This window comes from Paramisgurnus dabryanus, chromosome 7 (genome assembly GCF_030506205.2).
Source record: "Paramisgurnus dabryanus chromosome 7, PD_genome_1.1, whole genome shotgun sequence".
In the NCBI taxonomy this organism is placed as follows: domain Eukaryota; kingdom Metazoa; phylum Chordata; class Actinopteri; order Cypriniformes; family Cobitidae; genus Paramisgurnus; species Paramisgurnus dabryanus.
In genome coordinates this window covers 20,996,474-21,140,652 of record NC_133343.1, presented here as the reverse complement: position 1 = coordinate 21,140,652, position 144,179 = coordinate 20,996,474, and the positions used below count along the sequence as shown (strand labels likewise).

The window sequence follows — 144,179 nt, the reverse complement described above, 5'->3', positions numbered from 1 at the left end:
AGTCAGTACATTTACAAATTTTATTTTACCCTCAACAGTTATATGACAAGGTGGATGTTATTATATTTTATTTTAATAAAAATGTAAAAAGATACTTTAATACTTTGAAAAATATGCTTTTCCAAATTATTATGCAGAATGCACACAATTTCTAATGATATAATGGGTTAAAATGATCCAAAAACAGATATATTTTAAATGTGCTGAATGGACAGATCTTTTTTTTTTCAAAAATGAATAAATAAATAATGTATTTACACAAGTTGCATAATAATAAATGAGCATATCTTTGACATGACTTTGCCCATATGAATTGAAAAAGTCAGTGGTGCTTTTTGCAGCATGGGATGGTGTATAATCCTGCATGATAGTAAATTTATTTCAGAAGACATGATTCCTGCATATCCTATAGTGAAAAACCAACCGGTTTTAGGAACTCTACATATCTTCTAGATCTCCTTTTGACAGCCTCATAGACCTCAAAGGGACCTACCATCTTACTTCCCAATATTACAGTCCAAATCATTGCTCTGCCACCTCTCCCTAATGTTACAGTCTTGTTTAAACATACAGTAGTGGTTATTCACCAACAATCCAGAATGACATTCAGTCCAACACTATTCAGTGTCTTCATGTATTCTGAGCTCACAGCAAATGTTTCTTTTTGTAGCTTTGGTTTGTGGGGTAGAAATACAGCTTCATGCACTGAAGGATCCCGTATTGAGGGGTTCTTGCGAAACCAGCGACACCAGCAGGTTTATCTACATGTTTGCTTCTTAACAGTAGCTTTTTTTATTGCTTTCTTTTCCTTAAAAAACCTTAGTCAAATCCTTTTGTACTGGGAATCACTCATAAATCTTATAATAGTTCAATGATTTCTGTTTATGTCCACCAAATATAAATTGTTAAAGGAAATACATTGCTTTTTTTAAGATAATGCACACTTTTTTGTCTTCAGAAACATATTTTATTCATGCCCATATTGCATGAGAACTACTACTTGCATAATAATGTGGAACAACTTTGTCTTTTAAAAAGACATGGGAAAAAAACAAAATGCAAGTTGAATGTCTTTTTTACTGAAATCTTATTGATATATGCATAATAACTTGGAACGCAGTGTAATATGCACGTACATGCATAACTAACATAACTAAACTGCCTGACGTACACCACACACACAAACTCCGATGCCACACACAGATTAAGTTGCCGCTCGGCAGAGCTGGAGAAAGGGCAGGAGAAGCAGAATGAAGATGGTTGCATTACAGCTGATACGAGTGGAACAGCTGAGGAAGCTCCTCTGAGCTCATATATGGCTGAGAGAGACAGGCATCTGCCAGCACGGCCTCTTTTATGACCACCAGCGCGAGTATGTGTGTGTTAGAGAAAGGGTGAAAGTAGCTGACAGGTCAAATCTTCAGCTGTGCTTTCGTATGTGCGTATGTGTGTTTGGAGGTTGTAAGACGACGAGAGGGGAGGTCTCTCCAACCCTGACCCTGGATTTAGCACAATAGGAAAAGCGGTAAGCCCACTCACCTGCTTTCTCGAGTCTTTGGTAGGCTAAGGTGTGAGGTGTGGTATACTCTACACCAGCACTTGCAAAAACACACAAGTCCCGGCATAGCACGCTCTTTAGCTCATAAGCCTTCACTATGCAAACAGCTCACATTGGCGAGATTAGGTGGACGTAAGTTCTGACACTATAACTGTACACAGATATATATTACCTGCAACCTAACAGCTGACTTCAAGCCTTCCAAGCAGTAAACATTTGCTTTATACAATGTGTTAAAAAATATAGTACAGGAATCAATAAATGTTCGATATGACAATATATTTTGGCCGTAAGCCCTAGCTTGCAAAGACCTAGGGAGAAGTGTGTCATCCCGCAACTATGCGCACTATGCGGATATGGAATATCTGACTAAACATGTGTGGATATCGATACTTTGGTATCTTTAGTAACGTCTCGTACTCACATAACACTTAACCAATCATTAAGATGACCCCAGTCGTGTTTCACTTTGTACGGATCCGTCAATGCCCCCAGTTGATGCAGTGCAATATATACATATTCAACATAAAGATATTCACAATAACTTACTGTATAGTAGTGTCATGGACCTAAATCAGTCTCCATTCTAGATGCATTTCTGAAACACACACGAATACCCGTCAGTGTTGAGTAGATTTACATCACTTGAACCCTGGCAAAAGGTGTAGGCCAAAAACAGGTTTAGTGCGAGAATCCAAGACACAGCAATCTGCTGTATTTAAGCGCTTTGATGCATCTGGGGTTACAGGGCAGCTGAATAGTGCTTGGAAGGTCAGATGGTACAGGCTGTTCTAGGGGCACACTCACACTCAAAACCAAACTGTGTTTGACCCCCAAAGCCTGGGACGTTTGAGCAGTGTAATCGCTCAGCTCCGTACCGTGCCTTGGTTAAAGCGATAGTTAGGCCAAAAATGATACTAAACCCATGATTTACTCACCCCCAAGCTGTCCGAGTTGCATATGTCCATTGTTTTTCAGACAAACACATTTTCGGGTATTTTATAAAATGTTTAAGATCTTTCAGTTGATTAAATGTAATGTTACGGGGTCCACCCATAGTCCACGACCTTCAAGCCCAAAAAAAGTGCGTCCATCCTTCACAAATTAAATCCAAACGGCTCCAGGATGATAAACAAAGGTCTTCTGAGGGTAATCCGCACGGTGTTGTTGTAGAAATATCCATATTTAAAACTTAATTAACGAAAATAAATACATTCCGGTAGCACCGCCATCTTAGTCGCGTCCGCATTCAGGATGAGAGCTTACGCAGCCTACGGAGGCTACTCTGGTGCAGCTCTGTGCCCCCGCCCTCCGAATTTGTCATAGGTCACTAAGAAAAGTGCGTACACTACGCTAATACTCTCTCCTGAATGCGGACGCGACTAAGATGGCGGCGCTACCGGAAGGTATTTATTTTCGTTAATAAAGTTTTAAATATGGATATTTTTTACAACAACACCGCGCGGATTACCCTCAGAAGACTTTTGTTTATCATCCTGGAACCGTTTGGATTTAATTTGTGAAGGATGGACGCACTTTTTTTGGACTTGAAGGTCGTGGACTATGGGTGGACCCCGTAACATTACATTTAATCAACTGAAAGATCTAAAACATTTTATAAAATATCCGAAAATGTGTTTGTCTGAAAAACGATGGACATATGCAACTCGGACAGCTTGGGGGTGAGTAAATCATGGGTTTAATATCATTTTTGGCCGAACTATCCCTTTAATTGTGCTCTGGCCCGGTTGCAGAGATGGGCTTGGGCTCAGTTCACTTGGGTGCGGAAATCAAAAGATGAGAACTTAAAGGGATATTATTTGAAAATATACACATTTTTCAGCTCCCCTAGAAATAAACATTTGATTTTTACCATTTTAAAGTGCATTCATCCGATCTCCAGGTCTGACGCTACCACTTTTAGCATAGCTTAGCATAATCCATTGAATCTGATTAGACCATTAGCATCGCGCTCAAAAATAACCAAAGAGTTTCGATATTTTTGACTCTTCTGTAGTTACATCTTGTATTAAGACCGACAGAAAATAAAAAGATTTTCTAGGCAGAAAGGGTTAGGAACTATACTCTCATTCTGCAAAATCCTTGATTATTATGCCAGTATGAGAGTATAGTTCCTAGCCATATCTGCTTAGAAAATCGCAACCTTTAATTTTCTGTTGGTCTTAGTACACAATGTAACTAGAGACGAGTCAAGTTTAAAATAGGACAAATTTTGAAACTCTTTTGTTATTTTTGAGTGTGATGCTAATGGTCTAATCAGATTCAATGGATTGTGCTAAGCTATGCTTAAAGTGGTACAGATCCGGAGATCGACTGAATGGGTTCCAAAACGAGGGAGCTGGAAAATTTGAATATTTTCAAAAAAAGTAGAATGTCCCTTTAACTAAACTTCCTGTTTTCTTTAAAACAATCTCACCCTAATGACGGTTCAAGGCAAACGTGCCTAATGTGAGTGCACCCTAATAGGATAAGTGGTCTAATACAACATCGAGAACTTTGCAAAGTGTCTTAATCTGTTGTGTTTAACACTCTAACAGGAATAGCTCAGCATCGGCATCCATGCCAAACTCCGAACATCAGTTGACGTTAGAAAAATACAGCAACTAATAAATCTAGTGGCAACTCAACTCGGGTTTCAGCCCAACCCCAACTGTGATATATTGGAGTTATTCATTTTGGAATTGCCATTTGGGAACTCAACTCCAGGGGGTCATTTGTACAACTTGTGCTTCTACAAGAAGCACAAATAGCAGGAGAAAGAAGCTTTGGCCTTTGCCGAAATGAAACCAACACACAGCTCATTTATCTTTTCAGCAGGATCTTATTTCTTCTTTCCAAAGATTGTCTCTAATAATCAATGCCACAAACTTGCTGTTTATATTTAACTGCCAACACACCCACCAGTTGCCGGGAAAATGTCAAGTGTCTATCAGAGGACTCGACTGAACTTGGATAAGTAATTTGCTGTTTGTTTTGAAGGCTGAAATTTGCGGGGATCCTTTAGATTTTAGGGAGAATTAATGCACTGTTAAAAGAACAGACACTGAATAGCAGTTTAGATACATGAATAATTTTTTATATTAAAGTTGTTGATTTAGCCTAAAGGACCTCAAAGTCACCTGCACCTCCAGCTAATTCCATTGACAATTCAGTCATTTTTACAGCTTTGGTAATGATGCTATTATGAAGACTGGCAGCTTTATTTGAGCAACTGAAATATAAATATGATTCATTATAGGCAGTTTACACTTTAAAGACCATGTCTGCTATTCTCATCTACATTAGCAAAACTTGATGCCTAATCAGCAGGAGTAAAACAGACAGACTGACACTCAGACAGACAGATGGAGGCAACAGACATGAGCTCCTGTCTCGAACCGAAGCAGCACTGAAACCAGAGCCCCGCAACTCATAAACCACAGCCTTTCACATTTCTTAATGGTGGCACTCATCTTCACCGCTCTCTCTTTGCTCCTAAGCAAGTGGAATCTAATCTTCTAAAAATTCAGTAGCTAGAATAATCAGGAAGACATATGCTTAAAAATAAAGTGTGTATTTTGGGGCGTGGGAGGGGTGGGCATGTTTTCGAAGTCGGCAGATGCCTGGGGTCTTTACGGCCAGCTTGACTTGTTAGGAAAACTGGGTATATGCTTACACTTCCGTTGACATGACTGCGGTATCAGCGTGTTGGACACCCTCCGAATGACCCTGTCAGGGCGAGCGTGTTTACAGAGAGAATCCGACAAACATTTTCCCAGCGCAACACGACGGGTGGATGGTAGTACAGTGTGTTTACAGCCACCAACATGCCGATGCCCTGACAAACTAAATTTTAAAATCAAGATGGCTATTAGATAGATGTAGACAGGTTTGAAATGTAATACTAAAATTAGCCATGTGCTCAGGCTTACATCATACTGCTAATACCTAAGGCCTACATTGAAGAAGGGTAAGAGCGAAATCTATGAACCATGATATAAAAGATTTTAGCTTTTGATAACAAATCAATCACTAAGCAATCAGCAAAAACACTCAGAACACCTAGCAACTGCATAGCAATGGCCTGCAAACCAAACACCTTAGCATTCGGTTTACAGAATCGGCACCTATTACCTCATTCATTAACCTTTTCTTTAAAAAGTGTAAAAATCCCATTTCACCTGCTTATACTGTGCCTTAAAACTATGTGTTATAAGAAAGTATCACATTTTAATAAACATTGTATGATAATAAGAGAACAAAAACATCAGGTTGTTTTTTACTATTATGCTTATATTTTTAAATTTTATAAATAAATGTATTATAATTAGATAATATGGTTATATATAGAAAATAAATAAATATAAATAAAAAAATTGGATCTATAATATTTATTTTTATATAGATAATAAACTGATAATAAAACTGCCATATATATGTATATATGTATGTATATATATGTATGTATATATATATATATATATATATATATATATATATATATATATATATATATATATATATATATATATATATATATATATATATATATATATATATATACATACACTCAACTAAAGGATTAGGAACACCTGTTCAGTTTCTCATTAATGCAATTATCTAATCAACCAATCACATGGCACTTGCTTCAATGCATTTACGGGTGTGGTCCTGGTCAAGACAATCTCCTAAACTCCAAACTGAATGTAAGAATGGGAAAGAAAGGTGATTTAAGCAATTTTGAGCGTGGCATGGTTGTTGGTGCCAGACGGGCCGGTCTGAGTATTTCACAATCTGCTCAGCTACTGGGATTTTCATGCACAACCATTTCTAGGGTTTACAAAGAATGCTGGGAAAAGGGAAAAACATCCAGTATGCATCAGTCCTGTGGGCGAAAAAAGCCTTGTTGATGCTAGAGGTCAGAGGAGAAGGGGCGACTCATTTAAGCTGATAGAAGAGCAACTTTGACTGAAATAACCACTCGTTACAACCGAAGTATGCAGCAAAACTTTTGTGAAGCCACAACACGCACAACCTTGAGGCGGATGAGCTACAACAGCAGAAGATCCCACCGGGTACCACTCATCTCCACTACAAATAGGAAAATTTGTTGAGCCGGTATAGTCAGAATTTGGCGTAAACAGAATAAGAACATGGATCCATCATACCTTGTTACCACTGTGCATGCTGGTGGTGGTGGTGTAATGGTGTGAGGGATGTTTTCTATTTACACTTTAGGCCCCTTAGTGCCAATTGGGCATCGTTTAAATGCCACAGCCTACCTGAGCATTGTTTCTGACCATATCAATCTCTTTATGGCCACCATGTACCCATCTTCTGATAGCTTCTTTCAGCAGGATAATGCGCCATGTCACAAAGCTTGAATCATTTCAAATTGGTTTCTTGAACATGACAATGAGTTCACTGTACTAAAATGGCCCCCACAATCACCAGATCTCAACCCAATAGAGCATCTTTGGGATGTGGTGGAACGGGAGCTTCGTGCCCTGGATGTGCATCCCACAAATCTACATCAACTGCAAGATGCTATCCTATCAATATAGGCCAACATTTCTAAAGAATGCTTTCAGCACCTTGTTGAATCAATGCCACATAGAATTAAGGCAGTTCTGAAGGTGAAAGGGGGTCAAACACAGTATTAGTATGGTGTTCCTAATAATCCTTTAGGTGAGTGTATTTACTTAGACTGTCATAAGAGCAGTTTCTGTGTATGCAAAAAATGCTATTCAAATCTTGCTGTAGTAGGTTACTTATAAACTAAATCAATTGTCATTGTAGTCTATGCATAGCAGTTCCATATCCTGTTCCATATTCCGACGGTACGTAAGGAATAATTGACAACGGGCCATTGAAATATAAGAGAAAAGCACACCCAAGATGGTAATGCAGCACGATGCGAAGTGGAGTGTGCATTATTTTCAAATAATTTAAAGGATCGGAGTCAATTATTCCCCTTATACCAAGGTTACTACAAACATTGCTCTGGGCCTATTTTTAAGAAATTTGGCAAGTTAGGTGTGCTGTTATCGAAAAATAATGCATACCCGTGGAACATTTCTCAACCAATCCGAATACAGCTTTCAACAGACCTGTGGTATAAATTGATATTAAACTATGACATTTTAACACAAACCATGGTAATGTCATATTGTAAGATACTTTCGTGTTTTTTAATGTTTTGACTGTAAAACGGCTTTACCAGCAATAAAGAATTGTTTACAAGCAGGACATGTAGGTGTTGACAGTTTGATCTGCATTGCTACCAATAGACGGTTTCAGCAGTAACAACATAAACTGGCCTAAAAAAAAAATGGGCCTCTACGATGCTCATGGAATGAACTGCGCATTTGTTTATAATTTAAAAAAAGCATTACATTTAAGTTTTTTATAATAAGTATTTAAGTATTTAAATTTAAGTATTTATAATAAGTGTTATTGCATCTTAATTTTTACAATTCTACATTATTTTACATTATTTACTGTTAAGTTTTTTTTTATTTGCAACTTGCTAAACAGCGTTGCGTCCTGCTATGGGTACTACTATCTAATCAACATACCACAGGTACTGTGCACACACACACACACATATTTCTTAATGTCAAAAACAGAAAGTGTGAAGGACAAGATGAAGAAGATGAGTGTCTTTAAGGGCCTGAGGTTATCCTAATGATGCCATACATCAACCTTTGGAAAGGCACATAGAGTCAAAGTTGTCAATGCATGAATGCCACACCATTATCATCTCCCAGTTTTAATCATTGTTCCTGTCATGTAAGTAATCAGCTCTGTAACTTGTGTCCAGAGAGATCATTCACAGTTACCTGAAAGTAATGTGTACACTTGCGCCAAGACACTCATCCGGCTTTGTAGTGCGTGCGTGTCTTTTCAGTAGCTCCGCTTTAAATGTTGTTGAGACAATGCTAAATGACGCTTTTTATGAATGTGCTAAAACAACTTCCCCCAGTGTGGGCTGTGGCACCAAAGGCAATGATGGGTGAGAACTAACACTCCAGGACCACAAACAGTGTCAGGGGTCCTGTGATTTCCTGTGATCACCTCCCATCTGCCCCCGCCTGTTCCTTAGAGATGGTCTCTCTGCATGGAGCTGCGATTTTTGCCAGCTCCCCTAATCTTCTTCAGTCCAGGGCAACAACCCCCTCTTCCATGTCTCACCGAGTTAATAAGTTAAGGGTGCATCCAGAACATCAGGGATGAGCAAAGAAGGGCAGTTGTCACCTCTGGAGTCCTCACCTCTACTCTTGTTATGCCTATTAGCAGCCATGGATCTCCACCTTAAGCGCAGTGATGCAGAATATGTTTGGAAGGTGGCAAGGGTGGGATGTATTCATGGTTAGTAAGAGCACAGTTTCCTACTGGATCTACAAGATTGGGAATGCTACAACACAATCATTCATCCCAAGAAGCCAGTAAAGTTGACTTTTTAAGGATAGGGTTTCAACTTAATACATCCTTATACTCTAATATATTGCTATATACAGTACTGTGCAAATGTCTTAGGCCAACACCACCAGACTTGTTGTTTTAGAAGTTTTAATGTCGATCCGTATTTATTTTTCAATCTTTTTTATTAAGATACAAATAGAAAATACAGGAAATATGTACTGTACCAAAAAATAAAAAATAAAATTTTCAGGACTAAATGTCTTCTTTAGGCATTGTCGGTGTTTAGTGTGACCTCTCTTGGCATTGAACACATATTGTTGTTTTTAGGCAGAATGAAGTAAAAAGACTAAATTCTTTAAAATTAGAAATTAGGATTTAATTTTATTTAGGTTTAAAAGATCCTGCAGTTGCCTGCTATTGCTCAAGTGGAAGGGGAGTTTACCCTAAAAACTTGACACATCAGTTTACATTTTTATACAGTTTTTAATACTATATACACATTTTCTGTATTTTCTGGATGTACTCTATTAAAGAGACTGAGAAACAATTATATATGATCACTATAACATTGCAAAAACAACTAATCGAATTGTGGCATGGTGGCCTAAGACTTTTGCTATGTTAACCAATAAAGATCATTAGTAAGTTCACATACACGTAAAAAAAAAAAGGTTTTAGCCTACATTGTTCTTAAAGTTGTTAACATAGACCCCTTTTACACCTAGCATAGTTTACAAGAGGTGAGTCAAGACACATTACTGTTTACATCTTGTATTTACATGCGATACAGTTGTTTGGTGAAGTCTGTATATGTGTGAGCTTTTCCAAATTTTTAGTCATGTGGTTATTTTTATTTTAAGCCAACGTGATTTTAGCCCAGTGGTGGGTTGAAATTACATGAGGCATTAGGGCAGATTAGCATTTACACTACAAATGCGATGTCGACACATTCTTTACTTACACCCTCTAAATATGATTTGAGTGATGGGATAAAATTGGACAAAGTGGTCTGGACCCCATTCACCCCTGTATTTTGCGCTCCCCACTTGTCATCAGATTGCTCCAAATGGATTTTAATATGCATAAATGGGATCATATTCAACTCAAAGTGTTTAGGATGGCATATGACCTCTTCTCAAGGAACACGCCGATCTCTTACCCAACAAATAACTTATAACACCTCCCATCCTAATGATCAAGGTCCTATCACCTTTCAGATCAAAAATCTAGGATGTTTTATGTCACCTAAAATAAAACAGGATTTGGAGAATGAGTTATAGGTGGAAGGGGGAACATGGAGTATTTCAACACCACTGATATCTTAATACAAGTTAAGAGTCCGTTCACACCTAATGGATGTAGTTTCAGGTGCATGCGGTAAGGAGTCGGATGGATGAGTTATAAAGTGTCAAGTTGTACACTGTGAGCATTCCAACCAGACTGTGGTAACTGTCCACCGTTGCTTACTGTGACTTATTCCTAGAAGCCGGTATCAGCTCTTGGAAATTTGTCACCAAACAGGGCTGTCATTAAGGGAAGACAGTAAAGAACATTATGATGGGGCCGTGATGAGAGAGACCCAAATGCAATAGGTCAGGGGTGACTGGAAACCACCTAATTTTGTTCCGAGACCATTACATTTAAGCATTTGCCTTACACCAAACAGACATTTTCAGCATGCTGAAGGCTCTTAAAGAGCACCTATTGTCCAATTCACGATTTTACATTTCCTTTGGTGTGTAAGTGTGTATTAGTACATGTTAATGATATGCAAAAGGTACAATCCCCAAAGTAAACGACGACGCGAGTCTCCAACGTAAATCTCTTTTCTTGGACTACAACAAACTCATGGATTTTGTAGGCAACAGTTTTCTTCCTGGGATTGGTGATGTAGACAAGACCAACATTATCATAATTCCTCCCGCTTCGGACTAACAGTCTGTAAGTTGACTCCTGTTAGCATTGCATTGTGAGTTAATCTTTCAAACATGGTAAGGAGCGTTACATTTCCGGCTGACGTCAGAGGTATTCAGGCCAATCACAACGTACAGATAAGCTGGCCAATCAGGGACACAGAGCTTTTTAAATCAATGTGTTTCACGAAATCTGGAGCTACAAAAATGTACTGTATGTGAAAAATAATGTGCTTTTTTTAACCATAAACCACGCAAACACATTGTATTGTACCAAATACGCAAAATAACGTTGTTTATTAGCAATGAAATAGGTTCACTTTAACCTTTGAGAAAATGATTTTCAGATGTATCACACAAAAGTGAGTTTTCTCTTCAACATGAAAAGAACATTGCCTAACTACCACTCATTATTAATGAATATAGGATGAATATAGGTTACAGTAATTTAGAAGTCCTGAAAAATATATCTGATCTGACTAATGGCTCTTTGGTCTCCATTGCCCTATTAGAAACCATCTGAATGATGAGGTGGCCGCTAAACTTGCCTGCCTGTTAATAGTCATTGTGTAAAAGTGTGGCGTCAGCTCTTTTTGTCTGTCTTTGCCTACTAGCAGTGCTGTTCTATGGACCGCTTCAGGGATGTTCAGGACTGTTTATAATAATATGACAATGGTAAGGATTGAATTTGAAAAGATGGTTTGGAGTATCCTTAAAAATATGTGACCATGCCTGTGAAAACCCAGCTAAAGTAATTTTTTGGTAACTCATCTGTTTAAATTATATTAAGCCTTAAAGTTCTGCATAATCTGCTGTAGCCAATTGAGTTACAGGTGAACAGTCACTGCTAAGCAGGCATGGTTTCAGCCACCTCAGCTCCACCCACATCCAGCCTCTTTGCCCATTTTCGGCGAGTGATGCCTGGTAACACGCAGCCAAGATGGCGACAACAGGCTCCACCAACTAATGCTCTTCACAAACCTACGGGTGACGTCAACACTATATTTTTCTATTTTCTATAATTTTCACATGCAAAAATGGTCCCTAGCTGTCACTGCAGCAGTTCTCGTTTAAAAAAGTCCTAATATAAATCATTTAAATAAAGATCAGTGGCGGCTCATGACTGCTCTTCCGAGACGCGCAAATTCAAAATATTGTTTGTGTTTTCAAAATATGTTTTGTTGCGTCATGTGAATCATGTGAATCATGTGTTTTGTCAAAATAAGGGCCTGCTGCACATGCATCAAAACCGTTTATGATAAAAGAGACGCTCATGTTCACCAAATATACGCCCTTAACAGTAAACTCTGATTACGCATGAGATTATGCGAGTATCTGCAAAACGCGAGCGTCTCTTTTATCATAAACCCTTTAGATGCGTCTGCAGCAGACACTTATTTTGACAAGACGCATGATGCACATAGGTTTGCTCGACGCGCCGAACACACATTTTGAAATTACGAAGCACACACATGACGGGCTACATACATGTTGTGACGAACTTCGCATCATGCACCCTCGAAAAAAGAAGTTACTGGCTGCCATCTGTAAAGATATACATTTGGTACCAATATGTACTAATTTGCAGCCTTTGGTGCCAATACTTACCTTTGAGGTACTAATATGAACTCTTTAGGAATGAAAAGGTACTTTTTTAAAGGGTACTGCCCCAGTGACCACTATAGGGATCATTTTTTGACCATTTTTTTCTGACAGTGCAAATATCTTTACCTCATTTACTAAGCGTTGACTTCATGAGGGACAGGCCCATCAGATGGACAAATTTGGATGAAACATTGCAGGGTGGATTCAGCATTGGGGATTGTGTTTAATTAGTGCAGTGTTCTTTGCATACTAAAGACCTGAGTGAGAACACACACTGGCTTCCACTAACACTGTTTCACACACATTATAACACATATTTAAGCAGATTATTAATCTAAAAGAAATGCTTACATAGCCACACAACTGAATTACAATTCATCTGAGTAAAAAATGTACAAGTTTCATTTGTGGAGCGATGGAAAGTTTTGTCTTCTTACATTACTCTAAAAACTATCACAAAGTTCAATGTGCTGAATTGCAAATGAACAGTAAAACTCTGGGAAATATTTTTCGTTTTTCAAACTTTTCATCCAGATCATGAGCTGTCTTTATCTATAATATTTGTTGGAGGAAAGCAGACAGAAATGAATTTTAAAAAGTAATTTTGGTCATAATAATGGCACGGATGAAAAGTAACATTTAGTCATTACTGTCAGGGGAAATATATATAAGAGATATATGTATTAGCATTAAGGAAGCTATTAGTAATGAATCTCATCCTTCGGGGTCAGTGCTGATGAGTAATAATCTTATGCTAATATATTCTAAGACAGAATCGTCTGATTTTGTGGAGAAGCAGCAAGACTTTTTAATCTGAAGTCTGTTAACAACCGACATTATCAACCCATTTGTTTACATTCTGGTGAAAACACAAGTAAAAAAATGGTTCTTTAAATAGTAATTTTGCACTTCATTACCGCAAAACGAAAAGGCAAAGAGATGCTGTTTCTTTTTCTCATAGACATGTAGTTCATCAATATACTACAGAGTAATTTGGGGTTGTTAAAGGGGACATTTCACAAGACTTTTTTTAAGATGTCAAATAAATCTTTGGTGGCCCTAGAGTATGTATGTGAAGGTTTAGCTCAGAATTTCATGTAGATAATTTATTATAATAACATGTTCAATTTGCTGTAGGTGTGAGCACAAATGTGCAGTTTTTGGGTGTGTCCTTTAAAATGTAAACGAGCTAGTCTCTGCACTAAATGGCAGTGCCGTGGTTGGATAGTGCAGATTAAGGGGCAGTATTATCCCCTTCTGACATCACAAGGGGAGCCAAATTTCAAAGACCTATTTTTTCACATGCTTCACCAAAACTAAGTTACTGGGTTGATCTTTTTCATATTTTCTAGGTTGATAGAATCACTATAGCACTTAAACATGGAAAAAGTCACATTTTCATAATATGTCCCCTTTAAATATTTAAACTCTTCATATTTTCACCATTATTTTTAACAGTGTAATAGCTTATAAAATGTAATAGTTTAGTTTAGTTTTCTCTAAATATCAATTTAAAGATGTTTCTATCAAATTTTATAAAGAGAAACACAGATACACACAAATGAGAATCAAGTAATATTTTACCGCTGTAATATGTGGCATTGCTAAAATCATGTGTCTTTATTATTTCTCATTGCAGACTTTGGCATCTTAGCAAACCTGGGAACAGTTTGAGACACATGTTCAGAAGAAACATCTGATATGGTACTCATCCTACCTCCAAAAGTCTGCTTGGTTTCCATTTAATCCTATTGTTGTCTTGCAGTTAAGGTATTCAAGAGATACTAGGGATGCACCGATACCACTTTTTTGGAATACGAGTACGAGTATGAGTACTTGCATTTCAGTACTTGCCGATACGATACAGAGTACTTAATAAAAAACATGATTTAAATTTACAGGTAACAGCTTTAGTCATATAATTTAACAAAAAAACAAGGACTAGTTTTTCAGTTTGTTGTAAACTCTGCCTCTTTGGACAACACAAGAGGCATTAACCCCTTACACGCCGCTCAAACATATACATTTCTCAGACCGTGGTATCGATCCCTTATATCGGGGGACTTTTAACAAGTACGAGTACTTCAGAAAATGTGGTATCGAGGCCGATCGGTGCATCCCTAAGAGATACGATTTGTTTTTGGATATCCATATCATGTTTGGACTAATTTTGTAGTAAAAGTTACAGTGGTTTTAGTATAAAAAAAATGGTGCAAAATAGCACTAAAAGTGGTTCACTGGCTCGTTATTATAGGGGAACTATTTTTGTGCTAAAACGCACCTTTGTAGAACCATATTGTGCTATGTTGAACCATAAGTAGTGCTATACTGTAGTTATGCTTTAGCAACACTTATATTTCTACAGAGGTGCTATATAGCTCCAAAATGGTTCAGCTTTTAGTACTATTTAACAATTTCTTTTAGAGTGTTAGTATTACTTAACACAGTGATGGGCCATCTAGCTACCGAGCAACAAGGTCATTTTTAAACAAATGATGTACGGATAAAAAATCTTTGTGGAGTGCTGAATCAAATGGCGACAATAAACTGCAATAAACATTTACTCAATGTCTCCTCTCAAACTTTCTTCGAGCATAAAGAGGGGCTTTCTGGAAGCAATGAGGACATGCACAAAGACATCACAAGGAGCAAAGGGAGGGTGTCTTGGGTTAAAACAATGGTGACACCCACCTTAACAAACATGTGCCGTACCACAAACCGGCCTCCTCCGCTCGAACAGTGTGCTTGCGAGCCCACTCGACAAATGACTGCCTCACAGGGCCCTTTGTTTTGCTAACTGGTAACTGTGGATGTGGAAAATAAGGAAAACTTGAGTAAATAAGCAGTGCTTACCATCTCAATGGAGCTGCATGGGTGTTCTTCAGCACAACAGTCTGGGCCACAAGGCAAACGATGAGAATAACATGCCCTGAACTTAACAGCAAACAGGCCTCAATTGTATGTCTAAAGTTGCCCACTGCATTTTGATTTCTGCCCATTGTTTACGCACAGCAATGAAAAGGAATTGTCTTGGACAAACGGTACTATTTGTGGGTTTTGTTTCAGTTTTTGATCTCTACTTTGTTATTTTTCTGTTAGCTATTGTGTTTCTGAAGGCCTTTTGTGTGGAATGGAATGATTGCTTTCATTCGCATTCGCTGGACACGCATGTTTAAAGAATAGTTAACAAAAAAATTAAATGATGTCATTCATATCATTTACCCACCCTCATGTCATTCCAAACCAGCATGACTTTTTCTTTTTTTTGTGGTATAAAAACAAAGTTTATCTAGAAAGTCCCAGTTGCTGTTTTCCATAAGGAAAGTCAATCTCTTCAAGGTGTGGTTACACTAGACGTTGTGGTTCACTTATTACTACGTGAACACGGCAGAATAGAAATGCAAGAACACGCAAAAAAATACAGCATTTTTGTCAAATCAACATGCGTTTTTATGCTACTTTAACTTAAAAAATTAAGTTAAACCGCTTTATCTAGTTTTTAAAAGTCATGTCACATATTCACATGTCAAAACATAAAATAGTGTGTTGAATTGACTTGCAAAACTTCATGTAACTTCGTGCTGCATTTTTACAGTGCAGGAGGTTTCACAAAAATAGATGCAAATATCACAACCTGACCCTTGCAATCTTCTTTTTTCGAGGGTGCACAATGGGGTGTAAGCTCATCTCAACATGTATTTAGCCCGTTATGTGTGTGGCTTGTAGTGTCAAAATAAGCGTCATGTGAACCATGTGCATCAAAATAAGTGCCTGCTGCACACGTGTCTAAAGGGTTACTTGCTTAAGATACTTGCTTAATCTCATGTGTAATCAGAATCAGTGAGTGTCTTGCGAGTATTTTGTGAACGTGAGCATCTCTTTTATCAAAAACCCTTTCGACGTGTGTGCAGCAGGCTTGTATTTTGACAAGACGCATGATGCGCATGGTTCACATGATGCAACAAACACATTTTGAAATGATGAGCAACACTCGACACCCCGAATACATATTTTGAATTTGCGCCCCTGGAAAGAGAAGTCACCAGCCAATCTCAAACCTGCGTGGTTTGCACTGCAGTGAGGAGTGGTGATACTAATTTAACATGTTTCAATGTTAACTGACATGACTGCACCTTTAAACAAACTTATAGTTGGCTAGCTGCATCTCTAAAAGGTTGAATAAATATATTCATACCCTCCCCATTCAGTATCCACAATATATGATGGGACACTTGCCATTGTCTTGTCTTTCATTAGGCTGAGAACATTCTGTCTTTTATTAGTGTCGAGTTTTGTAACGCTGCCAAATAACACTTGATTGCTCTTTAATTAAATATTAATGGCCGTCATTACATCTTCATTTATAATTAATGGCCGCTAACGACTGATATTGCACATTAATGTAATTAAACATTAGTAAAGAAGTAATGTAATTTCGCTTTCCCTAACAACTGGAGACTGGATGACTTTATACAGCAGAAGTGGCGGCCGTAGAAGAGCTATACAGTGGTTACAGTGAGAACATTGGGGTTGCTATTAAAGCTGCAGTGAGGCTTTAAAAGGTCTGCTTGGTAGTGTAATAAAATTATTCAATTTTAATTTTGAATCATAATGTAAATTAATTGACTTTCAGTTTTCAAATCATAGCATATTTTAGGCCTATCACATTGCAGGAAAAGACAGTGGATGTAATTTAAAGCATTTCCCCCTCAGTGGCTTTTCAAATATCATTTAGTACAATTGAGTTAAATCAGTTTGATTTAAGCATGCAGTATAGACCATTTCAGCAGTAAAAACATAAACAAGCGGCTGTCGCGGTCCGCACGTAACTTCCGGTAAAGTCCGCTAAGAATAAATAAAAACAAAGTTATTTAAACGTAGTTTATTTATATAACAAGCAAAAAACAACACATAGATTACCTAGGAAACCAAAACATTTGTTATTTTCGACGAGGCATTTGTTCAAGAGACCAGTTTAGTAACTAGTCAGACCATTAAAAAAACGAAACCGGAAGTAAGGTTCGGATCCAGAAGTGTATCACGTGCGTCCGATGAAACCGTCTATAGGCCAGAATTTCTGTACCTCTTTACAAAACTCCACCTCTAAAGACATTCACACACACAGAGAAAATGAGCATATATTAAAAAAAGTGGAGTGTCCCTTTAAATGCCGCATTTATGCATTTGGCAGACACTTACTGTATATCCAAAGCATCCTACAGTACATTTAAGCTCTGCAGTTACATTTATGCTATACTCTAAAACCTGCTGGGTTATTTTCAATGTTGGGTCAAAAAGAAGCCAGCCGTTGAGTTAAATTAAAGGGGACATATGATAAAAACAGACTTTTTCGATAATAAAATATAATTGTTTCAAATATAATTGGGTCTCCAGTGCTTTTATCAACCTAGAAAATGTTAAACAGATCAACCCAGTAACTTAGTTTTAGTAAACCATTCTCTGCAAGCATGTGAAAAAATACGTCATTGAAATTAGGCTCCCTTTGTGATGTCAGATGGGGATAATACCACCCCTTAATCTGCACTATCCAACCACAGCACTGCAATTTAGTGCAGAGATCAGCTCATTTGCATTTAATAGGACACACCTAAAAACAGCACATTTTTGCTCACACCTACAAAGTGGCAATTTTACCATGTTATAATACATTATCTATATGGTATTTTCAGCTAGAACTTCACATACGTACTCTGCTGACACCAAATATGTATTTGACATCTTTAAAAAGTCTTGTGAAATGTCCCCTTTAATACAAATGTTTATATATGACCCAACACTGGGCTAAAACAACCCAACAATTTGGGTTAAAACAACCCAGCATAGGTTAAATCATTATTAAATTGTCCCTTTTTGATTGAAAGTAACCCAGCATTTTTAGAGTGTATATATACTATATGTCTTATTTTGGAATTAAACCTACATCATTTGTGCAGCTAATGCAATACAAGCTAAGCTACAGAGCCAATATAGTGTCAATGTCACTTTCACATAGAAAAAAATCATCATTACACTAACATTGTTCTGTGATGTTAGATGTCAAAAATGGTAGAATAAAGTATCTTGCACAACAACCTGATTTTTTGGCAAGAAAGCTGTACATGAAAAAGTCATGAATGAGTCAGTGCTCTTGTTAATACAAAACTTTTATCGATATGTAGCTAGAGAATAAACGTGCATTCTATTAGTGTTTCTGGAAACTCAGCTTGGTTCAGACAGCATTCCGTTGTAAACTTTGTAAGCATGCCTTCAGTCGTACTTAATAAAAATTCCATGTTTTCGTGTAACCAGAAAACGCAATTAAACACACAAAGACCAACCAGCCCCTTCACCCCAAGAAGTGTATCAGAGAGCGTTTTGGACAGAGAAGCTCTTGTATATTGGTGTGGGACAAGAAGACTGTAGCCTGGGGCATCAGAGGGGAAGTGGCATCAATAACTCTCTTTTTCTCACCATGATATGGCATCAACTTTAACCCTAGATCAAAGGCTGTCAGACTAGAATCCTTCAAAGTGATTACATTTTCATACTAGTCAGCTTTTTGCAGCCAATTTCCTATTGTTTCTCTGTTATGCTGGTTCTTTAAACAGTTATTTAAAAAGTCTTTCTTCGTGTGAACACATATCAGTAGTTGTATTTTACAGCACTATCAAAAATGCACCTAAATACTATATGAAAATTCTCTCATAATTGACTCACCCCATATATGCCATCCCAAATGTATATGACTTTCTTTTCATAAATAATATGAAATCTATCAATCAAAATAAATAAATAAACTCAAAATAGTAATTGATTTTTCTCACAAACATATTGTTTTGTTTCAGAAGACTGGATTCATTTGTATCACTTTAAGGCAGTGACTACTACACTAAGTGCAAATAGAGTTAAATATTATTTAAACTAAGTGCACCTAGCAATAGCTATACACTAAGTGCAAATAGCTGTAGATGCTATAAAATATAGATATATTTTCTATTTACAATACGTGACAATATCAGCATTTTCGTGAAAATAAGTTTTATTTAATAAATAAAATGACAAATTTGCAATCATTGTAAATTGTAATAGATGCAATCTATATTGGCAAATATTAAAAAGACCTGTCTTAAATCGATTCTGAATCGCAAGGCTGCGATTTTGTGTTTCATGCGCAGCTTGTGCGTGTACTATGGCGTTTTGGTCTTATCAATCTAAAATCATTATGAGTTGGTGCATTTAAAAAAGCAACACTCGTCAAACAAAATCATTCAAAATATTCTTTATTATCACGAAAATACCTGAAACAATCTGAAGAACGGCGATATAGAAGAACTGAAATAGCGTTTGTAATGCTACTTCTTCTGTGGCACAATTGGAGTTTCTGCACGAGAGCGCCCTCTGGCTTTTGGATGTGCCCGGATTTCACTGTAATTTATTCAAATTAATTCATTGAGAAAACGCACATTTGCACTGTTAATCGTTACAGCCCTAGATTAGATTTATTAAAATTATTAAATCGATGCTGCATTATTGGGAGAATAAAAACCTTCCATACACCAACCCCTTTATCTACCCAATAAATACTTACATTTTTAATAAACACTCCAAGGGCACTTCATTTCCACTTTTTCGTCATTTTTTTAAAGATAAATGCCTGTTCAATGGAATTTGTTGTAGGAAAAGGAAAAAGAGCGAAGTCGGCAAAAAGCAGATTCAAACCAGGGACATCGCGTCAAAAGCTTGTTCCACGCTCCACGATCCATCAGCTGTACTGCCTGCACCACTAAAGTGCATCTCTAGACATTGGAGGGCAGAGCTAACGTTTGGTAACAAAAGTCGCTATTTTATACTAAGGTCTTGTCCACACGGGTATTTATAACCATGACTTTTTTATGCAGTTGGGCCATTCGTCCACACGAAAACGCAATATCATGGCACTGAAACCGAACATTTTTGAAAACCCTTGCCAGGGTGAGTATTTTAAGAAACACCGGTTGCAATGTTCAACCGGTGTTTTTGCCTTGTGACGTCACTTTTTTAGGCTTCTGATTGGCCAAGATGGCTTTACGATTTGAGTTATATTGTCGCCTGCTGGTGTGGCATGCTCTTTTTCATGTGGATGGAGATTTCTTTTAAACCGAGCATGTGTGGACGAGACTTTTTTGGAAAATAAACTCCGGATATAAAAATACCCCTGTCCCTGTGGGCTAGGCCTAAGTGTGAATAGACACGCCGTAACTTTAATAATGGATGTATGTGCTTTTAAAGAAGATAATAACTGTTTATATCAAATTATTAGTTTGTTTTCAACTTTTAAAAAGTCATATACATCTAGGATTGGCATTTATATTGTGAACTCTTCCTTTAAAGACACACGTCAGCGCAGAATTAATTTGAAACCCATCAAGATGCAACACGTGCGTTTTACCCAAACAGATCAAAGCTGAGAAAAAGTAAACCAGGAAAGCAATGAGCAAATATTTTCCGCAAGGTAATAAAAATAAAGTTTGCGCTAGAGCATTGGTAAGCACAGCACAGGCCCCAACCATTAAAAGACAATCACTTCTCTCTCTAGCGCTGTGAAAACAAATATACATGATGTGTCTACAGGGCTGGTATCCTCTGAAGGCACTAAAACTTCCACTAATTAAAGGTTCCTAAAGCTCACCAAGATGCAAACAAAGACTGCATTTAAAAAAAAACATATCACATCACGTTGTATCAACTGTTTGCAGGAGGAGAGGGGCAGAATGATGGGGTGGCAGGGTTAAGGACAATTTCAGCTATGGTTTTGTTTGGATCTAAGAAACTGCTTACATCTGTCTTGAGATTTGATCACAAGCGGTCAGGCAAGAGTCACAGACTTGTTTACACCTGGCAGTTCATACATCACAAATGTGTGCTCTATGACCACATGTGAATGGATTATATACGTCATTCACTTCATTGCAAAGATAAAGTGCACAAATAGTTTTCAAGGTCAATATCATTTTGATTCCAAATATGCTTCCAAATAGCAGAAATGACTCGTTCTTCTACTTGTGCTTGTCTGAAAGAAGTTAAAACTCTTGATGGAGTCAAATGGTTCATTTACAGGTGGATATTCAGCATGCATTTGCATTTACACTAGAAATGCGACGTGGTAACATGCATTTCTGATAACATCAGAAGGTGCCTTATGTTAATTCACTTTAACTGCAAGTGAAATGTTAATAACAGGTGTAAAAAGAGTCAATTAGAAGCCATAAATACATTAAAGAGCACCTATTACGTTGTGTATTTGGTTTAATGCAATGTGTTCACGTGGTTTATGGTTCAAAAAACACATTATTTTCCACATTCTGTACATTATTGTTGCTCCTCTAAGCCCCGTCTTTCTGAAACGCATGGATTTCTACAAAGCTCATCGTTCTAAAAAGTGCAAGTGCTCTGATTGGCCAGCTATCCAGTGCATTGTGATTCGCTGAATACATCAAGCGTGTTTCGAAAAATGTGACACTCCTTGCCATATTTGGAAGATCAGCTCCCAACAGGAGATAAAATCGGCTTATAAAATCGGCTTATAAAATCTTATCAATACGAGCCTGAATCTAATCCAAAAAATGCAGATGACCAAGCAATCGATTAACTTTGCCAGCACGGCTTGAGTAGGACTTTACAAATTAGTAAGGTTACTGTGCATTCACACCAGATGAGGAAGAGGCGGCAAAAATGCGATATTTGCGTGTAGTTGGACACTTGAACATATTGAGTTGATTCGCTTCATTCGCACGTATAATTCTAGTCATTCGAGACATTTGTCCATAAATGTGTCATAGGAGGGGCTTATATACTGCAGCTCAAACTGAGTAAACTTACCAGATTGTTCGACCTCCTCACTCCTTTTAATTCTTGTAAATGTATGAAGATGTCTCGTGTAGCGATGATGATTGTCCTCCGTTGTTGTTTTGTTTTTCTGTCTCCGCTCGCTTCCTGTAATCACGTCACTGCTAGAGCAAGCTCCTGATTGGTAAATGCAGCTTGAAAATCCACCAAAGTTCAGATTTTTCATCTCTTGCGGATTACGCAGCAACGTTCAATTTGCGCGAAACGTGCCTTCCGCGCCATTCACGCTTACGTGCCGCAGGATGCCTATTCATGTTTTTGCATTGACTTAACATGTAAATCACTCGCACTTGCTGCCTCTTCTGCGTCTGGTGTGAATGATTCATAAGGATACTAAAACATAAAACCATATCTTCAATTGTGATTGTAGAAACGACAAACAACAAGCGCTACTCAACACTGCTTAAAACTCTTGTTTGAACCATGGTTTGAATAGTCAGTAGTAAATTCTTTAAATATGAAAACATAAGCTTACAGGCTGTGAGTCAGAAGCAGGTGGAATTATAATAATGTGCATTGAGTCTATGTCAACTTGCTGTAGAAGTAAAGAAGTTCAAGAAAAAAGCTGTCAGTTGGAGACAATAACTCGCGTCATCATAGACTTTGGGATTTGTATCTTTGCAGATCGTTAACATTTACTAACACACACTTACAGACCAAAAGAAATGTAATATCACAAAAAGGAAAATATGGGCTCTTTAAAATATCAGAACATAGCATACAGCCAAATGTAAAAGGTGATTTTATAAGCATTTGATAAGTCAATTGTAAAAAATAAAGTGAAAGAAGAATTCCTGCCTGTGCTTGACCCAAGAATACTTTTATACAGACTCCAGACTGCATTAGACCGTGGACCGTGTTGTTGTGTAAATCTATTGCCGAAATTCCTCAGATGTCCATATTAGCTTTGGAATTAGTTTGTCTTGCTTTAGATGAAAGATGCCTGCCATCAGTAAATAGAAAACTTTTTAATTGAACAAATGCATGCCTCGGTGGGATTTAATCATTTAAATAAAAAATGAATTACTCATTGAGATAAAAAGGAAACGTTTTGCTTACTGGTTGAATAGATGTTCATCCCTCATTTATATGAGTTTGGTCTCATTATATGCAGAAGAGATGACAGATACTAGATTAGAACAGAAAAGATAAATAATACATTAACCTTTATTTAGATTAAATATAACTTTCCTTTTATAAGTCCAACAAATGAGTAAATCAGGGCAACGGACTTGCAGCTGAAACACAATAATTAGGCCTACTTTAGGTCTAATGCTGAATCTATTTTGAAAATCACTTTACTTTCGGATCACATTAACATAACACAGTAATGATTCTGTAAAGCATATCTTCTGTGTACCCATGTGGCTGCATAACTATGACATAGCAAAATACCGAGCTGTTTAATCTCTCTTTGAAGATAACATCGTTTTTCTTGGATACGCATGCTGAAATAATTGGATTTAAAGATTTATAAATTGAAGTCACACCTTTAGTATGACCAGTCATAAGAGCAACCTATGTTTTCTGTGTTACCTCATATTCAAACTTTCAGTTTGTTCTAAGATTTGGTGTCTACAAAATCATTGTAGAGATAACATTTAGTCATGTTAATATAAAATTTGTCAACTGAAGTCATATACATCTGGGATAGCATGACGGTAAGTAAATTATGATAGAATTTTCATATTTGGTTGAACTATTCCTTTAAATCTCCAACTAGGTTTGGGATACATGTTTTGTTTGCATACATTAAGAATATTTTTACATTTTTAGCATAGCCAACCTGAAGTAAAGATTTGATCATTCATCGTCCTTCTTTCTGAAATGGATATATATATAATCCTTCATAATCACAAGTCCCTCAACATCTAATTTTACACCTTCTTATTTACTTTAGATATTTATCTTGAGCAGCTCTGACCATATTACAACAAAGTTTACAGTTTTTTAGCACAATAGGTTTGACTTCTAAATTGAGAAAAAAAAGATTTACAGTATTAGAAGTTAACACCAACATTTTTGAGTGTGGTATTAAATGAAAAAAAAAAAACTGTTATTGTTGTTAGTTGCCTCTCCAGTTACAGGTAGTGAAAGTATTATTTTTTAAAGGACAGTAAACATATAAAACATAATTTATTAGTGGAAGGAAGACAAACATTTTTGATTAGAAGGTTCTGGCACTTTTATTTTATTATGGAAATCAAACATTAAATTCTCTTTTAATGTACAAAACTGCATTTAATAATTAAACATTTCCATTACATTCAATGTACTGGCTTTCAGAGATTCTGAGTTTTCTTTAGGACACCACAGATCTCTTGTAATAGGAATTAAACTATTTATCAGTTCTATCTCTCTTCAGGGCAGACTGTACTTTGGAATTAAAGACTAAGTCCTTATATAAATTCATATGTGACCCTGGACCACAAAACCAGTCATAAGTTGTACGGGTTTATTTTTAGCAATAGCCAACAATACATTGTATGGGTCAAAATGTAAAATTTGTATGCAAAAAATCATTAGGATATTAAATAAAGATCATGTTTTATGAAGATATTTTGTAAATATATCAAAAATTAATTTATCATTAGTAATAAGGGTTTAATGTGAACAACTTTAAAGGCGATTTTGTCATATTGTCATGTTGAAACCTTATGACTTATAACTGGTTTTGTGGTTACATTTAAAATTGCTAATAATTTTTCTTAATCAGTAAAACAAGATATCTATGTAAATCTTCATTTCAAAGATAGAAATTGTAAACAAATACACACAAATAAAAGTGCATTACTTAGTCTAAGCAATTACATTTGTCTCATCTTGATAGAGATCTTGATTGAGACTCCACACATCTACTTTTGTTCATTCGACTGTGCGCATATTGCATATTCATTAAAAAACAAACAAAACAACAAATAATGTAAAATGTAAGCAATATATTTAAACTTAACCTAATGCTGCATAAGCATCTTGAGCATAATACTGCTACCTAGAAACCACATACTATTGTTTATTATGTTAAAGAAGAGAAGATCGTGAGTAAAGAGCTTCTCATTAAGCGTTCACCTTTCTGGTTTTTCAGAGCAAAGTCTATTTGCAGTCCACTGATTAAACTATTAGTGGGCTGCAGATTTGCAATAACTCTGCTAATCTTTTCAAACTTTCTTTAGCCTGTTCCAACTCCAAATGTCTGGTGGCCTGTGCAAAAGCTTATGGTAAAACATAATTCATGAAACTTAACAAAGAATAAATTCTCCTTAGTGGCCTACAAAGCATTCCAAGTTTGTCCGTTGAAGCCCAGCTGCTGAGAATAGAAAACACTGGATCTTTTGTGAGATGAATCAGAGTACATTAGCTCTCAAATACAGAATTATCCCTCTCTTTTCCCTTTAAAAGGTAAAATCTGATAGGTTTTTGCCATCTTATTTGTTAGGGCATCTTTTTAGAGTTGCCATAACGAGAGCATAATGGGGATCATTGTGACATGAATTATGCTTGGACCTGTGAGTGGGTGGGTTGAACTCATGGATCACAACACCATGATGGTGTTTTTCTGCCGGCGACAAAGAGCTTCTTAATCGTGACCGGGTCTGTTTCAGAACTGAGTCATGCCATTGGGTCTGCTCTGTGCACCGCAGACCTTTGGCCATTGTGTTTGTCCATTTTAATCAAATTCTAGACGAGCTTATGGTTAGAGCCAATGTGAATGATAAAAGAGAGCCGGTCTAAGATGAGGACGTGTCGTGAAGTCATGTTTTCCAGCGCATAGAGGTCTGCTGTCCCATTTAGACTAACACACACACCATCCTTTTGTGCAACATTATTCAAATAGGGTCCGGTTTTAAAGCATCTGGCATAAAAGGCCTATAGAAATCTAAAGGACAGAATATGGGACCAGTATGAAGGCAATAATAAATGTCTTGTCCCAAAACCCTGGCAAAAGAATGTGGAAATGGCCCAAGAGGCAAAAAGCTGCCAGACATGCAGAAACGGTTCACATGTCTGAGGAAACAGAGATTGCGTTACAGTCAATACATTTTTGTCTAATAGCACAATGGCAAATTATTTGTAATGAATGTTTTTCTCATCTAATCTGTATGAGAATTAACCTGACAAACATCCTAATTTAGCTCAAAATGCTAACAAATAAATACTTGCCATTATTTTCTTATACTACAAGCTAAAAAAATGTAAGCTTCTTTGCACAGTACACATCGCTGTAAAACAATCTAATCAATATTGCTGCAAACACAAGATTCCATAGTAGTCAAAATATTTATACCTTTGCACAGGCACATGCACATGTGTGGTCACATCTTTACAGACACACACAAACACACACCCACGGCTCCACTACCTTATTAACACTGACATCTGATGCCACGACTGGGCAAACGAAGCTCAACAATTGATGTCAGAGCCTTACAAATTAAATAAATGGGGAAACGCTATGGTGTATTACACAGACTAAGTCTCCTTAATGAACAGTCACACGTTGGTGCACAAAGCATCCTGTGCCAGACAAATCAAATGTGTGCTGGTTGGAAAACTGGAAAACAGACCTGCACATGTTGAGAGGGGAAATCAATGAATAGATTACCTTTATAGATTAAGCACAAATTGAAAAAAGTGACAATTACATAAACTGTGTCTATAGCTCAAGAACAAACCTGAAACCATTCAAAGTTCTATGTTTAAATAAAAGATTAACACGTCTGCTTTTTTTAAATAAGAGCTCATGAAAATACCACCATCTATTAATTTACCTTTGTGCATTTGGCAGACACTTTTATCAAAAGCGACCCACAGTGCATTTGAGGCATACATTTTATTTAGCATGGTGTGTCTTGGGATCGAACACAACTTCTGCATTAATAACAAAATCCATGGTTATCCAAAAAGGAAATGCAATGGCATCCAAATAAATAACTTAATTGTCTGTTACACTGCACCTTGTATGTTATCCAGAATGCAGGGACACTATTTTCTGATATATGCATACACTTGCTGTGGCATAGGTGTGGATACTATTGGTGGGTTGGATGCAAAACTGTATCTCCTATTCTCCAAGGTGGGCCGAGCAAGGCTTTAAAAGACAGGAGAGGAGAGAGATGGAATATCTAAAAGGGGTTAAGTGCCTGGGTTACCCATCCACGGAGCATAAAATGAAGGCTTTCACTTTGATGGACACCAGAACGTGGAGCCCTGATGTCCCAAAATATTAGGTTTCTCTTCTAATAATGTTGGAAATGTTGCCTACTGTCATGATTAATCTGGCCGGCCGGTGCCGCTGATTGCAGGTGACACGGTCACAGCGCAGTGCCCGTGTTAGTTTCCACACACCGTCAGCTTCACTCCCAGTTCCGGGCGAGCCAGGCTGCACGGTGATAGCGGCTCTCCTTTGCCTCTAATGGATTATGACAGCCAAGAAGGAAACCTTTATTTTAATTCAAACAACAAAAGCCAAATAGCAAAACTTATGTACGTGCCCAACTTTTCCTCGTGTGGTTTTTCTTATCGTTTCTGTTTCTCAAATGCTTTTTTCAAAGGCTGCCTTTCTTTTTATCCACTATTGCTTGTACCGCACATAGATGCGAGCACTCCACAGGGCGGGAAAATCTTGGAGCTGCAAAACACGAAGGTATTTGCAGATGTGGAGGACGGCACGAAAAACATTTGTTGAATCAAAGGCTTGAATTATTACACAAAGTTCAGCGTGTTTCACATGGTACTTAGAAACACCATTGTCCTAGTCAGGAACAAGGAAGCCCTTTCTTCAGAGGGGGTGAAAGACAACCTTGGCCATGCTCATAATCGAATCTGTTTATCCCAAATGGCCCATCAGGAAGGCCTCGGGAATTCTTCACATTGGTTGTGGTCAAAATGCACTGTTTGGCCAAACAATGGCAACATTGATTTTAATGCTCAGAGAATTTTGGTTGAGCTGAGCAAACTGAGCGGGATGGAGGGGGAATACCGCTCTCTGTAATTCCCATGAGGGGGGATGAGGGTCATATCTATATCCACCACCTCCCGCTTCCACCCACTCCATCCCGCACCGTCCATCCGGCTATGATCTCATTCTGAAAGCTGTCCTCTCGAACAAACATATGCAGATTTCCAGGCCAGAAAATAGCACCACTTCCGCTTTTTCGCCCGTTGCCCCTCTCGCTATGCCACTATTAGGACCGATATTATTTTCCCTGTTGTTCCTGCACAATCGTTCCTTGTTGACAGTATATCAAGACCGAAATGGGAGTGGGGGGACCAGTGTTTTGAGAACTGATGTTACATTGATGTCCGGTTGCCATGGGGCCGCAGTCGCGGCATGAAGTCATGACCTTCCTGTTTGGCCACATAGTAACTTATTGAGTCGATACAAATTACCCTGATTCTTTATCTACCAATTTAGCTGCTGGTAGTGGGCAGGGGTCATGCAGTCCCATTCAGAGGATGGCTTTTGAAGTTACTGCTACCACTGTGAGACTTTAACGCTCACCCCCATGCGGTGGGATGGGAGGTGGGTGGTGGGGAGCGAGATGTTCCCAGACAATGAACACCATTGCTTCCCGCCTTCAAAACACTTACTTCAAAAGGACCTCCCTCTGCCAATCCTGAGTTTGCTCTGGTCGCCAACACTGGACATGCTTTTCCCAGTGGATATAAATGTTTTATTAGAGGTGACACCTCAGGCTTCTCTTCTGCATTTCAGTGCTAACGCTCAGACAGGGGGGCACGAAAGCACTGAAGGGAAAACGATCATGCAAAACGTTCTGAAAGAGCCAAATTAGAGAACGATGAACACCAATATCAGGGGTGGCATTTAATAGCATCTGTGCACTTGATTAAATCAGACCTCGCAACAAATTGACTCCTGAGCAATGTCAAAAATTTTAGCGGAACATCCAAGCCAAATGTCATCATAAGACACCAGCTTTGTCAAATTATAATCTGATTCATGCGGTATGCAATATTCAAGCTCTCTGTCAGCTTAGAAAATATAATGATTTACAATAGGTATACATAATTGATTGCCAATCACTCCTCTAATCACTCTTCAATGAGGCTACTGTGTTTCCCCAAGAAGATGGATGCTCAAAGAAGCCTTTGAAAAACAGATGGTGGATCCCTAACAATAAGGTTTTTGCTTCCTTCTGAAAATGATCATCTTCCTGTGCAACACTGACAGATCATTATCTAATACTAAATGCTCTCTAATGAAATAAGATGTGCATTTTTTAATATAACAAGACATTTGTTTCCATATTAGTGATGTTATGTAATCATAACAGCACATTCATTTCATCCAAAATGTTACATATTTACATGTTTATGCATTTGGGAGACGCTTTTATACAATGTTACTTATATTACATAGGAGGTATAGGTTCAACTCTACCCACGATCTTGGCATTGCTATTACTTTGATATTGTTTAAGCTACAAATTATTTAAAAAATATATATATAAACCCATCCTCCCACTGTTTAACAGATTTGTAAGGTTTTCTCTTAAATCAAAGGTAGAATCATATGTGACCTTGTCTATTAAATTCTCATAATTTAAAGTTTGACTTAATGCAATCAAGGTTATATTTTTACTGAACATTCTTTACATTATGTAGGATGATTTTATGTAGAAAACAATTAATGAAAAGTCAATACTTACAATGCAAAATAAATGACTTAATTCACATGATCGTTGATGGTGTAGAAAACCAGCACTGAAGCGCTAATGAAAGTGTATATTGAAATGAAAGAATGCTAATGACACATGGGTCCTTTTTCAAAAGATGAATGCGTTTCGTTACATTTGCCCACCTTAACGGCGAGAATTTAATTTGTTGACAATTGATACTCATCACCTTCAAATGGCTTTTAATTGATATCGGTGCGGAAGCAGTGAACTTTAAATAGACATTTCTAATTATTGGATTTAAAAAGTGGGGGCTTTACGGGAAATGTTATGGCATTTGGAAAAGGATTCATGAGGCAATAAGTAAATGGCCACCCTGCAGCTAAATGACATTAAAGCCGGTTACCGCTTATACCTGAAGGGAGCAATACCACCAGTCTCGAGAGGCGAGAGTGGGGTCCCACCTCAGGGCTGGTACTTATCTGGAGAATACATTACTTTATCCTGATAGCTGGATATTTCTGTGTCACTCATCTTGCAATTGAAATGTAGCTCATGTCTTTGGAGGAGTCAAAAGGAGGTTGAGCTGCTGGGGAAGATGAATGGTGTCTGAATTTTCTGATTACTAATGTTTGCCCTATACCGTTGTTAACTGAGATATTCCATTAGATGGGATAAAACATCCATTTGTGTTCCTGTATCAGTCAGCAGAGCATTTTGTTAGCACCGCAAAAGGTTATGAGATCGATTCTCAGGGAACAAACATAAAACATATGGTTTTAATACACTGTAAGTCACTTTGGTTCAAATGCATAAATTTAAATGTAAAGAACAGTTGAGCAATATTAAGGGGATCGCACACCGGCCGCGCGGCTCAGCGCCGCGCCATTCTAAAAAAATCGAACACATTGTTTTCTATGAGTATACGCACACCGGCGCCGCCAGGTGGCACCTGTCCGCGATGCCCAGCTGTGACTCAGGAAGTTGCTCAAATCACTGTTGCGCCACACAGCGCCATTCACATAGTTTAACATTAAATAACATCATATTTGTCCCAAATCATTAACAATTAACATTGGCTGCTAACGTATATTTTGCATTTTGAAGTAGACGCTATCTGACGAAGCTCGCGCTATTTAATGTGCACTTCCGGTTTACAATACCTCCGAGTTGTCCTACAGACGCGGCGCGGCGCTGAGCTGCGCGGCTGGTGTGCGATCCCCTTTATACAGTACAAACAAGATTGCATTTGTACCAAATATCAGCAGTTAATGTTTATAAAACAGTCTATTAACCAATAGAGAAAACCAAGACAGACAGTGGACCTAATCCACCAAAAAGCCAGCCGAAAAAAGTATGATGACTTTTTGACAAAATGTGTTTAATGATGTTATGTTTTAAAATATGGTGTGAATAAATACATTTAAACAGTTAAACTTAAAGCCTAGTTGATTACCATTTTGTTGGAGCGATTAAGGGACAGGTGGGGCTCGGAACCCCTCCCTACCTCTAAAGTGGGGAATGGCAAAAAAAAGTTTGAGAAAGACTGCTTTATGGGTATATATTGCATTGAAATGTTGTATCTTTTAGTACCTATTATGTAACAGTTAAAGGTACAGTAAGGAACATCTAGTGGTGAGATTGCGAATTGCAACCAACCTCAATTTTAAACGCCATGAGAGCTACGGTAGCTGCCACGGAACAAACATGTTTATGCAATTTAGGGACGAAACACGCTCTGTAGAACAGTTTGTCCATTTAGGGCTACTATAGAAACATGATGGCGACTTCAGTGTAAGGAGACCCGTGGTGTATGTTGATAATAATGACTCATTTTAAGGTAATTAAAACAATACAGTTCATTTTGTAAGGTCTTTATACACCACTGATAATAAAGTTATGTATATTTTATTGCATTTCTGTCAAGAGATCCTTCTAAAAGTTACACGTTGCACCTTTAAATTTAGGGGTACAAAACATTTAACTGTACCTTTAAAGTACACAATAGGTCCTTAAGGAACAGTAATGTAAGCTGTAAATAATTTGCAGCATTTCTGTCAAATCAACACATATTTTTATGTTATTTTAACTTAAAAAATTAAGTTAAACAATTTTGACAACTTGAAATAAATAAGTTATGTCAACTTTTTCTTAGGCTAAAACAAAATAGCAGGTTGAATTTACTTGCAAAACCAAGTTGTTATAACTACATGCTGCATTTTTTTTACAGTGTACCCAAAAAGGTATAACATTGTATTATGTTTTGTATACCTATTTAAAGGTTCAAAACAGAACCTTACACTCTAAAAAACAAACGGTGCTATATAGCACCAAAACAGTTGCTTTGGATCGTAACGATAGAAGAACCATTTTTAGTGCCATATAGCACCGGTGAAGAACCAGTGAAGCACCAGTGAAGCACCAGTGAAGCACCTGTGTAGAACCATATAGTGCTATGTAGAACCATATGTGGTGCTATATGGCCCCTATATGGTTCTACACTGGTGCTTCACTGGTGCTTCACTGGTGCTTCACTGGTTCTTCACCGGTGCTATATGGCACTAAAATGGTTCTTCTATCGTTACGATCCAAAGCCATTGTTTTGGTGCTATATAGCACCGTTTGTTTTTTTAGAGTGGGTACCATCCCAGCAACAAAAAAGGAACTGTACAATTTTGTACTTTTTCTCTGACAGTGTGCAAACACAGTCCAGTGTGCAAAATTTTTGTGGGTGGTGTTACAAGAAATAACAGCATACCTGGAACGTTGCTTGTCAAATAAAATCAAAGGACCGTAATTAACTTTTGTATAATAGATGCAATCAACTTAAGGCCTTAAAACCATCAGCTAAGTTGTAAAGCATTTGATTGATTTTATCATTTGCTTTTTTTAAAGGCATAACCCTTATCAGCATTGTTCAGGCCCAAGTGACTTTACCTTTAAATAAGACAGATGACAAACTAGTTAAAATGGTTAGTTGCTGTCATCATTAACTTCTGCTTAGTGTAACCCCGACATTGCTTTCCAAGCCCTCCCACGCCAATGATCTCCCATTAGAGAGCTTAAATCTCATTACCCCATTCATCCAAGCACCAACATGCCTGCAGGGAGCTAGCAAACAGCCGTAACACTGCTCAGACAGATCCAGACGATGTCCCGCAAAGCTCTATCCCAGGTCCTGTGGCATTTTCAGCATGGAGCCCTGTTGGAGGAAAACCAGGCTGAATGGATGGGACAGGGGTGGTTATGTATGGTTAAATGTGTAATGGAAGAAGTCGGCGGCACTCCTGGGGTCAGGCAGACATGGTGTGAGAAGGGTCAGGCTAGGCGATAATCTCAGAGGTTCAAACACTAAAGCTACTGTGTCTTTTGTCTTCTTCCCTCAGGTGAGGTTAGGGGCTCTATATTTCGCCGCACCAGCACAGGACTAAGGCTCCATGGAGAATGAGCGAAGGAACGAACCTGGAGAGTTCTGAAGAGTGATAGGGACCCATGGGGATAGAAGTTCTCTAATCTTGTCAACGGTGATGAGACTTAATACATCACCCACGGTTAGCATGAGAGATGGATTAAGCTGTCCGAATTCACTTTAAAGGTTTATTTACAGTTCGGTAATGACAATATGTATTCTTCAAACCCTATCATAACCTAAAGTTAATTCAGATTCACATCCTAAAAATGTGATTTTCTCTCTGAAAAGCATCTGTCAGCCCACCCCTCATTTTTACACAAGACTGGCGACAGAACAGTACCATGTAATGTCTGTCCAGCATGCTTCATTGGCTTATAATGGATGATCAGTGTCAATGCAGCCAACAAGATGATTACATGCCATTGAGCCACAGCCATTCTTTAGTATCGATCCACTTCAGCTGGAAAGACAGAGGGTGTAAAAACTGAGCCAGGTGGAAGCCACTGAGACAGAGAGCCAATATGTGTTCATTTCTACATAAAGGCTGCACTGCAATACATTTTGGGGATGAAAGCTAAAAAAAATTCAAAGTTAATATGGATATTTATATTGAAATAGGATGTCAAGAAACATATGCAACATATGTCAAGATTTCAAAATGGCCACACACCGAATAATAATGAATAAAAAAACATGTTTGGATCTTATATCTCTCTGTACAAGATTATTTTAACATCAGCAATAATACAATCCAATGAACTATAAGGTCTTGAACCGATTTGATGTTTGCTAATGATTTCCTTTAGCACCCATTCACCAATATTAGTCAAGGGCGACTGTCGGACACCACGGAAATGAGAAACAGTCTGATTGACTTGTATTGTCATTTCAACACTGTCTGTGTACCGGTGATCAAGTGCGTTTACAGTTCTAGCCCATTGTGCATAAACAAACTGAAGCAGCGCTAGATCACAAGAGTGTTTTAACCAGAACCAGCCTCGCGAAGAGCAAACGCAAGTATATTGCATGTTTTCGGCGATAATTGCAATCCCAGCAACATAAACATTATTCCCCTCTGTACACTGCGGCATCGTAGAATGTTTCATAACAAAACCCTCAGATCGTCCATGTGCACTGACTGAATAGCTTTTGTTGTTTAACATTAATCAATTATTTATGCCTATAGAGCTTCAAAATATTTATGTTTAAATAGAAGAAAGCTAGTGGAAAACAAATGGTGTTTTAGCAAGAGACACAACGTTGAAAGATGGTGCTTCAGGTTCATGGGCGGTGCTGATATAAGGAGATTTTGGGAAGGAGTTGTCACTGATTACTGCACGAAACATCAACAGAGGCCGACACTTTAATGTCTTACAGATATAGATGATATAGGAACACAGGCAAACCACCTTTGGAACAAATGTGTGTAACAAATGTGAACCTTTGTGTTTGGTTTGTTAAAAATGTAAAAATAACACATTGTTTTTCTATGGATAAATGTATTGTCAGGAACAAAGGCACAAACGTTGTCACTGGGACAATACCTTTTGAAAAGGTCGTAATATGTACTATTTAGGTACATATAGGTGCATTTGAGGTTCCAATATGTTCCCTTTAGGTACAAAGGTGTACTTTTTGAAAGGTTACCGCCCCAGTGACAGCTTTTGTAACTTTTAAATGAGCATAGTGGTCAAAAGTGTGGAGAAGATATTTGCACAATATTTTATTTAAAGTTTTACAAAAACACTATATAGGAATAAGTATGTATAGAGAAACAATACTACTAACAACATACACATACATATAAAATAATCGGTAACACTTTATTTGAAGGGGTGTTCATAAGAATGACATGACACCTTTCTAATCATGAAATGACATGTGTCATGAACATGGAGGAGATTTTATGCACATTTATGAAAACTGTCATTAAGTGTCATTTGTTAAAATATTACATTTTAATGCAAAGATGACATTGTTTAATATGTCTTTGTTATGAGAACTTAAATCTATCATAAACATGACATAGCAGAATAATTATCAAACTTAAGATTTATGGGTTAACATTACATTAAACTGTCATTTAAGTGTTAATACTATGTCAAATAATGTTAAATACCATAACAAAATGCAACAGACACGTCAAAAGATTATACTTAACTTTATGTATGTGCAATTTTCCAGCAATATGGACCCAACTCTGCATGGCTTAACCCATTGTTTTCATTTAATTTTAGGTTAATCTGTCTCCAAATGCAATTAAATATAATGTTATTAATTTTTATTTTTATTATTATTGGATGATTGAGTTTATTTCTCTAACACCTGGAGGAAACTTATATTATAAAAAAATATTCACAATGTTTTTATAAAACTATTTGACAGAGTATTAACACTTAATGACATTTTAATGACAAAATATATTTGTACCACTGTAGTTGAGGTCAAGAAAAATATTCATGACGTTGTTATAAAACTATATAACAGAGTATTAACACTTCATGACATTTTAATGACAAAATATATTTGTACCAATATAGTTGAGGTCAAGAAAAATATTCATGACGTTGTTATAAAACTATTTAACAGAGTATTAACACTTCATGACATTTTAATGACAAAATATATTTGTACCACTGTAGCTGAGGTCAAGAAAAATATTCATGACGTTGTTATAAAACTATATAACAGAGTATTAACACTTCATGACATTTTAATGACAAATATATTTGTACCACTATAGTTGAGGTCAAGAAAAATATTCATGATGTTGTTATAAAACTATATAACAGAGTATTAACACTTCATGACATTTTAATGACAAATATATTTGTACCACTATAGTTGAGGTCAAGAAAAATATTCATGACGTTGTTATAAAACTATTTAACAGAGTATTAACACTTCATGACATTTTAATGACAAAATATATTTGTACCACTGTAGCTGAGGTCAAGAAAAATATCTATGACGTTGTTATAAAACTATATAACAGAGTATTAACACTTCATGACATTTTAATGACAAATATATTTGTACCACTATAGTTGAGGTCAAGAAAAATATTCATGACGTTGTTATAAAACTATATAACAGAGTATTAACACTTCATGACATTTTAATGACAAATATATTTGTACCACTATAGTTGAGGTCAAGAAAAATATTCATGATGTTGTTATAAAACTATATAACAGAGTATTAACACTTCATGACATTTTAATGACAAATTCAATTTGTATCACTGGTTAAAAGTGGTCAGTTATGTTGTCTTGGTAATGTCAGGTTGTCATGACAATTTATGATGTAGGGGAGAACTGGGGCAAAAGTAACACGGGACAAAAGTAACAAAGCAATTTTCTCCGAGCCCCAATATCATTTGCATCCCGAACTATGACAGCATCTGAAGCACACAAACCCTTGACAGCCCTGACAAATATTGCATTATTTCCTCACCGTTTTCCGCATGTAGATCCAGAAAGGTGTTTTCAACCATGATAAGTAAATTCTTAAAGCAGTCATTTGTTTCTTATAACGTGTTGTGTTTTTTGTTTCATGTGTTAAATACTGATCAATCTACAGGTTATTTAGTGCTGTAACACATCCTAAAGTTTTACTTCTCAGAGTTTTTCAAAATAAAAGTAAATCATGTTTAAATGTGAGGAGATACTGTCGGGACGAAAATAACAATTGTTACTTTTGTCTTGCTGCTTACAGTGTTGTATATGTTAAAAATATATATATTATTCTAATTTGATTTAATTTCATTTTCATAGTGTTCAAACTGTTGAAATTTTTTTTTATTCTCAACAATTTAAGTTTGTACTGTTGGTTGCTTTTGAAACATTTGATAAAACTGAAATTTAAAATGAAAATGTAATTTCATTATTTTTTACAAAGATAAATTACAAAATATGTTTGCAGTTACATATTAACGCGGTCATAGTTATGTATATTTAATAAAAACATGTGTAACACAAAAATCTGTCTTGTTTTGTTGTGTTACTTTTGACCCACCTGTGGGTTACTTTCGTCCATGCAGGTGGGGTCGAAAGTAACAATTCACTACTTTCACTACTTTAAGTTAAAGTAAAATTATACTGAAGTCGTTTTACAGTTTTACAAAATTCCACCTGTTATTGATAGACAACACTTGTGAGTTACTGACCACAGCAAAAATATATCATCTTTGAAAATTACGTTTTTCTAAAAACTGGTACTTTTCTCCTTGCACTCCCCTATTGGTTAATGTCAAGTACAAAGACATCTCAAACAATGTCACATTTGCATTAAAAATGACATAACTGAACGTATGACACTTAATGACAGTTGTCATAAACGTGCATAAAATCACATATGTCATGTCATGATTATGAAGGTGTCATGCCAGTCTTATGAACTTCGAGTAAAGTATTACCAAAAAAAATCGAAATTTTGTTTTGTTGTAAGTAAAACATCCAAAATATTAAGAGAATGGCACACCTACCTGGGCTGGGTAACTATAGGACAGAACACATTTCTGGTTTAAAGTGACCAAAATAATGGGTTGTATTACATTATTTGGGTCATTTTAACACAGAAATGTGTTCTGTCCTTTGGTTACCCAGCCCTGGGTTAAATATTTTTTAGAGTGTAACAACTGTGTACATAAAATCTGCAGAACCACAATAAACTAATTGTTAATGGCGTAACTGAAAGTACTTCCAAGTGGTGCAAGGAAATAACAAAAAACAATTCTGTGTCTTGGGTTATTCGTAAATTTTAGCACCAGTCTGTCTCTTTCTATTGTAGAGGCTCTCACCAGCCCTGCAGTTTCGGGATAACCCATATATTGTAGTCCAGAGAGAGCAAGCTGTTTACAAGCAGTCGCATAGTGCGCATAAACATAACACTGTATGCCTCTGTTGTTGGCGGCTTACTCAAATTTGCCAGATGATTAAATGTCTCAGGTCACTACTATTTCTTTAGGAAAAAATAGCTAATAGCAAATAATATATTATATTAGAGTCAATCAATCATTGTAATATCAGGAGTGCCTCCTGTTTTTTGTGCACTCGCAATACGATACTTTAGGTTTTGACTCGTGAACATTAATGGGAGTTTCACTCTCAAAACTTCGCAGTGTGTACGCGGCCAATGTGGACTCACAAAATAAAGCACATCAGCACTTAAACTACTAATCATTTTCATGATCTTCTAAGCCTTTATGGTCCTCAAGGGCTGTTGTGTTATCGTCATCTGTTGGCTGTGCGCAAAGAAAGTGGACTCAGAAGGCCTCTCCAAAGCAGTTGTCATGATAATGAAGTGCTTGAGATGTTACCATTAATCGAAACCTAACACCAGAGATCACACACGGCATATTAATATACACATATGCAATATGCAAATGTGTTTGTCCACATACATGTAAACGCACACAAAAGAAAATGATGACATGGTATCACATGCAAAAAAAGATAAAAATCGAAAGAAATAGCTTTGTGCTTTCAGGTAGAAGAAATAAATAAATAACAAACAAAAAATAATAATAAACAGGAAAAGTTTTTTTACCTAAATATAGAGTACACCCTAAACATTTTCTGGCTTAATCTAACTCAACACCTGTGTTTGTCCTTTTTTGACTCAATGCTGGGTTAAAAACATTTTCTACATAAGCATGTCTCTTTTCTTTTCCCGAACATTTAAAAATTATCTTGCCTGACCTATGTCTCGCCAGCTGACTGTTGCTCTATGTGACACACGTCCTTATGCTGGTTCACATGTCATCCATTAATAAACAAATGAGGAGTCGCCCGGGAGGTCGAGATGCTCAGCTGGCCCATTTGTGACAGGACCAGGGGACTCGAGGACGAACCGTGCAGAGTAAAGGGGGGCTAGTCGGGGGACGACTGCATGTCTGTTATACTCTCCTAACCTTGTCTTTGTCAGAAGCGGGACATGTGCACATACGGACGCACACACAAATGCACACAAATACACACAGATCCCTCATTCCAAACCCTCAGCGGCTGATTAGTGTGAGTGACAAACTGGGGCAGCGAGTCCACTCAGCTCTTCATAATAAATCTATCAGCAGGGTAATAGAATTCCATCAATCCCCCCTACCACTCCTCCGCCCCGCGGGGTCAGTCCCTCGGGCACGGCAGAGGTCTCTCCCTTGGGACTGTACAACTGTTATTATTCAATTACACTCTTTTCTTCCCAGTTAAAAGACCATGATATCATTATCACTTAATGAATATATATAATTGGATCTAGGGACGCTTGCCTTTGGAACTGATGAATAATGTTCACTATTCATTTTGGCCCGCTATGAGCCTCCACTGAGCATCTATTACTCGACTAGTCGCTTAAAAATGATGATGACAAAGGGAATTTGGAATTAGCTTCAGTGTTCATTCAATGCTTAGTTAAACACAAAGGATAATAAAAAGAATGGAATCTGGGGGTGAAGGATCTGGGCTCAGTGCCATCTCACCGGTTCAGTCAAATGGTACCTTGGTGTGACAGTGATGTCATTTGAAATTGAAGCGAAAGGGATGCTGCATGTATAATTTTAAGGTAAGGCCAAACCTGATTATATGTCTATTTAATTTTGAAATCAAAATTAAGAGTTTGGTTCCATTTCATCTTTCAAAAATTGCATTTTTGTGAATTCCAATTAATATCATTAATATCAAACTGCTGTTGGTTTGATTTGATTTAAGCCTTCATAACTAAAGAATACAGCTAAAAACATGGCAATGTTTTACATAATAATAAACATGTTTTGACAAAAATTGTAACCAAACTCTTCAAATATTTCTTTCCTTGATCTTTTATATAAATTTACATTTCTGCATTGGGCAGACGCATTTATCCAAATGGACTTACAGTGCATTCAGTCTATACATTGAATGTGTGTTCCCTGGGATCAAACCCAGTACCTTTACATTGCCGAGGCAATGCTTTACCAATTGAGCTTCAAATATAAAAACAATTATATTGTTCATAATTTATATTTGGAAATGCTGCCAAAAATTTGTCTAGATCCTCGTAGCTCAGCATGGTAAAAAAAAAATGGTCCATATAGCTCTCACTGGGTCGGTAGCTTTTCAAAAAGGAAGTTCATACCTGTATTAGCATCTCAGAGGTACATATTGTTACCAAATAAAAAGGCATGTCTGTACTTAAAGGTGCAGTGTGTAAATTTAAGCGGCATCTAGTGGTAAGGTTGCGAATTGCAACCAACGGCTCATTCCTCTGCTCACTCCTCACTTTTGAAACGCACAGAGAAGCTACGGTAGCCGCCGCTGGAAAAAAATGTCTTAGTAAATTAGTTTGTCCGTTAAGGGCTTCTGTAGAAACATGGCGGCACAAAATGGTGCCTTCCATGTAAGGTGACCCTCATGTATGTAGATAAATACGTCTGAAGGTAATAAAAACATAACGGTTATTAAAAAAAGGTCTTTATACATCCCTGATAATATAGTAATGTATATTATTCGCATATCTGGCAAAGAGGTCTTTCAAAAAATTACAAACTGCACCTTTACATTGTATGTACTAGAACCTTTTTAAACGCTACTGCCATAGTGACAGCTTGGGATCATTTTTTTATCTTTTTTTTTTCGCTTAGATAAAAATGTCTGGCAAAATCAACAATGTAGAAAACCGTTAAATAAATAAATCTTTCAGGGCAGTGCACTGAACAGAGCCCAGTAACAAGCATAATAATGATGGTAATAAGCGGTACTAAAACATTGACTTAGCATTCATTGAGTTCATTTGTGATGAAAAGGAGGAGAACAGAGACAGAAGACCTGGGAACGAAATGAAAGGCCGTCATTTGCTTCGTAGCAGTAAAATGTTGCCCTCCCATTGGTAACCAAATGCAACAGTCCCACCCCTCCGCATTGTGTGGGGTAAACGTTGCGTGGTGGGGTTCGTGAGGATTAGCAAGCCGGTCTGCGCTATCAATCCTGGTTAAGGAGGTTCTGTTGACAGGCCGGGGATACGGGGATCCAGCTGCTCCCAAAAGAGTCCATCGGGCTTCACTGAACCTTTTCTTTGCACATACACACGCACGCCCATCCATACTGCCACGACAAGGCCATCTCGTGCTCCCCCTCCCCCCATACATCACTCCAAATTAAATTTACATTAGGCCGTCTTCAATCAGGGGCCTGGCGGAAAAACCTGACATCATTAGACAGAGCGCGTGGCCGCCATCCATTACGCTCTTATTATACACATGTCTGTGGATTTTAGCAAAGTTCATGCATACCTAAGTGCAAGTTTGTGTTAAAAATTAAAGACTCTTTTAGGAGGACAAAGGAGTTTCTGAACTGTTGACTTTGAGAGAGTCTTCATTACCCCACAGCCGACGGATCCCAAAGACCCGATCTTACCCTGCCTCGCTTTCCTTTCGTACGCTTTAGATAAATGCTGGATTTGGTAGAATATGAACAAACCCAAATGTTGGGTTTAAATGAACCAATTCTGGGTTGTTTTAGGCCATGGTGTAGGCTAATTTAACCCAAACGTCTAGTTTGGCCAAATTTTACTCAAACAACCCAACATTTTTTAAACCAGTTATTTTTAGCTACTGTATCACTGCTTTTGTCAGCCCCTGTCCCAACCAAAAGAGAGAGAAAGTAAAAAAAGTGTCTCCTAACTGATGCACACATACATATGCAAACACATTTGTTTCCCCTAATTTCTCCATTAAAGCCATATCAATGAAGCATGATGGAAGATGGTGAGAAGATAGTGGGACCAGGCACGTGAGTGAAGCGCTTTACTCTTTAATTGCTTCATTAGCATCAACACTAATCCCCCTCTAATTTCCACTCTCATTTCTCACACTCATTTATCCCTGGTCCCTCCTCACCTCTGTCAAACCCCCAACACCCCCCCACCCTACAAAATCACACAGCACCTATTTGCTTTCCAAGAAAATAATAACACTCAGTAATGCTTATTTCATAAACCTTATTCCCCAGACAAACACCCAGCTGCCGATAAACAGACAAGTGTACTGAGGTTTATTGCATCAGACCCCAATTTTTCTCTCTAATTATAATTCGATTACAGTTGTGTATGCTATTACGCCAAACATTTGCACAAAACGTGTCCACCTTTTCTTTACAAGGTGCGGTGTGCAACAAGGTTTTACACGTAGAGCCTGGAAGTAGCATATAGTTAATTTTTTTAAGGGTACCTAAATGTACGCACATGGTCGAACGCACAGCCTTGCAAGCATATTTTATTTGACTTGTATGTCTACAAAACATTTAAAACATGCACATTGCAACAAAATTGCAATGCATCTTCTGGGATGCATACTACATTCTCCTGTACGAACTGCGCGACCTACGGAAAATACCGTAAAATACCAGAAAAATACAGTAAAACCGTCACAATAAATTTCAGAAATTTTCCGTGATACAAAATAAATTTTTTTCTGTAATTTTATATTTAGTACATTTAGTTACAAAAATCTGGCAGTGTGCGTACTATGTGCGCATAAACTATTCTATTTTTGACACTCGCGCATGCATAAAAATGAAACTATAGCCTACTCATAGCAAAATCTGGGTTTGCAAACCCCTTGTGGTTCTTGGGGGAACTGCAGGGAGTTGATAAAAAAATACTTAAATCATAAAATGTATAAAATTTAAATAAATAACTTTAAAATTTGAATTCGAAATAAAACAATAAAACATATATATTTTATTTGTTTAATCAGCATACTATGTGACCAGTACACAACACCACAATATATCAGAAAACTGTGAACAGATACGTTTTATGTACCATTAAAAGAAAATGACCTGACGAAGGTTCAATTACATGTTATAATTTCAATAAATATGTCAATCCTTTAAAATGAATAAAAAATAAATGTCTTTGAAGTAAAACATGCAAATGCGCTTTAAAATTATTTAAATATTTACTTAAAATCTCATGGGTTATTTCAAGTAAATAATTTAGGTCAAGGGGGTTCTGCTGACAAAAATATTAAAAAAATTAAGGAATACTTAAGGAATACCTTACCTAAAATATTTTCCTAGAAAAAAAAGACTGGGTTGTTTAATGTTTTAGTTTCTCCACATTACACACTAAAAAATGCTGGGTCAAAAAGGGACTAGCCCAACCCACTGGGTTGTAACCTATGCTGGGTTGTTTTCACCCATTGTTGGGTCAAATATATTCATTTTCTGGGTTAATTTAACTCAATGGATGGGCTTGTCCCTTTTTGACCCAACCAATTTATGTCAAATTTAACATAGCAACCCAGACAACAATTTTGGCTAAAACAAGGCAAAATTTGAGCAGTCAGTGAAAGTCAAATAGACGTCTAACCATAGCTGTATACCGTTATATACGATGCGTATACATTTAAAACAAATGAAAGGAAACACTTTGAACACAAGTTGATTTATAGTACATCTCCAAGTTATTTTGGCAAAAACGGCATGTAACCAGATTCAAGGTATATTTATGGTAAAAGTGGGTTACTTAGCCGAAGTTTAAGGCCGTCACTGCAGTCTTGGTATTTGCTTGTTGGGAACTTTTAAAACTTTTTCCTTCTACAAACATATGACAAAGAACAAACCATAAATTTCAATTTTTGGGGTGAACTATCGCTTTAACATAACGCAACACATAATCAAACGGAGAGTAGTTTTAAGTACTCTCTTTCTAGTTTTAAGACAGTACTGAACATTGCAGGTTCGTGCTTGAAGTCAGGACCGATGGAAAAACATTGTGCTCGGTACATCACACATTTAATAAATAGGCTGAGAGTATGTTTGAAAACATGAGCCACAAAAGCAATCTTGTCAAATGTGTTTTAGACAACCTATGAGTGGGGTTGAAAGTGGACAAGCTCAAAACTTTTTGCACCCTGTTTACACCTGCATTTAGCGTTGTCCACTTGTGGTTTGATCAACCAAAACACGTCTAAATACCAGGTGTAAACAGACCCTAATAAGAGTTATCAGCTCTCTGAAGAGGTGACAAATAGGTCTTTGTGAGATCACACACCTCATTCCCACGCTGCACATACTCTCCTGCGGTCAATGATCCGGTGTGACAATTCGAAGCAAGACGTTCAGCCACACACCTTCGTGAACTACATGTCATTGAAACATTAACATACAAATGGCCCCAACTTAACACGTGATTTAGATTCCAAATGCCATCAAATGTTAAAGAAGTACCAACTACAGAATAAATAACCTTAATGGAAAGCCATAACATGCAGTAATTTCTTTCCTACACCGCCTTGGTTAAAATGTCCAGAATTTAATTTCTTATAATGTGACATATCTTCTAAAGAGAGTTGGGCAGGATTTGTAGATATGAGCTCTTACAGATCCTTCAATTAATATACAAAGTAAGTCATGTAATTAAATCGCCCAAACAGCATTATTCAAACCTAATTGTCTATGACGGACAAGATATGCATTCTTCAGATCATGAGAGATAAATATTAAATACAAATAATTTATAATTTTCGAATTATATTTGATCAAAACATTACAGCATATGATTTGTCATATAGGTTGGAACTGCTTTCTTGTTTTTAGACTTAATACACACCAGCTCACAGTCACAAGAACGGCCTGTTTATGTGAATAAGTGATGACTGTTCAGTGTGGTGAATGGCTAATGACCACAACAACAATACTGACAGATACATGTACTGATTCATCCACTGTTACGTATAGGTCATGCCAGTAAGTCAGTCAGGGTAAAAGAAGCTTTATTGTTATTTTATTCATAAACAGCTTGTGAATCAAAACAACGTTAGCTGTAGTTATGCAGCTGTTTGCCAGTAACTTACTGTAGATTTAAATGTGTGTTATTTACTGGCAAAAATTTGTTCAAAATCTTTGTCTTTACAGAATAAAACTATAAAATAGCACCGGCACTATTGACTTTGCCCAAATGATGGAATATCACACATCTCGCAACTTATTTTGCCAAATTGAAAAAGTGGGTTACTTAATGCGAGGTTTTAAGGTTAACCTAGATGTGAAATTACTTGCTGTCATTTAAAGGACTAAATAAGAACATGTTCCCAAATAAATATTCACCCACATATATACCTTGACAGATTAACTGTCACAATTTTTACATTCATTGATTTGGCAGATATTTTGGCATATTTTTGCTCAAACCAAAGCTGCTAGCAGAACTGATACTCAAAATGTATTCTTTACATTAAAAATGACAATTATCTCGTATGTACATTTATAAGCTTTGATTTATATAAATGATTTATAAAAAATGCTGTTTCTTTGATTACACACTGTATTTCCTTCTCTTTCTAATTTATAGTTCCCTCTTTTCCTTTCAGGCCCTAAGGCGGGCTACAAGGGTCAAGTCAAGACAGGGTGAAAGAAAAGATCACCCTTCCCATCATTTATTTTTATCTTTCTTAGATGTCGCACACAACAGCTTCTTGGGACGTAGCAACACGGATCAATATCTATTTAGTGACCTAACCCCTGTGTATGTGTACGTCAAAGCAGGCAATCTAAAGCTGTTTGAAGTATTTCATCAGGCACAGTCCTGCCCCCTGACCTGTCCAAAACGCGAACCTCTCCGTCCTAAAGGCATCCTGCTCTCGCCAGCAATAAACAAGGCTGGGAAGTTGTTGCACACTTGTCACAATGTTGGTGGCAACCGACCCCCTCTGAATCGTCTGTCTCTTTTCGAACGCAATCTTTCTCTATCTCTCTCTTTTTTTTTGAGTGCCCCACATATCCACATCCACAGGCTGGGGTAAGATTTTCCAGTTATGGAGTAAGATGTGCTACAGAAAACTGTTGGTGAAAGAAGATGATCAAACAAATATATAATGATGTCTATGAAGTTATATGAAGAAGTATAACAGAGCAACTAAGGGGTATACAAATATGTGACCCTGGGCCCTTTTTTAACGATCTGAAACGCAAGTGCGAAGCGCAAAGCGCAAGTGAGTTTGTGGGCGGATCTTGGGCGCTGTTGCTATTTTCCCGGCGTGAGAAATAACTCTTGCGCCGGGCGCAAATCAATAAGGGGTTGGTCTAAAGTAGGTTATTTATTCATAGGTGTGGTTTGGGCGTAACGTCAAATAAACCAATCAGAACGCTATCCAACATTCCCTTTAAACGCAAGGGCGCAATGTTCCATGGCGGGTTGCTATTATTATGACGGACCCAAAAACGCAAGCAAGGTCCAACACCAAAGTACACTTACAATTCAAGTTCATATACATTAAGGTTTCTTATGAAAACATTTTAATTATTATTTACATTAAATAAACGTAATACAGCCACACAACAAACTTATGAAAATATTTTAATCGTTATTTGCATGAGAATTTTTTAACACAGCCACACAATAAATAAAAACTATCACCATTATGCTCACCACTATGATTCCCCTTATCTCATGTGTTAATATTTTTTATTGTAACAATTTATGATTTGCAAAAATAACTGTTGCATCTGTGTAGATTAGATAAGCAAAGTGTGTGCGCGTTGTGCACGCTATACATTATGGTCAAGCATGCGCCCTTAAAATAGCATAATGAACAACGCGCAACGCGCCACTGACTTTAAACTATTTTTTTCTGGTCAGTGGCACAATTGTTTTTTGAAACTGCAAAATAGCATCAGGGATGGTTTGCGCCAGAACACGCCTCTTTTTTTGCACTGAACCGCCCAGGGAGCGCAAGTTCATTCCCTACTTTGCTGACGTGCGTCTGTGGAGGGAAAAACCAGCTGTGCGCCGGTGCAAAATACGAATGATACATGCATCACTAACAAAGTCATTGCGCTGGGTGCAAGATAGGGCCCCCTGTCTGTGAAGTCCAGGATTTTATAATGTAATTATGAGCATCAAAGTTTGATTAAACTAATTGCTTTACATTGATTTCAATCTTTGAACATTTTGTGAAATTATAACCTTCATAATATCTTTAATATTGATTAAGTAAGGCCTTTACATTTGTATTGTACATACATGTACATGGGTTAGTTTCACAAACTGGGTAACATATGACTACATATTTGAGTCCAATTTGGAGAATGACTCAAATATGTCTTCAACATGAGCACCACTGCTACATAGCCAAAGCAGACACTTTGATCACTGCACCACAGCTCCTAAAATATTATGTACGTGTATTAAGTTCTAAAGATGTTCACTTATATGACCATTTATATGAAATTTAATTAAATTATTTTAACATAAAATCAAGTGAGAATGAGTTTAGTAAGGAAACACTGAAATCAAATTATTGAGAATAACGCTAAACACATAATATCTCTGCTGGGTTTATTGCTATGACAGGCAAAGGTCTGAAAGAGTAAATAAGCAGTCGTCTTTGCCAATCTTTCATTCAGCAGGCAGTCATCCATCCAGTGTGCACCTCTTAATCTGGTCCTGCTAGCACTTGGGAAACAAAGACCTTCACCAGTTAAAACAAATGATCCTAGTAGGAATGGGAAACAACTCACAGTCAACAGTTCCACTCTCAACACAAGTCAGAGCTTTACCATCATTAGGTGATTGAGACGTGTACATCCACACACAAAACACACTCACACACCACCAAAACAGAATTAAACGAACGTTTCGATGGTACAAGTGACAAGTAAAAATTTTTTGTAACAAAGTGTGAAAACAAACACACGTGGTAAATTATTAAATCTGATGTAATGTAATAATTCTGGTAAAGTATCATAAATATTTATATATTTTACTAACCAAAATATACTGATTTTTGTGTATTTTTAGCATGCGAATACACTGTATTAAAGAGCACCTATTGTCCGATTCACGTTTTTACATTTCTTTTGGAGTGTAAGTGTGTATTAGTACATGTTAATCATATGCAAAAGGTACAAACCCCAAAGGAAACGATGCGATTTATCGTCTCCAACGTGAATCTCTTTTCTACAACAAACACGCGGATTGTAGGCAACAGTTTACTTCCTGGGATTGATGATGTAGAGAAGACCGACATTATCATAATTCCTCCCGCTTGTACCCACAGCCTGTAAATGAACTCCTGTTAGCATTGCATTGTGACCGAATCTTTCAAACATGATAAGGAGCATCACATTTCCGGCTGACGTCAGAGGTATTCAGGCCAATCACAACGTACAGATTAGCTGGCCAATCAGAGACATGGAGCCTTATAAATCCATGCGTTTCAGGAAGTGAGTGAAATCTGGAGCTATAAAAATGTACTGTGTGTGGTTAATAATATGTTTTTTAACCATAAACCAAGCAAACACATTGTATTATACCAAATACACAAAATAACATTGTTTTATAGCAATGAAATAGGTGCACTTTAAAGGCTGTGGTATGCTGAATAATCCTGTTTACAGTTAGAAATTTTTTAGAGAGAGAGCACTGCAACTTTTTTACTTTCATACCAAACAGTATTATTAGTTCACATAACCATTCAGCATCTTCATAATATCCTCTAAAAGACATAAACACATGATGCATGATTTAATCTGCTATAATGACTCATTTCCAATAATGCAAATATGAAAATCTATATAATAATAACCTCTTTTATGTTTATTCATATTTTATACTTTAGGTGATGGGTTCATTGTTGTTCAAAGCACTATATTTACAAAACTTTCAAAAGACAATATTATACAAAAATATATGGGACGCCTTGGCTCCCAAAGTTGCCTATAGTGTGCCAGACTGATCTCACGAAAACTCGTACATATTTTTTGAGATGGTCAATGTGTATGAATTTGTACGAATTTAAAGGAATATTCCATTTTTTTAAAAGAAAAATCCAGATAATTTACTCACCACCATGTCATCCAAAATGTTGATGTCTTTCTTTGTTCAGTCGAGAAGAAATTATGTTTTTTGAGGAAAACATTGCAGGATTTTTCTCATTTTAATGGACTTTAATAAATCCCAACATTTAATACTTAACACATAACAGTTTTTTTCAACGTAGTTTCAAAGGACTATAAACGATCCCAAACGAGGCATAAGGGTCTTATCTAGCGAAAAGATTGTCATTTTTGACAAGAAAATAAATATGCTCTTTTAAACCACAACTTTTCGTCTAGGTCCGGTCCAGCGCGACCTAACGTAAATGCGTAGTGACGTAGGGAGGTCACGTGTTACATATATAAAACGCACATTTGTGGACCATTGTAAACAATAAACTGACACGAAGACATTATTTCCACATACAACAACGTAGGAACGGTCCTCGTTCTCAACACTTTTAAACACTGGGGCGGAGTTTCGCGTTCGTCCTCTGTGACCTCTTGACGTCATGACGTATTGCGTGGGGTCACGCTGACGTATCACGACCGGATCTAGACGAAAAGTTGTGGTTTAAAAGAGCATATTTTTTATTTTTCTTGTCAAAAATGACAATCGTTTCGCTAGATAAGACCCTTATGCCTCGTTTGGGATCGTTTATAGTCCGTTGAAACTCCGTTGAAAAAAAATGTTAAATGTTAAATTAAGTATTAAATGTTGGGCTCTATTAAAGTCCATTAAAATGAGAAAAATCTGGCAATGTTTTCCTCAAAAAACATAATTTCTTCTCGACTGAACAAAGAAAGACATCAACATTTTGGATGACATGGTGGTGAGTAAATTTTCTGGATTTTTCTTTTAAGAAAATGGACTATTTCTTTAATAGTGCAAAAACGTACTAAAAGAATGTGGTCGTACAAATAACTGCAAATTAGCCACCTCGTAAAATATGTACGAATTGCCATGAAATAGCATTGAGTGTGCCTATAGTGGGTTTTTGTTTCCCTAGAAGCTTGCCTTGCCATTTACAGTGATGACCTCTGTGACTTGTTCCTGTGATCTTAACCTAATTTTACAGTGAGGGTGAGTAAGGGGTATGAAAATATCAAGCAAAAGGGGTGTGCACAATAATATATATATTCATAATAATAAATATATTCAAAACGTAACACAAAGTGTATTTCAAAGGCAGCCTTGGGTCAGAAAACTGGCCATGCATATACAACATTAGCAGGTGTGGGATGTTTCTAAGCTTTTAAATAAACAAATGTTTGTTTTTAACAGATTTACCCGCCTTCCATGAAACACATTGAATGTTAAGTTTCTTCACTTCACGGTGAAGGGACGAAGAAGGTATCTAAATGATAAGCATGCTTATCTAAATGAAATGCAGTAGATGCAAAATCCAGGCATAACGGAAATATTGTTATGAGTAAATTGTGATCTTTTACAGTGTCAAACCCAACAGGTGATATGATTCAGTGAGACAATGACAGCTCTGTTATTGTTTATCACTCTGTTCACACTCCACTACTGATCTTGTGACTTTGTGATGCGTTTAATAAACAAGTGTATGATGTTATCTCCAACATAAACAGTGTAAAATAACATTATAATAAACTATAAGCATGAACAATTTCTATTTGCCACTATAGATTAGATAAAGTATATTATATCAAATTAAAGTTTATCATCAAAAAGTGATTGTGTTTTTTTTAAATATGCATACTACGCAACAATAAAATAGGAAGCAAATGTTTTTGTATGTTGATCAAACTCTAACAAGCACAGGGGATTATGAGGTCATATTGAATGAAGCACAGATTTACCCCCCTGTTTTATCCCTAAAAGTCCCTAAATGGTGGACAAAACAGCATGACACATTCAACAAAGCTCCAAATGTATGTAACTTCCTCAATATTATGCTTCACTAGCTTTCTTTGTGCGCGATGTGTATCCATACTATCCACATGCATGAATGACCTAGTGTGGAATTTAGCGGCGTGCTAAATGAAGTGACTTATAACAGCCAAATTTAATATGTGGTTTCCAGACTAAAGTGGTGGTGGTGGGGGGCACAACATTGTTGCCCTTAGGCAGGGCGATAAAGAAGAGCAACACCGGGGAAATAATGAGACCTTTGTGTAGCAAAAAAGACCAAGAAGTTTGGACGTACACAAAAATCACAAAAACTCTAAGCATGTTCTAACCGGTACATTGATTAATGTCTTATACGCCATCATGACACATTTGCTACAAGAGATTGAGTCAAGAAACTACACTTGAATGCATTTGGCAGATGCTTTTATCCAAAGCGTGCATTACAAGGTATACAATTTTTATCAGCCTGTGTGTTCCCTGGGTTCGAACCTACGCTTTTCTGTGCTGTTAATGCAAGATAAGCAAATAGATACAAACTACAACACATAAAACTGGTGCTTTGGTTGTCCAAGGCCTTGGTTTATTTAGCCATGTATATTTTGATTCTGCTTATAGTCCTTTTATAAAGATCAAGGCATTTAAGGGTGCTGACGTGTGCACACAATCGCTGCAGGTCTCGCTGATTACATTAACCAGATTAAGCACTTTGTAAACATTTGATAACATTCAAAGAAGGGGATCAGTTGTCCCAAATAGAATTACTCGCAAATGCAAGTCATCTGACAGGAATAGTTGTAATTTCTAGTATAGATTGTTTTCATGCAGAATTCTAACATGATAATTAGATCTGCTGTTCTGAGCTCCATGTCAAGTGAAGTCACATGGTCCCATTAGTCATTTAGCAAGTCCTTTGGTGGGCTGTTGAGAGCTGCGGGATTCCAGGTCAAGGATCCTGACTGCCAAGTGACAATTTGCCAACGCACTTTGATGACTTTATGATGTGTTTAAATAATACAAATAGCAAGTTCCTGCACCTAATAGAAGACCACTCAGCTGGGAACAACATAAGCAACACCCAACACATGGTCATTAGCAGCCATTCACAAACTTACACTGCGATGTATTTTTCAGTCTGAAGCTCTATGATGTGCAAGGTTTAGAGAGGAACGAAACGGAGAGAGATGTTTTCAAGGAATCTGCACAGCAATGCAACATTTCAAACATTTTTGGTCAGGATTTTGTGCAAAACCCCTCACTTTTTCTCCAAAATAGAAGGACGTTCAACAGCAGAGCTGCTTACACCCTACTTCTTTCTAGGTTTGATTTGTATATTTTTTGACTCATTTCCCATTTTGACCAACAGATGGCACATAATGGTGAATCAGTCTAGTGTTGTTTAACTGCCATGAACTGTCACACAGGTATTTGCATATAACATTAGCAGGCTGTTTCATGCAATTTATTCCCAGAAAACTAATTCCACACCCAACTAACAAGAAATAAAATAGGCGGTCATTGGGATGCAAAATGAATGAAAGATGGAATTATTGGGACATTTTGAAACGCAATGCATCTGTTGGCTATCTAGCGATGAATGTCTCAAAAACTTGTTTGATAATCACATATGCACTTTATTAAAACAGTCTATATGTCAATATTACAAACAACATATATGTATAGTTAATACGAAAATAATGCCAGCAGCATATAATACAAGCATCAACAAAATAATTGTTTTGCACTCACTGTGCACATAAATATGAATATTTTTTTATCTTCATATTTTACATTTCTGAACAGTTGGTTTTTATGTATGCAGAATGTGGATGCTTATAATACCTGTATAACACATGTGTTTGATTAGTAAACATGCTATTAACCTCAAGGAACAGCAAGAGTTAGGCTACCGTAGTGAATTGCGCAGCACACTGGAACGTGACGTCTTTAGACACGTACAATGTATTGTTTATTACATCATATGTGATGCAAGCCCTTTCAAATAAATATCATATACATATCACAATAGTTTAAACGCATATTTTTTGCAAGCATTCGTTATTACATTCGCAGGTTCTTTAGATCTTTTTAATTGTTCTGTTCTTCATGTCCATTGCAAACGTGAAAATTGATTCTCTCCACAACCCATCTTTATAACCTCCGAAAGCTATAAATTCTCCGACTCTGATATGCGACGAGCAGACCTCTTTCATTTGCTGGCATGAGATATAACTGAATGGACCGTTCTCTGGCAAGACAAAAAGAAAGTACACTTGTTATCTTGTGAACTCTCAACATATAAGATAGGAATCCAGTGAATGTCAGCATGAAAGATGGAATTAACAAGAGTTCTTTTTATTGTTCTGCAAGGTCATCAGGCCTGCCAATTGGGTAATTATGGAAATGCTCTAAATGTTTCCCCCCTTCCGTTATAGGATCTGAGACCTCTTTCGTGGGAAAGTTCAGTCATAACTGCAAGTGTACCAGCAAAATCAAATTAGTCAAAGATATTTCATTAGTATTTATAGCCAGGGGCATTTGTTAAAATACAGAGAGAAGTTTTGAGACTCAAAAGGAAAGAATTATTGGCTAATGACAAGGGCCATAGCCCACCTAAGACATACACTTGAGTGGACCTAATGAATTGAAGCCATTGATTGCATCGACTTTGGACACTTATTCTCGTTGGAAATAAAACGTTCAGTCAGTGAACAACTTAATAATAAGCTACGCTTACTTGCTACATGAGCAGTTTTATTAAACTGGATAATACAATGCAATCCAGCAATTGTCATACAGATGGTATCACTTTTTTGTAAAAAACTACACTAGTTTGATTTTAAATAATGTATTATAGCTAATCATTTATTAGGCTGGCAAGTATCTCCATATAAAGGCTATGAAATTCAATACGATTTATTATTTAAATATAAACTAAACGAACAAGTGTCTTAATTTACATAGACTACCTACCTCATTTTGATTTGATAGTACTATTAATTAATTATCAATTAACAATTATTCATACATTTTTAAAGGACATAATATGACATAATTACAGTACGTTGACATGTTTCAATTTACACACAGTACACAGATGTGTTTTGGGAGGATCCCGGGTGACACCATTTAATAACTTGTCTGTCGTTTCTTGTGGTGGCGGTGATTCTGTTAACCAGAGATTGAATAACAAACATTAAGGTAATTAGCTTAAAAACTAATATAGATAAAGAGAGTAATGCAAAATCTGTTTTAGTTGGAAAGATACACTGAACATAGCAAAAATATTTGACACGTTTAACAATAATTAAATTCGCATCTTAAAAAAATTTTTGTGTTGTTTGCGGTGCACATACAATTCTCTTTTCAAAGATAACACAGCCCGTATACAATGGCAATATTATTATCCGTATAAATGAGGAAGATCTATTATGGCTAAATATGGGAATAAATATTCTACTTTTTAACTTTCTCCAGCATAAAATCACAGTTATTCGTGTGCACTGTAAGGAAATAAAGCTTGAAAGGATATTGACAAACTGTTAACGTAACATTTTTGCATTCTTCATGTTGAAAAGACAACACGTTTTTCGTACATAGCAACTGATCAAATGAAGAATAAAATAAATCTGTCATAACTGAGAGATGTAAGATGGACTTGAGAGCAGGAAGTTCGCATTGGTATTCGGATAAAACCCAAATAACACCCCTGGTCGTGCTAATGTGCTACTTCAGTCATCATCTAAATAACAATGACTCCTACAAACCGAGTAACAGCACACATTCTTAACTGGGGCATTGGCATGTTAATCTGACTGAAGGTGTCATTTTTGCACCCATCCTCTATATCATGAACCAACAACCACACTGGTCCACTTATGTGGAACCAACATTAACTAATAATTTTGTTAAATTAATTCAGTAAATATCGTTTAGTTGAAAGTAATTTAGTTAACGCTTAGTAAAATTTAGAATATAACGCAGGTTTATTAAAAGCCCTAAAACCACCCAAGTGAATCCACGCAAAAAAAAACACAAAATAAAAACATATATGTAAGGCATTTCTGATAAAAGTATAACCCTACGTTTTAAAACAATTAATGACTTTTTTTTAATAAATAGTGATTTTCAGAATTCAGAAAGTGTCAGGAAATCTAACAAAAATTCCGTTGTCAAGATAGAAAGAATACGTTAAAAAAATTAATAAGCATGATTTAAATAATTAAAGTAGGCTATGAATAATACATATTTACATTTGAAGTTATTGAAACATGTAATGGGACTCCACTATAAAACGAGTGTCTGTAAACACCATAACGTTTATGAAAACGTTAAATTGTGATTTTGCATTTAAATGCGCACATCATACAGAGTAACATTTTAAAGTAAAATACAAATATTTCAATATTAATATTTTACAAATGCACTCTTCTTTTTTATTTCGTCAAAAAAAAATATTTCGTCGCATATCCAATGCTGTTTCAATAAATTCGTTGATTGTTTTCTTCTCAGATTGACTGTTTTCCAAGGCTTTTTAATATAGACTTTCCGTTGTCATAGACTGTTTTGTATACCCAAGGAATTATGTTATGTTCAACTGCATTTGCTTTGAACAAAACACTGATTTTCTGCTTTGGCTGTATGGTGGGAGCCTGCAGGATGATACTACAAAGGGGACTGTTAAAAATGAGCTGGATCATATTGTTTGACAGAAAGTTGCAGGTTGATAGAGTGGATTCTTGAAGAGGGCGAAAATGGTGAATTCAGAGAGAAAAAACGGAGACCCTGCCTTCTGGTGGGTATAGCCTTGGGGAATCACGGTGTCGACCGTAGAAAATCCAATTAAGGATTGCATTTAAATGAAAAGTCATTTTTTAACCTGAGGATGACGTGGACACTTCCCTGTGTAGATTAGAGGAACAGTTTTCCAGCAAATGGCTTCTTTTTATTAAATATGACATGCTGATAATACGGAGTTGATGTAAAATAATTGTCACAATAACCGTAATTAAAAGCGCGCTAACAAAGCCATTAATTTATTATTACAGATGTAGAATCGTGCCCCCGACTGTGTACATAATCAAGTTGTTATTTTTAGATTACTTGCTTTGCAAAAGAATAAACAATTACAATACATTTACAACATATTTGTATTATTTTATTCTTGCAATGCCCCACATGTTTCTAGCTGCAGCGTTAAATAAGTTATTGTGCATTGGAAATCATATAGGCGGTATGTGTCAAATTATACACCCAGTCTGACAATTTATATAAATAATGCACGAGTACTGATTAAATGCTTTTACTCACACAGACTTCGGCTGCAACGTTTAACGAAAGTTTAACGAAATATTTGGCTGGTATTGACTGACATAATGTAACTACCCCAGATTTGATACATTATCTAATATTGCAACACCAGACATTCGTGTTTGATAATTAAGTATATTGTTTATTTATACATTAGTCAGCGCTGCAATAAAGTACCTTTAAAATACAGCTTTACTAATGTAAGGCATTCTAATAGTTCAAGTTCAGTTTTCATATACGACTACATCCTTTCCTCTATTCTACAGACGCCCTCTTCCCTGACTGGTCACGTTCCCCATTACGCCCTTCAATTTTCTCTTCTATCTCTTTTATTTCAGAGATTTAATTAGGCATAAATTCGATCCTGCTTTGCTATTTGTGAGCTATTTGTTTCTGACCTTGCTGGGTAATCACATTCAGCCACTGTATCCGCACAGTCACCTGCTATGCCAGCGTCCCCTAATAGGTTCATGCTGGAAAGAGTTAGCTTATTATTCTAAAAGGTTTTGTCGGGTTAAGCCGTGCATGTGTGCTTAAATGTACATTTCATTAACAAACTGCGAAGGTATAAAGCCGGATTTATGGAGCTTCAAAAGATCACAGAGAGGACGAATTTGATCTTCTTTTGGGCGATATCATCCAGGGTGTCTATCAGTGCGCACTGACTCGAGATATATGGTCTTTTACATTTTAAGCCGCTGACAAAATCCTTCATCATTCTGCAAAATACAACATGCGATCATAGCCTAAGTATGCATGTATATTTAAAATTAGGCTGCAATGACAATTAGCCCACCCCTTTTATATTACATTTTTTATAATACAGTTTATATTTAATATATTACAGCGGGGTAAAACATGTATTTCAAAAAAATATATATATTTACTAAACCATTAAATTATTTTGTATTCTCTGTTAATCACTGAAATGAGTAGAGCACACTTTTCCAAAGCAAATATTGGCTTTTGACAGAGGATGAAGTCAACACACCCTTTAACGCTAAGTAGCCTGTATTGATAAACGGGACATCACACGGGTCACTGTCTGCTCGTCCGAGCTCCTCAATACCAATAATAACAACATCATTTAATTAATCTCATTTATTTTGGCATGCAAAAACAACTTCAAAGATGCCGTACAAAAAAAATTATTCCTTTGACAATTTAAAGCATGGCGCTGGGGCAAGACGGCTAAATAAAGCCAAAGGTCTGAGTGAAAGCTGGTGGCTGGCATTAAATGTCATTCTATATAAAAGTCTATCGGAAAAAAAACAATCACTGTATATCACGCGGTATATCAAATTAATTAATATCGACATTCGTATTTATTGTTAATATTAGGCTAGTATTGTTTAGGATTTATAATAATGTGTTTTTATTTTTATATAATCTTTATTGTTATTACAAAACATCAGGTAGATCCTGCATGAGATACCAAACCACTGGGTAGCGGATTCACTGAAGGAATAAAGAGCTGTTGAATAAAAAAAACTGCTCTTGCTTTCTAGCTCTTAGCAGTTCACAAAGTCAAGAAGTTTATATAGCCTATTTCGTTATCTCTAATAAAAGTGTGGTACGAATAATTCATTATAGTGTAAATTAAATAGCTTTTATTTTTATCACAGCTGACAGAATCAATAAGACCTTATATTACTTGTGGCTAAATAAGTGATGAATCCATTAAACACATTCTGTGCATCGGCAATAGTTAGAAAATCGCATCAATGTTTAATCTCTCAAAGATTACAAATAAAAAAGAGCATCCACGTACAAAGCACGAAACAGAATAATTATACCTTGCACAATGGAGAACAATGGCACTGAGAAACATTTTCTCACACGATTCAGGAAACGTTAGAAGTTTACATATTCCCTCTCCGCTTCTTATTCTTGGGAATATCCCACATGCGTCGCTCACCTGTGCGCGTGTGAATGGCTCTTATGCATTACCAGTGCGCTCATTTCCTACTTTATTCATATGTTAACAAGAGCAATGATGAGGGTCGTTAACACCTCTTCAGAAAGATCTTTATTTAGTGATTTCTATTGTTTTTCCACTTATTTCACACGTAACAAAATCGGCTCTGCGGAGTCCACAGAAGTACTAAAATGCAGGTACAGAAAAATAAACGTTTTAAAAACACCATTCTACAAATGGATGTGCGCTATTATTGAAATGGTAAATAATTTTTATTACAAAGCACAGTCACCGGAAATAAGTTTAATCATGCACTATAACATAATGTAATGACAAGAGATTCAGTTAACTTAGCTGTAGACGTTGTCGTTCAGCAGCTTTCAATATAATTAGCCTAAGAAAAGTTAAATTTGGGTTAAGCGCGGGCGAGTGAATGCACAACAGCTCTGGAGATGATTTCAATCATGCAGGCCGATTTTCTTTTCTCTCTCCCCCTCTCTTCCGCCACCGCTAAATGGTCTATGACGGACGAACAGAGACGACGTTACTGTCGTTCCCTTTGTTGACAAATCCATGAAACAACTTCAGCTCCGCGGTATAACAGCGCGACCTCTGACGTCACGCGGTCACGTGACGCGGCTGATAGTATATCTTTAAGTGAAAAGTAATCTATCAGACAGTCCTTAAAGCCTGCTTTTAAAAGCATGTGTCATCGTGACTCCTCGGTCCAAAATAACTCTTAGGTTTCGAGGAAATACATCCGAAAGAAGACGAGCTCAAACCAGAAGCCACTGGACTGGAGAAATATTTTCCAAATTTGAAGTTTTGCCGGCCGGCCAGGACTGACCTGCATTTATAACCACTGCTTGTCATCCGATCTGACCACTGCTCTTACCTTCGGTTGCTCCAGCAGTAAAGTGAGCGGTGATGACCCTGTCTGGAGGCACCAGTGCCAGCAACATGTCCGGTCAGACCGTGCTCACAGCTGACGATGTGGATATCGACGTGGTCGGGGAAGGCGACGAGGGGATGGAGCGGGACAGTGACTGCGAGAGCCAATGCATGCAGGACCGTGGAGATGATGTGGAGGAGATCGAGGTGAAGGAGCGCAGCGACAGCCCTTGCGAGAGTTCCGGAGAGGGAGAGTCCAAGGGGGATATCCAGGAGAGCCCCTCCGGTCCCATGCAAAACAAACCCAAGAACAGTCTGGTGAAGCCGCCCTACTCTTACATCGCACTCATCACCATGGCCATCCTCCAGAGCCCGCAAAAAAAGTTGACGCTCAGTGGCATCTGCGAGTTCATAAGCAACCGCTTTCCTTACTACCGGGAGAAGTTTCCTGCTTGGCAGAACTCCATTCGCCATAACTTGTCCCTCAACGATTGCTTCGTTAAGATCCCACGGGAACCGGGCAACCCGGGCAAGGGCAACTACTGGACCCTCGACCCCCAGTCGGAAGATATGTTTGACAACGGCAGCTTTCTAAGACGGAGAAAACGCTTCAAGAGACATCAGCCGGACATTCTCAGGGAACAGACCGCTCTCATGATGCAGAGTTTCGGGGCGTATAGCATTGGGAATCCCTACGGCCGCCACTATGGAATTCACCCGGCCGCTTACTCTCACCATGCTCTGCAGTATCCATACATTCCCCCGGTGGGTCCGATGCTCCCTCCGGCGGTGCCTCTTTTACCCTCCGCAGAACTGAACAGAAAAGCGTTTAACACTCAACTTAGTCCAAGTCTCCAGCTGCAACTCAACAGCCTGAGCACTGCGTCGATTATCAAATCCGAGCCTTCCAGTCGACCGTCGTTCAGCATAGAAAATATTATTGGCGTCTCCAGCAGCTCGAACGCGCAGACTTTCTTGCGGCCGCCCGTGACGGTGCAGTCCGCTTTACTGAGCGCACAATCCCTGTCTTTAACCCGGACTTCAGCTGCCATCGCGCCTATTCTCAGCGTCCCGTCAAATATCATCTCCGGACAATTTTTGCCAACAGCTTCCACAGCAGCGGTATCCAAATGGCATTCTCAATGATAATCAAAATATTTTTTACACATATATATATATTTTAAGACAATACAGCACGAACTATAGGCAGCACTGGACAAATCGTCCGCCCCAATGTAGCCATGTAAAGACTTTTGTGAAAAAGAGAATTTCATTATCAAAAAAGGATGCTTTCGGTACAGGTAATGTTTGTAAATATTTGTACAAAGAAATTAATTTACATGTTTTACTTTTGTATTTCATTTCGATGTTTAAACTGTATGACAGTTTAGTTGAGTCAGCCTTGTTTTTCATCGTTTCTTTTTCATTGGTATCTCGAGACAAGTTTCACAGACAATGTTTTGCTTTGTTTTCAATATGAAATATTAAATTGTTCTAATTCAAAGACTGGAAAAGAAGTATGTTTATAAAATTTAAATATATGTATTCTATGTATATTGTGTTGTAAATCAACTCCATTTGTTAATAAATATGAAAACAATCAATTTCAGACAAAAATCGATTTTATGACATTACGATTTTATTAGATATAACCGCACGATAATATATGAAATTATGTATACAATTTAGAAATTATAGTTTTCAGACATGGAGTATTTAAAACAAGTGTAAGGCAAAAAAAAAACATTTAAAGCATTTACACAATTTTATACTTACAAATTAGACTTCTTAACATAAATCTATCCTGACTATAGTTTAAAAACATTTTTTTCTATTTATTATTAATTATTAGAGTAGAGAAAACGTCAATCTATTTTCCTCAATTAAAACATAAAAATCCTGTATGATCATACGCAAATATTTCATTAAAAACAGGAACGTTGCAAATAGCGTAGGCTATTGTAATTTTGTGAATTCATAATAAAGCTATTTTTAATTTCATTTTTAATAAGACATTTAATAATACAGATCTCAGCCTGCCAAAATGCATTGCCTGCACATCATCTTACATACATATTAACACCCTACATAACATAATATTTTGCTTACTAAAATTGCGCTAATTATATACGAAACTAAGCATTTACGCTTACGGTTTTCCACTATGCAGGCTACAAAAATAACAACATTCTTTTCAATTAAAAGGTCACTAGCCGCCGAGGAACTACCGTTTCCATTTACAAGTGAAAATGGATGCGACCTAAAAATGTTTTGCACGTTGTTCCCATTAAAGTAACACTCTCTTTCACAGTTGTGACTAGCTAATCACTTCTACTCAAACAGCAAATGGTGGATGGTGTGTGGCGCACAAGAGTCAGGGCTATATTTAAGTGATACCCATGGGAAAAGAGCTCTCTTCTTAAATTCGCTTTCAGGGCAAAGACGCTGCTGAGATTGACCTTCTAACGGCACTAGATTACAAGAGGGCCTATTCTGCAACTGTTTCCCTATTTCTTAAAATGGGACAAAAATGTACAAGCGAAATTTTCTGATGTCTTCTTGTCACAGGGGAGTTTGACAACACATTCCTATAATATTAATAGCTGGATGTTAAAATGAATAAGAATTAGTACAGATCTTTGCTTATGTTTTTATTGCATTTTATTCAAACGTTTTATGACAAGCATTAAACAAAGACATTTTTGGTTAAAATTTGTTTTAAAAAATTAATAGCAAAACAAAAATGAATTGATAAATATATCAATAATAAATTATCATACAATAAACAATTCCTTATAAATAATTATGCTTATCAAATAACAATGTTGATGTCTTCTGTGCATCACTAGATGGTGTTTTACATAAATAAATTCCTTAAAATAAACTGTTTTTTTTTTTTTTTTTTGGAAAATGGGAGCAGCTTCGGTATCATACCTCTAAAACAAACATAATACTTCTTCGCATCTGGATAATGATCGCGCTCGTGAAGCAGTAAGATGTTATTTGTTTTGGACAGGAGACACTGTGAAATTGTTCAGATTCAATAGGTTTAATTAGGGATCTATTTTTAAGATGGCTGGTGGGAAAGAGTTGACTCTTTAACGAGTGCAAGGTTATTGCACACCCCACTTTATAAACACCTTAAACTAAAAAAGCAACAATTGTGTAAAATTCAGGCACGACATACCGAATTATAAACAATGATTGACTAATCATAATTTTAGTGATACTTGTGGAGTAGTTTATAAATACAGTAAAACAATTAGGTTGTCAGCGGTATCATGATTATTTTGCCTGACGACCATATAACACTGACATCTCACAGGCCCAAGACGTTTAAGAGCAACTGCTGTGTAAGACCCAAAGATTTTTCTTGGCGTGTGAAACACTGAAAAAAACGCTTGGCTGAGCATTTCGAAAATGACAAGTGTTCGGACGTAATTTTGGGTAAAATAAACAACGCTTTGACCTTTGTGGGTGCACCTGCTCTGGCGCACTACACAGGTGTACTGCGTTTCTACCGCCCTGCGCTTTTCCTGCAGGATCAGCAGCATGCATTGGCTTATTCGCATGTCTGTCATGTCCACGCGTTTTTAGAAAATATAAAAATGTGATTAATATATATATATATTTGACATTTCTATTAATCTCTTTCTATGAATAATTACAGTATTTTTTGTGATTTACTGCTATTTACTGCACATTGTTTTCTGAACAACAATTAACGAATTTGATGGAATGATTAATTTGATGGAATAATTAAAGGCTACATGTGATAAACTTATATTATATTATTAAGACTGTTAAAAAAATTGGTAGATTTTTAATAATTATATTTTTATATAATTCTATTCTTTCATACTTTCTACCTTTAATAAAGGAAGAAGCATAGCCTACTTTTGATTGCCTTTGATACTGCTGTTTTCACAAATACAATGCAGGCATATATACACGGCAATATAAAGACCATTGACAAACCTTTAGGCATTTCATTCAGCTGATCATCAGCGGTAAATGTGAATACAGTGCTTACTGAATATTTAAAGGGTGCAGACGAAGCAGTAAATGACAATGATGGCAAACAGGGACATTAATATGTCACGAACAGAATATGACTAATAGGACCATCATTGTAATGAAAGTGTCACTGCAAATCAGTAGTCCATGGTTATCATTTATAAATATTTGATGGCCATACCACAAGAAACTGTCCTATCCAGCCACTACCTATATGTGACAAAAAGCTGGTAATTACACCACTGCTTATAGAGTATAGAACCTCAAAGAAACATTAACCAAAAAATGATTGGAAAAAAGGAAACCCCTAATATAAATTGACAACCTTGTAAACTGGTCAAACGGCACAAAACTTGATTCTTTATCTTTTCATTGAACACTGATGTTTCTGTATGTATACTTGACTAAATGAACAGGCTCGTTAACAGTGAAAATGATGTTTGCCTCGTAAATTAAACATTTATAATAAATGTAAAAAGATTTGGGCATAGTTGAAAATCTATCTATAAATATAAAATATAATTCATTTACAAGAACGATTGGCATCTAAATGACAAACTACCAAACACTTATAAGACAAATAAAACCAATGAATTTAACTAAATTTACACATAAACACGATAAAAAAACAAAAAATAAAATAATATTATAAAAACATAAATAAAACATTCAAATTGAAATAATGTTATTCAACAATGGAGATGTTTTTACTGCTTTCTGCGAAATCTTCTACAGGCGCGGAACCTTTGAAATTAATTTATTCAAGTCAAAAGCTACGTAGTTAACGACGTCATCACGAAGCGCCACACGTCGCACTACTGGCGTGTTGTTTCAGGAAGTGAATCGATTCTGCTCTGTTGGAAAGGAAAGCATGACAGAAAATACGGACATATACTTTGAAATTAAAGGTCTTTAAGAGTACCAGACATGGAGAACTTGAGTCTTATTTTACTTTGCGTGTTGTTGGGTTTAACGACGAGGTGGGCTGTGTCTATTAACTCTTATTCAGGTTGGTTTTAAAAGCAATAGCGGTATCTTTAGGCTACGTTAAAGTAAATAACAGATATCTATATTGAAGTGTCAACTCGTTTCTGTGGAAATTATAAGGGTTAACGTGGCTAAAATGACATTGAAGAGAAGTAAACAAAAAGAATCGTGAAAGAATGTGATTTAGAAACGTGATTCCCATTCATACTATAATAATTCAGTTATAAGCATAACTAATAGAATGTAAGAAGCATTTGCTATGTTAATCTATTTACTTAAATTAATCTAGGTGCAGGTAAACCGCCAATGTTTGGAGACTATGAAGCACAGAGACACTGGCAAGAAGTGACTTACAATCTACCTGTTCATGAATGGTCTGTCACAGAAGTTCAGCCTTCGTTGTGTATTTGTTCTAAATTAACGTGCATTACAATATTCGCCTTTATATATCTGTAGCCTAACAGGTCTTTTTTCTCTAACAAAGGTACTTTAATACTACAAATAATGATTTGAACTATTGGGGTCTTGACTATCCTCCTCTGACAGCCTATCATAGTTTAATATGTGCATATGTGTAAGTCTTGTTTTGTATTTTATATTATCAATAAAAGTTACTTTGTCACAGTATGGCTGAAAAAAGATATGATTATGTGCTCTATATTGTGTTTTATAGAGCAAAACTGCTTAATCCTGAATGGGTGGAATTGCATGCATCTAGAGGCTATGAAAGCCACTCTCATAAGTTGTTCATGAGGGCAACTGGTAAGTATTAACTTTAATGATGTGTTTATTTGAATAAGCAGATTGTACTTTAATTTAGTTTTAACTGAATTTGTAGAAAAAAAGATTTGTTACTCAAACAGGGATTTAAGTACTTATAAATGTTTTAAAAGTATTTAAACTGAAATGTCTCTTATATTTGGGTTTGTATAGCCAGCACAGATTGGTAACTTGTTTTAAAAATGAGATCTAAGGTGCAAAGAGTTGAACTTCATTTACTGTTATATTAATGGCAGTGTATACAGGGCAGTATTGTTTTATATGACAGTAACCTTACAATAAACTACTGTAACCTTAAAGGAAAACACCACAGTTTTTAATATTTTACTATGTTCTTACCTCAACTTATGTAAATTAATACATACCTATCTTTTTTCAATGCGTGCACATGATCTTTGTACAGCGTGTCGTGAATATGTAAGCATTTATCCTAGCTCCATTCATTTCTTAGGTCCAAACAAGGATGAATTTAGAAGCAACCAAACACTTCCATGTTTTCCCTATTTAAAGACGGTTACATGAGTAGTTACACAAGTAAGTATGGTGGCACAATAAAAAATTTGAACTATATTGTATGGCGGTAGAGCACTTAGTTTGCAGCACTTCGACCTCAGCGGGCAGGAAACATCATTCTGCTTAAAAAAATCACCACATTTTATTTTGTGCCGCCAAATGTTTGTTGTGTTTGGTTGCTTCTAAATTCATCCCTGTTTGGATCCTAAGGAATGAATGGGGCTAGGATAAATGCTAACACATTCACGACGCACTGTACAAAGATCATGTGCACGCATTGAAAAAAGATAGGTATGTATTAATTTACATAAGTTGAGGTAAGAACATAGTAAAATATTGAAAAACGGTGGTGTTTTCCTTTAAAAATGTATTTGCCTATGATCATCAAGACAGTAATGTGTAAACATGGTTTTATTTTTCCTGGACACCAAAGAAATACTAATATTTTTGTGTATATTACCCTCTCTCTCTCTCTTGTCCCAATAGTTCTATTTGCAGATATTTTGATCTACATTCCAGCAGTTTTGCTTTACTGCTTTTACTTTTGCGATGGGTCACCAAACAAAAAGGTAACTAAACATTAAACCGTGTATTAAAGTTGTTGTCATGTTTTCATTGTGGTCTAAATTTGGTTTCTTTGTGTTCTCATAGGTTGCCACAGCCCTCTGCATCCTTCTATATCCAGGACTAATACTGATTGACTATGGCCATTTTCAGTATCCTTTTCAATTTTGCCCTGGTATTTATTATTTACCTTTGCAGAATTTATTTGTTAAGCATACAACCATGTCTAGTTCTAAAATAATCCACTTTTATTTGGCCCATAAACAATATATGAATTTGTATCTTTAACTGCAATTACAGATATAACAGTGTTAGCCTGGGTCTTGCCCTTTGGGGCATTTTGGGTCTTGGTTTGGGCTGGGACCTGTTTGGCTCCTTGGCTTTCACCCTAGCCCTCAATTATAAGCAAATGGAATTGTACCACTCACTGCCTTTCTTCTGCTACCTCCTGGGAAAGTGTATCAGACAGGGTTTGACTGGTCGAGGGTGAGTCTATTGGGTCGCTGTATAAAAACTATTTTGGGGCTTATGTGTTTAGGGTACCTCCAGAGGGCACAAGGTCACCTTAACCTTTGAGAATAGTTGAAGATTTTTATCGCTGTTAATTTTATTACTATCTTACCTGTTATGACATTATAGCTTAATCTGTTTTGTTTAAGGTCTTGTTGAAACAGTCTCAACCTTTTTTTTATTAGTGCAAGACTATTTACATAAAAAAACAATATAGAACTGTTATGTTGCAAAAATATTAATTACAAACATTTATTTTTGTTTTTCTTTTAAAGAGGAGTTGAATGCATTACAACTAAATGCAAAACAGTACTTCATAACTTCTCAAATTCTGCATATAAAAGTTAAAATGGTTCTACAGGCACTCATTGAAACACTCTGCTCATTGCTGCCTTGCATTTGTTTATTTAGTAACAATGTACCAAGGGCATTTGGAGGCAAATGTATTAGTGGATTAGTTTGCTTGGGAAGAGACATGTCCAGATGACTCTGTGGCCATGCCTGACCCTCCCTGCTATGCCTGTGCGTGCAACCGTATATCTACAGCTAAGAGGTGTTAGCAGCTCTAATGTAACAACTGAAAAACTGTGAAGATATGTAGAGTCAAGTAGTCGAGAGACTTGTTGTGATTTACAACCCATTAGTCATGGAAAAACATGTTTTAATTTGGATCATGACGTGCAGTCTGTGTAGAAAAATCGCAATCGTGATTTAAATGTTATTTTGCCCACTCTTTACAATTTTCTCCAAGTTGCAAGTAGCATAAAAGCGCTGTTTTAGTATATTAGAGATCATATGAGTAACTAAATACTGCTCCCTACTATCAGACAGTTACAGATGCAGACGACTTTAATCAGTGATAAGAAATATAGTACATGTTGTTTTTACAATGGGTTCAATAACTGGAAACTATTATCATTGTGTGATGTTGCATCCTTACAGCTATAAGTGTCAATATGAAGTCTTAAAATTCTCTAATATATTATCTGCTGGCACGCAAATAGAGCTTTAATTTAGAGGAACATTTTATAGCTTTGTTAATATTTTCTTAAAGGGTACATATCATGAAAATCTGCCTTTTTCCATGTTTAAATGCTAAAATTGAGTCCCTAGTGCTTGTATCAACCTAGAAAATGTGAAAAAGATCAACCTTGTAACTTAGTGTTGGTAAACTTTCACAAGCAAGTGAAAAAATATGTAATAGAAATTTGGCTCCCCTTGTGATGTCAGAAGGGGATCTTATTATAATAATAGCTCCCCTTAATCCATTTGCGCCTGATGCTGATCGCTGAAACATTAAATCTATCGCCGGTTTCTTTTATTTCATGTTTCTAAGTGCTACAGAGGCTTAGACATTAAGTTTTTGGTAGACATGAAAATTATTTGTATTTTTTCTGAAAACCCTCAGGAGATAAGGGTATTTATCCTAGAATAACATTAATAACACAATAACAGGTTTTAGGTGTTATAGGAGTAAATGGGTTAATCTGCACTATCCAACCACGTCACTGCTATTTAGTGCAGAGATCAGCTCATTTGCATTTAAAGGGACACAAAGTGGCAATTTTAACGTGTTATAATAAATTATCTATATGATTTTTTTTTTAGCTAAAACTTCACATACATACTCCGCCAATTATTTATTTTACATCTTAAAAAAAAGTCTTGTGAAATGTCCCCTTTAACAACATAATATATTGTTGTGCTGTGTGTTTTCAGATTTTTACTGTTGGTCAAGATCTCATTGACTGTTCTTGTGACCTTTGCCCTCTGCTGGCTGCCCTTTTTGTCTGACCCACAACAACCTGTGCAGATTCTTCATCGTCTTTTCCCCGTTGACCGTGGACTGTTTGAGGTATGCATTAAATGGTAGCAAATATATGTAAATCAGCCATATGTACTGTTTTATCTTTAGGTTTCAGTACAGTTACAACATGACTCTTTCCATTACATTATGGCACAATGCTTATCCAGCTTTGCCCGTTATAAATTTTCCAATGCAATGTCTGCTTTAAAAATCTCCTTGAAATCCTTATCCATATGAATGCATGCATGAATGCATAAATATACACTGCTGCCAGAATATAACTCTGCATTGACAAAATACTGTAAACTTTAAATAGTAAACTTGTGCAAATAGATCAGCTTGATGCTTTGCTTTCCAATCAGATCTATCTATCTATATTCATAGATTGCCTCAATAAAAGACCCCTTGTGTCTACAGCAGGATTTATCCTTTAGATCTGATTAGTAAACAAGGGGCTCAAGTTAAGTTTATTGGAAAACCGGAGCTCTGTCCAATGCATTGACTAAAGCTAGGTCACATCTTCTGAGTAAGTCAATACCGAAATGCGCACTGTACGATTACAGCGGCTCTCTTTTGAAATGTACCCGAAACGCTGTTGTCGAAATGACGTGGGACACGCCGTGTTGTGAGAAGTAATTGAAAATGCTGCGGAGGGCTCAGGGCCCAGAATATATCATGCGTTTGCTTGACATGAGGCTAACATAATACACAAGGTGTGAGTAATTCTAACCTAGAGCCTTGAGCATTTGTGACGAACGGAGTGCTAAGCAAGTCTTGGCTGCTGCTCTGAGGTCAGCAAGCTTGCATTCGTCAGAGAACGCTAAAGCTAGGTAACATTTAGCGTCGAGCATGTGTGTAATTACACGCAGTAGCGCTTGAGCGGGATTCTGGGATGGCAATTGTATTAATTGTAATACTATGTACAGAGAACAGCAATCTCAGATGTTGTGGTTTCCTAGGTAATCTATGTGTTGTTGTTTTTTGCTTGTTATATAAATAAACTACGTTTAAAGATCTTTGTTGTTATTTATTCTTAGCGGAGTTTACCGGAAGTTACGTGCGGACCACGGACGCCGCTTGTTTATGTTGTTACTGCTGAAACCGTCTATAGGACAACAAAGTGGTCGCGTAGCCAATACTGAAGGTCTGGTGTTTTTGGCTGCTTTCTTTGGCCAATGCCCGCCCACAAGGACGTTTGACCGACATGTCAAACAACCAAACATAGTTTGTTTTGTCTAGCGTCACATTTCGGGTCTTGGAAGTCTCCCCAAATTGCAGACCAGTCGAGAAAAAATATCCCTTTTTGACTCAACTAACTGCCTCGAGCAAAGCTCCTGGACATCTTTTATAGACTATGTCATGAACTTCGCATATTTTTGAGAATGCAGCATTCAGCTGATCACGATAATTAATCATTATTTCACACTTAAACAACTGCTGCTCTTCCTCGATCGAACGATAGAGCTTTGTTTCCCGAGGGACCAAAAAAATCTCGACACTCTTGTCTCCCGGAAATCCGTTTAATTTCAACAAATCAGAAGACGACTTCGACCTTCCCACAGGGTTTCCAGTTAAGTGTACAATACACATCAGACCTTTAGCCAACATTCTATGGGCGTGACGTCTGAGGCTGAGACTAACAAAGTGGTAACAAGTCAGCTGTCTAAGCTTTATGACACAGCCATTGTCCTTAAAAATCTGCAACTAAGAACATTAACCAGTGTCCACATAAACAAAAAACTCAAAACCTCAATACGAACAGAGTAAAACATGGAACAAGACAACCCTAAATTTGCATTTACCCTCAGCTTTAGAGTGGCACTGGATTAACAATTTCAAGTGTGAAAAGCACATAGCCATTTTAGAATAATCTGGGTCAGAATCCAGAATACACTGTGAAAGTTTACCCAAGTGCATTGGTTGCAATGAGTCTCATCTTCAGCTGTAGTGTCTCCTCGTACATACACACAGCTGTGAAAAGCAGCAGCTGTGTTTTCGAGGACCGAGCAGAATGCAGATTCTCAGAAGCAGACCTGAAACTTTCATATCATGTATTAATTCCATGGTTGCACAACTGCTAAAGGCCACCCGTCTTTGGGGATTCACTTGGCGGTATCCTAGCGAAAAGGTCAAAAGTTACTCATAAGGGATCGGCTTCCTAAAAGGTACAATTTGGCCCCCTGTCGGTGCAAGATCGCTGTCGGTATTATAGTGCTTGGCATGCAGTAAGAAAGTCATAAGATTAGCGTCATACATTCAACCACATGTCCATAAGTTTACAAATAAGTGCATAGCTTTTTTTGACATCCCAGTTACTTGACTGGAAAATTTATGAGAGTGCAATACTTCACCCTTGCCCTTTGTATAAATGCCCCCCAAGAATGCCCAAAGGAATTTTTATTACACTTTCAGTTGGGAAATGATTACTCTGAGTAATGCCACTTATGTGCTTTCTCTTCGAAATCCACATGCCATTTAAAGATACTTACCTTATTTGTCTGTGCTAATTTTGTAAGCGTGATCATGAATCTTTCAGTGTCACTATAGAAAATCGTAATATTTTTGCAGCATATTTTGTCAATGTTGAAAAAAATCGTACAATATTGAAAAAAACAATTGAACACTGATAACACTGGTGTTATGACATGAATAGTAGGCTACACTGTAGACTTGTGCCTGTCAAAAACAACAACAATAATATTATTTATCGTGCTTATTTATTTGCACAATATTATAACTGTGTGCAAATTGTAAAATACCATGAATGATTCAATATAGCTCTTTAACTGTTTATTTTATTTTATTTTAGTAGCTTACTTCTTATTACAAAGCCAATATTCCGAATGTTTTAAACTTTTAGCACAGCCCTTGCATATGTGTTGTTTATTGACAACAGTAAATATGTCTGGCTAATAAATGTCACAAATAACCAATCAGTGACACTTAACACAAAAAGCCATGCATAAAACATCATAAATCTGTTAATTTAAAAATTTAAATTCATAATAGACTTATTTTATCAATAAATGTTATTTGCATATTCAGTTATTCATTAATAAAATATAAATCATTAATTGTATATAAATTAAAATCACGAGTCACTCTAATTAAGTTATTTTAAATATTTTTTACATTTAAAAAGTAACTAACTAAAACATAATTAGGAATTACAATAAAAATGTAATCCATTACATAAGGAATAATTGACGACGGGGTGTTGAATTATTCTAAAATAATGTAGCTGGAAATGGGGAGATGACACGTTTTTTTATTATTAATTTTAACGGACCAATCAAGTCAATCATTCCACTAATATTATTTATTGTTTTAATTTTCTTCTCTTTGAATTATTTTATTTATTCTTTTGAATGTGGTTCTTTTAACTCTTTCACCGCCAGCGTTTTTTTTAAAAGTTGCCAGCCAGTTTTTCATGATTTTCACCAAAGTTTAATGCCTTCCAGAAAATGTTCTTCTTCAAATATATAAACATACAATATACCAAATGAAAGAACAGACCCTCCGCTTTCAAACAAAAAAAAAAACATTTCATCCTACCTTTAGTGGTTCTTTTGTAATCAGCTTTTGAATAAGGGTAGGTTTCTGCAAAAACACCACATTTGAGATAATTCCATTTTATGACGGACTTTTCATAGAGATCCCATTCAGAGGACATGCAGCCACTTGCCATAGGGCAATACTTCGGGTTTAAAAAGTTGCGGAAGGGCGCCACCTGGTGGATAATAGCGGTATTGCGGAAAGACGGAAAATCTCGTCATTGGCGGGGAAGCGTTTTCTCTTAATTGACGAGATATCTCAAATGAAAGAGTTAATACCACATACACATTTATGACTTATTTGTTGAAATTAAACAAAGCCGTTATTTCGGTTTAACTTCTCGTAGTGATGATAATCGGGTCAACAGACCTGAACCTACTTAATGGATGTTCACTGCCTAAAAAAGAATACACATCTGTAGAACGTTTCTCAACCAATAAGAATAAAGCACTTAACAGCCCTGTGGTATAGACGATTTAAGCAGTAACAACATAAACAAACAGTTTTTGTGGAACAAATGTAACTTATGGTAAACTTCACAAGGATCAATAACAATAAAGTCCTCTAAGAGTAGTTTATTTCTGATAACAAGCTTAATAAACAACAAGTAGATTATCTTAGTTCAAATCATAGCTAAAGCGTATCAAAAACTTGTAAAATGTCTACTATAGAATGTATACAATTTTAACTACAGATCAGCTGCCAAACCTCTCTTAACATAGCGGTGATCCATGATCACAGTCTCCCTTCGTCTTTAGGAAACCAAAACATTTGTTATTTTCGATGAGGTATTTGTTACAGAGTTCAGTTTAGCCACTAGCCAGACCATTAAACAAACAGAGACCGGAAGTTAAGTTACATCCACATGCATAACGCGACAACGCACGTGTGTCCAATGAAACCGTCTACCGTATAATGTTGTAATATTGGTTAATGCAATAAAAGTCCTAGCAATTACCATTACATGAAAATACTGCAGTGTATTTATTTTATATCTAACTATAAACGATTTATGCTTTGGGGTGCAAATGACATGGCTCATAGTGTCGCCTGCCAGATTATTTGAGGAAGAAGTTTTAATAAAATTAGCTAAACGTCATTTATTTTAATACGAAAAATATACAGTACTGTGTAAAAGCCTTAGGCCACCATGCCAGAATTAGATTTGTTGTTTTTGCAATGTTATAGTGATCATATAATTGTTTCTCAGTCTCTTTAATAGAATACATCCAGAAAATACAGGAAATGTGTATATAGTATTAAAAACTGTATAAAAATTTAAACTGATGTGTCAAGTTTTTAGGGGAAACTCCCCTTCCACTTGAGCAATAGCAGGAAACTGCCGGATCTCTAAACCTTAATAAAATTAAATCCTAATTTTACTTCATCTTTTACTTCATTCTGCTCAAAAACGCTCAAGATGTGTTTAGTGCCAAGAGAGTTCACACTAAACACCGACGATGCCTAAAGAAGACATTTAGTCTTGAAAATGTAATTAAAAATTTTTTTTTGTACATATTTCCTGTATTTTCTGTTTGTATCTTAATAAAATAGATTGAAAAATAAAAATGGATGGACATTAAAACTTCTAAAACAACAAGTTTGGCCTAAGACTTTTGCACAGTACTGTATATGGAATACTTGGCAACAAATAAAATTCATAATTTGTTGTCTTCCATTTTAAAGTGTGATGTAAAACCATTCATGCAGCATTTGACACTTGTTTGTATGCAAACTCATGCTTTTTAGCAAAAACTTAATCCATCCCGAGACCTAAAATGAGTTTGACACCCCTGATTTACACCAATTTAAACAACTGTTTATGAAGAACAGAAAACTGATAGCGGTCATTGGATCATTCGTTCTCGTTGTCATGCTGTCCGAAGCGCATTAGTATGGTGACTTTGACAGCATGTGTTTGTTGACAGGATAAAGTGGCTAACACATGGTGCAGCTTGAATGTGCTGATAAAGATCAAGACCCTGCTGTCCAGAGAGACTCAGCTGTTCCTCAGGTAATCCTTCACCATCCATTTACCCACCACCCTCACTCTTACTTTGTCTCTGTATGTATCTCTCCTATCAATCTCTTTCAGTTTATTCCTTCTTACCAAGTTTGCAGAACACAGCTCATTATATTGGAGGGCACAAAGGGATTATGGGTAGTTAATGATAGCAGAGATTTTGTGACTAATAATATGCGCTAAGCTGCAGGTGCAAGGGCTTGGTTAAGATTATTTCTTTGAATAAATTGTCTTCGTAATTTCGGACAATCTTTTAAACTCTGCTTTTACTCTATTTGTGCAGGGTCCGAAATTAATTTTCTCATAATTAATTAAAAAAATGTATTTAAAAAAAACAACAACATTCAACTGAATTCATATACATGTATTTCTGACTTTCCCAAAATTTTAGTAATGCATTAAGCATGTTTTTGTGGTAGGGAACGCAAAAATGTGAGTAAGATCCTGTGTCCACCAAAGTGTTTTTTCCTGAGGCCAAACTATTTTTTCAGTAGTTTTCAAAACCAAAATCTGGCAGCTTCCGATGGGCTGAACATCCTGCGCTAAGCACTCGACACTTTTTACCAGTCACCGAGAGTTGAATTTTTTTTTACTTTTGGAAAAGTACTGGGCTTGTCAATGTTATGCTACATACACAGAAAACGCGTAGCAATACGTTGCTCATTCTAGATTACTCGTGGGATTAAAATTTGTGTCATGTGAATTTTTTGCTTGATTTGAATATTTCCAACTTGTGTGAAGGCGCGTTTGAGGCGAATAGTGCGTGGTTTTGCGGCAATCGCACCGCCCAATTCGCGTCATTCACATCGCCCCACATGAGGACGCGCCTGATCGCGTCTTTGCATTGATTTTGTATTTAATCTACTCGCGCAAATCGTTGAACTCGCGTTTGGAGTATATGCCCCATTATGCTACGTACACACCAAACGCGGGTCATCGCGTTACTCGCTCTAAATGACTCGCGGGATTTAATTTTGTGTAATGTAAAATTTTCGCTTGAGTTCAGTATTTTCAACTTGGGCAAAGACGCGTTTGTGGCGAATAGCGCATGTTTATTTGCATAACCCCACGTGAGGACGCGTCTGATCACGTCTTTGCATTGACTTTGTATGTAATCTACTCGCGCAAATCGTTGAACTCACGTTTGGTGTGTATGCCCCATTAGTTTTCACTCAGCCGTCCAATTAGAGTGGGGTAGGGGCGGAACAAATACCACACCATATAATCGGCGCATCGTAAAACAGCTAATAAACAAAACAGAAGTATCATAGCAAACGCACTGTAAAAAAAAAAAGGTTTGTTGGTTCATTTTGAGTTAATTTAGGCTATGTTCAAACTGCAGGCTGAAACAACCCAATTCCGTTTTTTTTTTTGCCCCTATGCGACCTGTATCTGGTCTTTTCATGACCGATACATATTTGATCTTTTGAAATGCGACCTCCGTCTGAACGGCCAGGCCACATGTATACGACACGTACGTCATTGATACGCTACAAACGTCATAATTCTGCGTTGAAGTAGGCGGGAACGAGAAAATAAACAACAACCATGGCGGATGATGCTGCTGAGACCAGTCAATGGAAGGGAAGCGAGGTAACAGATTTAATCAATATTTGGGGTGACAGCTCTATTCAGGCCAAATGAGTGACGTCATTGACCATTGAGTAGTCTTCTGCGCATGCGGGTCACTTCTGGGTCATATCACGTTCACACAGGAGATCACAAAAGGTCGCATTGAAAATGCTCGGAATTGAGCATTAAGCCCTGCAGTGTGAACGTGGCCTTAGCTTAAAAATATTAGTTGACACAAAAAAAGTTGTGTCAAAATTGTTCAACTAATATTTTTTAAGTTTAATTAATTAAACATTTTAGGTAAATTACATTTTTAAGTTGGACCAACTTTTTTTACAGTGCAAAGCGTTGGTATTTTTGGAAGAGTGCCTGGCCGTTTTAAAAACGCTTTGGTGGACACACCAGCCCAAGGCAACTTTAAATCTCTTTCTTGAATCTCTAGTTTTGGCCTTTTATTAGATTAGGTTATGATAGTGTTAAAAATATATATTTTTAAAAGAATAAATGAACAGTTGATTTGGATACACACGCTTGCCCTGGTCTGTTTACGTAGCTCGCATCTTGTCCCAGTAGGGTTACTCAATTCTAATAAAGGGTCCTTGTTCGCACCCTGTGTTTCGCCATATCATCCCACCTTTCCTCCAAGTCCAAGAGAGCGATGATTGAGGGGTTAAAGTCATTCTATGAGTGCTTCTCAGCCTGTGCCAGTATTTCATGCATGTTCGCATGCAGGGATCTTTCTTGTTTACCGTGAGGATGTATAAAAAGATCAGGCAGCCGCGTCCTCCGGTTCCATGGGATAGATTACGAGTTTGGCAACAGTGGCACTTGATCGTATTTCTTCACTCTGTTTGTGTGTATAGTAAATCTTTCATTAATTCATAGACGTAACGGATAAAATTGTTTGTTTTGGTTTCTTGCAGTCTTGCTCTCACTCTTTTGTTCGTCCTGCCTTCATCAATAAAACTGTTGTTCAGACCGACTCTGTGGCAGTTCAAGCTCGCATTGGTAAGCGGTTTCACGGTTATGTGTTTGCCTACGACGGTTTGTATTTTTGACCGCTGACGCTCCCTGTCTGTTTTTTACTGTAGGCAAACTCCTCCCTGGCGTTCTTCCTATTCTCCTTCCAAGTACATGAGAAGTCCATACTTCTAGCAGCCTTGTAAGCACCTTAAAATAATTTGTACTACTTGATCCAAAAACACAGATAGTCATACATTTAAATATTTTGTGATTAAAGAAATGATAATAGGCAACGGTCAATGTACCATCTGACATGTCAACTTCTGGCTCAACCAGTGATGTTAGTTTGGGGGCGGGACTTCCTGATTTACTAATGAAAAGAGCTGTAGGAATATTTGGACACAAAATTTTTTTAGTGATAATGTTATTGTCACTATACAAAGTACTGTAAGTCACCTTGAATATAAGTATTTGCCAAATGCATAAATTGAATAAAACGTAATGTGTTTTCTTTAGACCAGTTTGCCTCATCATCAACGAAATACCTCTGATTGCCATTTGGTTTTCTCTAACGTCAACTTTCAGGTAAGATCCTATCAATATCTGTTACTTAATTAAAATGACAGTGCTATAAATAAGTTAATCCTCATGGCCAAGATAGAAACAAGATCAGCAAATATATAGTTAGAGGAAGTGTAGTAGCTTGTAGGGGAGTCCCAGCTGTCGAGACTAATTGTTGTATGCATAGTTTAGTGTAAGGATATCACTGGCTTACATGACATAGGCCACATACCATTAAACTAAGACCCCTTTGTATAAACACAGCCCACCATTCTTTGCAATTACACCACTCGCATCCACAAATACAATTTTAATGCTACATATTTATGTTTCTTGGTCGAAGACATGAAGCTCTTTGTTATGGAAGATAATTGGATTATATTCTATGACAGAGTAATTGTTCCACCAGTAGGAAAAATATCTGCAAAAGCATACACATTGCCACAATTTTCTATGCCCCAATAATGTCAATTTTTTACTAATTATTCCGAAACGTTGTGCCATCAAATTTCACAATTTATATTGTTTTTTAATCTCCACGACCTATTCTGCGTACACAAAGATTGTTTTATTTTGTCAGCGCAGTTTCTCAATGGCAGTTTGTTTGATAATTGGAAAAGGTCGGTGCACAAGTTATTGTTTTTCAGACAAAAGATTGTGAAGCAGCTAAGCTTTGACTTTAGTTTAAAGTCCCACTGTTGTGAAAATTATTGTTGTTTATATGTCTGTGTATGTAATATGCTTTAAAGCCGGGGATACACTGCATGATTATTGGCTGTCCCAGACGAAAGATTGCCATCGTGAAACAATCGGCGCAATTTTCTCCGATTGTGGCTCTTAATCGGTGGTCCTATGTCGCACAATTACAGAGGTTCAAAGACGGCAGTTTTCCTGGTCTTGCATCCAAAGATAGCCTACGATAGTTTTCTGAAAATGTCAGAAATTCAGCATGATCAATGCACAGTGTGTTTGCTGCTACGACCTGCGCACTGGTATTTGTTTACCACGAGCGCATGCTGGTGACGTTGCGCTAACGTGTGACGTAGCTGCCGAAGCTTCCGTGTCATCATCGTACAGTCTACATGCCTGTCGTACCCGAGATTAAACAATCCATGTCGCACAGTGTGATAAGGATCTTATAGAAGAGCAAAAATTCTGCATTGTATTCCGGGCCTAAGACAACCAATGTGCAAATTCATCATTCAACACCATTGCGGAGTATTTTATCCATAATATTTGAGTTTTCCAAAGACATCTAATTCCTGCTGTTTAAAATCGCCTTGGTATGCTACATCACACACATGTAACCTATCACATCATCACATTTGAACTCACATGTGCTGAACTCACATGCATTGTGTATATGGGGTCGCACACCATGCATGCGTCTACTTCAAAATGCAAAATATACACATTAGCAGCCAATATTAATCGCTAAATATGATGTTATTTAATGTTAAACTATGTGAATGGCGCTCTGTGGCGCGACAGGGATTTGAGCAGCGTTTCCAGAGTCACAGCGGACAGACGCCGTCAGACATCGCCTGTGTGCGTACATTCATAGAAAATAATGTGTTCTGTTTATAGATTCATGGCGTGACACTGCGATTCTCTTCCAGTGTGCTACCCCCTTAATAGTGTAATCTGCTAACATCAACGCTTAAAAGAATTTGTGTTGCAAACGCGCAGTTCACGTATGCATTGTGAAAGAGGACTTGGCAGTTATTTGTCTGAAACTAGTGAAAATAGCATTACGTGTACAAAAGAGTGGAGGCAGGGATTAATTAGCATTTTCATATCTATGGTCCGAGCTGTGCAATTTAGTAGAGACGGAGCCTAATTTGCATATTCTTAGTTCCGTGTATACTAAATGAGGGAATTTCAAGCAGTTGTAAAGCATGTAGAAATGACTGTGGTTTTAACACTAATTTTTGCACTTTATATTATTACCATATAATAAATTGTAAATTAAATAATACCAAGATAATAATTTTATTCCATAATAATAATTAATTAATTAATTAAACCAAGATGGGGTGATGATGATGCTTTGTATTATAAGGAAAGGTTTTATTTTGCGTTCGTAATAAGCCACGTATCTCCCAGTATAATTAACTTAAAAAAGAAATAAATCAACTAAAGAAACTGAAGAGTTCATGACACAAAAAGCAAGCACAGCAAATTGGTTGCTAGGTTCAAACATTCAGCATACAGGTTTACCTACAAAACTATTTAGCTACATAATATAGAACTCCAAAGCTGACAAAAGTATAAATAAATAAATAAATTAATAAATTAATTAATTAATGTGGAAAAATACAATTATACATAAATTAGGAAATAAATACTCATTTATTTATTTAACATTTCTTTATATATTTTTATATTTGTTTATGTTTTTTTTTTCATTTCCATGTATATTTATTTATGTATTTATTTATTTAGAATTTTGTCAGCTTTGGAGTTCCATACAATTAAAGTTAAATTAAGTGTAACATTTTTTTTTTTTAGTGTAAATTCACACTAGAACTCTGCATAGGCAATTCTATGCAAATGTCAACCTTTTAATGAAAAGTAAAGTTTTTAGCCATACTGATATCTCAGTTGTCAGTATTTTGTAGTTTAAATACCTAGGCAAAGTCTAAAAGTAAAAAAAAAAAGTATGTTATTTTGTAATTTTACATTAATAGTTAATTAAGTTAAGCTTTCAGAATTGTCACATCCATAACGGAGAAATCTCACGTTCATTTCTTCCTCATAATTGCGCATACAAAAATTGTAATAAAATAAATATAATTTTTTTTAGGTGCCGTCTCAATTTGTTTGGTATTATTGCTTCTGGTTTGTGCATTTTTATTTGCATAATTCCTACAAAGTATGTTGTCTTCCCAGAACTTTTTTTGTCATATCCGAACGCATGCATGTTTCCCTCATCTAAAATATAAAACATAAGTATAGACTGATATTTTTCTGATGTCTGGACTCTGTCATCAGGGTTTTAGAAAAAAATAAACAGATTGTTCAGTATGTTGGTAATAAATTCATTCTCTGAGAATGTATATTTCAAATTTTAACTGCAAATGTCATATCCATAATGCTTGAATTGCTCATGCTGTGTGTAAATTATGCCCTTTTTTGTGTTTCCTATAGCATGCTCCCCCTGCTGTTGAAGGACGGTCTGTTGCTGCCTTACATAGTGACCTCATTGGCTTTCCTCTTTCTGAGCATGTATCTGCTCTTTGCTTTAGAGAGAAGTACAGATGAAGAGCTAAGGCTGGGCGTCTTTCGCAAACTCAGTCAGTACTGTCTGCCCAAACTCAAACTTGGACCGATCTTTAAATGCAAAGTAAGTAAACTTTGACAGTCACTGCCCATTACTCCACACCACTGACATTAATGGAGCTGATGCTCATGAAGAAGTCGGCTTAGCATACAGTCATACAGCTTAAAAATCGGCTGTAACTTTAAGATTAGTTTGACCCCTTGCTCTTCTTGGCACTTTTGAGGACTGAACGTTTCAGCAGCTCTTCGCGTGAACGTCCGAGACGTGGAGATGTGCTATTTATGTAGCGTGAGTCATTAACACAGGTTTGCCTAGATATATTTATTTACACAAGAGACATAAATAAGGGGGCCCTATGATTGAGCTAGAGTTTCATAGAGGGTCGTGTTGCTCACACCAACATTTCCACTGATCCTTCACTCCATCGGTCCTAAATAGACATGTTAATGTTTAAACCTCTCTCCATAAGATGGCTTGCTGTCACAAAACAAGGTGAAAATAGACATAAGGCTTTGTTCGGACAGGCAGCAAAAATCTGATTTCTTTCTGATCCACATCTGTTCAGTTTGTATTCTTTTATTCAGTAACCGTTCATAAACCCATAACTTTAACTAAACTGCATCTATATGAGATTTGAAATCTCATATCCATTTAAGATTACACTTTTTATAGAAAAGTATCAGACATTTGGTTTGTAGGGAATACAACATGACTGAACGAGGAGTCACAATATGCGTAACACTATCAAGATGACTTTATTGCGTATTTATATTTTCTTATGCATGTTGTGAATTTGGCACTACAGCAAATTATAATTATAAACATTAACAGAGGCGCATACTATTCTGATGATGAAATTTGCAACAAACGTAACTTCAGGGAAACTTTCACAAAGAATTAATAATCCCTTTCACACATACAGTCTGTACTGGTAATTTACTGGTAAATTGCAGTTAACAGGTCATGTGTGAACAGAACCTTTCTGGTAAATTAGTGCTGCCAATTTACCATTAAGAGAGGTTGTAAGATTACCAGTAATTTACCGGGAAGCGCTGTGTGTGAACAAAAAATATAGATTACCGGCATTTAGAACGGACAACGTCAAACCGCGCTGACAGCTTTGAGCAAAATCATAATGTTTTGATACAGATGACGCATTTACCCCTGCACCGACATTTCCACACACACGCTGCTTAAAAGTCGAGCACACAAGTTAACGTCCACATTTGTTTGCCAAAGTTGTTTAAAACGGCTTACCATCTATTGCAGACGTCCGTAGCACGCCCTCTGTGAAGCCTAATGTGCAAACAGTTTACTGTGGTTTAAGACACAGGTTCTGTTTGACGTCGCCTAATGCAATGTTGTTTGCATTACAATATTAATTTACTCCCAAAAAAAGTAACTTATTGCGTTACTTAGATACTTTTCATGGAAAGTAATGCTTACGTTACTTTTTAGTTACTTTTGCGTTACTTTTTTTTGGCTGAGGCTTGATGTCTTTCAGGCCTTGCAGGTGTTTTTATGATTGAAAAGTTCTGCATTCAGAAATTGCATATTTCATCCCAAAAATGTCGAGCTCTGGCCTCATATATGAGTGCATAATGTGACTACGTTTAGTTTAATTCATTACATCATTTTTAATCAAATTAATTAAATTAAAAAAGTAACTTGCATTACTTTTTTGAAAAAGTAACTTAAATATTAATGTGAACATTTAAAGGCGCAAAAGAGGATGTTTTCCGCCGACTGAGAATCCAAAGACCGTTACTGACTTTTTTTTAAATAAGCGCATGCGTAACAGCCTCCCTCCTTCACAGCTCATTTCTAGGGAACGCCTTCCAAAACTCGTGCACGAGTATTTGAACACGAGTGTTTGTTTACCACTGGCATATGCTGTGTCGCGTGACTCGCGTCAGTGGATTCATTATGTGAAATGATATGATAATAAACACATAATACGTAAAGTTAGATCATTCGACGCTACTCCCATTTCAACTAGCATGTAGCAGACTGGTCACTGCCTTACAACTACAGTACACAAACAATGTCGATATACCTGAATAACAGTACAACAATAATTATTCCCCAAAGAAAGAATAATCACTGTTACCTGTCGAGAAGAATTTTTGCGAACTGCGCGTCTGTCTTGACACCTGCGCGTCTGTTCCTTCATTGCTCTCCAGTGTTGAAATGTTTCTCCAATAACGACTCTGTTTAAATTACGTTCTTCTGACAATTTTCTCCTATTCCCAGCGGCTTAAAAAGTCTTTCTTTTACGTCCTCCTTCGGGTTTCTTCTCTTCCGTGGTGCAAATTCGAGGAGGAAAGCAGGAGCGACAATGAAAACAAACCGAAACTAAAGACGGAGTTCATGCGTTATGCGCATGCGTCACTCGTGTAAAGTTACTGGAGCGTGCACGTCTCTCACAAGGAACGTAATGGCAGTGATTGACAAGCCAGAGGGCCAATCGCTCATGCGATGATTACGTCAACGAATGGCTGATGTTTTTAAGGCCCTACCTTATGCACAGATGACATATATTAAATGTATTACTTTCAGTGCACCTAATAAATAGTCTTTTATCATTTAGTAAAGACAGTTTCAAGTAATATTGCAAAAATGTATTAAACAAACATCCTCTTTTCCACCTTTGAAAAGTAATGCGTTACTTTACTCATTACTTCAAAAAGTAATATTATTATGTAATGCACGTTACTTGTAATGCGTTACTCCCAACACTGTTGGTCACGAGCAACTTCGCGACCGTCAGCGTTTGCCTCAGATGTGAAATACAGACCGTGGATATGAAGTCATAAACCGCACGTGTAACTTACGCTTTCTCTCCGAGTTTACCAGTATTTTGGTACTGATGTGCGAATTATATCTTACTGGTAAAAAGACGGAAAAAGACGAGTAACTGTGAACAACGCACGTGCATCCGACGAAACCATCTATACTTTGAATTTTGAATTACAAGACACCAGTGTTATTGCATGGAACAATATTGTACTGATTTAGAGCCATCTTAAAATAAGCATGGATAATACTTTATACAGTACATACACACAATGATACGTTACAAACAAGTTATACTATTGTTTGAGTTTCATGAATAAAACATGCCTATAGTCTAGAGATCGACCGATAAATCGGCCGGCTGATATATAGGGCCGATATTTGTGGGTTTTATGTGTATCGGCATCTTCGCCGATTTTTTCCGGCATTATTTACAGACAAAGTGCTGGAAACCACAAGCAATTGCAGGTCATGTGACTAAAAACAACCAACCTGTCCATGACAACATCGAAAGCTTGGCCTTAAAGCTGATTATAGCTGAACAAAGCGGGTTTTATTTCTCATCTCTATGGGGCGGTTTCCCAGACAGGGATTAGACAAGTCCTAGACTAAAATAAATGTAAGAACTGTCCAAACTAATAACATCTCTTTTTAACATATCTTAAAATACATCAGTGCCCTGTGTTTTTCCTCAAAATGGACACAAGTAATGTTTTTAGTAAGGCATGTTTGTTAAAAACTAGTTATATTTCCCAATTTAACTAAGCTCTAGTCCTAGTTTAAGATAATTCCTGTCCGGGAAACCACCCCTATATTTATTTGTAGTAGTAAAGTGCTAGAAATCAATATCCTTTGCTGATAGTTCCTCATCATTGTGGAGAGTGCAGTTCATGGTACCATAGCACCCTCACCTGTTTTTAATATCTGTTAAATATTGTTTTCTTAAGTTCAATAAATGTTACTTTTTTAAATTGAGACTTGTAACATTTGGCATCATCGTGTCATTTTTATGATGGAAATTGAGTGAGCAAAAGCAATATCGGCTCAAGAAAATCGGCAGCCTGTATCGGTCATTGGCTAAGGCTGATGAAACAAAAATTGGTATTGGCACTGAAAAATCCATATCGGTCGATCCTTACTATAGTCTGTATGTGTGACATCCGTTTAAGTTGATCCAGAATCAGGTGCATTCATGACGTGTTTAATGTAAACTTGGATATCAGATACGAGTCATGTCTTACAAAGGGATAGTTCACTCAAAAATCGTATTTCTTGTTATATCTTAATATAATGTTTGTAAGACCCATTCACTTCCATAGTATTCTTTTATTCTAATATGGAAGTCAGTGGGGCTTCTGATCAGTTTAGTATTTCTGTATTCATCAGAACAAAGAAATCTATACATTATTTATGCATTGCTAACACAGGAGTACTGTAACTCAATTGGCAAGCTAACGGCAGTATCTTTTGCCATTGTGCTGATGCTTAATTCAAAACTATGTGCTCCTGTTTAGCTCAGTGGAAGGCTGATAAAATTGTATACATTGTAAGTCGCTTTGGATAAAAGGCATTAATTTTAAATGTAAAAATATGACATGTAATATTATGTAGATACCAAATATTTGTTGTACCGTCTGAGCAAATACAGTTTCAGTATTTAAGGGGACCCTAACGTAGGCACCCACACATGTGCTTTGGACTACATCAAAACATGTGTCTCTGGCAGAATGTTAAACTACGTGCTCATAAAGTGTAGCTTTGTCATGGGTGGGATGTAATCAATGTGACATCACACTGATAGGGGATCCCCAACAGCTAGAAACACTGAGTCAGAGCCATGCGAGACAAATCAGATTTTTGTGCAAAATGAACAAAGCCCTAGTTGCAATGTGTGTCATGTTGTCATAATTAAGGCAATAAAATCATGTTTTCCCCTCTCATTTACAGTTTTGGATTTCACTACTGGCCATGGCTGGTTTGAGCTTTGCGAGTGTTTGCTTGGAGCCCCCAGCTAGGTTGCCCGATCTGTTTCCAGTGCTGGTATCTGTCCTCTCCTTTCTACACTTTCTGGGCTTTGCCATATATTTCAACTTAATCCAGTTGTCAGAGCCACAGAGGAAAAAAGGTCAAAAGAAAACGAACTAAAACTGTCTCGAAGACGTTGGGTGTCAAAAGACAACCACGACCGGTGCTGTAAAACATGAGAGAAGTAAACAGGATGGGAGTCGTTTGGGAAAATTCAATTTCCATGTAATGAGGTTTGCTGAACTTGTTGAGAAACGTGAAAGGAGATACAGTTCTGCCAGACTACTTCTCACTTGTATGCTTGAGAGACAAATTCAGTTAGTTAAGTTAGGATGATGGTATTGTGTAAATGAACAGGCAATAAGGGACCATTTGTGCTGACATTATTTTTATTAAAATTTTTGATACATCATTGAATGTTTTTGTACCAAATGAAAAAGTCTTTGTTTTGTTTCTTTATAAGTGTATAAGCTTTTCTAATGACCCAACGTTGGTGTTGAAAAAAGGTCATGCCAAATAAACTTGAAACTGAAGTCAAAATGAATAATCAAATTATTTATTTCCAAGTAGTAACCGAAGGGAAAAAAATTTATTAAACACAATGGAATCATCTTGTACGTGATTTAAGATACAAGGCCGATGCTAAATCTATGCATTAAAACTATTCAACTCCGCGGGCCGTAAAACAAAAATGATGGAAGGACACATACCGGAACATAATGCTGTAAAGCTGAAATACCCACAAAAAAAAATGTACAAGCAATCTTTTTCACCCCTCTTTGTGCGAGTTAATGACGGCCATTAAAAAAATCCATTACAACTATAAATGTTATCAGGTCACAAAGGGGCTACTGTGTTACAGCCTGCTCCGGCTCTGCAGACACGCATACAAAACCGATTTTTGGTTTAACAGCAAACACACGTAGATTCAAAATAAAGGACTGATAAAAATGTTTAAAGACTGATGCTAATATTAAATCATATCTGTGTCCAGATAAATGTGCTGCTGATCGCAAAACTTGTATTCTGTAAACTTTACGGTCAGACTTTACAACCTTATATGGCTAACGGACCAAATTGCTGAATGTTGAGTTGTTAAGAACAACCTTCTAAGTTCTCGCGCTTCCCGATCGCCGTCCTATTGGTCGGATGTGACAAGTGTGTTTTGTTAGGTCAGCTTTTGTCCTTCACGTGGCCTTTAGGAGTGATAAAGTGACAGTTACGTGATCCACCTTGTGCAGAAATAGGAAAATCTTTGAGTGGGCACCAGCTGCTGCACAAGTCGAATATCATGAGACGATTCCTCAGCGGCTGCCAAAGTAAAGAGACAGTTCATTAATTAGATCTGCTAATTTCAGTACATGTGGGTCTTTATGACTTTAAGGTGAAAATGCATGTATGTGTCTACCTTTTTAAGTAAGGGATAATGTAGAGGCAGCCGGTAGTTATTGGGAAATAAGCCCCGACAGTGTGATCAGGACCCGACGCGAAGCGGAGGGTCTTGTATCACACTGAAGGGGCTTATTTCCCAATAACTACCGGCTGACTCTACATTATCCCGCTTATTACACGGCTACTTGTCACATAAGAAAAAAAACTGGACATGAATATGAATTTGAAACATTTTATTGGCATATTTGTTTTAAATTAACATTTTTATCCTTCCGCGAAACTTTGCACAGATGCATAAAATGATCGTAATACCTTATTAAGATCCTCTGCTTCATACTTGTCTCCATTTTTTCTCTTTTAGCCAGTCTTTGAGAAGTTTTAATGCCCATTCTGTATTTTTTTGTGTGTTGGCTTCGTAGCTGTCATGCTCTATTTTGTCAAGTTCAGTCTCAGTAAGCTGTCTGTGTCTTGTCGTGGTTGTCCAGTGTTTGTCACAAGATGGCGCCAAACAGACAGTAATCTTTATTGGCGCGGAGCGATCTTACTCGTTCAAGTAGTCCGGCTATGCGTTATTATTTTGGAGCGGTTATTATTCGAAAAGAACGAACCTGCAAATGTCTCAACTGACCAATCAGAATCAAGCATTCCAGAGAGCCGTGTAATAAGCATATATAAATATATGTGTGGCCATGGCAGCTAAAGTCATTTCTGTGATTTACTGTTTTTTTTATATTAATTTTAATTTATGTAAAAAAAATGTGAATAACCTTAATGTAACCTTAATATCTGTCTGAGTAGAGATATGTCATAGATTGAAATTAATGATTAAAAACTTCTCAATTAATTTATGAGACTTTAAAGGGACAGTTCACCCAAAAATGAAAATTCTGTCATCATTTACTCACCCTCATGTTGTTACAAACTTGTATAAATTTCTTTGTTCTGATGAACACAAAAGAAAATATTTTGAGAAATGCTTGTAACCAAACCATTTGTGGACCCCATTTACATTTATGTTATGGAAGAATATGGGGTCTACGAACAGTTTAGTTACAAACATTTCTCAAAATATCTTTCTTTGTGTTTATCAAAAAAAAAAGAAATTTATACAGGTTTGTAAAAACATGAGGGTGAGTAAATGATGACAGAACTTATTTTTCGGTGAACTATCCCTTTAACCTGGATTTTAGAGACAGGGTCAGATATGTTTTGTGTTTGTGTGTGAATCTATACATTTCTCTGCATCAGCCCTAATGGGACAGTAGACCAACAATAGGTAGACTATTTTGGCAGCGACGCAGCACCGTATATTACAGAATCAACATTTTGTCAGATTCCCGGTGAAAGAAGGTAAGAAAAAAGCTTTCAGCGAGTGGATTCAATGTAAATGTGTCTGAGATGAGATGGCAAGGTGTCGGCAGGGCTGTCTCATTTTGACTACGCTGGAAAGACTGACAGCCTCCTCAGACATCTCGCCGCTTCCAGACTGACAGAATGTTCAATGTACATTGAATACGCTGACAGAGAGCTTCGCCTTCGCAAAAGGGAGATCTTTTCCATTTACAATTGTGCACAGAATTGCATAAACAGACACACGCAAGGAAAGACGAATTGTGTGTGGAAGTTGTAAGTTTTTTGCATATTTCAATATGCAATGTGCATTAAAATAAATTAATTAATTTTATAATACTCAATTAATTTAAATTAAGGATTAAATGAATGAATAAAGTGTGAAAATGTGAATAATAAAACACACACATAGTTTGTTAACAGTTAGTTATGAATTAGCTACATAAACGAACTATTAACTATAGCAAAAAAAATTATTCTTCTACAGCATTTATTAATAGCAGTTCATGTTAATCTCGGCATTTACTAATACATTTATAAAATCAAGCGTTGTAACTTAACATTAATTAATGCACCATGAGCTAACATGAATAACTGTATTGGCATTAATTAACATTAACAAAAATTATTCCAATGCATTTTAAGGGGGTCATAGCATGAAAATCTGAATTTTTCCATGTTTAAGTGCTATTATTGGGTCTCCAGTGCTTCCATCAACCTAGAAAATTTGAAAACTATCAACCCAGTAACTTAGTTTGGGTAAGCCATTTTCTGCAAGCATGTGAAAAAACAAGTAGTTTAGATTTTGCCTGTTTTGTGAGGTTGGTAGCAAATAGAGATGCGTGGTTGGCGGTTACAGCCGCGAATAAACCGCGGATCGGGCGGATGACGAGACGAAAAATAAAATTTTTAATTAAATTCGGGCGGGTGGCAGATCGACTGCTTGTTATTAGCTGTGTCCTTCTAAGCATGCGACCTTAAAAGGTGAGAACTCTGTCTTTCAAGGTGGCAGCCTCAGAAGTTCGCGAAGAGAACTGAAATGAGAATGTCTAGCCTTCTGAGGACCCATAATTTGCGTCACCTGTTGCACACGCCCCCAGTAGCGCCCACCATGCCTGTCAGCAGAAAACAGCGGAGACATTTCTGACTTATTAAAATAAATATGTAATCAGAAAAATATTTATTTATTTGAGAAAATATGACACATTGATTTAGGTTAAACTATTCAACAGTATATCAAATAATCAACTTTAGAAATATACGCAACATAAACAGAATAATATTAACACAAAACATAACTTATAATACTAAAACAGTGACAAGAAAAAGTTTTCTAATAAATACACACGTATAAAAACCGGAAGTATTGCCCTAGGGCAAACAGCTGTATGTCCGAGTATGTTTAAAAGATCGCTCTGCATCTGATCTCTATCAAAAGTCCTTCACAAAAATGAAATTGTTCAAAATTTGGTGTTTTTGATGAAACGTACACTTATTTGAGAGGTGATAAAAACAGAACACATGAAGGTAGGATGAAACAGATTTTTTTGTTTGAAAGCAGAGGGTCTGTTCTTTTATTTCATATACTGTATGTTTATATATTTAAAAAGGAGCATTTTCTACTACACATTTTCTGTAAGGCATTAAACTTTTGTGAGAATCATGAAAAATGCTGGCGGGGAAAGAGTTAATCTAGGCTATTTATTTTTCTCCATGTGCGCCGATCGGAGACGGAGTTCACTGCTAATATTCTAGAGCTTTCTAGTCTTGTGGCTGTCATCAGCAGCGCCTTGCATCGCCCAGTCAGCGGATGGCGGGCGGGTGCGGTTTTGAAAACTGGTCAGAAACGTTGGTGAGGATGGATGGCGGACGGATGATGAGTTTTGTGATGCGGTTGCGGATGAAATAATAGCCCATCCGCGCATCTCTAGTAGCAAGGCTAATTAAAAATAATATTAATCTGCACTATCCAACCAAGGCACTGGCATTTAGTGCAGAGAGAGAGAGAGAGAGAGCAGCACAATTGAGTTTCAATTAAAACAAACCACCATCATTATGATCAGTGTTTGCATTTCATCCGCTCATTTGCATTTTAAAGGACACACCCAAAAACAGCACACTTTTGCTCAGGCCTACAAAATTGGCAATTTTGACATGTTATAATAAATTATCTGTGGAGTATTTTAAGCTAAAACTTCATGTATGCACTCTGGGGACACAAAATATTTATTTACATTTTTTTTTTAATCTCATAATATGACCCCTTTAAAAACATATATGACCTTATTTTTTATAAATAATTAAACCAAATAGTGTGTTTGTGACATATGAACGTCTTAAATGGATGAGCATGTAGTAAACAGATTTTCCTGCATTCGTTAAAAATGAATAAATAAAATATTTTAAATCAATATTTAACGTTCCTTACCTTACACATGATGTAACTAACCATGTGATAAGCTGGATAATGTATAGACAGACGGTTGTTATTGCAAAATAAGCCCCTACAATGTGATACAAGGAGACCCTTCAAATGGGGTCCTGATCACACTGCCGAGGGTCATTTCTGCGATAACAACCTTTCTGCCTATACATTATCCCTTACTTAATACATGATGAATACATTGTTTGTTCATGTTAGTTTAGGCACTTACTAATGTGCACTAATAAAACATTATTGTAAAGTGTTACAGAAATTATTAATGTATGTAAAAAAGTTGCATGTCAGAGGAACAAGAAAACTTTTTGTCATGAAATTGCTAAACATTATGGGGCAGTTTCCCAGACAGTGCTTATCTTAGTCCCAAAATAAAATGCAAGTTTAATTTAAAAAATTTAAAACTGCTTAAATTTTAAAACACCTTGTCCACATTGTTTGGTCTCAAGATGCACACCTGTAGTGTTTTTTGTAAGGTATGTTTGTAAAAACTCTTAAATGACCTAATATAAGTAAGGCCTAGTCCTAAATCAGCCTAAAACCTGTCCGGAAACCACCCCTAAAAGATCTGGGTGAAATGTGTGTTCTGGGTTAAATACATATTTACCAGGGCCACGTAAAAGAAGACTAGTCTATATAAAAATCTGATTTTAGCAAAGAATTAACCTAAATATTGCACAATTTGTAGTGCAACATCTACTGTATTTAAAGTAGGGTAAAAAACAAACCTTAGGATTTCCTTTATGAATTCAGAAGAGCTGCCAGTCTGTTTTAAACCTGTGAAGACGACATAAATCAAACACACATTTTGTTTAACATTGTTTAAAATTCAAGAATGTGTGAATGAGACACATGTACATGTCTAACTTTGGATGTTCTTACCATAGAAATCATAGATTTTGTAGACAGCAACATCTGCCACTGCTAGATGATCTAAATGCAAATGATCTGAATACAACTAAAATAACATTACCATTTAATTCTGCTACAGGACACTAATGGGGTATAACAGGCATTCGTATTAGAGACCAAAACACAGGATCGCAAATGATGAGAATCCCTCCCGCCTACCCTCCCCATTCAAAACCTTCTAATATACAGCAGTCCTTTAATTGTGCTGGTGTTTTCCATCATAAAGGCTAAAATGTATCCCAAACAGACCCCATTTATCCTTCAGCAGTCCAGGATTGATGTGGTATTAGTAGGGTCTTTGACCCCATCCCAGCCAAGAACCAAAAACCTATTTGTTTTATTACATTTTAAGGAATTTTTAATACAGTCTATTAAGGCTGTCTTACAAATCTCCCACAGCTCGACCCCATCTGGTGTCTGATCAATTTTTATACTGCTGATCCGTTCCCTTCCTTCTCATTTTGTCATTGCAAAATTCATATCATATAGGATTTTCTTATGGAAACCTTGCCATAAAAATCTGCTCTTCATCTGCTGATGCGCGCCTGAGCCCACCTCACAAAGACGGAGAGGGTGGTGGCGAAGATAAAATTTGCTTCAGCGGTAAGCAGAACTGTTTAAATGTTATTTATTTTTATGCTCCAAAGAAAATATATTGTGAAGTGCAACATTGATTTAGAACATAACAATGTCTCTGTATGGGCGTTGGAGAGGTGGAGGCAGGGCCCGATTTATGAATCCTTTGCTCAGCTCCTTTAATTGAATTTTCCAAATCTCTCGCCACACAGAAATAATCAATACCCCCGGACCAGGCGACAAAGTTGCCTCAGAATTATTGCGCTTTCTCTTTTTCCATTTTGCGCTCATCAGCAACATGCAGCGCGAGGCTGTGGACTTGGTAATGCCTGAATAAGTGTATAAAATTTACGGGCGATCTGATTTTCGGAGGGATTGCTTCTCTGGAAAAAAAACAAAAAGGTTCCTCACTTGTTGTTTCACGGATGGAAGTGCCACAATAAACACGCATGTTGGGGCTGATCCTGTGGGTGCTCTATGACTTTAGACTGTTTTCATTTTTGCATCGGAGTGCACTAGAATGCTTCATTTACATGTTAAATTCTCACTTTTTCTCTTGAGGGGGGCCCTGCAGACCCCCCTACACAGATTTTATTCTGGACCTGGTATCCTTTTTCACCTCTTGTGAGTTTGCAGGTATGTAGTTGTCCTTGCCGTAAACATTAAGCAAAATCGTAAGTAGCTCTTACACTGAGAAATCCGGAATGGTAAATAGGTCTTAAAGGGGCCATGGCACAATACTTTTTTAAGATGTCAAATAAATCTTTAGTGTCCCCAGAGCACATATGTGAAGTTTTAGCTCAAAATACCATATATATAATTTATTATAGCATGTTAAAATTGCCACTTTTTAGGTGTGTGCAAAAATGTGCCGTTTTGGGTGTGTCCTGTAAAATGCAAATGAGCGGATGAAGTGCAAACACTGATCACAGTGATGGTGGTTTGTTGCAATTGAAACTCAATTGTGCTGTGAATTATTTTCTCTTTCTTTTGCTTTTTCTCTTCACTAAATAGCAGTGCTGTGGTTGGATAGTGCAGATTAAGGGGTGCTATCATTATAATGACATCATAAGGAGAGACAAATTTCAATGACCTATTTTTTTCAGAATAGTTTACCAAAACAGTAACTGGGTTGATCTTTTTCACATTTTCTAGGTTGATAGAAGACCTGGGGACCCAATTATAGCACTTAAACATGGAAAAAGTCAGACTTTCATGCCATGGCACCTTTAATATGTACCATTTAGGTGCAAATATGTGTACATTTAGTACCAGTATGCACTCTTTAGGTTCCCCATGACCGCTTTTGTAACTTTATTCGGTTCCATGACCACACTTAAGAATATTTTGAGTGGCCATTAGATGAGTGCTGACGGTGGAAGTGGCTTCTGTTTGGGGCACGGATTCAGCGGTTTGTCTGTCAAAGTTAAAATATCCTTGTGGATTTTCTCAGCTGTCTTGGCTGTATCAGGCGGCCTGGTGCTCGGCTTGGCTTGTACACAGAGTAGTGTCATATCCACACCATCGCCGGCTCTCATACAGCTCAAGTGACGCTAGGAGTGTATTTATGTTGGAACTAATGGGAATGATGTGTCTCTCTGAAATCCAGGGTATTAGTGAACTGTGCCAGGATCTAATGGTGTCTCAAGAGAGCTTACTCTTTAAATTGTTTGGAAACTGTTTAGAGATGCCTTAAACCACATGTGTAAACAATATTCTTATTTGCTGTGGTTACATTTTGTATGTCATTTTAAAGCAAACTAGCGATGCAGCAGAGCCCTCGGCTTTTAAATATCATCTCAACTTATCACTTTTACTAATGTTAAATAATCAAGTTCAAACAGGCATGGGGGGGGGTAAAGCAATTTTTATGCATTCTGACTTATTAACACTATTAATGAGTTAGCATTCATTATGCTAAACATAGGCAAAGTGTCAAAAAAGCAATTGGACGTATAACTGTATATGTATTTCTGTGCCTAATGCACTTCGCCAGGGTTCGTACAAGTTTTTTTTAGAACACAAAAGATTAATAGGTAACAAACTTGCTTTATTTCTTTTATGGGCAATTTCAGTGCAGGAAGTACAGTGGAAGTCCTTATATGTGTCCCAACCGGGTCATAAGTCGCAGGCGGTAAGTAAAATTGCATCATATGTCTGTGTTTTGTTGGCAATTGGCTGTTCACAATCTATTAAAGAAACTGTCCTGATCTGTATTTTATAAATCTGATAAAACTAGACTCTTTTGAGATATGAATGATTTAATACTACTCTATAGGTACTCAAGATTAACATGAGATAAAACAGTGTGTGTTATGTGAATTTTAAAGTTTTGAAATTAAGTGTATTAAAGAAAACATCACACAAGAACAACAACATCATTTGTTCTTGACATACTCTGATGCTCCCCTAAGTTTGATTACGGATTTTTCTTACCGAAACATCCAATATTTAGTTGTGTTTCTGGGAAAAATGTTTGTTTTTCATGGACAATCAGCATCCTTTCCTGGAGACAAGTAATTCGATTTTGTCACACCAATCTAATTCACAAGTTTTCAATTCCAACACCGAAAGAGACCTTTCATAAACAAGTTAATGAAAAATACTTGACAAATTTAAATTTTCTTTAACATATTTGCACATTTACTCCTCTGCTTACATTTCAATCTTTTCCATGTCTGTATACCAATCAGCAAAGTCTGGATCTCAGGTCAAACGCTACCATGTTTTGAAACATAAATCATATTTTCAGCATAGTAATGAATGAAAAGGTAAACTGAAATGTACACATAAATGTCTTAGTATTTGGTTCAAGCTAGCACAGATTTCACATGCAAAGCCAGTTTGTGTAAAACCTGATGATGTGTTATCTTTGATTCCATCTAGTGTCCTGCAGTGGCGACAAGTAGGTCTGTGTATCGGCAAAAATCTCACATTGTGATACCTATCGCGATGCAATACGTTGTGCTACATCACTTTTTCTATTTTTTGGAATATAATAGGATATGGTTTTAGGAAAACGGTCATTGAGAACAGACCACCATATGCAAACCTTAGCAAAATAAAATTTGTGGCCCGCCCCTAAAGTAGTTCCTGTCACTGTTTAAGTTCAGAGATAAGAAGAATGCTATAGTTGTCGGGATGTAAACTCCAAATAAAACAACTGCCATTAATCTATGATTTTTGTTTTAAAAAAGTTTTGATATTGCATTTCGTTTTTAATCGATACAGTACTGCCAAACAAAATATTGTGATACATGTCTATATTTTCTAACACCCCTAGCGTTGAGGAAACCTGACTATTCATACAAAGGAGTAAACAAGTTGAATGCAACAACTTTCCTTATTTACAATGGCAACCCATAAACAACACATTGTCATCTGATACCCTATTTACATGTATGAATTTGACAGATGCTTTTATCCAAAGCAACAGGGCATTCAAGGTAAACATTTTATTTGTACAGGTGTTCCCTAGGATTTGAACCAACAACCTTTTGTGATGCCATCGCAGTGCTCTACCAATTAAACTACAGGAACACTACTTATTTCAAGGTTTATATTAAACTTTAAATGTAAACCCCCTGTACATGGATCAGTGACAAACACGGTTAGGCAAGATGAAAAATTAAAAAATCTTTTTTAACTCGTTTAAAAAGCATGCATCATGTTTATTTCAATATACATGGTGCATTTATGTAATAAAAAAAATTACATTTGCACCATTTTATGAAAGTTAAGACTGAATGGACCTGAAAATGTCAAATGGTGTAACCGCCAATTGCGGCAAAGAATGAGAAATATTAAATATTTTATCCACTTTGATGGTATGTAAGCGTAATCATCAAAAACATCATTTTAAAATATAATTTTATTAGTTATTTCTAAATGTAAATTTTAATTCGTTTTTGTATTTGTCCTGACATATGCTGAAAACAGCTCTTTTTTCTAAATGATCTTTGACAGATGTAAAAAAAAAATCATATTTAACTAAACTAGATGATTATATTTTATTCCACGTTTTTTATGAATATATTTATAAAAATACTTGTTACACCAATTGACACGGACCGGTTACACTACATTCTTTCAAAATGAAATAAAACCAGAAATTTTAGACAAATAAAAAGAGAATGTATGCAAGTAATCTGCATATTTATTTTGAAATTTTAACCCTTTTACATTTAATTGAACCATACGGGCACAAAATAATTAACGTCACATCATTGACCCACATACAGTATAGTAATGAAACACTGTTAGGGCCCTGTGATAAGAGGGAGACCCTTATGTCCTCTATTATATATATTCAGGACTCTTTGGGCTTAATTAATCCATTCATTAAAACCTGTCCGGTACCCTGTCAATATTAGTGACGGCCCTGAGCAATACAGCTAAACCATTGCAGAGACCAGCTTGGCTCTATTTTCACATGACACTATTAATGTCATAATCCGAAATAGCTTTGATGAATAAATTGTTTACTTTGCATACGTTTTTAAAACAACAAACATCTAATTCTTTGTCCACGGCCATCAATGTTAAAACATTGTACTGTTGTTGTTGCTCTTCTCCCCATTTATAATTTTTAGGCTTTGCCATGTGATCAAAATTGTGACATTCCTTTGGTGTCGAGCTACAAGCAACATATACACAGAGGTTCTCAAGTGTGACTAATTAAAACAATTTCAGGCGACCTTATCTTAAAAACACGTTAAACTTCATCACAATCTGACCATTGAGTTATAACAAATCACCATTGTTTGATGGAATCACAAGTGCAGCTTTGCTGGGGGGGCAGAATGCGCGCTTGAAATAATCTAATTAATTCGGTCCCGTGAAGAGGAGTTCTTGGATGTTTGTGTTTGGAAAACGAAATATTTTTCTTAGAATAAGCATCAGAACAAATCTCTATGAATACACTGCATTGAGAAACCATATCTTGTAAATGGCAATTCAAAACTCTCATGTGACCGAGGGGCCAGACTTGAAATCAATCACGTCTCACGTACAAGCGTAACACAAAATGTTTTCTTTTAAGTAAAGCATTGGGATCACAATCATCATACTGTAATTGGAATCAATTCATTGTGGCACATAACTCATCCATGTGTCAGAACCTAACAAAGACCGTTTTGTGATGGGTAAATGTTTTGATTTGAAACAAAACTGTTTTTGCACTGATTGCTATCTTGTCTGCTTGGATAAGATATCTATATACATGGTTTTGAAATTAAATAAACTTTTAAAATGAAACCCTAAACATTAATTGTATTCACAGATTCACTCACCTTGGAAATGACCCTTGTTTGTGTCTGCTCTCTGTACACGGGATGCAATTTTAGCAGCTGAAAAGCAAAATGCATATTCAGATGTAAATTTGAACCATTACAAACAGCTAAAATGTGTTATGTAAAAATAGTAACAATGTCTTTAAAGGAACATTTAAAAGGTAACTGTGTAATAACTCTGTTTTTGTATGCATCTCAGAGAAATAACTCACATAGATCTTCATGCCTCCTGAGTTCAGTGTTCAGATCAGCAGGACCCATCAGTAACAGACTCCTCAGCTCACTACTGCCCTCTACTGGCTACAGCAAAACACAATCACATCAATCTAATTCAAAGGAATCCCATATTTAGTCATTTGACATTCCTCCTAAGACCAGAGCTTTGGTTTGTCTCTTTTTTTTTCAGATTTCATCCAGCTATTTTGGGGATAAGAAGAACCAATAAATATAATAACCAAATATTTTTCTTTGATCATGAAGCAGTAGGCTATAATTGTCCACGTTTGTGTACAACAGGTTAAAGTTACACAGAATTAAGTATTATGGTGCAAACAACAAAAAAAATTGATGTCCACATATGTGGACATCCAGGTCTTAGGAGGTTAAATATGGCATACATCAAATAAGCCTAAAACTGTAACAACTTTGAGAATTAAAGAAATAGTTCACCGAAAAATGAAAATATTTGTTATCATTTAGTCACCCTTATGCTTTTTTATACCTGTATGATTTTCTTCATTATGTTGAACAGAAAATAAAATATTTTGATAAATCACACAGATATCTGTAACCATTCACTTCCATAGTATTTGTTTTTTATACAATGGAAATCAAAGGAAGTCACAAAATATATATTTTTTCAACTGAATGAAGAAACTCGACATGAGGGCGATTAAATTATTTGTTTTGTTTTTTTCATTTTCGGATGTACTATCCCTTTAAAGCAGTAATTCTCAAAGTGTGGTCCGCGGACCACTAGTGGTCCGCCAAACCCCCCTAGTGGTCCGCCAAAAGATGACCTAAATTAGGCAAGTGTTTATACCAGGGCTATTCAATTGGCGGCCCGCGGGTCAGACCCGGCCCCCAAGGTAATTTGATCCGTCCCTTTATGTAGTCTGTAAAAAAGACATCTCTAGAATAAATTTAGTAAGTTAGACAACAGGCCCTACAGTTACGAGTTGATGCGCGTGCGTCTGTTTCATACAGCATGAGCTGCAGAGCGCGAGTCACGTGACTGGTGCGAGCAGCTGTGTCACGTGTTTATATTCGCGCTTTGGTCCACAAGTTCAACGCGATCGCCTCCCCCGCTCGCACCCGCGTCTCAAGACGCGATAGCTGACTGTGGTGAGTTAAGAGACCGGACTCTATGGCTGTTTTAACTTCATTTGTTGTATTTCCAGCTTTAAAACACTGCCTTTTCCGACAATTTGTCTGATAAGTCTGCTCAATTATGACTTGCTTATCAACAAAGACATTTACGTTACATGTCTTAATAAATGAAACTGCCGTTTTTCCAAAATTCAAAGCATCGTTCTCACACAATAATGCAATTTAAACGAGTAACAGTTCATTTGCACCACTGTATGGGTATCGTGCTGACAAACATACACCTGATTTCACTGCTCTTGCGAAATCTAAAAACATATTCTGTCGTATTAGAAGCTAGCCTAATGTTTGCCAATTATTAAGATGGCTGTTGTTGTTGAAATAGGGCTACTGTAATAATTAGCTTTGACAAAAAACTGCATAAAACAATGTTATGTTCCATGTTATAAACTTTTTTGATATGTGCACTGAAGTGCTCTTTGGAATGACATTAAGTGGGACCTACGCTGTTCTAGTATGTTTAATTGCAGTTTTTTTTCACATGTGCAGTTTGTTGTTCATATTAAGCTGCAACTCATTTTACATTTACTTTTTCAAATGAAATAAAATTCATATAATAATTTCTGAACATTGCATTTGTGTTTAAAAAATTTGTTTTTGACTTAAAACAGTTGCATATTAAACTTAAATTTAGCTTATCCTTCCTATTTTGTTGTTTTTTGGGGGGCGTGTTAGAGTGGGATTCTGTTAGGTGGTCCTCAGAAAAATATTGGAAGATGAAGTGGTCCTTGGGCTGAAAAAGTTTGAGAAACACTGCTTTAAAGGGATAATTCACCCAAAAATGAAAATTCTGACATCATTTACTCACTCTCATGTTGTTACAAACCCACATCAATTTCTTGGTTCTGATGGACACAAAGGAAGATATTTTGAGAAATGTTTGAAACCAAGCCGTTTGTGGACCCCATTTACTTCCAGAGTACTCTTTTTTCCTACTATGTAAGTGAATGGGGTCCACGAGCAGGTTGGTTACAAACATTTTTCAGAATATCTTCCTTTGTGGACATCAGAACATATACATTTTTGTGGGTTTGTAACAACATGAGAGTGAGTAAATGATGGCAGAATTTTCATTTTTGGGTGAAATATCTCTTTAAGAAATCAATCTGTCAATCACTCATATACTAATATAATATATAAAAAATATATAATAAAATATTAAATATATATATAAATAAAATATATAATAATAATTATTATCATATAATAATTATATAATAATTATATATATATATATATATATATATATAATATGTCTAGTTAGTAGCTTTAAAGATAAAGATCAGTCTGGCCAGTACATAAACAATACTTCAGTACATACAGTACTACATGTTAAACTGAGAACACTGTGTCCATACTATATTACATTTACATACCAGTAGTGATTCTAGCTGGTGCCTGTATTTCATCATGTCCTTGAGAGATCTTTTCACCTTGGTTCTGAGAAAGACAATTCTAGGACGGTATAAAAAATATTATTATTATTATTATTATTATTAAATTGCACATCCAGTAAAATGACAGTTTTGAAAGATCCGGCCAGAATATAAGACTTCACACAGACTTCCTGCTTCACATTCAATATTCCAGGGCAGCACTAGCTGACTAAGAATAAGATATTAATGCATTTTTAATACATGTTTAAAAATATTGGGAGACAAATTCAAAAGTTGGCAAAATCTTACACGACCCCCTTCGCCCAATCACGCTCAGGATCTCTTCTACATTTTGCACGAGATCCGTTGACTTCGCAAATGAATACTTTCGTAAATGAATCATAAGCCCGCTCTCTTTATTGATGTTTTTATATATATTTAACTAGCTTCCTCTTAAATGACTGCACTATAAAATTCAAAACTAATGCTTGTCTTGATGGATCGCACGGAGCTCTGTTAGTATGCGTTGCAAAGGAAATAGGTCTTTTCTTAAACTCTCCTTATCCAACTATTTTTAGTGCTGTGTAAATCAACGAGGCTTTTGGCTGGTGATGAAATTCCCTCCATGTCCTGTCATTAAATTCTGATCAGTCATAATGGCTATCAGCCAAGTGGGACAAAGGAAATATCCAGTAATGAGGAGAAATTTCTTCTTATGTCCCACTGCTTCAGTTATACCAATGTTAGTAACCTCCTAAAAATAATAAGACTTCAAATGTTCTTCTACTTCTGCGCTTATAGTTAAACAATTAAGTCATTAGGGAATCGGGATGTATGCACTACAGCCGCGTTGGGATGTTTTTGATTTGTTACTGTGTTAATATGTTTACGTGTAGAGGCTTGCCTGCATCCTTACCTCTCTGGATCTGTCAAAGGCTTTTTTGTTTTAGGGGTATTGGTTTTCTTTCCACCTGCTTTGGAAGTACCTGCTGATGACACACTAAATGTCAGTGATTTATAAAATATAAGAGCAAAGATGTTATTAATGGCTACACAGATAGCTGATCTAAATGTAAGATCCATAGACTCTTACTTTACGATATTAAGGCAAGAGTATGAGCAGGGGTTTGTTTATAGTGATTATAAAAAGAAAAAGGTATACACACACATGACTTTGTTCACAGTAAAAATAAAAAAATGAAAACTGCTGAAGGGCAAAAATATAGCTTTTATGACACAATAGCTGCACATAGATTCTGGATTTCACTACCTGCTGATTTTGGTGCAGGACTCATCAACCGGGTTCCAGTCATGGGGGAATAATTTCTAACTGGGGAATGTCTCTTAGTTGGACTCTAAAATAGATCAATATAAAATAAGTGTGTACAGTTTCATTGATAAGAATATAGTCAGAATAATCACAATAGTTAAATGCTAAATATATATATTTTTTTATTGTTGTTTATGCCTCTACTTTATATGATTGTTTTAATAACCAAACCTTACCTAACTGAGGCATCTGCTTTCATAAAACATCATTCTTTTAAAGTGAATGAAACACTAAATCACATTTCTGAATCAGAAAAATCTGAATTAAAGTAAACTTACATTTTCTTTGTCTTGTAACTGAAGGGATCTCTTCACACTGTAAGGGAAAATAAGAGTTTGACATGAGAATGAACTTTATCATACACGCCCAAAAGTAACTGATTCACCGTAGCCTACACAGTTACTGTTACATGTACGTTGGTATCAGGTAATTAATAGGTTCCAGAATTGTTTTGTTTAATCAATAAAAAAATGAATTCTGACAATAAATTATAAAATGATGCATACATCGAAAACAAGTCATGGCATATGACAATAAATTATATAAATTATAAAATGATGCATACATCGAAAACAAGTCATGGCATAACTGTTATGTAAACGTTTTGGGTTTAGAAATGTGTGTGGATGACACTAATGCTAGTGGTTCTCAAACTGGGGGTCGGTTGGTGCCAAGGGGGCCCCAGTTTTATGACATTTTATAAAATACATTAATTTTTCATAAATTCTGTGTAATTAAACCTAAAAAAAAACTAACCAACAGCACTACTTTGTATACTTTAAAATGTTTTGTATAATGTAATGTTTTGGAACAAAATTGTCATAAATTTTCTTTGGGGGGCCGCGAAGGAATGCACTGTAGGTTACACAAGGGGGGCCGCACGCTGAAAATGTTTGAGAACCACTGTTAGAATATGTGCATAGTTAGCACACAAAAATGTAACGTTAAGCAGATTTCTGCAGCGGCTCTTTATTCCCGATTCTTCATAATTTCTCTCAAAACTTGTGAAAGACAAGCTCGGATGAGTCAACGCGGGAAACTAAATCTGTTTTCAACTACTGCGTACTAACTTACTAATAAAATGCTACGCTGTTTGTGCGCGCGTCTCTTTTGTTGTTTTGTGAGGGAATGGAAACACTGCCAAAACACCTCACTCTACTACAGATGAACCACTGCATACATCATTGAATTACAAATACACAAGTCAAACCATAACCAAATATATACATCGTTAAAGTGAGCGGGTTGAGCAATGCTACACGTGACATCCCATATGGTCTAGCGGTTAGGATTCCTGGTTTTCACCCAGGCGGCCCGGGTTCGACTCCCGGTATGGGAAGTTCAATTTTTTTTTACTGCACAAACGTCGTTACTAATGACCACCGTGTTATTAGTATAAGATCAGATTTGTGTAGACTGTGTACCAACTGTCTGATAAACATTGACACTAGTTACACTTCAATGACACTTTCTTGTCGCTATTAGTTAACCACACTAACGTCAAGTTACATCATTATGCGATGCATTTCTTATCAAATATCGACCAATAGTCAATTATATAGATACACTTACGGCATTTTAATTGTTTCTTTTGTTGTAAGTTTGATGTTCAGACAGACACTGGCGCCGCGTATCCCATTTGTAGTTTGGCGCGGTGCGGCAGTAATTTAAGTCCCACTAGAAACACTTATCATTCACGCTGTGGTAGAGTGTTTTAACTCTATTCTGCCATAATTGTTTCATGCTGCATAGGTGAAAATAATGTTAATGTACGATCGCCGCTTTATATCACACTTGCTAACACAGAACTGGAAATAAATAAATACATTCGTAGTACCCTGACTTAAAGCAGTTGTTTCCTGCTGTTTCATTTGAACTGTGCACCGTTGAACAGGGTTTGTTTGGACACAGCAGTCATGGCAATCAGACGCGATGCACGACATTAGTGAGCAACATCACAAACCATAAAATATAAAACGGATCTCTAGCTGTCTCACAACACAACACAAACTCGTTTAAAACATGCAGTGAGAATACTGTTGGCTATCTATTCAAAATGCAGCGCTCGGAGGAAGAAAGCTTTTACATGACATGCAGGGCTGCTTATCTTTCTGTGTTTAGATCCAGTTTGGTAAACATGACTTCAAAAGAGCAGCTGTGCACAGGTGAGCATAATCTATCCCATACAACCAATTCACCTGAATGTTCATAATTCATATTTTTGAATGCTACTCACTAGTGACTGGCATCATATCAAATATAAACTCTGAAGAGTTTACTTGGCACGCGAGTAAATTGTACTTATAATGCTTTCAATTATTTGATGAGCTTATTTGTAAGTCATTTAATTCTGGCATTGGAAAAGAAACAACGGAGTTATATATTAAATAGGTTATTCAGCGGTTGTTATTGTGCAAGAACAAGTGACCAAACGAGTATTCTGAGAGCCATAATAATGTAAGTGACTTACAATTAGAAACATAATGAAAATATTATTAGGAATGCTCACATGCAATAGTGTCCCAGGTAAAAAAAATAAACCAGAAAAATATGAGCCATATGGTACAAAATAGACAACATGAAAGGGGACATATCATGAAAATCTTGAAAAAAAGACTTTGTGTAAGTGCTATACTTGGGTCCCAGTGCTTATATCAACCTAGAAAATGTGTAAAAGAACAACCCAGTATAGTAAACCATTCTCTGCAAGATTGAAAGGGAATAACTACGCCCCTTAATTTGCACTATCCAACCATGACACTGCTATTTAGTGCAGAGATCAGCTCATTTGCATTTAAAAGGACACACCCAAAATGGCAAATTTTTGCTCACACCTACAAAATGGCAATTTTAACATGCTATAATAAATTATTTGTATGGTATTTTGAGCTAAAACTTTAAATATATACTCTGGGGACACCAAAGTTTTATTTGACATCTTAAAAAAGTCTTGTAAAATGTCTATTTTAAGGTATTCGTTGGGCAAAATCCACAGCACATTATGGAATTTGTGCTTCTGTAGTAATATTTTGTAATAACAATTTAGTTCATACTCTAAACAATACAACATGCATACAAATATTTTAATGCATCTTCAATAAAATATTCGAACAAGAAATGAAGGTGTCACTTGTTCAAAGTTGGACATTGCTTTTTTGCCACTAATATGTATCACACACCCCTGGTTATTTGTCAGTGCAAATAGTTTGTCAGTTTCTGTTTTTTTTCTTAGTTCTTCAGCAAGCAGGTAGAAATCCATCTCAAAAGGCTTTGGACAAATATTGGCCCCCTGGAACTAAGAAGCTGATTTTTGATGACTTTTGTGAGATACTCAAGCAAGAAAAACCAGCTGAGTCAGACCAGCTTATGAGAATTTTTAAGAAATTTGATATCAATCGTGATGGATACATCTCACATGATGAGCTCAGCAAAGTTCTTACTTCAGTAAGTGATGAATCTGTTTAATTCTCTCATCAAACAAGTCATTGGGGATTGTACCCCTGTGCATGTGGCATATGCTTTTATCCAAAGGACCTCTGTGCTGATAACGCAGTGCTTTACCAATTAAGCAATTTGTTTTTTGTCATTCAGATGGGAGAAAAAATGTCACCTAAGGAAGTGGATGACATCTTTTCTCTAGCAGATGTTAACAAAGACGGAAAGCTAGACTATGCAGAGGTAAGTTTTTCAGGGATTGTGCAGAAATAGCCATTTCATTTAAACATGGTAGTTTTGCAAGGCATGCTGCTGTTTAGTTCTGCAGGCTTCTTGAGTCTACAGTAGAGCAGAATCAGACTGCAGCATTGGAAAAGCTTGAGACTGATGCCCGACTAAAGAGACAGAACTTTGGCAGCCAGATGGACAGCTCTCCACAGAGCTTAGAGTCCCAACCAGCCCCAGAAATACAGCACAGAACACAGCCGGACATCACACAGAGGAAAGGTATGATAGGTTAAAAAAAATTTGGTCAGAAATTATGACCACATGTATCCATCTGGTTTCCAAAGTATCACACACAAAAACAAACACACCCTATTCTGTTTTTATTTTTCACACTGCAGGCTATTAAATAGCAGCTAATGGTTTAGCTATTGATCTCCCTCCATGTGTGGTAACAAATGGACTCATTTGGATTTGTGCCATACATCATAATATAAACTCAACAGAGGCTTTTTGTGGGGCGGGGTTTGAGAAACCTTTTGATTAAGGTAATCATAGTTGTCATTGTTATGAGTAGGTACAGGTCTAGTGATGATGCACTGCAAATTCAATGGAAGATGAACTCAACATTAAACATTATATTGCACACCTGAACTTTATCAGAGCTGTGGCCAAGTGTGGTACAAAATGCTTATGATGCATTGCATAAGAGCTTTGGGTTCAAAGGGACCAAGGTTCGAGTCCACCCTGTGTTATTTTCTGATCCCATTTTATCCCTGTACTGCTTACTCTATGATATATGATTTATGACTATAAAAGAAAACAAATATCCAACAAAAATCTTTACTCGAAAGTGCATTGATCTGTGTTTTCCTAGCAGCGACCTAAAGATATTTCAATGTGTTTGTTTTAGGGCCCAACATACATTAGTACTCATCGTATTAGGGCTGTATAACCCTGTATAATCGCAACTAATCGATTGCAAAATAAAAGTTTTTGTTAACATCATATATGTGTTTACTGTGTATAATAATTATGTATATATAAATGCACACACATGCATGTATGTATTTAAGAAATATGTACATGTGTATATTTATATATATATATATATATATATATATATATATATATATATATATATATATATATATATATATATATATATATATATATATATATATATATATATATTTACGATGTGTGCCCCTAAATTTTCTGGTTGCGCCCCTAAAATTTTTAGTTGGGGGCCACTGTGCTCCGAGTGAAAAAAGTAAGTCTGGAGCCCTGTATATAAATAAATAAATATATTTCATATATTCAGTCACATCACAAAAAGGTCAAAAAATTTTTATGTATTTATTTATTTATTTATATACAGGGCTCCAGACTAACTTTTTTCACTAGGAGCACAGTGGCCCCCAACTAAAAACTTAATATACAAATACATTTTTCTTAAAACTATAAATGTATGTCTGTGTATTTATTTATGCATAATTATTATAGAGTAAACACAAAAATATGATTTAAACAAAAACTTTTATTCTGCAATCGATTAGTTGCGATTAATCGTTATACAGCCCTACATCCTATTGCTTGTTTAAAATGAGGAAACAGAATATTTTCATATAAATGTTGTTTTTTTACTGTATGAGTGCGTTATGACTTGCTCTTCTAAATAAAACCCATACTGCACTGCTTTTAGCCTACCTTTCTGTTTCATGTTTGTGTCAGAAAGTCGCTCTTCGTCCAGACCTTCTTCAGCTCGCAGTCGCAGGTCATCTCTATCCACAAGCATCACTATGGGCACTGGCAGTAGCAAGACAAGCAGACTTGGAGATCCCAAATCTCTGCAGGTACCTGCTGTAAAAGGATATAATAAATGTAAATGTTAATTGAACAGTGAAGTGCTTTGTGATATGACTGTGCCTAAGAAAAACCCTTTAGGAAAGTTTACTGTGGTAAAAATAATTGTCACACAATGCCCTTTTCATGGCTTATTGCTTTAGTGAAGGTTTAGTACAGTAAAGTAATTCAGGAATAAATTCAGTAATACTTCAATTTACTCACTTCGTCATATCAAGCGATTTCCATGTTGGCCACAACGTAAACTTTGTCTAAACTCAGTTGCCTCACGGGCAGCTATACATTCGCAGTGTTTTTGTTGTATCGAAGCCTTTTGGTGGCAAATTATCACCTGGTCGATGTGAGTGTAGCTTGGATATTGATCTCTTTCCCTTTGTTTGCACTCTTTTTGACTTTAACTTCAGCTGGTTTGCTTTAGCACAGAAAAATAATGACCAAACTCGTCAAAGCAAAGAGAATGGAAAAAAACGAGATGCTCTCGGGTAAAGAAAGTTCTATCGTCTCAGTTCCAGCTTGTTGTATTACCTGAGCCAGGACCTTGATAATTGGTGTAGGAATTGGAAAGGGCCGGGTTGTGTGTTTTTATGGTGGCTCGCGGTATGTGCACTGGTCTTTAAATTACAGAGGTTTCTGGGAGGTGACAGGGCAGTGTATTAGTCCAGCCGAGTGACCCATCTCCTTGGGACACTACATCAGGGTCTTTTAAAGCAGACACTTGCCTCGGGCGCTTTTCTTCATTTTGATTCGGGGTGGACAAACCACCCAAGTGTTATGATTTGATCCTTAACACGTTTCACAACCCGGCATAAATTCTGGAAGGAAATTGCTTTTGTTGAAGAAGTGTCATTTCAGGAGCATGTTTTTAGCACTTAGAAAAGAAGCATAAACCAATTCTAAACATTAAAAGGCCTCTGTGGCACCTCAGGACAAGGTTTATTTCTGAAAACTACTCTCTGTTGGCTCTGAAAAGAGGCTGTTGGACTCTGATTTTTTGATTACTTGATGATTGAGAGTATATTTGCTGTAGCATTTTAGCTGGACCCGAACAACAGCAGTTAAAAGAACAAAAAGATTCGATTTAAACAAGAATTTATAGGCTTTCTCAGCCCTCCTTTTTAATTTACATTGATAGTGTGTTTGATATATATTTTAGTGTTGTTTATTTATATTGCATCCTTGATATTATCATTATACTATAGACGGTTTCATTGAACGCACTCATGTTAACATGGTTACATTCCTGGCCCGAACTTTACGTCCGGCATTTGTTTGTTTAATGGTCTGGCTAGAGGCTAAACTGATCTTAAAGACGATGGGAGACTGCAAATCTTTAAAAAATGGCTGTAATGCATATTTTTGAGTCTTATATGTTTAAGAAGTTCATTTCAGTACATTTTAAAGTTTTTTCCCGCAATATTTTTGATATCCCCATTCAAAAAATGTCAGGTGGTAGTGGTACAACCAATCATTTTCCTTTTTTTAATGCGCTACCTGTGTCATGCTGGTTGTTTGTTAATTTGATAGTGACATTTAAAATTATAATCCTGAAATAAAAGTATACAACAACCTTCCAAAAAAAATTTAAAACAATAAATTAAAAAGAACAATCTTTTTTTAAGTATAAAATAATAATATACAACCTTCAGTTTATTACAACTAAAATGATAAGATAAATTGTTAGCTTATTAAAATTATTTAGCTTAATGTTTTTTTTATTTTTTAGACACATTCAGTTGCACCTTTTGACTTTCTGGTTTTGCCAAATGACCTCTGCTGCAATTAATTTACATTAAACAGACTTCTACGGTACTTGGATGCTGGTAAAGCTTTTGTCTTTGACATCAAATTTATAAATATACTTTTTAAATACAATTAAAATGTGTTTGAAGATAGCATTTTTTTTCTAGTTTTACATTGGTTGTACCACCTGACACAGAAAGTGTACCAGCCTACCCATTACATTAAATTAGCTATTTTGTAATAGAAATCTACAAACTTTTCATTCAACTATAAAGACCACCTGGGATTCGCTGGATGATGTGATATCATGTTTACTGTTTATGTTTGTAAACGTCTTAATAAAAGGCCCATGATTTTGGTTGTACCTTTAAATTTAAGAACATCCAAATGGCTGGACATAAGTTTGTCAATTATCCTAACATCCCAACAACTACTGATATTTGTGAATTTTTTATAGGTTTCGAACATAAAATATTGCCAAAGTATTTTATTTTGAATTTTTTTATCATTTTTAACAGTTGCCTCAAACTTATAAGATCAGATATCAAACAAAAGATATCAAACCAAAAATATTATTTATTATAAAAAAATACTGAAAATGTATTTAAACTAAATAGGTTTTTAGAATAAAGTGACACTTGTCATAAATGTATCAGTTATTTTTATAGTAGATAATTACCAAATAAATCTTATTGACCCCCCCCCCCGTATATTTAAGACCTAACATCTTTGAATGTACTTTTGTTTAAGCAAAGCTTTTACTATAGTGTCACCATGTGGTTGCATTTGGTATCTTCCACTTCATCCCAAAAGATTTTTGCTCAAATTATTACAAATGTGTATGTACATTACATGCAACATCAGTGTTGTGCTACTTATTTCACCAGAATTGGCATCATACACTTATGAAAGGCTGTTTTTATTTGGAAGAAGATGGAACGATAGTTTCCCTCCAGTATCGCTTGTATATCCCAAAGACAACTACTGTCCACCTGACCATACAGCCCCTTAACCTCAGCCAGATTCCTGGTAAGTACATTGTACGTAGATTTATAGTGATCGCTTATGCGCTATTGATTTAATGGAATTAACTTAATTAACAGATTTGTGTTTTTTGTAAATATAAGTTATGAACTGTGTGTGCCTCATCAGAGAAGCTTTCCCCATGGATGTGTGTGGACACAGCTCTGTATGTGGTGACGGGGAATGAGACCAAAGAAGATTCAACCCTAGTTTGCTTTACTGAATTGAGAGATAAGGAGGTCAGTAAGGGCCAAACACTTCTGCAATTTTTTTGTATATTACTGTATGCTTTCATTTAAAGGAACACACCGACTTTTTGGGACTTTATCTTATTCACCGTATCCCCCAGAGTTATTAAGTCCATACATACCCTTTTCATCTCCATGCTGTAACTTTGTCTGACCCACCCATCGCTAGCATAGCTTAGCACAAAGACTGGAAGTAAGTGGCACCAGCTAGCATACTGCTAGCATACTTTAAGAAATGTTGACATTCTGTTTTCAGAAATACGTTGACGTTATTTAAAGTACATTTAGATTTAAACACTTAATATATCATTTAAGTGTTAATAAATAGAAGTGATCCATCCCAACTATACCAGAATATGGCAGTCACACTAATGTGTGGTTCATTTATATATATATATAATATATTACACTCTGACTTTCATTATTTGCAATGTTTCTGGTTGCATCTTTAGTGATCTTGCAACTGTTTACTATGCCTTGTCCAAAGAAGTAGATTTATTTTTAGAAATGGAAGTTTATGCAAAAAAACATGCACTTAGAGGGTTTTGCAGCGAAAGACAGTCAAATACCAATGGAATGACTAAAATGACATATAACTATTACTGACTTATAGCCGTTTCATTGCCATTAAATGAAATTACTGAACCTAAACATAAGAACATGATAAAAATTGCTCATTTACAAGAAAACATGTCGGACACACATGTCAGAACTCCTCATTTATTTCACACAAACACATTGACAGGAACAGGGCAAAATACATATTGCACATAATTAAACTTATTTCTAAAGTAATATTCACATGATGTGTCTGAGAGAGACACCTGAGTGTACAGATAGAAAAGGGCAATGTCATAAAAACTTGCTGTTAAAGCTGTTTGACATATACTGAAGCATGAAATATTGCTTCATTGGTATCATAATCAAAATACTTAATTGTACAGTTAATAATTGTATAAGTCTAATGCATGTGATTTGTGATTGATGGACAGAGGTTTGTGTGGCGGGGAGAGCTCAATGCCGGCTCATATCTCCTCCTGCCATTTACCACTGGCTGCAGACTAATGAAGAGGACAAGGAAGACCACCAATAAAACCGCTCAGCTAGTCAAACGTACCCTGTCTGGAGAGCTGGAACTAACCAAAGAGTTCAAGTTAGTCTTTTACTTTTTACATTGGCTAAAAATAATGTAAGAAAAAAGTTCACACATATAGTGTTATTTAGGGCTATACAGTAAATAGAGATGCATTTGACATCTCTCATCTAAGGGGTCCCCACCCCCAAAAAACTTTTAAGATCCCTGCCCTACAGAGCTAAGTTTTCGTTTTAAATTAAAATTATAATTTTTATGCAAAAAATCATTAGGATATTAAGTAAAGATCATGTTCCAGGAAGATATTTTGTATATTTCCTACTGTTATTTTTTTTTATGATTAATAATATGTGCTTAGGACTTCGTTGGACAACTTTAAAGGTGATTTTCTCAATATTTAGATTTTTGCACCCTCGGATTTTCACATAGTATCTCAGCCAAATATTGTCATATCCTAACATACCATATATATCAATGCTTATGTCTTCAGCTTTCAGATGATGACCCTTATGACTGGTTTTGTGGTTCAGGGTCACATGTTCAAAGATGCTATATTCTTTTATTCCACAGGGTGGCATTGTCTGACATCTTTGATGTGATAGATTTGGATGGAAATGGTCTGTTGAGTCTTTCAGAGTATAACTTCTTTGAGCAGAGGACCAGTGGAGAGAAATGTGATGAGGAGGCCTGGGCCATCTGCAAAGGTGTCTTTCACATATGGTTCACACTTACATGTTAAAAAACAAACAGGATAGTTTGTCAAATCTTAAAAGTGATTTTCTCATAATTCTAGTTGTGCCTTTTGCCCAGAACTTGCTTGTACATTAGAAAACTCATACATTAAACCATTGCAAATGTGTGTTTTCCTATAGAGAACTTTGATACAAAGAAAAATGAGTTAACAAGACAAGGCTTCTTGGAGCTCAATCTGATGGAAGCACATGATCGTGAGGGTGATCCCAGGGATTTGTGGCTCACCCTGGAGGCCATGGGTTATGACGGCAGCTTAGAAATGGTGGAGGTACAGTGTGACTGTTTAATTTTTTTGTTTTTGTGTATTTGCAATCACAGTATTTTAAAGGAAAACACCACCGTTTTTCAACATTTTACTATGTTCTTACCTCAACTTAGACGAATTAATACATCCCTATCTTTTTTCAATGCGTGCACTTAATCTTTGTACAGCGCATCTGAATGTGTTAGCATTTAGCCTAGTCCCAATTTATTGCTTAGAATCCAAACAGGGATGAATTTAGAAGCCACCAAACACTTCCATGTTTTTCCTATTTAAAGATGAGTAGTTACACAAGTAAGATTTTGTACGGGGATAAAAAATGAGAACTATATTGTATGGCGGAAGAGCACTTAGTTTGCAGTACTTCAACCTCGGCGTGCAGTAACATCATCACTCCTGACTACTCCCCATCTTGCTCAAACTTTACTTAATATCACTGCCCCGAGGTCGAAGTGCTGCAAACTAAGTGCTCTTCCACCATACAATATAGTTCTAATTTTTTATCCGCTTAAAAAATCACCACGTTTTATTTTGTGCCACCATACTTACTCGTGAAACTACTCATGTAACAGTCTTTCAATAGGGAACATGGAAGTGTTTGGTGGCTTCTAACTTCATCCCTGTTTGGATCCTAAGGATTGAATGGGGCTAGGCTAAATGCTAACACATTCAGACCCGCTGTACAAAGATTAAGTTCATGCATTGAATAAAAATAGGTATGTATTAAGTCGTCTAAGTTGAGGTAAGAACATAGTAAAATATTGAAAAACAGTGGTGTTTTCCTTTAACCTGAAGCCTGTATTCTTCTAAATCTACACATGTATATCTTTTCTCCAACAAGGCCTGCCCATTTGTCATTGAAGTCTACTGTGAAGATGCCAAAGCAACTCTACAGCCAGTTCATCTGGATTCTGGGATTAAAATGTTGAATTCAGCTGTACAGAGATCTATCACTTCTAAAGCAGAGGCCAAATCTCTAAAGGGCCATGACAGCGTCTTGGTTTATACGTACAAAGGAGAGAGCAGAATTTCATCGGTCATAGCTAATAAGGTATATATGTCGTTTTGGGGTTATTTGTTTGCAAAGTTAAGCCAATTTTATTTACCCAAAATGACTCCTCATTTTAAACTTTCAATCTTTGGGTGTTGTGGGCCTATACACATTGCCAGTATGTGCTCACTGTGAACACAGTCATACACTACATTTTATTTTACACATTGCAATTTTCTGACATTTTTACATTCACGAGGAATTTTTTGTTAGTAATGTGGAAACTTTGGATTGCCAAACTATTTTTCAGTATCAAAAAATAACAATTTTAATAATTAATAAATAAAGAATTGCATTTCTTGTACATGTAACATTCACTGACTATAAGTAACTGCTCTAGTTGTTTGTAATTGTTTATATAAAGGAACACTGGCCATGAGTAGAATTTCAATGTTTTGTGCAGCCATTACCAAGACAAACTCGACTGAAAGTGCATTGGATCTGCCAAGAGGAACATGGCCAACCTTTTAAAATGACTTGCATGAAATATAATGTTATTTTTCTATAACACACACTGTTTATTTAGATAATACAGTACACAGCTAAGTTTTCGTTTTACAGATTTTTTTTTCTGTTTTCCATAAATCCATTATTCTCTCTCACAGTCCAATCAGAAAGTGACCGTGCACATAAACAACGAGCAGAGTAAGAACTGTGTGAGCAGCAGGGGCATGAGTGTATTCGCTGTGGAGGTTCCTGGCAGGACTAAAATGGTGAGCCATTTACGTTCCATAACAGTGTCTGGTTTTGCGCTAAATGCCTGAATTTAATTTAATTTAATTTAGCAAAATAAGGAAACAATCCAGTTTCTTATTGCAAGATTATGTGGTGCATTGTTTATTTGAAATCTGAAAGAAACCAATATGTCTCTCTCATTGTAAAATTGGCTAAATATCCTGTTCTGCTCTCTGTTCAGGTGTGTCAACATGTCATGCCGATAACCGATCAACAGGAGTGGACCTACAGCTGCGTAGAAAGCATCATACCAAGTCTGTAAATGCAGCAGTAACTTTGAGATTTCTTTCTTATGAAGTCACAAATAATGTATATGGATGTAAAATAAATATATTTGTTTTGCTAGTTTAGTGTTCACAATTTATGTTTTACATTTAAAGGATTAGTCAATTTACTCACCACCATGTCATCCAAAATGTTGATGTCTTTCTTTGTTCAGTCGAGAAGAAATTATGTTTTTTGAGGAAAACATTCCAGGATTTTCCTCATTTTAAGGGAATGGACCCCAACACTTAACAGTTTTAATGCAGTTTAAAATTGCAGTTTCAAAGGACTCCCAATGATCCCAAACGAAGCATAATGGTCTTATCTAGCGAAACGATTGTCATTTTTGGCAAGAAAAATAAAAAATATGCACTTTTAAACCACAACTTTTCATCTTCCCACGGTCCTGTGATGAGCCAGCGCGACCTCACGTAATACGTCAAGAGGTCATGGTAACGTATGCGAAACTATGCCACCAGTGTTTACAAATGAGGAGAAAGAGGACCGTTCCAAAGTTGTTGAAGGTGGAATGATACTAATTAATATCTTTGTGTCAGTTTATTGTTTAAAATTGTCCGCAAATGTGCGCTTCATATATGTAACACGTGACCTTTAGACATCTTTACGCAATTATGTGAGGTCGCGCTGGGGCATCACACAGCCGGAGGAAGAGAAGTTGTGGTTCGAAAGTGCATATTTTTTATTTTTCTTGCCAAAACTTACAATCGTTTCGCTAGATAAGACCCTTATGCCTCGTTGAGATCGTTTAGAGTCCTTTGAAACTGCAATTTTAAACTGCATTAAAACTGTTAAGTGTTGGGGTCCATTAAAGTCCATTAAAATGAGAAAAATCCTGAAATGTTTTCCTTAAAGAACATAATTTCTTCTCGACTGAACAAAGAAAGACATCAACATTTTGGATGACATGGTGGTGAGTAAATTATCTGGATTTTTTTTTAAGAAAATGGACTAATCCTTTAAGTACTGTGAGAAACATATATTGTCTTTGTTTCTGTATGTTTGTGATGTAAACCTGTTACTATTTACATTAAATAATAATTAATACTCTGATCATATCTTCATAATCTTATTTTTATAGTGTTCTTTGTTATGGTGCCAGCATTATTTAATGATGTTTTGAGGTTCCCGGTTTGAGCCCTGGTTGGGACAGGTCTTTCAGTGTGGAGTTTGCATGTTCTCCCTGTGTCAGCATGGGTACTCCGATTTCCTCCAAAAGTCCAAAAACATGCATGTTAGGTGAATTGGAGATGTCAAATTGCCCTTACCCCAACGTGTGTATTAATTTGTGTATAGAGATTAACCGGTTCTCACCATGAATGCAGCTGTAGATTCTGGAATGGCTTTAAGAATATATAAATAAATAATGATAAATGTTTTGTTTATTAAATTGTTTATTATTAAATCATTAAAATAATTCTGTTTTGTTTTGTGTTTGAAATGCACATTTTTACAAATAACCCTTTTATTGTAGCCAGCCTAAGGCACACCTGTGCAATAATCATGCTGTCTAGTCAGCGTCTTGATATGCCACACCTGTGAGGTGGATGCAGAGGCATCATGCCCATTCAAGCGAACATGGCCCTCAGGTACAGGGTTCAACAGCGTTTGCATTTTAGGCCATGTCTATTCTGGTTTCTAAAGAAATTGTTGCAACTCAACAAACATAGGAAATACACCTATACATTGCATAGCACTTCCCAGTTATTAAGCCTGTGGGCATGCTCCAGTTCTGTTATTCGCCCTTGCCCTTTTGCACCATGTAGGTTTAAGAGTCTATTTATATACCTTTTGGTCAATTATTTTGCCCTTTGACTTTCACTACTGTAACTGTAGAACAAGACACTAAAGGCCACCTGACATGTGAGACGTACTGTATTTACACTGCCGCCATTTTCTCTTCATCTAGCTTACCAACTTTAAAAAGGGTTCACTTCTCTTTGAGCTGTATTTTTCAAGATGTATATACTGCAACTTACAGTAGATATTTCTTTTATCTAAATTACTTAAAATTTGACATCGTTTTTGTTTACGTCATTAAACCCAACTGCGTTATCTTGGCTTTTAACCTATATTTTTGAAAGAAAACTGCAACATCATGATAACATGCAAACCTTGCATCATTGTAAACTTTGTTCTGTTTCAAATGAAGCCTGGGTAAAGCTTGATGCAATAGACAAACAAAGCTCTAACTGAGAGGGGCTCTAATGTTTTTGTGAGGGAATGTTAAGTGCTTATTAAAGGGATAGTTTACCCAAAAATAAAAATTCTGTCATACTTTTCTCACTCTTATGTTGTTACAAACCTGTAAACATTTCTTTGTTTTGATGAATACAAAGGAAGATATTTTGAGGAAAGTTTGTAACCAAACCAATCAGAGGCCCCATTGGTAGGAAAAAATAATAATATGGAAGTCAATGGGGCCTCTAATTGGTTTGGTTACAAACATTCCTCTGAATATCTTCCTTTGTATTCATCAAAACAAAGAAATGTATGCAGGTTTGTAACAACATGAAAGTGAGTAAGTGATGATGGCATAATTTTTATTTTTGGGTGAACTATCCCTTTAAAATCTGAAACAATGGGTGTTGGAATACTCAAAATGTCCCATTTATTTAGGTTTACTAACTGGAACATTGATATTGGTATGTATGCATGATCAATCTGTCCAATGTCCGAGTATTGTTTATTTTATAAATTTGCTGGCTATAATTTTTATCCATGAAATGTCAAAATAGCATTTTCAGAATGGCCAATTTGCTTGATAGGGACTGAGTCTCCCAGGTCACTAAAAGGACAGAAAGCACCACAAAGTAGTCCATACAACTTTGTTTTAATGCTAGATAACTTTTGGAGTACTTTAATATCCCTTTGTTTTCATTTTTTGAACCACACTATCAGGTCCTCGTCCACTTCTATAAAAATGAGTAGTGACAGGCTTGTTCGACGTCATGCGTCGCTGCAAGAACTGACAGGCGTATGACGTCAAAGTACCGCGAGAGCGATTTGAAATTAGACTTGTCTCGCAAAACTCTCGCGGTAACTTTACGTCATCCTACTGTCGGTTTTTGCTGCATGAAATGGAACACATATAGCGCCCCTTTCCCTTTAAACGTGGGCGTGTCTGAGCAGTAAAAAGCCAGTGTGTTAGCAGAGAGGCTACGTGGTGAACACACATCAGACTGGGCACCCGGATAGTGACAGAAATACACCGCTGCTGCACCATGGTGAAAATTACAGTGATCAAGACCAAACCGTACACCGATCAGAAGCCTGGAACCAGCGGGTTGAGAAAGAGAGTGACCGTGTTTCAGCAGAACCAGCATTATGCGGAAAATTTCATCCAGAGCATTATCTCAACCATTGACCCTGCGCACAGGCAAGAGGGCACACTGGTAGTAGGAGGAGATGGACGGTTCTTTATGAAGGACGCTATTCAGTTGATCGTCCAAATTGCGGCTGCTAATGGGGTAACTTAATGCTATGTCTATGCATATTTCATCACCTATTGCAATAGTTGAATGGAAGGGGTGTGTCTGTCTTGTCATGACATTCAGATTCATTGCAAAATAGTTGTGGTTCCTCTGACATTGAAAAGATGCCGTTAGTTTACTGTAATGCATTGAACATGCAATAAACAGGAAGTTCACTTCAATGGTTTTTATGTTGCATACTTTTAAATGATTTTAAAATAAAAAATTATGTCGTTTTGTGAAGATACGAACAATACTGTCGTATATTTGCCAGGGGATAGTATAGTTTGTAGTAAAATAATTTCCCATGCAAATGAAGTCGGTGAGATTCTTGGCGAGATTGTTTAGAGGCACCTTTGACATTTCACGCGCTGCCAAGAGCGAGAGCTGCTGCGTGGTGGCGTCATAACCTCGTCATAACATAACACCCTGTCATCGTCTAGTTTAATATACGAAGTAAAAATACAACTTTACAAAACAGAGTTATGTCAAAGTGAAAGGTTTACCTTGATGTCACGCGGCCCTACGTTTGACATCTTCGTAGCGCGAGAATACTTTAATAGTTATGCTTTCTATTCGCTCTCGCGCTATTTGATGTCATATGCAGTCGGCCTGCGCAGCGCTGCATAAAGTCGAACAACCGTCATGATGCGCAGGAGGCGTGCCTGTAGTCACGTTCCCCTGCACGCTCAGGACTATATAGAGGGTTTTCACGGCGCGTCATCAGAGCGGAAGACGCCATATTGGAGGCACTCCGCATTACAACAGAGCAGACACTGATGTATATGCCGAACGTCGTCAAGGAAAATAGTTAATTATTGCCGTGTTTGAGATGGTACCAACAGTACATATTGAGAAAAACATTTGGATTATTATCGACTTCCAAAAGTTATTAAAAACCAGGGAAAGGAATGCAAGAAATTATCAGAGGAGCGACGCTTGTGGTTGGTAAAGCTCAGGAAAAAGAGTAGTATTGTATTAGAAATATGATTGAAGTACATAAAGTATAAAACAATTATGCTTCTACTTGTTGTGCTTTATTTAAAGAGTATTAAATATGTACTTTAGTGTATGCACAAAATGTACTTAAACACAAATAAAATTTGCGCTGCAATGCCTTAATGCCAGTGTGCTTAATTGCTCATAGCAAATTTTCTATTGTAATGATAATTATATTTTTAATAGTAAATGGTAAAAACAATTATTGCTTTTATTTTTTACTGTGCTTATTTTACAGTAAAGCACTTTGGTAGGACACTAGCTATTTTAAATTTGCTATATAAATAAAGCTTACATTGACATATGGGCTCTGCATGAAAACTAGGTAGTTCACTAACTTATAGCGGGATATGCAACTGAAGGAAGAATCGCCGGGTCGTCACGGATCCTAGAAGAGGGAGCTCGTAGGGATCTGCACCGCCTATACATTTTAATTTCTCGAAATATCGTGCCTTTTCTTGTGGTCCAAGTCCTTCCCTATATGCCTTTGCATCTTGGATGCGTTTTCTGTTGTTAAGACATGTCTACATTCACTTAAAGTATCCAAAGCGCATAATATTCCATTGTACTCCGTTCAGTTCTTTACACCGAGTGCCTCCACCATGGCCGCGCATCGGGGTTACCGCCCAGAACGTGACGTCGGTGAAAACCCTCTATAGAAAAACAGTGTTTAAACCTCTTAATTAAATAGCTCCGTTTATGAATCAATATTCACTGTATTCTTTAGATTTAGCTTGCCCTTTTTAATTTAATTTTAATGCATTAGTGTTGTGTACAGGCCTTTGCATGTGTGCATCATGCAGAAGGACACATCAATAGAGTTGAGGTCATGTCTCATATGTGTTAGGGTGGTTGGGGCCCAAGTAGTGCATTGATTTTATTTTATCAAGATTTTACTTTTACCGGTGAGTTGATCTGGGGTTTCTCTTGTTATAATCTGACAGATTGGCAAGCTGGTCATTGGTCACAATGGAATTATGTCAACGCCCGCTGTATCCTGTGTGATTCGTAAGATCAAAGCCGTCGGGGGAATCATCCTGACCGCAAGTCACAACCCGGGTGGCCCTAATGGAGACTTTGGCATCAAGTTTAACATATCTAGTGGAGGTTAGAGATTTACACTTGGGAATGGCATGTTAGAATAATGATATATATATTTTTTGTGAAAACCATGTATGATCATACATCTCATTGCAAAGCCGTACAAGTAATTCGGTTTGCCTGGCGTGTCTCACTCAGGTCCTGCACCGGAGGGCATCACAGACAAGATCTTTCAGATCAGCAAAAGCCTCCAGGAGTACCACATCTGCCCTGAGCTCAAGGTGGACCTCTCCACCATTGGGAAACAAACCTTTGAGGTGGACACGTTCAAGCCCTTTACCGGTACCATATGTTGGATAATCTTACAGTTATGCACAGTCATTTTTCTATTTAAAACTTGGTTTTGTATCTGCAATTTTGTCTTGTGTCTTTTCACAGTGGAAATTGTGGACTCAGTGGATTCATATGCAGAGATGCTAAGAGAGATCTTTGATTTTGCTGCTTTGAAAGAGTTACTTTCAGGACCCAATCACATCAATGTACGACTGGATGCAATGCATGGAGGTGAGGATCTGTTTGATGACAACTAAAATGTCAAAGTATAACAAAACACACTTTAATTCATAATTTTGGGTAGTTATGGGCAGTTTAGAGATCCGATCTTGTTAGATTAACATTTCGGGTCAGTAAAAACCTGAATATGTAATAATGATTGGGGAAGCACTCGTGCATGTAAGGGTTAAATAAGTTTTAGATGAATTTTGTATTCGCTGGTATATAGAGTATAATTAAAATAACTCCAAATGTCATTATCGACATTTTACAGTATTTCACTTTAGAAGTTAAAAGTCGGTATGTTATTAATATAAAATATAACATAAATCTGTTATAATGGTATATATATGGTTGTAGCTTCTTTATCTTATGTCATATCATGTCTGTGGTATGTTGTGTGAAATAAAGACTGCATTGTGCTTTTTATTTACTAGTGGTTGGTCCATATATAAGGAAGATTGTGTGTGAAGAGCTGGGTTCCCCTGCCAACTCTGCTGTTAACTGCATCCCCTCTGAAGACTTTGGGGGACACCATCCTGATCCTAACTTAACATATGCAGCTGATCTGGTTAATAATATGAAGGGAGGCGAATATGACTTTGGTGCAGCATTTGACGGTGATGGTGTAAGTCCTAATGACTTTAAAATCAAAGACAACCAAGAAAATCTTGAAAGGTCTGTAAGGTGCTTTGGATTGAAGTGTCTACCAAATTTATAAATATGTGTTAGACCGACCTGATTTCACAGAAATTTGTATGTATTTTACAAGCTGGCTAATTCCTATGAATTTGTATGAAGTGAATTGTTAAAAGTATTAAAGGTACAATATGGTTTTTTAGTAGCATCTAGCAGTGTAATTGGGAACCGACCTCAATTTAAAAACGCAATGAGAAGCTACGTTAGCTGTCACAGGACAAACTTGTCGTTATCTGACTGTGCGTTCACACCACCACCGGCGAGAGTGTCAAAGTGGCCGTAAGTCATTCATTTTCAATGAAAGCTGGTGGCGAGCAGCATCGCGTCATGGACGGTATGAGTTAAAATCAGCTTAACTTTATTAAGCCGGAAACCTCCGCTTGACAGGATTCCAGAGAATGCATTCGAGCGTCAGAGCATCCACTAAAACTTTTTCTATAGGATCGTTGGCAGAGCAACCAAAGTGTTTTTTGACGCTCTCGCCGGCGACGGTGTGAACATACAGTTAGACAACTTCGGGACGATACGTTTAGTTTGTCCATTTAGGACAACTGTAGAAACATGACGGCGACTTCAATGTAAGGAGACACGCAATGTATATAAATAAAAACTGTGTATTCTAAGGTAATATAAACAATACATTTCATTATGTAAGGTCTTTATACACAGTTATTAATATAGTTATGTATATTATATTGCAATTTTGTCGAAAGATCCTTCTAAAAGTTACACATTGCACCTTTAATAAAACCTAACCCTGCCCCTAAACCCAATGTCACTGGTGTAAAAAAAAATCTTACAAATGATATTCTAAGAATTTAAATAATGAACCACCTCTTTAAATGCGTACAAAGTGTAATGTGCACCTTTATCAAAAACAAATTACAGTGCATTCAAGTTATACGTTATTTTCAGTATGTGTATTCCCTTTGGATTGAACCCATGACATTTTGCTGTTAACAGAATGCTGTACCATTTAAGCTACAGGAATTTTGTGGATAAATATAAATAAGCATATATATAAAGAAGCATCTCATAAATATATAATATAATATAAAGAAGCATCTCATTATACTGTATTTCTTTCTTTGCTCTTCTATTGGCAGGATCGTAACATGGTTTTGGGTAAGCATGGATTTTTTGTAAACCCCTCAGACTCTGTGGCAGTCATTGGTGCCAACATTACATGCATCCCTTATTTCAAGAAGACTGGCGTAAAGGGTCTGGCCCGCAGTATGCCCACCAGTGGTGCTCTGGACAAGTAAGATATACTTTACTTTAAAGTTAATTCTGACTTTCTCGTGTATGTTGTTTTCGGTAAAGCATCTGTTAAACACTGGTGAATGCAAGTGTTCAGGTAGCTCAGTTATAAAGCATTGCATTAGCGGAAAAGGAAAACACCACCGTTTTTCAATATTTTACTATGTTCTTACCTCAACTTTGACAAATTAATACATACCTTTCTTTTTCAATGAATGCATTTAATCTATGAACAGCGCGTTGTGAATGTGTTAGCATTTAGCCTAGCCCCATTCATTCCTTAGGATCCAACAGGGATGAATTTAGAAGCCACCAAACACTTCCATGTTTTCTCTATTTAAAGACATGGGTAGTTACACGAGTAAGTATGGTGGCACAAAATAAAACGTGGTGATTTTTTTAAGGGGATAAAACATGAGAAATATATTGTATGGTGAAAGACACTTAGTTTGCAGCAGTTCGACCTCTATGTATAGAAATCCAGTATGTATTTACTGTAGAGCTGCTTTGCAACAATGCTAAATTATGAAAACTACTTACTTTAATTGAATGGAAAAACAAACAAATCTGATATATAATTTGTTTTGTACAGTGTGGCTAAAGCTTTGAAGATGACGCTTTATGAGACACCCACAGGCTGGAAGTTCTTTGGTAACTTGATGGATGCTGGCAAGTTATCCCTCTGTGGTGAAGAAAGCTTTGGTACTGGTAAGTAGCCTTGATCATGCTAGTGGAAGTTTATCTAAAAAAGAGACTTACAGTAGCTATTAATGCTAGGCTAGGCAATAGTAGAGGTTAGCAATGATGCTTGCTTTAAAAAGTATAACGTGGGAAAAGACCACACTTTCTCTTTAAAGCTTTCCTCCTCTAAAACACATAAACATGCTTAATCAGATTTATAAGTTTATTAATTGTGTAGGTTAGGGTATGTCTAAAAAGTGATCTGTTTTTATGTAGGTTCTGATCATATCCGTGAGAAAGATGGGCTTTGGGCGGTGCTCGCTTGGCTCTCAATACTGGCTTCTCGCAAACAGAGTGTCGAGGACATCATGAAAGACCACTGGCAGAAGTTTGGTAGAAACTTTTTCACGAGGTACTTTAAACTGCATTTGTGGCATAATGTAGCTTTACTGCCCTCTGTTGGTCAGCCTGTAATGGGGATTTAAAAAAAATGATTTGTTCCAATTCTCTCTTTCAGATATGACTATGAGGAGGTAGAGTCTGACGCTGCAAATAAGATGATTGAAGTCTTAGAGAAGACTATGTTTGATAAAGCCTTTGTAGGACAGAAGTTCTCTTCCGGGGATAAAACGTATCAAGTGGAGAAGGCCGATAACTTTGAATACACGGATCCAGTTGATGGTAGTGTCTCAAAAGGACAGGTGAGGAAGGACTACCACAGACAACAAACTGGAAATATTAATAATACGTTTTGAAATTCTTTTGGAACGAAATACAGAAGCTTCTATACAGAAGACATGGACCCAATTTATATAAGGTGTCTTTAGCTACTGTGTAAAAAACATTGATACATTATACGTAGTGTACATGCATGTTGTTCAGGGTAGGTTTAAGGTTAGGATTGGGTTTACTGTAAATACATGCAGATACTTAAATGTAATTATTACAATGTTACATCATGTATGTACACAATCATTACATTTGTAATAATTTTTATGCGAGGACACAGTAGTTAAAGACACGTAAAAAGTGATCAAAGACATTCTTGACTAAACAGTCCGGTCAAATCTATAGGATATGGTCCATATTTGTCATTACCAAGCTGTCTAGTTAAAGGTTTGTTAGCAGTTGGTCATAAATCTCACTGCCATTATTTGGAAATCCCTAGCCATCTACTGACAATAAACAGTTACTTACCTTTCTCTTCATATAGTTTTTAGTAGCTTTTGTATTTTTTTTGATAGCTCACTCCAAAATTCTCTGTTACTCACCCACCCACCTTCATTTAAAAAGTTTACAATAATGTTGCATATATCACTTGTATATTTCAGGTTTTCTAATATGTCTCCACCCCTAACAATAGCAAAAGATTATTTATAAACCTCAAACAATTGATAAAAAAAAATGATATCTAATGATATGATTTCCTCTGATGAATTTACTTCTTTATTGTGTTTGGAACATGTCAGAATTCGAAATATGCATACTTTTGAAAGCCCGGTTTTGCTTATCATCCCTGTGTCTGGTCTTCCTGTTGTTTAGGGTTTGAGGATCATCTTCACCGATGGCTCACGTATCATCTTCCGACTCAGTGGGACAGGCAGCGCCGGGGCAACTATCAGGCTTTACATTGACAGCTACGAGAAGGACCCACAAAAAATCTATGAGGACCCACAGGTAAAGCATTCGGTCCTTCGTTGGTGACTTCGATCAGGGGTTTTCTTACTTTATGATGCCAAGGACCGCAAAATATGTTGAACCTTTTGTAAGAGACCCACTATCTAAAACATATATACAATACTGTGCAAAAGTCTTAGGCCACCATGATACCATTAGATTTGTTGTTTTTGCAATTGTGTAGTGATCATATATAATTATTTTTCTTTATTAGAATACAACCAGAAAATACAGGAAATGTGTATGTAGTATAATAAAAACAGTATAAAAGTATAAGCTGAAGTGTCAAGTATTTAGCGTAAACTCCCTTTCCACTTAAACTGCAGGATCTCATAAACTTAAATTAAATTAAATCCTAATTTCTAATTCTAATCGAATGACTTCAGAAATGAAGATGTGTTTCGTGCCAAGAGATGTAACACTTCATACTGACTGATGCCTGAAGAAGACATTTATTTCGGATAATTGTTTTGTTTTAAATTATGTGTACATATTTCCTGTATTTTCTGTTTGTATCTTAAAAAAGAGTGAAAAATAAATATGGATAAACATTAAAACAACAAAGCTGGTGATGGTGGCCTAAGACGTTTGCACAGTACTGTATATAAGTTGCTGCAGTACAATCACAATTAAATATAAAATGTATCTCTTCATGTTTATACATCCAGCATTTCTCTAAGTGTAGCAATTTATATATTTGTATATAGAAATTGGTTACACTTAGAGAAATACTGGATGTTTAAACATGAAGAGATAACTTTTCTATTCAATTGTATTTGTACTTCAGCAACTTTGACAATAAATCTTGTTTAATGGCAACTAAATAGCATCCTGCCTTATAAATCCCAATAAGTGATATAAAGGGGACTTTAATAAGAAAAACACACTGAAATAAAACCATGAAAATGTTGATTTGTATTTTAACCCTGTGTCAAAGAGCTGAAAGGTAACTTGTTGCGCCGATGACACAAGCCTTCTCACTTTGACACGCCCCTTAAGGCATTTGTTCACACCTTATACATTTCTTGAGATGATGAAAAAAGATGGGATTAAACCGCACTTGCTTCGTGTGGATGTGGCCTTTAGATTACACAACATTTCCTGTTTTTCTTCCAAAAGTTCACTTCCATGAATTAATTTCTTCATCAGATTTTTTTTTAAAGACTTTAAATGATAAAGCAGATGTAGCTGGAGTAGTAATAGATTATGGCATTGCTCAACCCAGCACATATGGTTGATGGTTTTGTTTTCTTAATTATATCCGATCACCCTGTCCTAAAGAATCAAGCTCAGAGATGCTCGAAATTAAACTTTGGTGACCTTTTAGTTCCAGCAAACCCTTTCATCTGAGTTTTAAGGCTTTAGTTGCTATAGAAAAAATAGACATTTTGATATAGGTTTTTATTTAAAGGGATAGCTCACACAAAAATAAATATTCTGTCATCGTTTTCTCATCATCATGTTGTATCCGATGAACACAAAAGAAGATATTTTGATAAGTGATGATAGCTGATTGTAACCCTTTGATGTCCATTGTAGGAAAACAAATATTATGGTATTAATTATATTAAGGATTGTGATAAATGATAAAAAAAGATATTTTGATAAGTGATGGTAAGCACACAGTTAATGGTACCCATTGAATTCAATCGTATTTGTTTTTCCTAATATGGAAATCAATTGTTACAATCAGCTGTGTTTTTACCATCATTTATCAAAATATCTATCCCTTTAAGCTCAGTGCATTTGTTATATTTATCTCTTTTTGTAAGGAGCATTATTATTATTTAATCAGGTATTATAAATAGTCTCTCTGCTGTTCAACAGGTCATGCTTGCTCCTCTGGTGGACATTGCCTTGAAGATCTCTCAGCTACAAGAGAAGACGGGTCGCTCTGCTCCCACTGTGATCACATAATTACCCAAGAGTCTCTATTCACCTGATCCAGCCCAGACTAGCCCAGACATACTGTATTCAACAATGCCTTACATTATGATCATCAACTTCATACCCCAGTCATTATGTGTCTAATGTGTCCTCTTGAAAGTCTCATATTTCTTGTGTTTCACGTGCACAATCAAAGATCTGTAAAACACATATAAATAGAGAATATTAATATAGACGTCTACAAAATTTTTTGCTTGTTGTGTTTTTTGTTTAAGAACAAAAAGTGACCCGCACACTACCTGTATACATTTGATTTGTACATAACTGTGCAGTGTAATTCTCCTGATTCTTATTGGTTTATTTATTCATCATTGTTAATATGTCTTGCTAAGCAACTTTAAAGCAACACCAAAGAGTTTTTTTTACCTTAAAATAACATTTCCAAAAAAGTTTCAGTGGTTCATCCACTCAAAACAGGGTGAATGGCACTTTCACATTCGCTTTGCAGCCCTCTATGGGCCAAAACCGCACTAAAGAAGTTTCCAACCATCGGGTCGCGGTCCTGTAGTTTGAGTGAAAACTACAAAAACTTGCTTTACGGCAGACCTACAATCCAATCAGAGCCAGCTATGCTGCAGTATTTACGACAGTGCTAATGAACAATTACGCGTCTAACCTGTAGGGGGAGCAAAGAGCAATAACTCTTTAGTGTTGCTTTAAAGGCGAATTTCTTAATATTAAGATTATTTGGCAGAGATAATCTGAGGGGGCAAACATTGTCCTAACAAACCATACATTAATGGAAAGCTTATTTATTCAACTTTCAAAAAAATTAACCCTTATGGTTTCGTGGTCCAGGATTACATATGCTGTATGCATAATTAGGACACATGGATATAATATATAACTAAATAATACAGAGTTGCATTCAAGTGTTTAGCTTGTTATTATCGGTCAACCAAGCTTTCTTTGGCATTGCGCTAAAACTTGTTCATTTTTATGCATTGCCATTGCCCTCATAAGCTGTTGTCATCATAAAACTTCCAGCCACAGTTTATTTGCTCTGAATTTGCTTTCAATTTATTTAACACATGACAGAAAATCAGGTGCGCGTACCTGAAAACAAAAACTTCTTTATTTTGCGAAACATGTATTTAAAAACTACTGCTATTTTAAACTTACGCATATCCCTATGATCAAAACATATCCTCGGGCTGTGTCAGTAATGACCTCAACTTTATTACAAGCCATTTATTAATACCTGTCAGGACACCCGTCACACACCCTCTTTCAAATAGTTCTGGATGAAGAAATGGGTGGGATAATTTCTTCAGGACAGGTTTTCACATTGTAAAAGCTCTCTATGTTGACATAGCAAGATAGAAAAAATGCCCTGCCTGGAAAGTAATGGTTTGCAGGTTGTATTTTCATTAGATGTCATTACATGAGGTAATAGCAGTACAGTGTGTATTTGGCTGTCAGGTTATTATACGCTGCGCCTCTTTTTGTAATCTCTTTGTATGTTTTTACCAGAAGATATTAACATGGAGTTTCAAAGAGACGTAAGCCCTTTAGAAAAGGTTGCCAGCAACGCACGTTTCATGAGACGTTGAAACCAAAGAAATCATATACAACAACATTGCAGCAAGCACCATACTATTCAGCGGTTTGGGGTCACTTGTCTGATGAATTTTTTTTTTTTTTTTTTGACGTACACTGTAGTGCTTAAAATTAGTTTTGTAGACAAAAATATAACTCTCCCAACAAATTAATTGCCTTCATTAGAGAAAGAAAAAAGTTTTTAAATATTTTTTTAAGAAGCATCCCATGGTGATACATGCAGTGGCGTGTTTACCATTATGGGGGCCCTAAGCAAAGTCCAAGAACCGGAGCCCCCCATGCCCCAGCATTGCCCAAGGTTTTTCATCTGAATTGCACAACAATAATATTCCGTATATAGAATTAAGTGAGAAACTAAATGAGGAAAAAGAGGAAGCATTAGATTATGATTTAGGCTGATCTAACAAACTGAACTAACAAACAACATTGTAAGTTGGTTATTGCTTGAATTTATGGATGGGAATCACATAACTCTCATGTTCATATTGCAAAAACAAACTTACTGTCAGATACAACAAGCATATAGATTAGACATACACTAAAGATGAGATTTTCATGACAATGATGAGATACAGAATATGATTTATGTATTTTCGATGTGATTTAAACCCCTGCGTGGTGTCTTTATTATGTTTATACCTGTACGAGTGTGGAACAAAAGATGCGTGTCACTGATCAAACCAAACCACCGATCACAGGTGTGAAGCCCACAGTCTTTAAAGTAAACTTGACCATCGAGTGAATGTTGTGCAGTTACGAGAGCACAGAAGGAGTCGAGCGAGCGCTCATTCCAGCACTTGCGGCTGCATTTGTCCGCGCTTTCCCGAAGAGTTTCGCTCATGATGTGCCCTCGCGAGGATGCACGCAAATATTAGTTTGTGTGCATACTCGCAAATCTCTCACAATTGTGTGGTTTGCGTGGTGGGTAAACACGTCACTGGATACATGAAAATGCTGGTTAATAGAGAGAATTCTTACCAAATAGGCAATGGGTGACTACTTTGAACCAGTCTGTGAAAACCCAGCTTAAGTAATTTTTTGTGATTTACTGTTTTCTACTTATCTTCATTTTATATAATGTAAAGAACATTTTGTGAAACTAAAACCTTGATATCTTAAAAGGGGACATTTCACACAAAGACTTTTTTAGGATTTAAAAAAAATATTTGGTGTCCCCAGAGTACGTATGTAAAGTTCTAGCTCAAAATATCATATAGATAATTTATATACTGTACATGTTAAAATTGCCACTTTTGCACGATAGTTTCACGAAACTAAACGTAAAAAAAAAATTCTGCACATGAAGATTTCACATGAGCACATGAACCTAAACTTTAGATTTTTTTACTCCAATGTCACCTTGGGGGCTCGGTAGAAATGTGCCATTTTTGGGTGTGTGCTTTTAAAAGCAAATAAGCTGATCTCTGCACTAAATGGCAGTGCCGTGGTTGGATAATGCAGATTAAGAGGCAGTATTATCCCCTTCTGACATCACAAGGGGAGGCAAACTTCAATGTCCTATTTCTTCACATGCTTGCAGAGAATGGTTTACCAAAACTAAGTTATGGGGTTGATCTTTTTCTCATTTACTAGGTTGATGGATGCCCTGAGGACCCAATTATAGCACTAAACATGGAAAAAGTCAGATTTTCATGATAATATTGACTGAGTAAGGCCATGTCAAAGATTTAAATCAATGACTGAAATCAAAATGTGCTTTTATTCCTTTATTTAACTAGAAATCATATTGAGACTATAGTTTATTTTTCAAATGATCCCTGGCCAAGAAAGGCAGCATTTAATAATGTATCTGCACCCCTATTAACAAAGACAAGAGTTAATACAACAAAAACAAAAATGACACAATATAATAATATTAGATTATAAGACTTTAGATTTCACAGAGTTATATATATATATATACAACATATTTTTGTCCATTTTGAATTTTTAAATAATTGCCGTAGTAGTATATATGTTTTCTATAGATCTGATGAGTTTACAATTATTCTAAAATGTAAATAAATATGAATAAAGGGGTACGTGGCCCTAATTTTTTTTTATCTGTAGAGGACTTACAAATGTTAAGACTTACACAACTATAAGGTTTAACATTTAACCTTTGATACTAAAGCTCAACACATGCTGTTTCTGTTTATCTCATGTTAATCTTGAGTACCTATAGAGTATTACATCCTTCATCCAAAGAGTCTTTAGTTTTTTAAAAGTGTTAAACCCATAGAAGGTAAAAAAATATGGACGTAGTGTACGTGACGTCACCCACTGGCTTTTGAAGATCGTTTTTGAAGCTTAAAGTAGGCGTTGCCTGCCGTCACCATCTTGGCCGCACGTCACCGCGAATCACTCGCGGAAAACCGAAAATGGGTAAAGAGGCGGGACACGGGTGAAGCTGAGGTGAAACCACGCCCGCCTAGCGCGAGTCTAGTGACAGCAGTGGCTGTTCAACCGTCACTTAAGCGGCCACGCCCTTAATTATGCAGAAGTTTAAGGCTTAATATAATTTAAACGGATGAGTTACAAAAAAATTCACCCCCCTCACAGTTGTCATGAAGGGCAAAATTAGCTATATAGACCAAAAGCACTTTTTTACCAGCCTGTAAACATATTATTTTCTACTGTGAAGTTGGGCTTTTTTAACATGAGAGTCTATTGGAATTGACTCCCTTTTGGAGCCAGCCTCAAGCGGCCAGTCGATGAATTGCAGTTTAAGTCACTTCCGTATTGGCTTCATTAGAGCGATCGGAAGGTTGCCCCTCGGATAAACCCTAGCTTCTGCAGGCGCACCGGGGGCGGACCGAGTCACGGTCAAGCAACAAACACAAAACATTATCCCACTATCTCTGGATAACTTATGATTCACTACGTTTGTGTCGCTTACATTATAAGCACTTAAGCGCCGATTGCCAACAAAACAAAGACATTTGATGCAGTTTTACTTACCGCCTGCAACTCGTGACCCGATTGGGACAGCCCAATTTCAACGAAATTCACTATTAAACAAACACAACTCCACTGCAACCTCAGATAAACAAACTATATCCATTGTTTCTATAATGCTGGGTTCTTTGGGAAGCTGAACAAGCTTAACCCCCCCCCCCCCAAATTGAACAGCATATCACAAACTACCAGCTATATTTAGCCTTATTTAAATGTGATTCTGCTAAACAATTCAAAGCAACACTTGCTGACTGTTGTGCTTCTAATAATTGTTTATTTGTATATGGCATGTTTATCTTAATGCTTTCAATGTTGGCATCTGTTTTGAGAGTCACAACTAGGCCTATTACCAAAAAAAATTTTTTTTTTTTGAAAACGCAAACGGATAAATAAATAGGCATTGTAGCGTAGAGCAGTTCAGCTTGCAACAGTCCCATGTAGCAAATTTCCATTCCTTGCGTTCCAACACTTGGGTCAGAGAAAGTACAAATAAACAGCCACTCACAAACACTGGAAAATCTTCAGAGACTGAACCTGTTTGTTTAGCAAAGTCCACACAGCTCCCCATGCACAGTTTACCCTACGAAAATAAACCTAAATCAAGTTTACAGTTTATTTGCTGCATGATGCATGACTTTTCTTTATTATTTTACACTTCGCCATCCACAGGGTGCTATGCTTTACTATCAGCTATCAAAAACATGGCATAACACACATTGCTTGTTTTATCGGACACAGAGTACAGATCTGTGGAATGCGCTGAGATGCAGTCATTGCCATTGGGTCACATGGGCAAAGATTTGTGTGAGGAATTGTTCCTAACGCCAGGTAAAATAAATATAGCCACAGGATCACGATGGCCTTCAATTTTTAGTTTTTTCTTTTCAACCCCCCACCTCGTCCTGAAATATACACATGTTTAAATAACATCTGTGACACTTGCTGTCAGATTTTGACTGACCCTACCACACTTCCATATGACCAAACATGACCCATGCACATTTAAAAATACAACTGTTATCAGAGCCTGCATTATATGAGAGACCACCCAATGATGGATAGCCAGAGTTTATTTGGATGTAAATGATCTGAAAGTAATCAACTTACAGAGCTTTATAGGAATCAAGCGCATCTTGAATTTCAATAAAAAATGTCTCACCAGACAAACATCCTTTGTTACCAGAAATGAAATCACCAGCAATGCACTTATTTGGGTGGAGCGAAAATATCTTAAGAAACCAACATGAAAGGTTAAAAGGTCACACATATTTAGGTAGTAGTTCAGTAGTTGATTTTTATTTGTAGACCAACTATAGTAACATAAGCGATTACTATAAGGTTCAGCAGAACAGAAGGTCTATTATGAAGAGATCCACTGTGTGTGTGTGTGTGTGTGTGTGTGTGTGCGTGCGTGCGTGCGTGCGTGCGTGCGTGCGTACGGCAAAGGGTATGGACCTTCAAAGAGGTCTCCATAACCCCCAATCCCTCTGCTCATTACAATTAGATGAGTTTCGTCGTGCATGGTTGCAATTTTAATAATCTCATTTTACTTTGGGAAAATAAAACAGATAGACATCGGAAAGAAAAATAGCCCCACGTCACAAATATTTCAACTGCTTTGCTGCTCAGGAAGATAATGGCTTCCAAATGTTTAATATTAGATGCAATCACACCGAGGAGATTTTCTTTTCTTTGAAAACTAAGACGCTCGAAAGTAGAGAAAATACTATAAATCTCAGATTAAACAAAACACTAATGTTGTTTTATGAACCTTGACAACTTCGCCATGCAATCAGATGGTCATAATGGTGTTTTTGATATTCTAACATTAGTTTCCATTCCACAACCCAAAGGGTTTCTTTAAAGCAGCAGGGAAACCCCTCCCCTACTCCATCTCCACCAATCACCATCTTCTCCCAGCAGGTGAGCTCATATTGGAACCTGCAGGAGCGCAGTCTTGGCTTTGATCGCGGCCTGCCGTGTTTGTGTGTCAGATCTGACGTCACCGGAGGAAATGAGAGATGAACTTTAGGTCTGGAAAGTCGACCCAACCTGTCACTTCAAAAGGGGAACGTCTTGCTCCTCTCATCCTCCATCGGTATAACATAAATGAACTGAAAAACAGGTCAGGATGCGAGACCCCGGCTTGTAAATTGCTACCATTCTCTGTCCTGTCTTTACAGACCTGAGCTGTTTCTGTGAAAACATCAGTCTGGATAGACAAGATAGTTAGAAATCAGTGGTTAACTAACAGATATCATATATAAAAAAATATAGGTCTACTACTACTCCTATGCATAATTCTTTAACACTACATTACACTACCATTCAAAAGATTACTCATTATTGTACAATAACAGTAAACTATTGTAAATAAGAAAAAACTATAAAATTGCACAAATTGGGAATTGTGTCATAATGAAAGAAATAAAAATAAAACTGTTATTTGATTTAATTTAGCATTTTAATTTAAATTTAGCATCTCTTGCCTATACTGTACTACAAAATGGTTCCTAGCTGTCACTGGAGCTGACCCCTTCAAAAAGGTACACAAGAGTGCATATTAGTACCTCAAAGTTATATATTGGTACCAAATTATCTGTACCTAAATAGTACATATTTATACCTTTTAAAGGGTACTGCCTCAGTGACAGCTTGCTATCATTTTTGGACCATTTCTTTTGACAGTATTGTGTAAAAGTATTGGCATTTTATCAATCAGCTTTTTAAAATTTCACTACGCTTTTTAAACATCTATTATGTGCATTTTTTTCTTTATCATTCAGTCTTAATCATTCTTTAATTAATAAATAAATAAATAAATAATTATATTTTATAAAATATTAACTATGTATTTATATTTAATAATATATTAGTTCTCTAATAAAAAAAATGTGTTTGTTTTTACAATGATATTTTGTCTAAGAAATCATTTTAAACATTAAACCATACACCTTCAGATTAAACGATTTTTAAGATCATGAGAACCATTTTAAATACTGTAGTCCTTATGAAGCTAGTTAATCCAATAAATCTCAATAAATATAAAACATTGAGCTAAAAATGTATATTTACGATTTAGAAATACATTTTTGTTGCTTTTTGTGTTCCTGTAAATCACATGGTTGCCCTACTGAAAAATCCAGCTAAGACCAGCATAAGCTGGTAGCTGGTTTTTACTGGTTTAAGGTAGCAGTAGCTGGTTTAGGCTGGTCCTCCCAGAGCCATCCTCCCAGCCTGGCAAACCATACTATATAGTAGGCAAAGAGAACGAGAAGTAGTGCTTTTCGCTTACTATATAGTATGGAAGTATGCGGTTTGGGACGCAGCGCATCTTAAAAAGTGACCAAAACACAGCTAGACCAGCTTGCTACACGAGCAATCCAATCCCAGCTAAAACCAAACTGGGAGACCAGCAAAAACCAGCTTATGCTGGTCTTAACTGAATTTTTCAGTAGGGTGGTTCAAAAGGTCTTGGTTCAGTCCCCAATAAACAGATATTAAAATGCATAGTGATACAATGTAAGTTGCCTTAGTATATGCTTAAAATGTAAATGTTTTGCTGTAAATATAAAGACGACAGTGAAATGACACTAACAATAAAATTTGCTTTTAGGAATCTTCTATTTTCCCATTTAATTCCTATCTAGTGCAGTATTTAACCGGCAGGTGGCGCCATATACACAGCATAGCATCACATGACTGAATCTTGGAGTAGAGTTTAGAGACGCCTGAGAGAGAAGGAGAGAGAGTCCTGAAGAAAGTCAAACTCCCAAACAGGAGCCCGAGAAGTAGAGAGCATAGCAGAGGATCATCCGCCCAACAGCACACAACAGATTTGCGGACAGCAGTGTCTCAGTGAAACCTGTGAAAACCTCCAGCTGTAACACGTGCCTGTGAGAAGAACTCGCGCTGGATGTAACAGACACGCACCAGCAACTATGTGCACGGGAACCGGGAAAGAGACGTACGGGTGTCAGCGCAACTTTATCCTGCTCCTCTGGCTGATCATAGCCAACTGCGGTAAGCAATCAAACTTATATCCATACTCTGCTTAACAACAAGCTTTCAAACATTTTTAGCCTAATAAAATTGTGTCATATGTTTGCAATATACGGGCAATTCTGAGCAGCGCAGAATATTTAATTACGGAACATACGCGTAATACGCACATAAATGTACGTATCAGTATCTTAAATAAGTTGGTCTGCGATATGATGTTTAGTTAGGCTATTAGTTAGTCGTAGTGCTGTTTGTTGTTTACCTATTGGCTCAGCATCTTGCTAGAGGGCTATCTAAACACAAGAGGTTTTGTGCAATTGAAATGACAATGGAAATGATTGAGCTCTCAGCTGGAGACTCTCTTTATGGCCTGAGATGCTTCATTTGCATCACAAAAGCACTTTGACATAAGATAGCATGCAATTATGCAGAGCTAAGGACTTGGTTAAAGGAAACATTAACTCATGAACTTTTTATTATTTCAAAAAGAACAAGGATGAGACGTCTGAGTAAAAATGCCAAAGAGGAATGAAAGTGCGCATATAGCGTCATTAGTAATGGGTGTGCTGTATAGGGACCAAATGAAAGAATAAGGTGGTAGGCTATACAGGGACATTTGGGGATGAATGACGATACACAATAAATATCTCTGCGTTTTCTAAACAGTGGAACTAATTGTTGCCTACAAGTCAAAGCCTTATTTGAGATGTATCAATCACCTTCTTAAAACAGTGGAGGATGATAATACAATTCAAAGACAGGGTTTTCCTCCCTGTTTGAAAATATACAGCTGCACAACATGCGAGCTGGTTGGAAAGCTTACATCTGACCTCAGTGTACGTTTTTGGCAAAGCTTCTGTTGCAAAGAAAGGTCATATCAGACTGATATAGACAGTATTGTCTCATCCCGTTGAGAGGAAATACCAATACATTATCAAAACTCGATATAGCTCCCAGCCGTAGTAAACTTTAGTATTTATTCTGGTAATCTGTAGTAAATTGCAGTATATTGCTGTATAGTATATTATAGTATAGTATGCTGTAGTGTTTAATATAGTGAATGAACAAACTCTAGTAAATACGGTAGTATATGTAAGATTCAAAAACAGTATAGTATTTCAGAATTTTACTACAGTTTACTATAGTTTACGGTGTTGATCTAGGTGTGTCTAACCCCTGCCCAGGATTAGTCCAGTAATGGTTTTTATTATACATTTTTATTTTTATTTATTTTTATTTAGTATTTTTGTCATAGAGTACATATATTGCTGTTGTAAATATCCTGTACATTCCACACTGTACGTTCAAATCATGGATTAATCTAATACAAATCCTGTTAAGGTTGTGTGAGAAGTAAACCAAATAATGATGCTCAACCTAGATTTGTCTTAGTATACAACTTTTTATTAGTAATTTACACTACATTGTATTAGGATGTGCAGCATGTATAACTAATTTCCCTGACAATGCAATAGCCCAAAAGACAATATGTTATACTCCTGGTTTCACAGACAAGGCTTAAGGCTAGTCCTAGACTAATACACACGTTTGAGCTGTCTCAACTAAAAATAACTTGCGCTGACAGATCTTAAAGAGGACATATCATAAAAATGTTTAAGTGCTATAAATGGGTCCCCAGTGCTTTTACCAACCAAAAAATGGGCAAAATTACTAACCAGTTACTTAGTTTTGGTAAACCATTCTCTGCAAACATGTGAAAAAATAGGTCATTGAAATTTGGCTCCCCTTGTGATGTCAGAAGGGGATAATACCACCCCTTAAACTGCACTATCCAACCACAGCACTACCATTTAGTGCAGAGATCAGCTTATAGGACACACTTATTTTTGCGCACACCTACAAAGTGGCAATTTTATCATGCTATAATAAATTATATGTGGGGTATTTTGGGATAAAACTTCACATACGCACTCAAGGGACACCAAATATTTATTTTAAATCTTAAAAAAAGTCTTGTGTAATGTCACTTTTAAAATATACCAGTGCCATTCATTTAGAGACACACCAGTAACATCTTTTTCTAAGGCACATTAAACATCTTCGTTAAACTAAGGCTAAGTCCTGACTTTAGCTATGCCTTTTCATGTTAAATCAGGCCATAGAGATTCATTTGTCCATGACATGCAAAGATTTCAGCATTAGGTTAACATTCATTCTCATTTATTGCTTAAGCAGAGAGGCAAAGATCACAGAACTGAACAACTGGTTCTGTCATCTAGATAGATTTCCTGCTTTTGATTATTTTTGTCAACATGGACTACATTTTGTGTGTTGGCATAAATCTAGTTTGACTCTTTGGCTGATGGATGAGTTTTTGTCAATATGTGGTTCGTTTACTGCACCTTGTCGGCATAAACAGAACAGTATTTTCGCATGTGTTGAAGAAAGGATCCCTGGTAATTTTGTCACAGAATATAAACATTTTCAGATGGAGTTTTATAGACACTGCACTACATATATCTAGCTTTGTCGTGTTTTCGAGAACCGTGCGGGCAAAATGGAAACAGGCGGCTTTCATGATCCAGCCTTTGGTTTTAATAATAGTAGTAGTAAGGTAGTAGGTATATTATAAATCACTGGGGTGGAACTCGGTACACTATTTTGCCTGACAAAAAGGGATATAACCTCCGAAAAGTCTGTAAGGAAGGATTTGACTCGGGTTCCACTAAAACTACATACTGTAGGGTTTAATTTGGGCTTCAAGTGCACAGTACAGTTACTCAAGCATCAAAGTTCCCATTTAAAAAAAAAAACTTCATAGATGTTGAAGAAATCACATGGTCTGACTTTGTGAACCTACGTAATGCTCATGAACCAGTCTTTTTATTGGTTTGACTCTATATAACTTTTGTGTTTAACGTAATATGTCTTTTTTATTACATCACAAGTTGTGCATTTTCCCTGCTCTTTTTTCATAGTTATAAATCTTGTTATCGAAGGTGTCAAACTGTAGACCTTACTGTGCATTTCATTTTTTATGACTAAATACTAAATGTTGGCTGGAATAGAAACCTTGGCTTGTCCTGTTTAATAAACAGATGTGGGGAGAACTATATGGCCTGTTAGGAGTTTTTAACACTATGATTAATTGCGGACTTTTACCCAAACGTTTTCCGTCAAAGCTGGATGTTTAGGTCTCAGATGTCAGTGATCTGTGTATTTTCACTTGTCTTTAGTGATAGTGTGCTATAAACTCCTTCTTTGTGTCGCTCTGTTTGGGTTTGTGGTGTAGCTGCTGGCAGAGTTTATAGCCATTGAGTGTTTTTTAAATTATTTTCAGGGACATCAATGTTATTTGCAAAATCATTATAGGAAGAATGCAGCCAAAATGTACTACTGTTTTTGTAACCAACTCTTTAAAGTATAGAGAAATGTTCTCATTCTCTGTATTATTGGATGTTATTTTAAATAATGAAGATATGAAGAGTTCAGATGCACATCCAGCTTACCAGTTAACTCGTCAATGGTGGGGAAATTGCCTTATTTTCACATGTCACTTTAGTAATTTCATTGGTGTTTAACAAATATGTCTTTTATGGCAAAACCCTCTAAGTGCATACAAGAATTTTGGCAAAAAACACCACTTTTAAGAAAAAATCCACTCCTTTGGATAAGACACACAAATCACTTGAAGATGCAACTAGAAACTTTGCAAATGATGAAAGACAGAATTCAAAAGGGGGCGATTTGGGGGCGCAGTGATGCATGTGGCTGCCACATTCGTGTGTATTCAAGTCCAAGTACTCAAGGAACCCAAGTTTACATGTGATCCACGGATGTTTCACATTCATTTTCCGAGGACTTTGCTGAAACATTGATGCAGCGTTTAACAGATTCTAAAGGCCTGAGGTCAAGATTAAGCATATTTGAAGTATTTGATGAACTTATAATGCATGCCAAGAGCATTTGTTTAATATCATAAACGCATTTTTGATGGAGGTGGCGTTTAGCAGCTTTTGCGTCTGAGCTTTTCACAGTTTCTTTCCTTTTCTGTAAATATTTTTTTAAAGTTTGATAAGATATAGCTTAAACAAAAGCATGTTTTGTGTGAACGTATATCATAATCTGTGCACGTTATGCCTTTTAGCAATATCTTAATCCTAATGATTGGTGGCAGCACATTGCTTACGGGATACATTTAGATAAGTCTGAGCCATGCACCTTTCCTTTGATCTGTCTAGTTCCAGTCTGAAAAATGCTGATGGTATTATACATCACAGGCCAAAAGGTCTGCAAAGAATATAATAGGAAATGAGCTGCCTTGATTATCAGAGAGATCAGACGTCTGCCAACGCTTATCAAATAATTACTTTCCCCTTGTCTGCCCAGCGTAATGTGCCAGGATATGCTACGTTTCACTTTTTGAAAGGCATGATGAAACATGGCTTTTTAATTTTAGCTGTAAATGTGCCTGAAAGCAAAGCCCTAAATCCCGTTTACGTTGTATTAAAAACTCTATGCATAAAGACTGGCGAATTTCTCACCACCCACAGTCGGGTCTTTGTACTTCCACACTCCCCGTGAGCTCATAAATACCCTGACTTTACAGCCTTTTTTACTCTCAGATTGATATTTGCTTTAAAAATGAAAATATATGTGCAAAGTATCACTCATCTGGGATATTTCTCTCTTTTCCTCCGCGCAGCGCCGGTCCTGACAGCTTCAGGTTTCTATCTCTGAGGAGAGCTTTATACATTCATAATTCGGTCTCGCTGTCAGTCGTGGAACGTTTTTCTGGCTAAAATAATGTGCCCCAGTCGTCCAAATCTGGCTCTGAAATCGCAGTAGTACATTGAGTGATTGAAGTGGGTGTTACCAAGCTTGTCTTGTTGTGAAAAACATTTTTTAGATGTCAAATGCTCTTATACTTACACACCCACATAGCTGATAAATCCTTTGATGATAGTTTTGAACAGGATTGTAAGGCAGCGGCTTATTTATGGCATTTTACTGTAATTATGATTTTAAACCATTCATTCATATTTTTTCAGGATGTGAGTGCATACACAGCAAAATCACTGGTGTTAAAATAACACCCAGGGTGTCAAATTTAACACTGGAAAAGTGTGTATATGTGTCCACACTACACTGTGTTAATTTAGTCAAAAGTGTAGTGTTAATTTAACAACACTCATTATATGTTAATTTAACACTCAATATTGTTAAATTTTACACTTTGTTCAACACTATTCATTGTTGTTTCCACACTACACTGGTGTTGGCACAGAAATACAGTGTTAAAAATTAACACTCCTAATTTAAAGTCAACACCGGTGTAATGTGAATTCAACAATGTTAAGTGTTAAAATACTGATTAATAGCCACTTTTGTTGCTAATGGGTTGTTTCTATAAAAGACAAATGACAAGAAATATTGCAAAACCTCTTTTTATTAAAGTACATCACATTTAATATTTACATTGATACACACAACACTTTGCATTTAATACTGCTTATTTAAATACCTCAGCTACAATTAGAATACAGAATACAGTATGGAATAATGAAAGTTTCTTATACCACAGCGCAGTGACATGAAAACCACTTATTATAAGGTCTTTAATATATCAAATGAGAGTTAAAAAAATTAGCCACCCTACTCAAAACTTGAACATTAAAATACACTGCAATTACCTTACTGGCAGGCAGAAATGCTTATCCTTCACAATACTAAAGATTTTTCCATAACAAAACAGACATTTCAATTCAAAAGACGTTTCATTTTTCTTAAATACGTTCCAACCTGGTATTTAGTTCTGTAGTTGTTTTACTCATGATGTAGTGGAAGGCTGCATCAGTGGTCTTCATCATGGAGGGAATGGCTTTTTGGTCCAGAATGATGCAAAAATTCTGGATGCAACTTCTGTTCCCAACGCAGTGCAGGCAGGGATGTGCTGATTCATCCACCTCAAAGCATGGATTGATGCTCATCACCTAAGTGTGTTTTAAAAGAGTGTATTTGATCAATGTATTTGATGTGTATTTATGAACTTGTATGCATTTACATGGGGTGAACAATGCAAGCAAACTAACTGCTGAATAAATAACTAGAACAAAATACTAAAAAACTTACACAGCACAATCAGTAGCTTCAGTTGCACATTGACCCTCTCCAGTCTTTCTTCCTTTCACAAATGAAGGCAAGAGGTGAATGAGCCAGGGAAGAGCTGCCACATCACTGTCCCGTCCTAGCAAAACAGAATTTAAACACCATGAGTATACAGTTAAACTTTAAAACCGTAAAAGTAGCAAACCCATGTACACTTACCATATTTAAACTCCTGTTGACCAGACAGAGGGTCATCCATATTGTTGTATGTTGGCTATTTTGCAATACATCACCTCAGCATATTTCTGCAGATTTTCAAAGACAAAAAGAGTCAAGAAAATACCAAAAAGGGTGCAGTTTTAACCGTTATTTGAATCAAAATCATCTCAGTATAATAAATCATGTTAGAGACAGTGTACAGTACAAATGTACTGTGTGTACTCACATAACTAGTTGGTAAGCTCTTATCCTCCAAACTGGGTTAAGGAATAACAGTTCCAGAATTCATGGGTATGCCGTATTCAAATATAGTCTGGTAGGGTCCTATCACAAAAAATGAAAAACTCAACATTCTTTTTATATTAAAAACAGCACTCAAGACAATATGAATCTTCATTTATACATTTTCAAAATAGTAATCAATTTGATTGCTATTTAATATGACATCAATAGCAAAACGATGTATGAGAAGATAATATATTTTTATTAAAGTTGGCAGCAGGTCATGTGAGTTTCTTTCCAGATTAATAATAATAATAATAATAATAATAATATGTACAAAACTACATATACTAAAAAGATTGGTTAACTGTTCAGTTATGTCAAATAAAATGATTTATATGTATAAATATATAAACTTACCTTCTGTAATGAATTTATATAAGTATTAGCAGTCGTTTCTCATTGGAAGTCATCCATGTCAGGTCTTCTTTAATAAACTGCCCTAAAAACAGCATCTCTTCTGAATGATTTGAAGCACTCAGTGTGAACTTTCATCAAACTAGCATCTATAATGACAGAAAAAAACAAATGTTCGCCATACACGTTTTACACTTTCGTATGTATTTGCCATTTGCATCTGTCTGACATCTAGCGCCACGAAAAGCTTACAACACACAATGCATCCAATCTGTGCATACAAATGATGATATATTGTGGGGTTTTGGTCAAATTAATTGTTGGTTTGGCGATATTTCCCCTGTTTGCATAACGCCGGATTTCCACCGACTGCGGAGCGGCTGCAGATCTGCTCCGCTGCGTTACGGCTCCGCACTCGGCCGTCCGTCAATACCCACCAGTTCTGTATTGGTTGCAGAGCGGCTGCGTGCTGAAGTGACGAGGACCCATGAGGTCTCGCAAATTCACGTGATGATCGCGTGATACCTAGTTCTGTCTCCGCCAATTATGACTTGAATTATGACGTTTTAACAAACCAGCCCAGATCACAACACGAGATCTCGCGTAGACAGAGCAGTACATCAAATCCATCCAAAATTCCAAAAATAAGAAAGCTGCTAAAACCATTTATTTATGCTCTATCTTTAATGTATTTATTATACCATATACTTGATCATTTAACTACCCCTAGCTCTGTTCTTGTCTATTATTTGTTGTTTCTATATTAATGACTTTGTAATGTTTGTATTGCAAAGATTTAACAAAGGAAAAAAACACGAATTCAGGTATGATCACGCGATAAAGTCATGGCTCCGCCCTGCGGAGCTGTCCGGCATCCGTCAAAAATAGAAGCTCTGCGTATTTGTGCCGGAGGGCTGCGGATGGCCGGAGATGTGACGGATTCGGAGCGCAGTCAGTGGAAATACACACATTGACTTGAATGGAGACCGATTGACTCCGCCGCCGTTCCGCAACGGATCCGCAGCCGTTCCACAGTCGGTGGAAATCCGGGGTAAAAACATATGACGATGCGGTTGCGGTTTTCTCCGTGTTTTTCAGTAATTTGAATAATTAACCGATATCAGTGCACTCACGTGCATGTAAACGACCTCGTTAACTCACGGTATCTAGCCTATATGATTACCTTATAACGAGCATCATATGGTGAATAAACGAGCTTTCATTTAACTTAATTTCATACCTTCAATTTGTAGTGCATGTCGCGTTTTATCATGGTTCAATTCTTTCGTTCATATCTCCTGTTAATATTATCCTTCTTGGTTTTAAACTTTTAGCTAGCAGTTTAACTTTATACTAAACTAACAAGGGAACAACGTAACACAAGGTAGCTCTGATTAAACTGAACCAAATAACGAACAAAGGGGAAATAAAATGGGAAAAATATCTTATTTAGGTTTTTTGGAATATGGCTGCGTAGAGTCAGACAGAGAAATAACAGTTTAATTTAGCTAAACCATGTGAATATTATGAGACTGATTTACCTGATCTCTTCAGTCCTCCTGTGAAAGAAAATGGCGGTAAAATCCCTGACAGGATATGTTTAGTGGAGGCGTGGCTTGATTTACACCGCTCAGAGTGAAATCTGATAACACCCTTGTTTTACACTGACACTGTCGTGAATATAACACTGGCCTAGCAATGGCAGTGTTATTTTATTACCAGATAGTGTTAAAACAGCATCAACACTGTGTATTTAACACCATCCCTGAAAATTTAACACTGGTGATTTTGCTGTGTAGCTACAAGGTACCTGTCCTGACTTTGACTTGAATGTTGACAGTTTTTACACCGAGCGCTCAGGCCTGTCAGGAGTTTTCATGTTTGCTGTTCTAATGAAAGGAGAAAAGCATGAAGGAATTCAATTTTCTCTCTCATACCTCACCACATCAGGATATTAAATATTTCTCATAATTGCAGTTCTGTTATGTTTTGAAAAAACAACGGGAGGTTAACTGTTGTACCGTATTTAACAGTAAACCTCTCTGGATCTGCCTATTTGAAAAAACATTGTGTCTGTTCTGTTTGCAAAATATATTACAGAATTTTTGGGTGCTCACCCTGTTGGGATAAATAATTTATTGCCGCTCTGTTTGTAGGCCAAATGAGAAATAAATGTAACATATTTTCTGTAGTATGTTTGCCAGTAACTTACTGTAGATTAAATGTATGTTATTTACTGGCAACAGTTTGTTCAAAGTTAAATGAACATTAAACATTAACATTGTCTTTACAGAATAAAACTATAAAATAACAGCCTCATGCAAAGTATTCTGGGAATCAGAAATCCTCATAAACTTTTTTTCAGTTTTTCCTTCGGATCCCAGACCCAGAATGCTTTGCATGAGGGTGTTGGGTCATTGACAAAAACGGTTTGGGAAGATGAGAAATTCAAAAATC

The 144,179-nt window shown here is 36.5% G+C and overlaps 6 protein-coding genes, 1 long non-coding RNA gene and 1 other non-coding gene across 12 annotated transcripts in view; 6 read left to right on the top strand and 2 right to left on the bottom strand.

Moving 5' to 3' along the window:
- The first annotated feature begins 57,614 nt into the window (after positions 1-57,614).
- foxd3 (forkhead box D3) lies at positions 57,615-60,829 on the top strand. Its single transcript, XM_065298995.2, has one exon. The coding sequence runs from the start codon at positions 59,264-59,266 to the stop codon at positions 60,371-60,373; it is 1,110 nt and encodes a 369-aa protein (XP_065155067.1). The 5' UTR covers positions 57,615-59,263; the 3' UTR covers positions 60,374-60,829.
- Positions 60,830-64,075: 3,246 nt separating this feature from the next.
- On the top strand, positions 64,076-85,709 carry alg6 (ALG6 alpha-1,3-glucosyltransferase). Its single transcript, XM_065299006.2, has 14 exons — positions 64,076-64,253; positions 64,521-64,605; positions 64,716-64,805; positions 64,905-64,993; positions 66,011-66,093; positions 66,176-66,240; positions 66,389-66,574; positions 68,318-68,453; positions 73,889-73,974; positions 76,479-76,563; positions 76,647-76,717; positions 77,035-77,103; positions 80,230-80,425; positions 85,106-85,709. The coding sequence occupies exons 1-14, from the start codon at positions 64,172-64,174 to the stop codon at positions 85,301-85,303; spliced, it is 1,521 nt and encodes a 506-aa protein (XP_065155078.1). The 5' UTR covers positions 64,076-64,171; the 3' UTR covers positions 85,304-85,709.
- A 181-nt stretch (positions 85,710-85,890) lies between these two features.
- Positions 85,891-106,737, bottom strand: itgb3bp (integrin subunit beta 3 binding protein). Of its 3 annotated transcripts, none has more exons than XM_073815155.1 (9): positions 106,604-106,737; positions 101,512-101,548; positions 101,174-101,258; positions 100,820-100,892; positions 99,904-99,982; positions 97,354-97,441; positions 97,142-97,198; positions 91,091-91,139; positions 85,891-86,494 (listed from the first exon to the last, which is right to left on the bottom strand). In XM_073815155.1, the coding sequence occupies exons 3-9, from the start codon at positions 101,214-101,216 to the stop codon at positions 86,488-86,490; spliced, it is 396 nt and encodes a 131-aa protein (XP_073671256.1). In that variant the 5' UTR covers positions 101,217-101,258; positions 101,512-101,548; positions 106,604-106,737; the 3' UTR covers positions 85,891-86,487. The 3 variants fall into 3 exon arrangements, with proteins under 3 accessions (XP_073671256.1, XP_073671254.1, XP_073671255.1); XM_073815153.1 differs by lacking the exon at positions 106,604-106,737 and adding an exon at positions 102,806-102,884; XM_073815154.1 differs by lacking the exon at positions 106,604-106,737 and adding an exon at positions 102,806-102,884 and having other exon boundaries at positions 100,820-100,889.
- Positions 102,501-102,572, top strand: trnae-uuc (transfer RNA glutamic acid (anticodon UUC)). The gene has a single exon. It is a non-coding gene; the product is annotated as a tRNA-Glu (tRNA).
- Positions 103,124-114,123, top strand: efcab7 (EF-hand calcium binding domain 7). The gene is made up of 13 exons (XM_065298211.2): positions 103,124-103,398; positions 104,466-104,677; positions 104,825-104,911; positions 104,989-105,175; positions 106,628-106,749; positions 109,387-109,528; positions 109,652-109,761; positions 110,763-110,923; positions 111,434-111,567; positions 111,736-111,884; positions 112,720-112,929; positions 113,535-113,642; positions 113,846-114,123. The coding sequence occupies exons 1-13, from the start codon at positions 103,290-103,292 to the stop codon at positions 113,924-113,926; spliced, it is 1,812 nt and encodes a 603-aa protein (XP_065154283.1). The 5' UTR covers positions 103,124-103,289; the 3' UTR covers positions 113,927-114,123.
- A 2,963-nt stretch (positions 114,124-117,086) lies between these two features.
- Positions 117,087-126,464, top strand: pgm1 (phosphoglucomutase 1). The gene is made up of 11 exons (XM_065299038.2): positions 117,087-117,416; positions 119,363-119,525; positions 119,658-119,801; positions 119,898-120,023; positions 120,449-120,639; positions 121,817-121,971; positions 122,563-122,678; positions 122,928-123,063; positions 123,169-123,352; positions 124,194-124,328; positions 126,156-126,464. The coding sequence occupies exons 1-11, from the start codon at positions 117,171-117,173 to the stop codon at positions 126,243-126,245; spliced, it is 1,686 nt and encodes a 561-aa protein (XP_065155110.1). The 5' UTR covers positions 117,087-117,170; the 3' UTR covers positions 126,246-126,464.
- An 8,074-nt stretch (positions 126,465-134,538) lies between these two features.
- ror1 (receptor tyrosine kinase-like orphan receptor 1) overlaps positions 134,539-144,179 on the top strand; it is a 157,001-nt gene continuing 147,360 nt past the window's right edge. Inside the window, exon 1 of the mRNA XM_065264896.2 lies at positions 134,539-134,816. Within this exon, the coding sequence (XP_065120968.2) occupies positions 134,735-134,816 (82 nt within the window). The 5' untranslated portion in view covers positions 134,539-134,734. The remainder of the gene's footprint in view (positions 134,817-144,179) is intronic.
- On the bottom strand, positions 139,836-143,520 carry LOC135789269 (uncharacterized). Of its 3 annotated transcripts, none has more exons than XR_010547523.2 (6): positions 143,264-143,520; positions 141,726-141,871; positions 141,310-141,407; positions 141,084-141,169; positions 140,889-141,003; positions 139,836-140,749 (listed from the first exon to the last, which is right to left on the bottom strand). It is a non-coding gene; the product is annotated as an uncharacterized lncRNA (long non-coding RNA). The 3 variants fall into 3 exon arrangements; XR_010547521.2 differs by lacking the exon at positions 143,264-143,520 and adding an exon at positions 141,975-142,068; XR_010547519.2 differs by lacking the exon at positions 143,264-143,520 and having other exon boundaries at positions 141,726-142,209.

Bases quoted from the DNA above. Each gene is read 5' to 3' on its own strand.
- pgm1 (XM_065299038.2), top strand. From the start codon at position 117,171: ATGGTGAAAATTACAGTGATCAAGACCAAACCGTACACCGATCAGAAG. The intron at 117,417-119,362 runs GTAACTTAATGC...ATAATCTGACAG, and splicing joins AAATTGCGGCTGCTAATGGG to ATTGGCAAGCTGGTCATTGG. The intron at 119,526-119,657 runs GTTAGAGATTTA...TGTCTCACTCAG, and splicing joins GTTTAACATATCTAGTGGAG to GTCCTGCACCGGAGGGCATC.
- efcab7 (XM_065298211.2), top strand. From the start codon at position 103,290: ATGCAGCGCTCGGAGGAAGAAAGCTTTTACATGACATGCAGGGCTGCT. The intron at 104,912-104,988 runs GTAAGTTTTTCA...GCTGCTGTTTAG, and splicing joins GAAAGCTAGACTATGCAGAG to TTCTGCAGGCTTCTTGAGTC. The intron at 111,885-112,719 runs GTACAGTGTGAC...TTCTCCAACAAG, and splicing joins GCAGCTTAGAAATGGTGGAG to GCCTGCCCATTTGTCATTGA.
- foxd3 (XM_065298995.2), top strand. From the start codon at position 59,264: ATGACCCTGTCTGGAGGCACCAGTGCCAGCAACATGTCCGGTCAGACC.
- alg6 (XM_065299006.2), top strand. From the start codon at position 64,172: ATGGAGAACTTGAGTCTTATTTTACTTTGCGTGTTGTTGGGTTTAACG. The intron at 66,094-66,175 runs GTAACTAAACAT...GTGTTCTCATAG, and splicing joins ATGGGTCACCAAACAAAAAG to GTTGCCACAGCCCTCTGCAT. The intron at 66,241-66,388 runs GTATCCTTTTCA...CTGCAATTACAG, and splicing joins ATTGACTATGGCCATTTTCA to ATATAACAGTGTTAGCCTGG.
- itgb3bp (XM_073815153.1), bottom strand. The intron at 101,259-101,511 runs GTAAGTTTACTT...GATCTATTTTAG, and splicing joins AGTTACAAGACAAAGAAAAT to AGTCCAACTAAGAGACATTC. The intron at 100,893-101,173 runs GTAGTGAAATCC...GTGTGTCATCAG, and splicing joins TCCTGCACCAAAATCAGCAG to CAGGTACTTCCAAAGCAGGT.